The sequence below is a fragment of the Helianthus annuus genome, chromosome 14 (assembly GCF_002127325.2).
Source record: "Helianthus annuus cultivar XRQ/B chromosome 14, HanXRQr2.0-SUNRISE, whole genome shotgun sequence".
NCBI lineage: Eukaryota > Viridiplantae > Streptophyta > Magnoliopsida > Asterales > Asteraceae > Helianthus > Helianthus annuus.
Window position 1 is genome coordinate 139,278,576 of NC_035446.2, and position 144,179 is coordinate 139,422,754.

The 144,179-nt window shown below is 38.6% G+C and overlaps 7 protein-coding genes across 14 annotated transcripts; 3 read left to right on the forward strand and 4 right to left on the reverse strand.

Moving 5' to 3' along the window:
* Positions 1 to 33,351: 33,351 nt before the first annotated feature.
* LOC110903917 (BRCA1-associated RING domain protein 1) lies at positions 33,352 to 43,042 on the forward strand. Of its 4 annotated transcripts, XM_035983321.1 has the most exons (10): positions 33,371 to 33,703; positions 34,455 to 34,676; positions 34,773 to 34,873; positions 35,262 to 35,445; positions 36,771 to 36,862; positions 36,992 to 37,082; positions 37,167 to 37,329; positions 37,425 to 37,543; positions 37,626 to 37,998; positions 42,869 to 43,042. In XM_035983321.1, the coding sequence occupies exons 1-9, from the start codon at positions 33,647 to 33,649 to the stop codon at positions 37,983 to 37,985; spliced, it is 1,389 nt and encodes a 462-aa protein (XP_035839214.1). In that variant the 5' UTR covers positions 33,371 to 33,646; the 3' UTR covers positions 37,986 to 37,998; positions 42,869 to 43,042. The 4 variants fall into 4 exon arrangements, 3 of the variants coding, with proteins under 3 accessions (XP_035839214.1, XP_035839213.1, XP_022005406.1); XR_004879488.1 differs by lacking the exon at positions 42,869 to 43,042 and having other exon boundaries at positions 33,352 to 33,676; positions 35,262 to 36,602; positions 37,626 to 38,175; XM_035983320.1 differs by lacking the exon at positions 42,869 to 43,042 and having other exon boundaries at positions 33,372 to 33,703; positions 37,626 to 38,175.
* LOC110903919 (BRCA1-associated RING domain protein 1) lies at positions 38,808 to 43,035 on the forward strand. 3 transcript variants are annotated; one of them, XM_035983322.1, is made up of 9 exons: positions 38,808 to 39,068; positions 39,395 to 39,607; positions 39,705 to 39,805; positions 39,895 to 40,078; positions 41,028 to 41,094; positions 41,272 to 41,291; positions 42,032 to 42,194; positions 42,276 to 42,394; positions 42,496 to 43,035. In XM_035983322.1, the coding sequence occupies exons 1-9, from the start codon at positions 39,054 to 39,056 to the stop codon at positions 42,853 to 42,855; spliced, it is 1,242 nt and encodes a 413-aa protein (XP_035839215.1). In that variant the 5' UTR covers positions 38,808 to 39,053; the 3' UTR covers positions 42,856 to 43,035. The 3 variants fall into 3 exon arrangements, with proteins under 3 accessions (XP_035839215.1, XP_022005408.1, XP_022005409.1); XM_022149716.2 differs by having other exon boundaries at positions 38,820 to 39,068; positions 41,003 to 41,094; positions 41,225 to 41,291; XM_022149717.2 differs by having other exon boundaries at positions 38,822 to 39,068; positions 39,373 to 39,607; positions 41,003 to 41,094; positions 41,225 to 41,291.
* Positions 43,043 to 44,027: 985 nt separating the features above from the next.
* On the reverse strand, positions 44,028 to 45,963 carry LOC110903920 (cyclin-B1-2). Its single transcript, XM_022149718.2, has 4 exons — positions 45,782 to 45,963; positions 45,603 to 45,703; positions 44,392 to 44,489; positions 44,028 to 44,303 (listed from the first exon to the last, which is right to left on the reverse strand). The coding sequence occupies exons 1-4, from the start codon at positions 45,905 to 45,907 to the stop codon at positions 44,203 to 44,205; spliced, it is 426 nt and encodes a 141-aa protein (XP_022005410.1). The 5' UTR covers positions 45,908 to 45,963; the 3' UTR covers positions 44,028 to 44,202.
* Positions 45,964 to 48,051: 2,088 nt separating this feature from the next.
* LOC110903921 (alpha-mannosidase 2) lies at positions 48,052 to 52,555 on the reverse strand. The gene is made up of 4 exons (XM_022149719.2): positions 51,830 to 52,555; positions 51,566 to 51,715; positions 51,342 to 51,374; positions 48,052 to 51,131 (listed from the first exon to the last, which is right to left on the reverse strand). Exons 1-4 carry the CDS (start codon positions 52,427 to 52,429, stop codon positions 48,390 to 48,392), a joined length of 3,525 nt encoding a protein of 1,174 aa, XP_022005411.1. The 5' UTR covers positions 52,430 to 52,555; the 3' UTR covers positions 48,052 to 48,389.
* Positions 52,556 to 61,200: 8,645 nt separating this feature from the next.
* Positions 61,201 to 66,198, reverse strand: LOC110907447. The gene is made up of 5 exons (XM_022152430.1): positions 65,469 to 66,198; positions 64,359 to 65,177; positions 63,450 to 64,271; positions 61,613 to 63,317; positions 61,201 to 61,372 (listed from the first exon to the last, which is right to left on the reverse strand). The coding sequence occupies exons 1-5, from the start codon at positions 66,196 to 66,198 to the stop codon at positions 61,201 to 61,203; spliced, it is 4,248 nt and encodes a 1,415-aa protein (XP_022008122.1).
* A 4,505-nt stretch (positions 66,199 to 70,703) lies between these two features.
* On the reverse strand, positions 70,704 to 83,867 carry LOC110903922 (paired amphipathic helix protein Sin3-like 2). Of its 2 annotated transcripts, none has more exons than XM_022149721.2 (22): positions 83,653 to 83,867; positions 83,482 to 83,557; positions 82,279 to 82,497; positions 82,017 to 82,200; positions 81,828 to 81,926; positions 81,571 to 81,741; positions 81,234 to 81,504; positions 81,014 to 81,150; positions 80,852 to 80,927; positions 80,749 to 80,778; positions 79,850 to 80,034; positions 79,593 to 79,747; positions 79,360 to 79,487; positions 79,012 to 79,266; positions 77,888 to 78,912; positions 77,700 to 77,800; positions 77,474 to 77,612; positions 77,201 to 77,353; positions 76,942 to 77,105; positions 76,737 to 76,848; positions 71,190 to 71,324; positions 70,704 to 71,093 (listed from the first exon to the last, which is right to left on the reverse strand). In XM_022149721.2, exons 2-22 carry the CDS (start codon positions 83,553 to 83,555, stop codon positions 71,073 to 71,075), a joined length of 3,834 nt encoding a protein of 1,277 aa, XP_022005413.1. In that variant the 5' UTR covers positions 83,556 to 83,557; positions 83,653 to 83,867; the 3' UTR covers positions 70,704 to 71,072. The 2 variants fall into 2 exon arrangements, with proteins under 2 accessions (XP_022005413.1, XP_022005412.1); XM_022149720.2 differs by having other exon boundaries at positions 81,234 to 81,507; positions 83,653 to 83,866.
* Positions 83,868 to 93,862: 9,995 nt separating this feature from the next.
* Positions 93,863 to 95,537, forward strand: LOC110903924. Of its 2 annotated transcripts, none has more exons than XM_022149722.2 (4): positions 93,863 to 94,800; positions 94,895 to 94,989; positions 95,091 to 95,247; positions 95,337 to 95,537. In XM_022149722.2, the coding sequence occupies exons 1-4, from the start codon at positions 94,671 to 94,673 to the stop codon at positions 95,414 to 95,416; spliced, it is 462 nt and encodes a 153-aa protein (XP_022005414.1). In that variant the 5' UTR covers positions 93,863 to 94,670; the 3' UTR covers positions 95,417 to 95,537. The 2 variants fall into 2 exon arrangements, with proteins under 2 accessions (XP_022005414.1, XP_022005417.1); XM_022149725.2 differs by having other exon boundaries at positions 93,863 to 94,788.
* Positions 95,538 to 144,179: the final 48,642 nt, after the last annotated feature.

Consider the following 144,179-nt stretch of genomic DNA (forward strand, 5'->3'; position numbering starts at 1 on the left):
AAGTGGTTTCAACATTTGCTGACCTCCTATCTGCTGATCATGCAAACTGCTGACCTACAACTGCTGATCAAGTCAAAGTCTGTTGAAGAACTAAAGCTCTGCTACTCAATCCACTGCCTTGTTTCAAGCACTACTGATCATGACAAGTACTGCTGGGTTCACAGCAGTGGAAGGATGCAGCAGCTGTTTATGTTTTCTTTATGTATTGAATTGTGACATCAGTAGTTAGCATAGCAGTGTTTGTATAGGTCAGTTGTTAAGAGTTTGTTAGGAGGTTAGATGTCACTTTCATGGTGACGTCAGCTTAGATGCTCAGTAGTTTGCTAGTGCCTATAAATAGAACAGTACTCTGTACTCTGTACTGTTCTGTTTAGCTCATTCACCATCTTCTTCCTGCACGAACCAATACTGAGCTTGGGCTGAGGGGGAGTTTGCGAATCATACATGCATTATAATCAAAGTTTGAAATAAATTTAATCATTTGATTCTGTGTTGAAAATGTATGATTGAAAGCATTTCTTCTGTTTGATTGTGAAAAGTTTGCTTCCATTTAATTTCCGCTGCACAACTCACTCATAATTCCATCTTAATTCAAACACAAATCACAATCAATCCTAACAATTGGTATCAGAGCTTGGACAGTCAAATTTGATTTAACAATCATTTTGACGTAAATAGTTCAGCTCGAAATAGTTGATACTGATAGTTTGTTCGTCTTGTTGAAAAACAGTGCATAGGTTTAATCACCGATAAAGTTGATTAATCAGTGCCTGTGAAACAACCAGGATGTCGTCACAGTCTCAAGATGATAAGAATAACATTGGCTCGCTTTTTAAACCTCCTATGCTTAAAAGAAATGAATACAACATCTGGGGGAGAAGGATGTGTCACATCCTTGCTCAACAAAACACTGGATGTTGGAGGTCTGTTGTTTTCGGTCCTCACGTTCCTATGGTGCCAAGTGCTGAGGACACCAAGAAGTTCGTTCCTAAACCAACTGAAAATTACACTGAATCTGATTTTCAGAAGTTCGAACTTGATGCCAAAGCATTTAGCATCATAGCCTCTGCACTACCCAACGAAATCTATGATGGGCTATTACATTGTAACAGTGCCAAAGAATTGTGGGATGCATTGAAGGAATAATTTGGGGGAACGGAAGAGGTTATTGAAAACAACAGGGAAATTCTGAATCAGCAGTATGAAACATTTTGTCACATCAAAGGGGAGTCACTAACCCAACAATTTGAACGTTTCAGCTGTCTCATCTGTGAACTAAGGCTTGTTAAAGTTACATTTCCAAATGTAACTCAAAATAGCAGGTTCCTTAGATCATTGCCCGAAAAATAGGACACAATTGCTTTTGTCACCAGAAATTCAGCTGAGTTCAAAGATCTGACCCTGACCCAACTCCATGGTAGACTCCTGACCTATGAAACGGAGTTAAACCAGAAAAGGAAGTTGCAAGAGTCTAGAAAAGTTGCTGATGACTATTCATTTGGCAGCACAGCTCTATTTGGTCAGGAAGAATCTGGTAGCAGCAGTAAGGATCAGAGTTATGATCATTTTATTTACATAACTGCTAGTGGTAATTTTAACAACTTTGATTCTCACTCTGCAAATTATGCTTTCACTGCAAATACTGAAAACCAGATGTTAGATAACTTATGCTTTGAACTAAATGATTTGCAACATTTTGATCCCACTGACTTAGAAGAAATGGACATTTTGCATCAATTGGCTTTGCTTAGTGTTAGAACAAGCAAATTCTACAAAAGAACAGGGAGTAAATTCCCATGGCTTCATGGGAATTTAAGGGTGGGGTTAGATAAGTCAAAAATTAAGTGTTACAAGTGTAATAGGCTAGGCCATTTTGCTAGGGAATGTAGGAGTCAAACCACTGGTCCCATAATCACTCACCCTGGCTCAAACCCTAGACCACAACAAAAAAACACTGTGCACTATACCCAATATGCCCCTGCAGCACATGTTAACACTGCTCATTATGCTGCAACCCCTGTGCCTGTGCATTATGTTCAAACCACTGTTCCACAAATTCAGTATGTTCAGGCCTCTGTTCCTCAGGCACATGTGCAACCAGTGGCACCTCAACAAGCTGCTCCAACAGTGGCTCAACCAGATCAGCAAAGCTTCTTCACACAAAGCTTTGTTGATTGGAGCAGTATGCCTGAAGAACTTGGTGATGAAAATTTTGCTCTCTATGCCTCTAATGATACTTTTGATGATGAATTTTGTTTGATGGCATTAGAGTCAATACCAGAAGGGATAGAAGCTGAAGGTGAACAGCTAAGTGCTGAAACAGTGGATGAAGTTGCTGAAGCTGTGGTTACTGCAATTGCTGGTGAACTACTGCTGGAAGAAAATTCAAAAACCCTGCTTGAACCACTGTCTGACCCCTGGTCCAAAGAAGACAAAAAGGAAGAAGAAAAGAAGAGAGCTGATGAAGAAGGTGGTCATCAATGTGACTGTGCCATGATGGCTGCTGCTAAGGTATCACCTCAAGTTCTTGAAAAACTGTGTTCAGACAAATGTATTATTGCATTTGCTAACATCAAAGAGGTAAATGAAAACCTTAGGAATAAAATCTTACCTGATGAAGTCAAATTTGAGAAGTCATTAAAAGAACTTAGAAACAAATTGGCTGAAAAGGAGAAAGAGATCAGCAGTCTAAAAGAAGAGCAAAGCATAACCAAAACTCAACTCCAAACTATGGTAGAAAAATACCAAGTTTGCAAAAAGGAGTTGGAGTCTACCCAGATCACCTGTGAAAGATGGGTGGAATCTTGTAAAGGGTATGAGGTTATGCTTGAGAAACAGCTTAAAAGCAATGTCAAGTTTGGTATAGGACATAGAAAATATGATGATCTTGTAAACACTGCTGCAATACAAGCTGTTTCTTCCGAAATCATACCAACCAACAAAAGTGGCCAAGAAGTTAAAATAACTGACAAACTTGGTAACAAAATTACTCTGGAAAGATCTGTGGGATCTTCAACTTTTGAAGAGATTGAGAAATACCAATTTAAACCCACATGGTCTGATGAGTGTGACATCCTGGAAAACTTTAAACCAATGGATTTCACAACCACTGATGGGGTAAAAGCTCCAAAAGCAAGGGTCATTCCTATCAAAGATATCCCAACAGAGGTTCAAAACTCTATTGCAAAGGAATCTGAGAAATGGAAGAAAAGAGAAAAGATTAAAAACCTGTTTTGTGATTTTTGTGAAAAGAGGAATCATTTAACAAAAGATTGTTTTCATCTAAAAGCACATGATCTAAACAAAACAAATGTCATTGTTCCTGCTGAAAGCTGCACCATCTGTGGTAAAAATAACCACAAAACTAAGGAATGTGTGTATCTCAAAAACTTTGATGTGAAGAAGAAAGAATACACTGCAAAAACATCCTTAAGTTCATCAACATCATCTGTGAAATTCACCAAGAAACAACCACTGTTTGTCCCTGTCCAAACTGCTGTCACAAAACAGCTGAACCAAACATCTGTTCAAAGGGATGTACAGGTGACTGATGCACCTCCAGTCAATCATTTTAGAAAAGGCAAGGACAAAGCATCATACCAAAGGATTCCACACGTTTATGAGGCTTACAAAAAGCCCTATAAACCAAGAGTGAACAGGCATCCTTTTGGTTATCAACAGATGATGAGTCAAGACCCCTAACAATGGTTAGAGAAAAACATTCTCAAAAATGTTCAAACCCCTGTGCTAACCACTGTCCATACATCTGCATCTATCCCAGACACTGTTGAGACCCCATCCAAAGCCCTGTTGGCTTTGGAGACCTTTATGAACTAATCCTTTTACTTCATGTGCAGGGAGCTTCTGCATGCTTAGATAGTCTTTGGTATGTAGATAGTGGAGGCTCCAGGCACATGACAGGATGTAAAGCCCTTCTTCAAGATTTCAAAATTCATGGAAGGGGTGATATATCCTTTGGTAATAATAGTAAAGGAAAAGTTCTGGGGTCTGGTACAGTAAAGTCTGGAAATGTAAAATTTGAAAATGTCAATCTTATAGACAATCTAAAATTCAACCTCCTGAGTGTGTCTTAAATGAGTGATAAAGGGTTTGGCTCATTTTTCACTAAGGATTGTTGTAGGATTGTTGGACCAGAAATGGTTAATAAGATTGAAGCAATAATCAAGAAAGGCACAACTAAACTTGTTGCTCAAAGAAGTGGCAATGTTTATGTTGTTGACATGTCAAAAGAATGCCCCAGAGCTGATGCCTGTCTGTTCTCAACTGCCTCTAACAAAGAGACAGAACTTTGGCACAGAAGACTGGGGCACACCAATCTCAAAACCATCACTGAAATCTCAAAAAATGGCCTTGTGAGAGGCTTACCACAAAAAATGTTTTCATGTCCTGAGCATTGTGTTTCCTGTTTAAAAGGAAAACAACATAAAAGCTCTTTCAAGCCCATTGAAGAGTCCAAAACAACCCAGTGTTTTCAAATGCTGCACATGGATTTGTTTGGCCCAGTGCAAGTCATGAGTCTCAAAAAGAAGAGATATTGTTTGGTTATTGTTGATGACTTCTCTAGGTTTACATGGACCTTCTTTTTACACTCTAAAGATGAGACTGCAGGCATTTTGCAAGACTTTGTGACACAGGTTGAAAAGCAATTTGACCTTCCAGTAAAAGTCTTCAGGAGTGACAATGGCACAGAGTTTAAAAATAAGGAGTTGGATGCCTTCTGTGTGAAGAAAGGGATTGTAAGGCAGTACAGCATCCCTAGAACACCAGAGCAAAATGGGGTTGTTGAAAGGAAGAATAGAACATTGATTGAGGCTGCCAGGACCATGCTTGCAGATTCAGGTTTGCCATTAACTTTTTGGGCAGAGGCAGTAAATACTGCTTGCTATGTTCAAAACAGAGTTTTAATCAACCCCAGGCACAAAAAGTCTGCTTATGAAATTCTGTATAAAATAAAGCCATTAATCTCATATTTCAAAGTTTTTGGTTGCCCATGTTTCATTCTCAACTTAAAAGATTCTATCTCAAAGTTTGCAGCCAAAATTGATATGGGATAGCACCTGGGATACTCAACCAATGCCAAGGCCTACAAAGTGTTTAATACACGGACCAAGGCAGTGGAGGAGACTTTAAATGTAAAGTTCAATGAACTTTCATCAATGAAAATCCCAGCAAACCCTGCAGAATTGTTTGATCTTGAAAAATTCACTTTTGAAAATACTGCTGTCAAGACTAACAGTGCAGGTCCATCAGAAAATTCATCACCAGACTATGGGTATGAGATCATCATTCCTCAACAAAAGTCTGCGACAATGGGAAGAGCAGCAGCTGTCCAAAACCGCTATCAAAGCTCAACCACTGCTACCTCAACAGTTGTTGACCAAAGTAGCCCACTAACCCCTGCTTCCACCTCATCAAACCCTGCTGACAAAAGTCCTCAAACAGTGGATCAAAGTCAGCAGGTGTCCACATCTCTACCCCCCATGCCACCACCTTTTGAAGCCACTGCTGGGTGATCAAAGTCACCAGCAGTGGTTAGCTCAGATGATACACATCTACAGCCTTCAACACTCAATGCCATTGTCCCATACCAAGGAGAGCTCATCTTCTTGAAATCTCATCCACCAGATCAAATCATTGGCAACATCAATGAAGGGGTGCTCACAAGAAAGCAATCCCAAAACATTTGTCTTTTCGCTGGTTTTCTATCACTCCATCAGCCAGTCAAGTACCAAGAGGCACTGAAAGACAACAGCTGGGTAGAAGCCATGCAAGAGGAGCTCCAACAGTTTAGAAGACAACAAGTATGGGAGCTTGTTCCATTGCCAAAGGGTGTGAGTCCTATTGGCACAAAATGGGTCTTCAAAAATAAAACTGATGAAAGGGGTATTTATGTCAAGAATAAAGTCAGGCTTGTGGTTCAAGGTTACAGACAAGAAGAGGGCATTGACTATGATGAAACATTTGCTCCTGTAGCAAGACTTGAAGCTATCAGACTCTTTCTGGCCTTTGCTGTCAACCACAACATCAAGGTGTATCAAATGGATATCAAATGTGCATTCCTCTATGGTAAGATTCAAGAGGAGGTTTATGTTTGTCAACCTCCAGGTTTTGAGGATCCATTTAATCCAGATCATGTCTACAAGCTAAATAAAGCTTTGTATGGCTTGAAACAAGCACCAAGGGCCTGGTATGAAACTCTGTCCACCTTTTTACTTTCCATTGGTTTCCCCAGAGGCAGGATTGATAAAACACTGTTTTTAAAATGGAGAGGGAAGGATTTGATGATTGTCCAAATTTATGTGGATGACATCATTTTTGGAAGCACATGTAATAAAATGTGTGAAGAGTTCAGGCAACTCATGACAGCTGAGTTTGAATGAGTGCAATGGGTGAACTCCAGTGCTTTCTTGGTCTCCAAGTAAGGCAGCTGCAAAATGGTACTTTCATCCATCAAGGCAAATATGCCAAAGAACTTTTAAAGAAATTTGATATGGATGATTGTAAGCCATGTAGTACACCCATTGCAACTAATAAATTGGTCATGTCTGAAGAAAAGGATGATTTGGTTGATCAAACCTTATATAGAAGCATGATTGGGTCTTTATTGTACCTAACTGCATCTAGACCTGATATCATGTTTGCAACATGTGTCTGTGCAAGATCCCAATCAGCCCCTAGAAAGTCAAACCTTATTGCTGTAAAAAGGATATTCAGATACCTCAAAGGTGCTCCCACACTTGGTATCTGGTATCCAGCTGATGGTAAAATTGAGCTTTCAGGTTTCTCAGATAGTGACTTTGCTGGATGTGATAAAACAAGGAAGTCCACTTCAGGAGGGTGCCAATTCCTAGGCAATTGCTTAGTGTCTTGGCAAAGCAAAAAGCAAGCAGCTGTTTCTACATCCACTGCTGAGGCAGAATATATAGCTGCTGCAAGCTATACAGCCCAACTGCTCTGGCTTCAAAATTAGTTACTGGATTTTGGTATCACTGCCTTGAAGACACCACTCATGTTGGACAGCCAGGCAGCAGAAAATATCATCAAAAATCCAGTTTCCCACTCAACCACCAAACACATCGACATCAGACATCACTTTGTGAGGGATTGCTATGAAAAAGGTTTGATTTCTCTGCATCATGTTCCAACTAAGGATCAGCTGGCAGATGTGCTAACCAAAGCATTAGACACATCCACCTTTGAAAGCTTGATCTCTAGGATTGGCATGCTAAACATGGAATAACAGGCAAAATCCTGTTTTTCTATGAATAAAAGCATTAAAATGTTTTCAGAAAATCAAAAATCCATCCTTAAAAATAGCTAAAAATGAATTTTTCATTAAAATCCTAAAAGTCTGCCATAATCACTGATGGGTTCAAAAGTCTGCTCTACTTCAAAAGCTTGTCCACTGCTGAAAGTCATCCCCTGCTCTCACATTCCTTTGATAAGCACTGATGTTCAAAATCAATGTTATATCCACTGCTTGCTATCCACTAATAGTTAAAAGCATCCACTGCTCTCCAGTACCGTTACAACTACTGTCTTCACCAGTTGTTTTCACAAAAAGTACTGTTCAAAAGTACTGTCCTTCATTTCACCAGGGGATGGCATGCAGACAGTACTTAGTGGTCAGACCTTTTGTAACCGCTGCCACATCAGCATTCACTTTTCCTCCATAAAACCCCCTTTCAAACCCCAAACAGGGTTTCACTGTCGAATTGAATTCTTAAAAGTTCTCTTCTCAAAGCAGTTTCCATCACATTTCATCAAATTTCTTCACAATCGCATCTTCGATTCTCATCTTCAAAATGACAAAATCGAAATCATCCGCAAAATCTTCTAAAGGGGCCTCTCAAAAGGCTACCTCCACAGAAATCCCCCACAAACCATCTCATAATCTTCTGGGTCTTCTCACAAAACCCGGCAACATCGATACATTTGACTCCATCCTTGATATGCTCAATGCATCAAAGTACAAAACTTTGTTAACCGTTGATGCACCCATTTACTTGCAAACTCAGAGAGAGTTTTGGAAAAATTGTACCCTTGAAAAACAAGGTGAAGATGTATTAGCCATTAACTCTACTCTGCAGAAAAAGGCAGTCCGCATCACACCGCAATCTTTATCAGAGGTCTTTCAGCTCAATGATCAAGAAGGTAAAAATTCTTTCCCTAAAAACGAGTTAAAAATTGACTTCATTGAGAGAGGGTATGCAGACACAATGATGAAGAGTGATACCTTACAAAAAGGTTTCTTCCCTCCTGCAACACGATTTTTATTCCATACCCTCCGCATGTGTGTTTCAAATAAAACCACTTCTATTAATGAAATACCATTGAAGATTCAAAACCTGGGATATGCTATACTTCAAGAAGAAAATTTCAATCATTCCCAGGTAATCTTTAATGATTTGGTTAAAAATGTTGAAACAAAATCATTTTTACTGTTTCCAAGATTTTTAAGTTATTATTTTGAGAAAAAATTCAGTAAGGATGATATTGCGGTAATAAACCAAGGTGACTCTTTTCAAATAAACAACTTAACTGCTGAAACATTTACAAGAATGTCAACACCTTGCAAAACACAAGCAGAGGTGCCTGAGCAGACTTTAGCAGCAAACACTGCTCCTCAGGTATCTGCTGCTGAGCCCACTACTCAAGGTGATCAAGGTAGCCAAACAACTGCCTTGAAACCCACACCTAAAATCACCAAAAGGCTACAGAAAAAGAAAAATCAAAAACCCCCCAAACCTACCAAAAAGGCAACTCTGGAGGATGAGATACCAGAGCAACTGCCTGTGACAGCACAAAAGTCACAACAAACCACTGCTGCTACTTCCTCACAGCAGTTGGTAAAAATATCTCAAACCCTAGCCGAAACTCCTCCTGTATCTTCACAAAAAGAATAGGTTGTACAACAAGGGTCACCACATCATGATGCTCTGGAAGCACTTGTTTCTATCATCCACAGCCCAATACCCGGGGCAACTCCTCTTTCTACACCCAAATTCACATCCCCAATTCCCCCAAACACCAAACTACTGTTGGATGCAATTGATTTGAACCTAGCACAAACCAGTCCTTCTCACTCACCTATTCATGAGAATATACCTCAACATGAGACTGGGCTTGATGTATCAATCTTTACTAACCCACCAACACAACCTGAGGAGGTTACACCCCTTGAGTTACAAGTAACTCTTGGTGGTAATCCAAGTGAAGCAGCCACTACAAGTGTTGAACCTACAGGTCTACACTTGGATAGTGGTTACATCAATAAGACTTCTTGGAGGCAATTCCTCCCATAACACCTCTGTTATCTGCTAGTGAGTTTGTATTAACCACTGGTTCCATCAAAAGATTATCAAGTGTTGAAGGAAGAAGACCCCAGTACCAAGAAAAAGGGGCATCAGTTGTTGATGTTTGGAGTACACTCCCTACCTCAACATCTGATAAAACCACTGCTAGTGGGAAATCAGATGATCCCATTAAATTGGGTGATGGTTTAAAGTACCAGGAATTGATGGAGAGAATTGAAAAACTGGATACATCTGTTGTAGAAATAAAAGACATGCTGCAACAGTTGTTAACGGTTCAAATGGTACCATCCACTACTGTTCCACCTCAAGCAGCTGCTCCACCACCAACAGATGTTACAAATGAGCTCTGGAATCTTTTTCAACCATTTCTCCACCAACAACAACAGATGGCTGAGCTGCAGCATGAAAAACATGTTCAAGAGCTTAGAGAAGCAATGGAGTCTAATTTCAAAACCACACAAGCAGACATCAAGACTCTAAAATCACATCTGTTGGCAACCACTGGCACTGCTCCTCCAACAGTTCTGTTTATTGATGACATCCCCACAGATAATGCCAAAAAGGGGGAGAAAATTAAGGAGTGGACAAGGAAAGGGATTGATAATGGGTTGTATCTTGATCCAGAAAAGGATGCAATGCTCAGAAATATTCCCTTGCCAGATGGTAGCAAGAAGGTTGATGTTACCCAGAATGCACTTGATGATGGTGTCATAAGTGTAAAAGGGGATAGAGCGGCAAAGGATTTATCAAGGTGGAATGAGGAGAAGAGAGCTTTCATGGAGCTGAATGCGCAGGGTTGTTCTGGTGAAAAGGATGATCAAAATCCTGTTCCAAAAAGAAATCTTACTAGAAAAGTAAGGAAACCCAAGTCCACACCATCCAGTCTTCCAAAGCATACTACAAAACCATTGTCCAAAAGCCACCAACATCAAACCTCCACCCAAACAGCTGTTGCAACTTCTGTTGTACCAACATCTGCTGGTACTTCAGTTGTTACAACAACTGGTCTCACTTCAACACACACCACTTCATCACACACCACTACCACTACCTTATCACCACCAAAAACAACATCTCCACCATCACTTCCTGCCATAAAGCAGAAGACAGCAGATGTTAAAACATCTGTTGTAATGACAACAGTGGTTGAAACACCAGTTGTTTCAACAGCTGTTTGTCAGTCACAAACCACTGCCACTCAAACCACCTCCACTGTTCCACCCAAAACATCATCTGCCTCTCCTAAAATAAAAAGGAGAAGGATTATCATATCAGATGATGATTCTCCATCACCACCACTAACAGCTTCAAAATCCCAAGCACTTGTCACAATTCCAAAACCCATTCCTCTCTCTTCAGCTCAAATCCAAAAGCCATTACCTCCTGCAGGTGTTGTGTTTCCTTTAGAACTCATAGCAATTAGAGATGAAATCAAATCTTTCTACTATGAGGATAACCCTGCCAAAAGGAGCTTGCCTTCAGTTAAAGGATATCCTAGGCCAAACAACATTGAAGAGTAATTAAAGCCAAGCAAGCCGAGGATATCGCTAACAAAAATAAACAAGGGAAATCTGATAGGGAATTTCAGCAAAACTATCAGTTTCTTCTCACACAGGTCAGAACAATGGAGCAATTTGCCAAAAATGTTAGTCAACAAATTTCAGAAAGGGCTGATGAGACCCTGAGAAAAGACTACATTGAAAATATCATGACTTACAAGAAATACAAGGGGGAGAAACACATGTACAAACACTGGACCATTCTTGAGCTTGAAAAAGAAGTAGCCAGGATTCATGAAAGGATCAAAAATAAGGTCAAGCAGTCTCCTCCTGAAAATTCAAACAAGTTGAAGCTGACAAGGCCTTAGAGTTGAAGAGAATGAAAGAGGAGCTGGTAACAGCTGATTATGGGTCAAGGAATTCTGTGTCAAAGTGGGGAGAAGCGAGGGTCAGGGCCACCTATAAAAGGTTGGAGGAACTTAGGAAGAAAGATCCAACAGCTCCACAAAAACCTGACTACTCCAAAGCAGAGGTTTCAAAACGACCACCAAAGCTGCAAGCCAAAAGAACCACTGCTCCTGCTGGTGCTGCCATCTACAAAAGAAGGAGTCAAAACCAGTTGGGTGCTGAAACAGTTCAAGATCTAATTGCTGGAAATGACCTTGTAAAAGAGGGCATTATGTTAATGATGAAAGAAGAATCTGAACTGGAATAATCTGCAAGTACTGCTCAGCCAGTCATGAATAGGCCAGCATCACCAAGTACCTCTTCAAATAAAAATCTCCCAAGAAACCCACCAGGCTCAAAAGTACTAAAGTGGAAAACTGATAAACAGACCCACGTACTGACAATGTTCAAGTCTAGTGGAGAAGTGAAGAAATTAACAAGGGAACAAGCTCTTGGCCAGAGTCTTAAAGATTTGCAGGATCTCCTTGATCTTCCACTTAGCAGGGATGATGATGATACAGATGCCTTAACCTTTGAATTGTAACTCAAAGGGCAAATAAGGGAATTGCTGATGAGCCAATAAAGATCTACAATAATGAAGAGTTTTGGCATTATCTGTTCCAGGGGGAGATTGTTGTGATTGAACCCTGCCAAAGGAATAGATAATGAAAGCCAAAACTGGATCAGAGCAGTGGATCCAGAATAAGCAGTTGTTTGGTTGCAAGTCTCTCCCCTTGAAAGTGGTTTCAACATTTGCTGACCTCCTATCTGCTGATCATGCAAACTGCTGACCTACAACTGCTGATCAAGTCAAAGTCTGTTGAAGAACTAAAGCTCTGTTGCTCAATCCACTGCCTTGTTTCAAGCACTACTGATCATGACAAGTACTACTGGGTTCACAGCAGTGGAAGGATGCAGCAGCTGTTTATGTTTTCTTTATGTATTGAATTGTAACATCAGTAGTTAGCATAGCAGTGTTTGCATAGGTCAGTTGTTAAGAGTTTGTTAGGAGGTTAGATGTCACTTTCATGGTGACGTCAGCTTAGATGCTCAGTAGTTTGCTAGTGCCTATAAATAGAACAGTACTCTGTACTATTCTATTTAGCTCATTCACCATCTTCTTCCTGCACGAACAAATACTGAGCTCGGGCTGAGGGGGAGTTTGCGAATCATACATGCATTGTAAACAAAGTTTGAAATAAATTTAATCATTTGATTCTGTGTTGAAAATGTATGATTGAAAGCATTTCTTCTGTTTGATTGTGAAAAGTTTGCTTCCATTTAATTTCCGTTGCACAACTCACTCATAATTCCATCTTAATTCAAACACAAATCACAATCAATCCAAACTCAGATCCTAACAGGGTGTGACATTCGCTAAAAGTACCGGTGGTCGGGTATGAAGAAGCATATCGCCATCTACGTTTCGAAGTGCCTGACTTGCTCGAAAGTCAAGGCCGAACAGCAAAGACCCTCTGGCTTGCTCGTCCAACCCGAGATCCCTATGTGGAAATGGGAGAGTATAGCTATGGATTTCATAACGAAACTCCCGCGCACGCCATCAGGTCACGACAGCATCTGGGTTGTCGTTGACCGTTTGACTAAATCTGCTCATTTTTTGCCGATACGAGAAGACTTTAATGTAGAAAAACTAGCCCGAATCTACACCGACGAGATCATCTGTCGACACGGGACACATCGTGACATCATCTCTGACCGCGATGATCGGTTTACCTCACGTCTTTGGGAAACGTTTCAATCTGCTCTCGGCACTACGCTTAATCTACGTACCGCTTTCCATCCCCAAACCGACGGTCAGACTGAAAGAACGATTCGTACCCTTGAAGACATGCTTCGCTCGTGTGTCATAGATTTCGGTGGTAATTGGGACGCGTACTTACCTTTGGTCGAATTCTCGTACAATAACAGTTATCATTCTAGCATCCAAATGGCACCATTTGAGGCATTATACGGAAGAAAATGTCGATCGCCTATTGTATGGCACGAGATCGGAGACGCGCAAATAACCGGTCCTGAGCTGCTACAAGAAACGACTGACAAAATCCTCCAAATTCGAGACAATTTGCTGAAAGATCGGAGTCGTCAGAAAAATTACGCCGATAGACGCCGCAAGCCCCTTGAATTTGACGTTGGCGATCACATACTCCTAAAGGCATCGCCTTGGAAGGGTGTGATCAGATTCGGCAAGAAAGGAAAGCTCACGCCTCGATATGTTGGACCCTTTAATATATTGTACAATTATGCCACCTTGCTTTTTCTCCTATATTTTACAATATAAAGCATGGATTTCTTCAGTTTCAGCTACGGACGGAATTGATGGAGGCGATAGACATAAATGCACCAACAGACTCCCCCTTGGATATTGCCGTAGTCAATCCTTAGTCAACCTCGTAGCGACTTGTCTTTCTCTCTCTCTTGAGTCTTTTTGAAGATTTGACGTCTTCAGCAAACAAAGACTCCCTCTTGCTTGAACAGAATCCCGGTGGATCTGTCTTCAGCTTCAGCTCCTCCCCCTTTCGGTAAACTCTTTTCTTCATCAGGCTCTTTGAACTTTCTAAATTACTCCCCCTATCAACAATCTTTATTGATTTGGCAGTATTTAAGTATCCAAAATCGAAAACTGGCTCTTTTCAACAGATTTTAACAGTATAAGCATCCAAATCCTTCACGGTTAATCATCCAAGTCCAAATTAATGACCTTGGAGATTTTTTATTTTAAAACTTCAAGTTTCAAATTAATGAACTTGTTTTATTTTCAGAAACACAAACAGCATACTTAGATTTTGAAACTCAGCACTCAGACATCGGTTGTCGAAAATAAAGTGAAATCAAAATCTCTTTATATTTTTCTAAAACATAAAGCAGTAAAGAAATATTTACAAACATATTTACAGACAATATTTTTGTTTGAGTTCGTGTCAGAGGATCATATCAGTTTATGACAAATCACTAGCACCGTTGAGCTTTAAACACTTTAAGTTCTAAACGATTCACTTAGATTGTCAGTATACTGATCCACTTAAATTTTCACACAAAGTTCAACTGTTTTGAGATACGAGATTAGTGTATTAAGGACTTAAACTTATTCGCGTGTCCCACCTCAGAATATACTCCCGTATCCAGATCCCAATATTCAGTCTTACAGGTGAGTATCCCTAGATGATATCTTAAAGGGTTAAATGCGAGGCCATGAGAGCTCAGGTCAGAACTTCCATTCAGCAAAGAGATGATGGCTCGTCTTTCGGTGTGTTCCCTTTAGAGAATATTTTCTTCAACAGCACATGATTAGCATTTTTCAATGTTTCATCATTTTTTATGCTGAGGGCGATGCTATATTTCAAGCAAGCAGAAAGTATTAAACGGGGACTAGGCCATTGCTTCCGCAAAATCAGAAGTCCCGGTATAATACCCCAGATATCACTAAGCATAAAGACCTAGTATCTCAGAAAGAGGGATCTTTCAAACAAGATTTCAGGGGTTACCTATATATCCGAGAGATGTTCCCCACGAAATAAGTAAGTTTGATATTTAGGTTTATATCTCGAAAACAATCTACTAAGCGTGTAATAATCTACTGGCATATCATCAGTGAGACCGTTTATCACATTTACACATCCCATTTCTTTAGCGTGCTGTGATTGTCTACTGATGTACTATCATTTCCTCTTTTTACACAAAAACTCTTTATAAATTTTATCATGTTTTTGGATTTTTCAAATTTTCTAATGTTTTTGGATTTTCTGAAATTTTCTTACTCCCCCTAAAATTCAAAACATTTAAAGAAAATTTGACAACCGGATACTGATAGCTTTGTCTCGCCATCCATTTTCTGCCTCTCATGCACTGATTTGCAGAAAATATAATGTACCCCCATGATTTACAACATATTGATTTTTACAGTTTGAAAACCGTTTTTTCAATCCTGTGAAATTAATCATGTTTGTTCCGCCGTGAGGGTTTCGGCATATTCAATCAACATATTTTTGAATTTTTGAATTTTTGACAAATTTAAAAACAAATATATTTTTGGTTTTTCAAGATTTTGACAAAATAAAAGCATATTTTTGGTTTTTAAATTTTCAATTTTTAGGGTTTTTAGAAATATGGTTTATTTATATACAAAAACGAACAAACTCCCTGTTTCAACCAACACAGGGTTCAGCAGCCTCCTCCTCGCGTGTCAGGCTGCTTCGATTCTCCTTTGGTTGACATTCAGTTTTATTTGGAAGCACCTGCACATTCAAATTACTCAATTACTTGAACAATTTAGCCCAGGTCTGTTTGACCTTAGGCATTTCAACACAATATGCTTCATTTTGAACAAAGACTTTTTCAACCTTAGCATCATATACCGAAGTCATTTGTTTCTTAACACTCCATGTTTGACCTTTAGGAGTCCCTCTTTTATAAAAATTTGACTCTTTTTGAACATTTGGACTATGAACAACAACTTTTGGTCTCCGAAACTGGTTTGGTTTTGTTGCATCAACAGTTGTTTTCCAGCTTTGTGTTGTTCTAAGTCTGGGTGTCACTGGTTTCCATGTTTGTTGTGGGTCAGCCTTTGACATTTTCGCCTTCCAAGTTTGGTTTGAATCAAACTTGGTTGACTTCTGATTCACAACATCAGACTTTTGTTTCTCAACATAAACAGACTTCTTTTTTGTCTCAACATCAACAGGTTTCAGATTTGGACACTTACGAGCAAGATGTCCTTTTTGATCACATTTAAAGCATGTTCTTTTTGAGACATCTTTGACCTGTTGTTGTTGCTTTTTCTAAGCATGAAACTCTTCATTAGACTGTTGTCTAAATTGGAGTTCTTTCTCTTCTTCTGAACTTGTTCCGTGAACAAAGTTCATTTTTGCCTGAAAATTCGGAGTTTCATTTTTATTCCAGCTTTGTTTCTTCTTATAACCCAACCCAGCCTTCATGTTTTTCTTCTTGTAACCAGGTTTGTTATAAAAAGTTTTGTGACACTTTCCAGCAAACTTTGGAATTTCAGATTTTTCAATTTCAACCATTTTGAAAACTTTGTCAATCTTTTTCTGAAATCACATTCTGAATTGGGAATACAACATCTAAGAATAATTTGTCCGATCCAATCATGGTATAAACCAATCCTTTTTAATATTCATTCAATTTTTTCTCGGATTTTGTGTTTTTCAGATATCCATCATGAAAATTACCTTCATTTTCATCCTGTGATTCAGATTTACCTGTATCAACTGACTCTTCTTTCAACACACTTTCAACGACCTTTTCTACCACCTCTGAATCACTAGAATCATCATATTTGGAATAGGTTACGTCAATGTTATCTGGAAATTGATCTACCATGTTGAAAGCTTTCTCGACCTTTTCATCATCATAAAACACAAACTTTTCCGGTGGTGGAACTTGATGAAGCTCTGAGCCAATACCTTTTGTGTTTTGCTCAGAATCTTTTCCATCCGGTTTTATGTTGAAAATACGTTCAAGCACATATGACGATGCGTGATAACTTTTTAATTTGTTGTTATCCTGATCTAAATCAGCAATCTTACACTTAAGTTTAGTAACATCTTCAATATAAGAATTCACAACTTGTTGTTTTATTTCATACATTCGTTTTAGTTCCTTTGATGTTTCAGAACAGTATTTCAATCTTGATTGAGCAAGTTTCATTTCACTTTTTACTTTTTCAAATGATTCTTTCGTAATGTGATATGCCAATTTTATTGAATCATATTCCTTTTTCATTTCTTGGCAAATGCTTTCTTTTTGTGAACATTCTTCTGTCATTTTAGAAACATTTTCTTTCAAAACTTCATATTCTTTTTCTATCTTTTTACATTTTGCTGAAAGTGTTTCATTGTTTTCTTTTAAAACCTTTTCATTTTCAAACATTTCTTTGCACTTGTTTTTGAAAACTTCTTCAAGTTTTGCAAAATCAAGATCTCTTGTTCTGATCTTTTCATCTTTTTCAGTACAAGCACTGCACGTTTCTATGCATTTCTTGCACTGTTCAACAGTTTCAGTCAAGATATTAGAATCAGAATTTACCTCAGTGATTGGCACCTTGGTGTTTGCTTCGGTTTTTGTCTGATCAGCTTCTTTCTGCTACTTCTCATCAACAACATTACCAGCAACATCTGTTGAACTTTCAACCTTCACTTCTATCGAACTTTCCTTCTTCTTCTTGACTTCTTCAACTTGTTGTTCTTCAGTAACAGCTTCTTTCTCAATAACCTTCTCTTTAGCTTTCTCAACTCCATCTTTCACTTTTTCTTCAACCTTGACCTCCTCAGCAGCTTTCTTCAAATCATCAACCAGGTTCTCAATGTTCTTCTTCATTCTTTCTTCATTCCTCTTCCTCAGTTTTGTTGTCATAGCATCCCTGATGATTTTATCCAGCCTTTTCACATATGTCTTGTCTTTTGCAACATTGGAATAATATTCACCGGATCGAGTAATTACAAGAAGAACATCATCATGAACTATGTCACTTCTTGGAACGACTGGTTCACCTTGTTTGTTGACAAAACATTCCTGCTTCTTATCCCATCTTTTGTTCGCAATAGCATTCTCATATTCTTCCTGCATTTTCTCCATTCTGCACCCCACAATGAATCTTTCTCTTTCAGTCTTCTCTTTCAAAATCTCTTCTCGAGTTTTCTCTTTGACCTCAGCAGCAACATTTTCTTCTTTGTTTTCTTCATGAATTTCAGCAACAAGAACATGATGTTGGGCTTTTGATGCTTTTCTGCCATGAGCTGTTACAGGACGATCTTCATCTGGAAGAATCTGACTCCAGTCAAAACCTTCATCGTCATGAATTACTGCATAAGCTCTGGACTTGGATTTATCTTCAATCATTTTAGGCTCTTCTTTGCTTCGGTGATAAATTGCCTTTCGGTAATAATCATCGTTGAAAGGTCTCTCAGATTCAGCAACTTCAGAATTTCTACATTCTCTTTTGAAATGACCCTTTTGCTTGCATCTGAAGCAGGTCACTTTAGATTTGTCGAATCCAAGCTTTGTTGACGGACCACCTAACGACTGTTTCCCATTAATCTCTATATACCTCTGAGCTCTTCGAATGCAGCTTGCTAAACACCAACGAATGTCTATGAGCTCCATCTCTTCCGGATCAATCTGGTCGTAGTCTTCTTTGGTCAATTCTGAGTTTCCAATTTTACCAGCTACCAGACCTTCATATGATTCCAGAACAGATGCAAGGAAACTCATTTGCTGCTTTGTTGCATTGATGCTCATTACAGGAGAATTCTTCAATTTGAGAGCAATGTTGCACATAATCTCCTCTGCTTCATCAGAACTTGATTTTGAAGATGAATGATATCCAGAATGATAACTTGATGAGGTTGTTTGTGGTTCCTTCATCTTCTCACCACTGAATGTTGTCTTTGGTGAACTGACAACTTTCTCCGAAGGTACATTGCCTTTGTAGTATATACCAACATTCTGATGATGTGATGAACCACTCATCTTGTTTTGCTTTTGTAGCTCCAGATCATGACTCTCAATCTTTTCGAACAACATATCAAGAGAAATTGTATCATATAAAGCATCATTTTTCAAGATAAAAACAAACGTTTGCCACTGATCAGCTCGTGGTAACGCTTCAATTACTTTATCAACAACTTCTTCTCTAGTTTTCACAATTTTAAATCTCTCAAGTTCAATTTTTAAATGGCAAAACCTTTCAATCATTTGCCTCACTGTCTCTCCTTTTAAACTATCAAATAAATCAAATTCTTTTTTCAATAACGTGATTTTGTTTTTCTGAATTTGTTTACCCCCCTTATCTTTCGTTTTCAAAGCTTTCCACACAGACTTCGATGACCCATCATGTATTAATAATGAAAAAATGTCATCTTGAACTGATTGCTGGATCAAGGCAATCATCTTCTGTTCGTATGAAAACTTCTTTTTATCTTCCTCTGAAAAATCTTTGATCAGAATTTCTTCTCCTTTGTCATTTACTAGACTATCATAACCAAACTTCAAACAAAACCAACTCTCATGTGCATATGCCTTCGTCCAATTGATAAACCTCTCCTTCCACCAAACATAATCCTCAATGTTATTCAGCTTCGGAGGTTTTGAATAGGTTCCATAAAAGTTGTCATGGTTAATGTTGTCTTTGATAGTTTTTGTTATCGCTTTGGGTGTAACCTCAGAACCTTCCACTGTATCCGAGGTAAACGCGTTGTAGAACGTATTGAAAAATTCTTCAGCCATGATGCTTTCTTCTTGAATCACCTACAAACAAACAAACAAACGATTAGTTCAAAAACTTATCAAACAACTTGAATCGGAAGGGAGGTTGATCGATCGGACAGTATGTTGGTCGATTGGACAGGATGTTGTTCGATCGGTCAGGGGTGCTGTTCGATCGGTTGGCGTTTTGTCTTGAATAGAGTGGGTTGTCCGATCGTCTGACGCTACACGACAAATGTGTTGTTCGATCGGCTTGCACTTCAAGTAATTGCACAAGATGACAAAAATAAATTTGATCGATCGGTTAATTAAATGCACTGACAAGATACTGGATGGGGTTGGCTGATCGGTTAGGCTAGCCGATCGGTTGGGCTGGCCGATCGGTTAGGCTGTCCGATTGAATGACAAGTCAACAAAGTCAACTGTTTTTAAAGAGTGATATAATGAAACGAACAACTTGATCGATCGAACAGCTTGTTCGATCAAGTGATGATGCTGACCGTTTCAATGTCACTACACGACAAAAATTATACGTTGGCCGAAGCTGACAACACTTATCACATCACATGCAAATCTTGACTTTAAACAATTGATATATTCTCGATATGCTGACACTTCAGGTGACATTATAGTAATGAAAAATCAGTATCATTGGGCCGTTCATAAGAATTCTTGGGTCGATTCCCTTTTATCACATGCAAACTGATTGTATCACTTGAGCATTAAATGAACTGACAACTGATCATGCAAACCGAATCAATCTTTGTTTCTATTGGACCTCTAAAACTTAGTGGACAAACAAATGCAATTAAGAATCACGTGATATGAATTCAGTAGATCATGTGTTGAGTTAAGAATGCAATCGATATATGATGATAGCTGTAATGTGAATCACATGCGCATACCGTCTACAATAAATGTCTTTGACTGACAAAGTTGACTTGAATGAAACAATTAAGAACTATTGGGCCGTTGGTTTTGATCACGTGATGAGCAATATATGATATTAATGATGGCTGATTATTTTGTTGACTTAAGTGGCCTGAGAAAGTGATGTGTTATGAAATGATTTGTTGTCCGATCGGTTGAGGTTGACAAGTCAACTCTTTAAATGTATGGCAGAATTGCAGTGAAACGAACAGGCTGTTCGATCGAACAGCTTGTTCGATCAGTCAATAGTCAACAAGCCAACAACTTAATAATGTGTGGTGCAGTGAAATGGACAGGCTGTTCGATCGAACAGCTTGTTCGATCAAGTAACAACTAATGTTGTTCGATCGGACAACATGCATGAACAACCATGACGAACACTTCAGCTAAGTCGGCCAGAAAATCTCAGATTTCTCCCAAACGGCTTGGAATTTTGACCTGAAAATTTGTAGGTTTGTAGATCAGGTACTTTCGCACAACATATCAAAAACTCAGCAATTTTTAACTGTAAAAAGTAGTTTAATTTTGCGAATTTCAGTTAAAAACGTGAATAGATGAAAAAGTGAAGAAATTTTGACAAATCTGAATGAAATCGGATCTGAATTTGATGAAATCTCGAACGATTCAGTGTGTTTGATCCGTGCAATCAAGCTCCTACTCTGATACCACTTGTTAGGACCGGTTTTGACTCCGAAACGATTGCAAACCTAACGTGTGACGTGCGGAATCCGTACACGAACGTGACCGAACACACGAGACGTAATTATAACTGTGATTCTTTGATAGATCTGAAAACGTACAAGAAACGTGAATCACCTTTTGCCTTTCTCTCTCTACTTTCTCTCTCTAGCTCCTATCTCCTCAAATGTAGCAAATGGCAAAAGTCTCAAAAGTTCTAAACTAAAGCCTTATACCTCCTATATATAGGCAAGGCTTCTAAGCTAAGTTTAATGAAATTACAATTATGCCACCTTGCTTTTTCTCCTATATTTTACAATATAAAGCATGGATTTCTTCAGTTTCAGCTACGGACGGAATTGACGGAGGCGATAGACATAAATGCACCAACAAGTTGTATTATGTGGAGTATCTATTAATAATCGAGGTTTAATCGATGTTTATCGCTTTATCGCTAATCGCATTACAATCGCATTCGCATTTGCAACTTGAATTATGCATTCTGGATATTGTTTTACGTGTGTGTGCTATTTATATGTTACTTGTGCAGGTTTATTTATGTTTTGTGGTGATTATTCGAAAACGCAATCGCAACTCTATCGCAACGCAATCTAATCGTAAACGCTAAACGCAAGTTATTTATGATGATTGTATGTTAGATATAGTATTTGTGGGAATTATTAATCAAACCTATCGCATTGCTTACTCACAACGCATCACAAAACTCAACGCACAAATCGAAACATCGAAACGCAACTCGCCGGAGCCAATCGATCGGATGGCCATCCGATCAGTTTGCCATCCGATCCGCACACCTGCGCCACTTTCCTCTTTTGGCAACCTATATATACCCCCTGTCACATCACAATCAGTGATGTGACAGCTCTCTCGTTCGACCAGCTCCTCCAGCCCACTTTTCCTTCGATTTCTCACGATTGTTGTAAGTTTCTTCCTCAAATCTTGTACTTCTATGATCTAAACACACTCCTTCATCATTTTCACCTTTAAATCTTAACTTTTAACCGTGAAATCAGCGGATTTGAGGTGTTCTAGGATGATGTCATCATGGAGTTCTTATGAACTTCAAGATTTGGCTTCATTCCACCAAGAACAACTCAGATCTGCAGGAACATGATTGAACATTGTTTTCGCATAGATCTAAACGTTTTCAAAGTTAAAAGGATTGAAAGATGCTTTTCCAACTTTCTTTCAACTCTTTTACACTCAATGCACTCAAAAACCGAAAGAATCGGAGCTCATTCAGGCCTTCTACTCTTCTCTAGTGACGTGTCGGTTTGAGATCTAATTTCCTGTCAAAGAGACAACCGATTTCGGGTTGAACATGAACAACCGCCATGAACGGTTAGCTGAACGGACTGGGGTGATTCCCACTTCGATCGGACGACTTGGACATGACGAGGTTCCGTTGCTTAACACGTTGTCATACCGTCTCAATCAAACCGCAAAACTTTCAAAACTTAACAAATTTCAAGTTTGCAAAACGATCAGATTGGGGGACGGATTGCCGTCCGATCGGATTGCCACCCGATCGAACGGCAATCCGATTGGATTGCACCTAGACTTCGACACTTAACATTTTCATATAATTTCAAAGATCATCGGTTTCTAACGGATTGCCATCCGATCAGAAGACCATCCGATCAAATAACCATCCTGCTGTGAACTTGTTCTCACTATAAATGTCTCACCGATCGGATCGCCTTCCGATTGAATGACCGTTCGATCGACAATCTGAAAGGTAGAGATACTTCTCTGCTTTTAAAATGCTACAACGAAAACTTCAAAGCCATCATACACAAACACATCCATCCCAAACGAATGTCAGTCCGACCGAATGGCCATCCGAACAGATGACCATCCGAACGGGTAGACATCCGATCGAATGACCATCTGTTCGGATTGTCATCCGATCGGATGACCATTCGTCACTTGGTTCACTCCTTGCATTGTTTAATGCGCCGTTCTTCGCTTATGTTATCGTTAACTGTTCAGGCTAATCTCTTTGCGCTCCCTTCAATCCAAGAGAGTGTTTATTTACTTAAACTCTATCTGTGAGTATACTCGAACCCTTTTTGATTTATGCACTTTTGGGTGTTACATATGTTACCTATTCAAAACACAATCGACACATAACGCAAACACTATTTATACGCTGACCGTTATTGCATGCTACGTGTTATTCGATGAATGCTTGTATGTTATGTTTACACAGTGATTGTTTCCTGACACCTTAGCAACGATAGTACTATAGTTTGGACTCAACACCTGTCGTGGACAGGGGTTGTTAAGGGCTTTACTTCACGTGTCCCAGTGGGGATATGTGTTGCGCATTCTACAACTCGCAGTCACGTCTGTGCATATTTCATTGTCGATAACCTACTAGCTTTCACATTGCTACATGTTAGATGCTGGTTATGCGTAAATGATTTTCGCTATCAATTATACTATTAATGTAACACCTCGAAAATTTACGTCCTATAATGTATTGACACGTGTCATAAGCCAGAACGTGAGAAAGAATACTCTAGAGGGACTAAAGTTGACAAACATAGAAAGTATGTGAATTCAAGGGTTCAAAATGTCAACAAGGGATAAATATACTTTACATTAACCCTACATGATGCTCATACCTTCAAACGAATAAATCATGGATCATACGGAACTAAATGTGGAAGAAAGTGAGAGATTACAAACTACAGGGGTTAAATGTGTCAACATGTTTAAGTTATACCTCTGAGTGACCTTTTAGCAAACCCGAAGCTTTGTAATGGTAAATTATGCTCACTAGAATGCACAATAAAAGTTTTATAAAGTTTCGGTGCCATATGAGAAGATTATGATCAAATTCGTTTAAAAGGGGTTAAAGCGTAAACGTTAAAAGTTTTGACTTTTCGGGTAATAATAAAGTGACCAAGGGCTTAACACGATGGGTAAATGTTTCGAGGCCCTTGTACATAAATAAGAAGGGCTCATAATGCAAGAAATACCCTTCCGAAGAGCCAAGAGCCAACCTGCAATAATGTAAAAGATTTGAAATCTGTCAGGAAGATTCAGGCGGGCCGCGTATACCTTGTTAAGGTCTTACGCGGGCCGCGTGAGACGCCCAGATACAGAAATGTGTGTCAGCAGCACTGTTCAGCCTTGTAACCGACTTAGAATGATCTTTTCACCAGCATGGGCGACCCCTACTTGCTTTTAGGCCTTAGGGACACTTGTGGATGATCCATGATCAGTAGTAGACTTGTTTGGCAAAGATCTAAGGTGTTTAAAACACTATATAAAGCCACATTGTTGCAACATTGTGTTCATTCCTTCCTTCTGCATTTGTGGAGCTTTCTGGAGCACAAGTGTCTTCCCTAAGCCTTCCTAATCGTGCATTAGACTTGGGTAAGTATGCTTAACCTTTCTTAGTTGAGTTTTTACTTAGTTTTAGCTTAAAAGTCAAACCGTCGTAATTAACGGTTGACTTAACGATTAATCATTAATTGTCCAGTGATTAGTCGAATCAAAGGTAGTTATAAGTTGGTAATCATGTGGGCATTAAACCCTTAAAAGGGCACCCCCTGGTTCCCACTCTAACTAGATTAAATGTCGGGTCAAAGTTGTTTAGAAAAAGTCAACAGAAGCTTAATTTTTGAATTAACATGTAATTAGCAATGTAGAAGGCATGTAACCTATTTTATCACTCATATAACTTGGTAATAAGTATAAGAACTGGTCTAAGCTTGTTTGATCCGACAATTTTCTGTTTAGACCCGGTTCGGAACCGAAAGTCGCAAAACTTTGACTTTTGCTTTGACTTTTGCTTTGACTTCAATTCTGACCCGTTTTAGTAGAGTTTAGAAATGCCTTAGGACTTCCTTAGGACCAGGTTACATGATAGTGTAACCCTCTGTGACTGGTTCGTTGATTGTCCGAGTCGTTTGCACATTTCCATTAAATGCTTAAAAGTTGACCATAATGCCCTTTTGATCATATAACGAGAATTTTGGGAATGTGAGAGAGCAAAAATCTTTTTACTGATTTAGAAACATGCCCCTAAAATTTCATAATGGTTCGAGGTCCAGAATAGGAGTTATGCTAAATAGCGCAATTAAGAAGCCTTTGTTAATTAAACGGCGCACTTAGCATAAAGCCTATCTAAAACCAAATTTCGACACCAAACCTTTTACACACTGATGTAATATAATATTTTGAGATTTTTAAAGATTTTTAATTATTTTTAACCTGCTCATAACCTAAGGTTATGGCATTGATTCGGTAAATACCGATTATACCCTTTTCGGACATAAAATGAGTTCTACATAGTATTTTGACACAAATCCAATTGCTACTGATTTTATATAATAAATAAAGTATTTTGAACTATGTAACCTGATCAGAAAACTCAGATTTCCTGTTTAACCCAGAAATCGCTTAAAATGGCTTTTTACGTGTATTAAACGCATAGTTTGAGTTTAAAACCATTTTGTCATGTAAGGCTCATTACCTACTGATATAACTTGTTAAAGTAAGTGGTTTTTACTGATTACTTCAGACCCGAACATCAGAATTATAAATAATCTCTTTTATAATATTTAAAATGACCAAAATACCCCTACGGGGCTTATATTGTGATTAAACTCGTTTTGGGCATAATGGAAGGTATCCTACTGATATCACAACATATTTAGGGCATATTAACTTAGGAAACCTGTAAATGGCTCTCATGGTTACCCGTTACGCTTTCTGCGCGTTCGGTTCGGTTTATGTAACTAGTTTACATAAATTAGCCAAAACGGGTCAAACCTTATCGTTTTTATCTCAAAATCCAGAAGGTGTTTAGTTCACCCACATTATACAAGTCTTTAAACTTGTCGGGGCTAAAACACATTCTATTCCGGTCTTCGCCTAATCGTGCGTTCGAACCGTATCTTTCGTTAAAACTAACCGGTCTAAGTTTAGGCTTAATTAAAGACCCGTTAGGATTCTAATAGGTTATTATAAACCTTCGTTCCAGAATAGGAGACCCGGTAAAAGCTACACGCACTTGCTGTTTGTGAATTATACTTTGCAAAGGTAAATACTTTTAACTTATTTTCCCTTATACGGGCTTGGGGTACGGTATATAAAATACCGTTTGGTCCAGCATTGAATCTTTAATCGATTAGTGGTTAAATCATTGATATGCTCTGTTTTGAAATGTTTTGTTTGCTTAAAGCCTTTGGGGGGTTAATGACCATGTCCCGGATATCCTTGGCATCATCTTACGAGATGGCCACGACCTGAGCACGGGGTGTAGGCATACACCCGTCGGTGCATAAATGAATAAATAATGTGGTGTGTCTATTGATCTTTAACCCGGTCTACGGAACGGGCTACTGAACGTATAAGGAACATGTAATTCGTTTACAAGTATTATATTCAAATAATTATCCCAAGTTATAAAAGTTTGTGCCACGTGCATTCAAATCAATTTTATTAAACTTTTCAAACTGAGTCGGTTGAATGTATTTACCAGTGTAAACTGACGTATTTTCTCAAAAAGGTTAAGTGCAGGTACTAAGCGAACTAGGCTGGCTTTCTCCTAGCGTCCTCAATAAGTCTCGCAAGCTTGGATGTCAAACTGTTGAACAATATTTCCTATTTATTTTTGATCCCCCTGTGGATTATTTTCGACTGTTTGTGATACATGATATTACAATATTATTCGGTTGAAATATATATATCTTTTGCTTCCGTTGTGCATTTAAATATTGTGTTGTTTGACCGTAATGTTACCAACTACGTCACGATAATCCCCCACCGGGCCCACCGGTGAAGCGTGTAAAAATCGGGGTGTGACAATTAAACTTGTATGCTCAGCTTTACACTACGTGTATTGACCTCTATTTTAACGTATGTGACAGGTGTGTTTAGGATGCTTGCTTGTTATTTACTGGAATCAAGCTAGGATGGAGTCTAGAAACAAATCTAATAAAATCTGAGTGGTCGGAACAGTGTTTGTTTTTTTAGAAAATTATTTGTAATAACTGTTTTATTTGGATATGTTATGGTATGGGACATGACGTTTAAATATTTGGTAATTAATAGTTGTTATGAATACTCATGGACAATCGGTTTCGCTCAGTGTCGCGCCCCGATCATTCCGCCATCGGTCGGGGTGTGACATGAATATTGCTCGAGGTAAGAATCAACCGTCAAGCAATGAAAGTGCATATCCAGAGCATTTAATAACTTCATCTTCTTTAATGGCTGCCAAGTTCCCAAACTCTGTCTCAGCTTTTCAACTCCAAACTAGTAACACCAGTAGCTCGCCGATTCAATCTCCTCAGTGGAGAAACCCAGCGAGAGGTCCAACCACCGCTCAAGTTCCATCTTATCTTGCTTCAGCAACAACCACATCTTCCCTCAAGAACCTTCACCAATCCCAACAACAGTCGAGTAGGTCCCACCCACAATCACATACACAGATTTCTTTCGGTGCAACCACAAGTTCGAAACTGCAACCACCACGTCTGTACAGCAGCGCCTGTGACGGTGGTAGGTCGATTTGTGGTGGTGGATACAGTGGTGGTAGTGGTGGGGCTTGGATAGAAGGTTTGAAGTTTGGAACCCTAATTTCGGAAGGAAAGTGAAAGAGGGGTTTATAAGGTGGGAGGAATAAAGGGTAAAAGGACATAAATGCCCTCACGTGCTAAGCACATGATAAGAGTTAACTTAAATTTCTAACATGATTTGGGGTAAAGGTCAAAACATGCAACAGGTTTTCCAAATAAATGATTGTGACTGTAATTATTGAAATTAAAGGTTATCCATTACAACCTGCTACAAAAATAAAGGACGAAAAATGTAATTTACCCAATAAAATACAATACTTATAATTTGAAATATAAAACTGAACTGAAATTTCAACAACTTTTGATAATATATAAATCCAAATCGTTGGTACACCATGTCCCTTGGGTTGGGTATTAAACAAGGGCCTACCGTCCTCAAGTGTTGTGCTATTAGACCATGAGTAGTGGAAGGGGAAGATAATGCCTCCATCTTAGGGCATTTTACGCTATGTGGCGGTCCAGTCAGCAAAGGGGCATTATTAGGCGTTTTCTAAAATGGGTGTAGTGGGGATGGGACATTATTGGGCATTAAATAAAATAAAGAAAAAACCCCTAAAAATCTTATTGGATAACAAAAGGGAGATGAAAGATGATTGGACAAGGAGAAGGGGGCAAGGCATGGTTTAAAAAACGCTGAAGCAATTTTTTTTCAAAAAAAAACGCAAAAAAAACGCCCCATGTAATGGGTTCCGAACGTTTTTGAGTGTTATTTTTGAATTTAATTTAAAAAAAAAGCCCCACTATATATGGTCTTAGGAGCATCTTAAATACCAATACACATTTACGTCCACCATAATGTTGCTGAATTTTACCAATATCAGTACTGGGCTAAACTGTTTCGTTTTTAAGGCCCAATTAAGAATGTATACTCGTTAAAACCCAACTTAGGCTTTATCTTATTTTTTTAATAATAAAAATAACCTTTCGCTTCTATCTGGTGTTTTTACTTTTAGTATAGAGTGGGCCGTCTTGACAAGTTAGTCTAGTGCTTAGTCATTTGGTTTCTTTTTTTGAGGAGGTCCTAAGTTCAACTCCCACTGACCACTAGCATCACTTTAAGGACATTGGTGGTGGCAATGAAGTTTAGAACCAGGCATCTCTGGAGGTCGCCAGTTCGAAACTGAGCCGAACCGGGTTTTACCGCAGTGGGCCTTCGGACGGGTGGGTTTCCCCGAAACTGGTGGCTTGGTGGCTCAGGTAAGCATTTGACTCTGACCGTTATGGAGAAAGGGATGCATTTGCTCAATTGAGGGCATCCGAGAATGCTTATCTGGTGATTTAGTTGGAGAGAAAAATATATAATGGGTCATCAAAATTAGTATGGTTCACATGAGGTATATACAACACACAAAAATAATAGAAACGAAATTTTTAACTTTATTTATCTTACTAAATCGGTCAACTAATACAAGTCAAAGATGTTATATACTCATCCATATATTTAAAAATCCGAGTTTAACAAAACCTGTAATCTTGTTAAAATTACAATTCTTGTAATTTAAACTTGGATTTTCATACGAATAATTTACTATTGTCATTTCAATCAATTTTCACCAATAATTGATGTTTATAACACAAGTTGTCATCAAATTACAATGTTGATCAACATCGACCATGTTAACTTAATAACTCGCATACTCATAATCTTGGTTAGGTTATATAATCAAAATTAAAACTACCCCGAATGTTGTAATCACAATAGGATGTTTCTAAGTTGATATCATACATATGTCAACTTTCAAAAAAATCATCTATTTTCAAAACTTTCTGAAAATGGGAAGAAGTTACGTAAAGGTGGATTCTCACTTCTAATCGTCCGGAGATGATAGAAACACGTTTTAATCACTCTCATAACCACCATCAATTGACAGATCACACACATATATGTAACAAATGTTTCTTTTGTTTTTTTCTTTCTAGAACGGACCTACCTTGAAAATTATCTAAGGATTTTAAATCGTCTAAATAACGCATATGATCCCTTACATGTGGTTCATTGTGGATTTTGAACTAAAAGTTTGAGCATTTTCACTCTTTGTGTTTTAACCTTAATTGTTAACTCCTCTTATTCACACCCTTTGTAATCTCATACGAGATCAACTATCGGACTATTGGCCATCTCTAAAGATTGTATTTGTGAAATCTCAAACTTGTTTTATAAACACTTATATGATACAAAATGAAGATTTATGATTAAAATATTATACGAAGTCAATGAAAATCCCCAGGTATGTAGTTAAAAAACTACATGTAATTTCAAAAGAACGTTTATAGACCTCTAGAGTTATTCTTGAGCTTTAGATTTTGGGTTTTCATATTTGTTTTTAAAACACTTTTATCCAGAGTCTTTATTCGATTTTAGTTTGTTATAGAATGACAGGTTAGGTTTAGAGTATGTCTGGTTTATTTGTCATGTCAAGTGTTTGTATTATTCTAATTAGAGGATAAATTTTGACTCAATATCAATATTAGTTAAACATTAAAAAACTATCAATTGATTTGATTTTCATGCTCAATGCGTCACATAGAACCCCTCTTTGTTACAATTAAAACAAACAGGGACTAACAATTTTTTGATACCATTCGAACAACATCAGTACCAATATCGTATGATATCTTATTTATAAAATGACGTCGATTATCCTTTTATTTTTTTATTGATTTTTTTATAATAATATATAGCTTTATTAATATTCTATTATTTTAATAGTATAATAGTTTATTATATATACTTTTAATATTAAACACATTTTTATTTGTTATTTTAACCTTTATCAATTTCTTTTTCTTAACATCAATTTAGTGCAATGAACCGGACGACTAATGATTGGAAACCTGCAGCGAAACGCGTAAAACTCCCACTAGTGTTAAGTAAGAATAGAGAGATGAAATGAATAGTTTGTAAGATCATGTGTAATGGGGCGTTTTATAACAGGGAAGAGGGCCATGGCACCCCATAGCACCGCCCAACACCGAAACAGGGGGCTCTATGGGGGTGATTTTTGATGAAGCTGCTATGGGTATCGCGGCGTGAGAGGAAGAAGAATTAAAAAAAAGGACCGTTACAACGGTTAGAAAATTAAAAAAAAAATTAATTCTTTTTTAATATCTATAAATACTACCCATATCTCCTATTTTTTTTTTAATTCATAACACTCTCATCCCCTCTTCTCTACCTTTTTTTTAGAAAAATTTAGAAATTACTCCCATTTTCTTCTAAAAACATAATGGGTTCCCCATTGGAAGATTCGTTCACCGATATTTACCGAAGATTTTTTTCACCCGAAGAAATCGCAGAGGAGGAAGAAGCGGTTACGAGTGCATGTACTCTTACGATACAAGCAATGGAACACGTTCAGCGTTCTCCTCCACGCCCCATTTTGAGGTGCGTCTTTATCTTACGAGATCGTGATGCCGTGAACGAGCGATTGATGAAAGACTATTTTAATCCCACACCGGTTCACGGACCCAATGTTTTTAGACGGCGATTTCGGATGAGCCAAATGTTATTTTTGCGCATTAATAATGATTTGGAAGCTAAGTATGACTTCTTTAAGCAAAGAATAGACACGAGAGGATATTTATGGTTCACCTCAAAGAATGGACGCGAGAAGATATGACTTCTTTTTTATTTTATTGTAATGTTTTTTTTTATTTAATGAAATGGTTTTTAATTTTATAAAGTTAGAAATTAATTAAAAAAATTGAAAATTAATTAATTGAGTAATGATGAGGTATGGGTTTTATGACTACGGATTCTAGTGATATAACATCTCCTAAAGCCCCTCTATGACGTGACGCAACACGTGTTGCATAACGCCCAAAAAGAGTGAGTACAAATTACCTAAGACTATGGGGTATTGGGCGTGGGTTGGGTAGAAACGCCCAAGTCACCACCCCGAGTGGGCTTGGGTTTCAGCGTGGCCCCTTGGGCGGGGGTTTCAGCCCGGACGTTGGGCGGGGCTATCAAGATGACATGGCGGGATCTCATTGGCCAAGACAAGTAGCCGTTTGGGCTAGCCGTTGGCCAACGGCTATGTGTTTAAAAAAAATTATTTTTTCACTATAAATATTCACACTTCTATTCATTTTTTTACCACAACTACTCCACTTCTTCTATAATCATCTCTATCTTATTTTTAAAAAAAATTCTCATCCAACCACAATACGAAAAATGAATCCTCGTAATCGTGGTTTTGACCCGAACAATCCGTGGGCATACCAAGAAACACCTAGCCCACCATCCAATCGTCCAATTGCTCCCTTTTTAATACACTCCATTATGCCGGATATGGCTGGTTACACATCGTTTATCTCGAATCGTTTGTATACTAACTTCCCTCACACCGACGATTCTATACCTAGCCCGATTCCACAAACGCCCATCAACCTTTCCCAAACCGAAACCGTCCCCAAAACTCAACCCCCCATCGATGGTTCTTCCGCATCCAAACCCATCAAGAAGAGAATTCACAAGAAAAAAACCGAGGCCGAGAAAGCACTTGAAAACGCCAAACGAAAACAACAAAGATGGGTCCTTAAAGAAGAAGTTGCATTGGCGAGGGCTTAGGTTCAGAAATCTCTACATCCAATTTTAGGTATTTTTAAAAATTTTGTAGCCCTTATTTTAATATTTATGTTTTTTATTATATAACTTTATAATATATTAAATGTTGTTTTTATTAAAATAGGAAATTCTCAACATAGAAACTGTTTGTGGGACGCGGTCAGTAAAGCATTCCACGAAGAAATGGAAAGGGAGCTTTATCGTGAAAATGATAGCTTATCCTCGAAGTGGACCGAGATAAGCGGGCAACTCACCAAATTTAGTGGTTATTTACATAAGGCAAAGCAAAACCCAAAAAGTAGTGAAACCGAAGCCGACTTTGTTACAAATGCATTGGTTACATACAAATCGAATGTGGGGAGCGACTTCCGTGTCATGCATTGTTGTGACATTTGTAAGTTCCATCCCAAGTGGGCGAATATCTCCAGTGGTAGCGAAACTAACATGTCTTCCAAAAGGTCAAGGACAACATCGTCCCAAGCCCAATCGGATGCACGAGATCAAGAGTTGGAGGACGATGTGGATGATTCGCCAAACCGACCAGAATACGGAAGAGATGCCGCAAAAAGGCGCGCTCAAAAATCAAGATCGGGTACGCCGTCGCCTTCAGTTGGGAGTTCGGGCTTGCGTAGGGGAGTATACAGCGATCAGCTGGAAGACATTGCATGCAAGCTAGATACATTTAACGTATTCCAACAACAAAGGGCCGAAATTCAGAAGAGCAAAGAAGCTAAGGATGCCCTGAAACAAAGAAGAGATGATATGAAATTTCTAGCCCAGTCCATCGATCACCTATCAGGTGAAGAGTTGGAACTAATGTTGGAGACGAGAGAAGAGATAAAGAAAAAATATTCCAAGCACTAGGAATTTTTTTATGTAATCGGTTTTTATTTAAAAAACATTATTAAAAAATATAAATTTGTTTATGAAAAATATAAATATGGAGGTTTGGGCTGGTCACGCCCAAACCCCCGCCCCACCATACCGTCTTTAATATGGATCAGCCTAGCGAAGCTCACCAAAGCCACATGTCGTGCCACGTCCTAAACTCCCGCCCCACCATACCCATGGTGTAAAGTAAGAAAGTAAGATAGGAAATGATTATGGGATCCCAATGATTATTTAGTAGCAGAACCCTATCAAAAGCAAATTATACGGATATCTGTCTTCTTCTTCTAGCCTGAAAATACAGTTACCAAGTTTGATCGACTGCGAGAAATGTTATTCCATCAGCATTTTACCAAAATGAAAACCCGATTGGAGAACACGATGACGCCTTGAATCCCAAAATTCCGATTTCGTGTTCGAGTTCGATCGTCGTCTTTAATGGCTACCGATGGTGGCAACCCTAGGGCGGTGAGAAACGCTTATGTTACAGTTCCGGTAGTAATCTAATAATAATGTTATTTGCTACTCTCTCTAGGGTGAACATTAACAAAACATTCATGTATGCATTTGTCATTATCCTCTCACTACTCTGTTTCCTCTAACATCATTTATATATTTATTTATTTTCTTTAATGTGCCTACATTTTAGTTTGCACGAGTAATTTGGAGCAAATGTTAGTAAATGAACCACAGGTGAACCGTTTGGCGGGAAGTTCGTTTGTGTTTATTCGTTATTAAACAAACGAACACGAACAAGAAATTTCGTCCGTTTAGTTAAATGAACGAACATAACAGAGACCGCGTTCGTTCGTTCGTTTATGTTCGTGAACGTTCGGTAACATGTTTGATTGTGTTTGAATACTTCAAAATTCAGACAGATAAAATATTTAATAAGTGTCGGTGTATTATATACTTTGTTGACAAATGCTTGTTTGTGTTCGTTTGTTTTCATTTGTGTTCATGAACATTTATTTGTGCCCATTTGTGTTCATCGACGTTCGTTTTCCTTCGTTGCCTAAAATTGACAAACGAACACGAACATAAAAACTCGTTCGGTACGTGTTCACGAACACATATATTTCCTAACAGTTCGTGTTCGTTCGGTTCGTTTGCAGCCCTACTCTCATGTGTGGCAGTTTATATTTTGTTATTTGTTTATTATTATATTTTTTTTTGTTTCTGTATGTCATAAAACTTGCTTTGAAATGTTTCATAATGCTGTAACAAGCATGGTTATTGTTTCCAGAGTTCAGCAAGAAATTCACCAAAGAGACATGGTGATTCCGGCGTTAAACGTCAAACCGTTGACGGAAAAAGGCAAAAGAAAACGATCGGTAAACAGAATGATGCGAAAATGGAAACAAATAGCCACCCTCAGACCAATGGTTTGGGTTCTTCTGGTGGGCAGACATCTGTTGTTTTGGAGCAGAGTCCTTGTGCCTTCTGCCATTCATCTAAGCAGACAGAGGTGTGTTTACAACCGAACTTTCTTGTATTTCGTAAATGATGTGTTCGTTGAAGAATGCGCGAGTAGATTACCTTGTTTGTTTTGTTAATTGTGTAGGGGAGTGGACCGTTTGTGGCGTATGCTCAAGGGAAAGAAGTAACGGGGAATGCGGATAACTTCTCCAACGTTATACATGTTCATTTAAAATGCGTAAGCTGGTATGCTTTTGACTATCGTAAGAGGATACATAGATAGTCTCCCATAAAACTCTCTGGTGTGGGAACATGTAGGCCCAAATTCGATCTTGAACAACAATGATTTCTTGGTATAAGCAAAACGACATCAACATCTAAGCTACAACTCCATGTCGTTTGTCTAAGCCAAACAACTACCAATATTGTTTGGTTCTACACATTTCGTTTGGAACATTCAGACCAAGTCAAACGACAGGAGGATGTCGTTTGACTTTGGTCAACTTACACAAAAGTCAAACAAATACAAACTTAAACGTTTACACAACGACCTAAAGATATACGTTATCACTAATCACTAGCTACATACACAATGCATCAACAGAACACTAGAAGTAACATTTTATATTTGCAGGACACCTATGATTTATTTTAAAGATGGTCTTATCAAGAACTTAGAATCAGAGATCATAAGGGCAAACAAGCTAAAATGCAGCAGTTGTGGTAAAAAGGGAGCTGGTCTTGGCTGCTGTAGGAAGTTATGCCAAAAAACTTACCACGTGCCTTGTGCGTATGACATCCCTGATTGCAGATGGGATGTAAGTAACCATTTCTGCACAGTTTGGGTATCTGCTGTTATAATTAGGATTAATATCGTATCGTATATACCATCCCAAACTTGACAAATTTCTATATACCCAACCAAAACTAAAAATTTCGTATATACCTATCTTTAAGGAATTTTTAATTAATGACGATTCTACCCCTCTCCATTCAGTTTGTTCTAACCCTAATTCTGGTTTTTATATGGAAATCTGATACACCTGTAAGCAAGTCTGGTGTTAATGTCCAGCCCAATACTTTGAAAATTAGTTAGTTTTCTAGGTTTGACCGTCATCCTTTGAAAATTAATTTGTTTATCGCATTTGTAAATTGGAACCAGGGACCTAGCTTTAAATATAATAAATTAGTTTATTCTTTAATTTGTTTGTCATCCTTGTAAATACTACCCAGCTTCACATATTAGTTTAACATAGTTATATGCATTATCGCATTCATAAACCTGTTAGTGAAAAACATTATGTTAGTCGAACCCGTGTTAATTGAACCCATGTATTATTGCATTCATCATGTATGTAAGTTATACAAGAAAGCAAGAAACTTAAATATAATATTTTTAGAAAAATATTGTTTATGAGTAAAAGAATATATTAAGTTAAAAACAAGTAAAAGGGTAAAATGGTCCTTTATTAAATTGTATTCAACTAAGTAGCACTGGAACGGGTACGGGATCGGGGTACGGGGACGATACGGGAACGAGGAACGGCAAAACTCAAAATTTCAAGATACGGGTACGGCAATAAAAAATATAAAAAAATAAAAATATATTACACAAATTCCAAAAATATTACATCTTCCAAAGGTAATAAATTATCAATAATCAAATCACTTTCAAATTCCGGTTCATCTAGTGAGAGATCGGCAATCGATAGAGAATTAGAGATGATGAGACTTGAGAGTTTAGAGATTAGAGAAGCCAAATATGATAGGTCTATTTATTTAATGGTCGGTTGTTGAATTTGAAAGGGTTAGAACCCTAAAATTAAATGGAAACGGGCTGGATACTTCTACCAGATACGTCCCCGACATTGGAAACATTTAGGAAACGTCCCCGGCGAGTACCCATGGTGTTTCCGTCCCCGACAAGTACCCGATACGGGTACGGCCACATAAATGGAGTCCCCGTGCTACATAGGTATTCAATGAATTGAGTATCTTTGATATTTTAACTATTTTGTAAGGGCATATATGATATTTCCAGTTTCGCTTGGGTATATTTGATATTTTCAAACTATGTAGGGGTATATATGAAATTGTCCGTTATAATTATGCTCATTGTTTTTTTTATTTGTACCAATGTTAGGATGACTTTTTGTTGCTGTGTCCAAAGCATGCATCTAGCAAGTTTCCAAGTGAAGAGAAGGCAAAGTCTGGGAAGAAAGACACTGAGAAAGGGTATCATCTGTCAAATATATATTATATTTTGTTTATCAAATATATTTTATATTCTGTTTATATTAGCTTTTATTCATTTAGAAAAAGAAATGCTAATTTATTTTGTGATTTCTGTCATTCTGATCGCAGAATATCTAGACATCTGAATCCTAGCAAAATATTGTTGAATTATGGAAAGGATTTGGTGCTATGTGGTTCAGGTCTTTCTTCGGATGAAAAGGTTGGTGTACAAAACTTTTTATTACTGAAATTTGGCAATTCTCTCATAGTTTGTTTACTAATAATCAGTAACATTAAAATGCAGTTTGATCTCGTTGATTTTGCAAGTACCAGTGGTGCAATAGTGTCGATATACAAAAATAATGTCACCCATGTGATTGCTGCCACAGATTCAAAAGGTGCATGCACAAGAACATATAAAATCTTAATGGCCATTTTGCATGGAAAATGGATTCTTACAATGGAATGTAAGGTTTCGTTTCGTTTCACTGTATAAATCTTTTAGCTCTGGTAATTGATGTTGGATTTGGGATTTTATTGAACACGTTTGGTTTGTTTTCAGGGATAAAAGCTTGTATGGAAGCTGGACATTTGGTGAAAGAAGAACCATATGAAGTTCTTCTTGACAACCATGGTTCTTGTGGTGGCCCTAAAGAAGGGAGATTAAGACTTCAAAACAATGTAAGATCAAAGCTTAATTATTTCATGTATAGATATGCTGATGTGATTTTGGTGCAAAGAATTGAATATTATGTCTTTGCAGGCCCCAAGGCTTTTCAACAACTTGAGTTTTTACTTCATTGGGGACTTTTTGCCGACTTATAAAGCTGATCTTCTAAACTTGGTTACAACTGCCGGAGGCACAGTTATTGAGACCCGGGATCAGTTATTACTATCAAGTCATGAAGAAGATACAAAAGCAAATGTGAATGAAGTTACTTTGGTTGTTTACAATGCTGACTTTTCATATAATCCTGGGTTTGAAGATGCAACTGCCTTGAAATGCCGAGTGTTAGATGAAGCAGAGGATTTAGCTCAAGAAGTCGGGTGTCAGGTTGTTCCCCATATATGGATTTTGGACTCAATTGCTTGTGGTTTACAACCTTCTATACCAAGGCACTAACTATATCTAATAGGCTCATGGTTTAAACGCTAACTTGCATACATGTTTTTGGGTTGTATGCGTAGCTGATTGTTGCGCATTATAAGCAAGCTACATAGCTTTGGGTTGTATATTGGTTGCGGATGAATTGACATGAATTAGTTTATATTTTTGCTTGATTAATCATGCATTATACCACATGTTTTATAAAGTTTAGATGGTAATTTGATCACCTCTAAGATTATTTACATCTGCAATAACCATAGTTGCTAAAAAAATCCAATGCAAGAGACATCTTATTGCTGACTTTTGTACAAGTTTGGCCCCTATACTTGTTTGGTTATGTTGTTTTATGCAATAAACTTCCATTTTAGCACATTTTTTAAGTATGGGACACACATTTAAGTATGTAATGAGTATCATGTATGTATGATTGATAATGCCAATGTATAATAAGTCTTGGTTTTGCATGTAAACACGTATTTGATGATTGATTGTATATAACAAAGTATGATTTTAACACGATTGATATAAATACGAATTCCCATTATGATCGAAGTCTCGGATTACAATATTAGAAATGAAATACGAATACAAGTTTCCAAATATAGAAAAGTACAAAAATACAGAACGTTACACCTACTTCTTTGAGCACGAGCTCGGCTCAAGCTATTTTGAAAACAATCTTAAACAAGCTAAAAGCTCGGCTCGAGCTCGCTTTAACATCGCTTAGACGAGCCGAAGCTCGACTCGAGCTCGGCTCACTAATGTTATCATTATTATTATATTATATGTAAAAAAACTAAAATTTTATTTGGGTTCATTTAGTCACGAGTCTAAACAAACTTTGTATTTTAAACAAACTTTGTATTTCAGGCTAAGCCCATGGTGAAGTATAGATACGAAAAGCAGAACCCTATTAAAACCAAATTATACGGATATCTGTCTAATAATACTACGAAAACACAGTTACTGAGTTTGATACCGTTAGCAGCATTTACCAAAATGAAAACCCGATTCGAGAACACGATGAATCCCTAAACGAAGCGCATTACGATTTCGTGTTGGATCGTCGTCTTTAATACTTCAATGGCTACCGATAAGGTAAGAAACGCTTTAACAAGTATTGATGTTTCTGATTATCCATCCCCTTGTGATGTAGTTATGTATCTCACTACTCTGTTTCCTCTAACATTATTTATATATTTATTTATTTTGTTTAATATGGCTACATATTTATTTATTTATTTATTTTGTTTAATGCGGTTACATTTTAGTTCGCATGAGTAGTTTGGAGCAAATATTAGTATGTATATGTGTAATGTGTGGTTGTTTATATTTTGTTATTTATTATTATTTTTTTCTGCAAGTCATAAAACTTGGTTTGAAATGTTTCATAATGCTATAGCAAGCCTGGTTATTGTTTCCAGAGTTCAGCACCAAAGAGACATGCTGATTCGGGCGTCAAACGTCAAACCATTGACCGAAAAAGGCAAAAGAAAACGATCAATAAACGGAATGATGCTAAAATGGAAACAAATAGCCACCCACAAACCAATGGTTTGGGTTCTTCTGGTGGGCAGACATCTGTTGTTTCGGAGCAGCGTCGTTGTGCCTTCTGCCATTCATCTAAGCAGACAGAGGTGTGTTTCAAAACCGAACTTTCATGTATTTCGTAAATGATGTGTTTGTTGAAGAATGCGTGTGTAGATTACCTTGTTTGTTTTGTTAATTGTTTAGGGGAGTGGACCGTTTGTGGCGTATGCTCAAGGGAAGGAAGTAACAGGAAATGTGGATAATTTCTCCAACGTTATACATGTTCATTTAACATGCGTAAGCTGGTATGCTTTTGACTATAGTTAATAGATAGACAGACTCCCATAAAACTCTTTGGTGTGGGAACACTAGAAGTAATTTTTTATATTTGCAGGACTCCTAAGATTTATTTTAAGAATGGATTTATCAAGAACCTAGAATCAGAAATCATAAGGGCAAACGATCTAAAATGCAGCAGTTGTGGTAAAAAAGGAGCTGGTCTTGGCTGCTATACGGTGTCGTGCAAAAAAACTTACCACGTGCCTTGTGCATATGACATTCCTGGTTGCAGATGGGATGTAAGTAACCATTTCTGCACTGTTTGGGTATCTGCTGTTAATATCATATATACCCTCCCAAACTTGACAAATTTCTACCAATTAATGAATTTTTAACCCTAATTCTGGTTTTTATTTGGAAATCTGATACACCTGTAAGCAAGTCTGGTGTTAATGGCATAGTCACAGGATTCGCTGCACCCCTGTGTTTCGCGAATCGGATCGCACGTACTGGAATCAGGTACAAAAGCGACACGAACGCCATGGGTTCGCGATACGGATCGAAAAATTAGTGCGTGCCCGACAAATTCGACCCAAATCACTAAATATCACGTACCCGATTGATTAAGTCGGTGTTTTGCTATTGCTCGCCATTGCAACCACAACCCTTCAATAGCACCCCCTTAATGCGCCCGCGGTATGGTTATGCGGGGCGCTGCTGATCTTTTTTGGCTGAGGTGGCATGGAGATGACGCCCCATACCTTGTAGCCTTATATGCATTATCACATTCATAAACCTGTTAGTGAATAAAAATATGTTAGTCAAACCCATTGTTAATTGAACCCATGCATTATTGCATTAATCATGTATGTAAGTTATAAAAGAAAGCAAGAAACCTTAATATAATTTTTTTAGAAAATTTTTAGTAAAAAAATATATTATAAGTTAAAAATGAGTAAAAGGTTTTGGACTCTAAAAAATTGAAGTTGAAGATGTGCATATATGAAATTTTAAAGTTTTAGAGGAATAAGGGTAAAATGGTCCTTTATTAAATTGTACTCAATGAATTGGGTATATTTGATATTTTAACTATTTTGAAGGGCTATATGATATATCCAGTTTCACATGGATATATTTGACATTTTCAAACTTTGTAGGGGTATATATGAAATTGTCCGTTATAATTATGCTCATTGTTTTTTTTTTATTTGTACCAATGTTAGGATGACTTTTTGTTGCTGTGCCCAGAGCATGCATCTGAAAAGTTTCCAAGTGAAGAGAAGGCAAAACCTGGGAAGAAAGACACTGAGAAAGGGTATCATCTGTCAAATATATATATTATATTTTGTTTATATTAGCTTTTATTCATTTAGAAAAAGAAAAGCTAATTTGTTTTGTGATTTCTGTCGTTCTGATCGCAAAATATCTAAACATCTGAATCCTAGCAAAACATTGTCGAGTTATGGAAAGAATTTGGTGTTATGTGGTTCAGGTCTTTCTTCAGATGAAAAGGTTGGTGTACAAAACTAATTATTACTGAAATTTGGCAATTCTCTTATAGTTTGTTGACAGCATGAAAGCAATTATGTTGTTGGAGTCAAATAACGGTCATATTGACTGAGTTTAGCTGCACGTTTGAGTTAGTTGATATTTTTGAACGAGTCTTAAGTTAGCGGTGAGTCAGTCCTAAGTTTGTGGTGGTTGGTAGTCTTTCGTTTGAGTTTTTCTTTGTTTCCGTTGTACTTCTCATGGCTATATAAGCCAGTCTTGTTGATATTGCACTTGAATCTTTCCTATGCATGGTTTAAAAACGGTTCAGGCATACGCCCGAGGCGCGCCTCAAGGCGAAATATCCAAAAAAACGAGTCTGAGGCGCGCCTCAGGGGGTTATTTTTGTATGTGCGCCTCACAGGACTGAGGCGCTAAGAAAAGCTGCACCTTGGGGGATTTTGATGTGTGTTTTGATTTTTTGTGTATTTCATGTCGTTTTATGTGTGTTTTTGATGAATCTGATGATGAAATTGGTTAGTATTTTATTTTTTTTATAAGATATATAATTTTAATATTTATTTTTTAATTCCACCTCGGGAGGCGAAGGGAAAACGCCTCGAGGCACGATTCCGTACTTTTAAACCTTGTTCATATGTTTGAGTTTGTTTCTTTGTTCCAGAAAACTGTCTTATTAAGAATTATATATGTTTTCATTCATCTTTATTAAAGATTCTTTAATAATCAATAACATTAAAATGCAGTTTGATCTCGTTGATTTTGCAAGCAGCAGTGGTGCAGTAGTGTCGATATTCAGAGATAATGTCACCCATGTGATTGCCGCCACAGATTCAAAAGGTGCCGGCGCAAGAACATATAAACTGTTAATGGCCATTTTGCATGGAAAATGGATTCTTACAATGGGATGTAAGGTTTTTGTTACTCTGTATAAATCTTTTTAGCCGTTGGATTTAGGATTTGTCTTGAACGCATTTGGTTTGTTTTCAGGGGTAAAAGCTTGTATGGAAGCTAGAAAGCTTGTGAACGAAGAACCGTATGAAGTTCTTCTTGACAACCATGGTTCTTATGGAGGCCCTAAAGAAGGGAGATTAAGAGTTCAAAATAATGTAAGATCGATAATAAATTAGTGGATAATTGCTTAATTATTTCATGTATTAATCCGTTGATGTGATTTTGGTGCAAGGAACTGAACATTATGTTTTTGCAGGCTCCAAAGCTTTTCAACAACTTGAATTTCTACTTCATTGGGGACTTTTTGTCGACTTATAAAGCTGATCTTCTAAACTTGGTTACAACTGCCGGAGGCACGGTTATCGAGACCCGGGATCGGTTATTACTATCAAGTCATGAAGAAGATACAAAAGCAAATGTGAATGAAGTTACTTTGGTTGTTTACAATGCTGACTTTTCATATAATCCTGGGTTTGAAGATGAAACTGCCTTGAAATGCCGAGTGTTAGATGAAGCAGAGGATTTAGCTCAAGAAGTCGGGTGTCAGGTTGTTCCCCATATATGGATTTTGGATTCAATTGCTTGTGGTTTACAACCTTCTATACCAAGGCACTAACTATATCTAATAGGCTTGTGGTTTAAACGCTAACTTGCATACATGTTTTTGGGTGTTTTAGGTTGTATGCGTAGCCGATTGTTGAACATTATAAGCAAGCTAAATAGCTTTGGGTTGTATATTGGTTTTGATTATGGGGATGAATTGACATGAGTTGGTTTATATTTTTGCTTTGATTAATCATGCATACCGGTATATCACATGTTTTAGAAATTTTTTACAGGATTATTTACATCTGCAATACCCGTATGTCACATGTTGGCCGCTTAAGCGTTCAATTTAGGATTAGTTCTGTGTGATGCATCCTTGTGGTATGTTCAAAACTGGGTTCGCTTGCTAATCACTTGATCTCGGATGTTCAACACTTATTGCATATGTTTCTTTTTGTTCTATACTGATTTAGATGGTTCAAGGCTCTTTAAAGTTAAAAAGAAGATGCTTGAGTGTTAATTTGTTTGGCGTTTTAAGCTAAGATAATCAAATTTGATTGTTTTGATCATAGGATATATGAATTACACTGATTTTGTTTGACCTGTTTATTGAATTTACACTGATTCACTTGATCTTTTTTTAAAAGTTGGAAGCCTTCGGGTCGGTCCTTAATTTGTCGGTTATCCCTGGGTAAGGATCGAGACCGAGATTGAAATCTGTTAAGTGCTAGAACCACTGAGAACCCAAGTAAGTTCAATATGGTACAGGTTTTCGTGTCACCTGTAATATGCTCACCGCTAGTAGCAATGAACAGTTGAAAGTACTTGGCCATAACAAACAAAAACAGGTTCAACATACATCTAAAAATGGTTGGATATCATATCATCATTATAATGAGAAGTAGAGATGTGCATGGTACCCGTTTGGTATCGAAAATCCCCAAAAGTGGGTACCGGACCGGTACCGAAAATGTCAAAAGTCGGTATCCAATCGGTACCGAAAATGTACCCGGTTTGGTAAATTCGGTACCATTTGCTCATCCCTACTTTGCATTATGCATCTTCCAAAGCAGTGGTAGAGCTTGAATGGAAACTCGATGGGGGCCTAACTTAAAAAATCCAAATTGATGGGGGCCTAACTCTTAAGGCTTTGGTTTAGGCTATTGTAACACATCATAAGGCTTTGTTTTACATTACATATCAACTTCCTTAGGTTTTAAGGTTCGTATAACTCTACTAATATAAAACAAAACCGACACAACTTAACTTGAGTTTCCTTGGTTTTTTGGTTTCACATAGACATTAACTGTTGGAAATACTTGGCCATAAACAACAAACAAAAACATGTTCAACATACATCTAAAAATGGTAGATATCACACTGAGTTCATTATCAAATTAAAACCACAAATGTCTGATCACATGAAACTGGGATGAACCGGTCCTTTTGAGAGCCCAACACGAACCTCCATTCCATGGTGCATGTCTGGGGCGCGCATTGTTTCAGTGTCATGGACATCTACAACAATCATCAGCACAAAAGTTAAGACAGAGCAAAGACGTACTAAAAAAAACTGAATAATTTCACTTTCATATTATGTTGTTACCTTGAAGGTAATCTTCAACACCAAAATCTTCCAAAGCTCCTGTCAATGACTCTAATCCAAGCATGGATGATGGTATCAGTCCTGGAGGCCTCTGAAATCTGAAAGTTCAAATGTTTAAAAAGATTAACATCCCTTAGACCATACCAGTAGCTTTTGCTATGCGTGAGATTTTAAAAGGATCGTTTGTTTTGTTTGTTGGATCAACTCAATTAACGGTGTTTATCATGTCAAATCCTTACAGTTGAAGAAACAACTAACATCATGCTGAATCTCTCTTAACATCTCATGTGTTAATTTAGAGGGAGTGAGGGACCTACATCCATCCTAAAAATCTCAGATCTCCTACCAACAAAAGCATACTATCAGAAGCTATGTTGTCAAATGCCCCCAAGGTGCATAGGCTGAGCCCGGAGCCCAGAGCCTACGCACTTATAAAGCGAGGGCTTATTTAAGCTAGGCACATAGTATAAAATACACCATTTTTAGATGTTTTAGAAATGTTTGAGCCTTGTTTAGGGCTAGTATAGGCTGTTTTAGGGTGATTCCAGCCTTATTCAATTTTTATACCATTCTTGACCAAAATTTGGCCAGAAAATGCCCTGAAGCAGCGCCCAAGAACCTGAAAGCTCGCCTTTCAGAACGCAGCGTGTTTGCTGCACAGGGCTGCGCCTAAGCGCAAACCTAGGGGGCTTTTGACAACATAGATCGGAAGTTAAATTTGGTGCATCAATGCATCCAAATCCAAAGATCAATTAAACGAACATGCATCCTGCCAAAAAGTCCTAAATGCAACAAAGTAGGGTATGTGCCCTGGTTAAGATGTTAAGTTGAGGGACTACATTCAATATCGTGTTTGTAAAGACATACGGATGAATGACATTTCGAGCCGCAACCGTTCTGCTAAGTGCTAACTATCATCCGTTGAACATGTGATGGCTAGAGACTTATTGCCCTCATCTGTATTCATGAGTAATACAAACTACATGTCTATATCTTGAATTCAAAATTTTTGTTCAAAGTATTGAGCTGAACCTTACATTTATTTACCAAATTAAACACAGCACATGAACTAATTCACTAAAAAAAATATCATCAGACAAGCAAAACCCTAGTTTTCTTAGATTTTCAAATAACAAGAGAGCGTCCGATAATTTGGGGAAAATAACTACTCGTATAAGAAAACAAAACCTAAATAAAGATGAAACGAATACCTAGAAAGGATTTTTCGATCAAACTCCTGCTTCAAAGGAAAAGCGGATCCGTAAGTGTTTGCAAGGATTTTCCTCTTCATCTGTTCTTCTCTCACATTTGCCTGAACAAATACAATTAATTAACCATAACAAAATATTCTTCAAATAACATTCATACACAATCTAGCAATAATTGGTACCGATTGAAAGGCGGATTCGAGAGGATGAGATCCAACGATGTCACTCTTGACGCCTTGAAGGCCGAAACGGAGTGCATCGTTCTTTAGACCTCCGATCTCGTGCTCGATTGTCTTTGGTGCTTCCATTGTTATGAATATCTATTGATTCTTTGTTTCTGATGCTCTGTAAATACCCTCAAGAGAAAACTTTGTGAGCAAGACACTGATGTGTATAAATACATTGGGCCTCTAATGTCCAATACCGTTAGATGTTTGATAATGGGCCCAATAACCAAAGGCCCATGTAGGTGAGGACTCAGAAGAGGAGTCAGCTTAGTTATATTTATTTTATTTGTATTTTTGATGTTTTATGTTTTAAAAATATGTTTTTTTCCTTTTTTCTGCTTTATTTGTATTTTTTTTATTTAAAATTTAATGGAATTTTTAACTTTTTAAATTATAAGTGTATTTAATAATATTAAATTATATTTGTTAATATATAAACTAACATAAATAAATTATAATAATAATTAAACAATAATTACTTAATCCTTAACAAAGCCCCTACCATCACACCTCTTTTGGGTAATTCTGAGTAAGAAAAAAGTGTGCATATGTGTCACCTACGTGGCAGCACTTTTTTCTCATCCAAGCCCCATAACACATAGCCTTATAGAGTTTGTCTACTTTGTCCCAAAATTAATCGTATATGAAAATTCTCCGTCTGCACTCGTATCTTGCATCCATTGTTGAACACTAATTAATACCTGTTCTAAATTGTTCTAAGCCCGGTATTAATTAGTGTTAACATCCTAACTGACCCAATAATGATGAAAATCAACTCAGACTGAAATGCGACTGATGAGATATTGGCCCGGACCCATGAATAAGCGGTTGGGCCCATGTCACCAAAAGGAGTTACAAAACGCGATTGCCAAAAGGGCTACAAAGCATGACATGCGGTTACATGGTGGCACGATATTATGTCCAATATAAAGCACCACAAGTGACATGACAATGTGTCCACCAATAGAAAGCAAGATATCACTATCAAACGATTATAATCTAGACGGAACAATTTCCAGACGGAACAATTTCCATGATGAAAGCGATATGTAACCAATCCTAGTAGTAAATACGAGTGAGATCGCAACTTGCATTCACCATTCTCTCTCTTTGTTTCTCTCTCTTTGTTTCTCTCTCTCTCTCTCTCTCTCTCTCTTACACAATCATATTTTATCGGTGAACACATGTTTTTCACTTCAAAGTGTAAATTTTACCAAAAGTTTTATATGTATTGATTCCACCCCCGTATTTTTTTCTTTAAAACTTTAACCCCCCCCCCCCCCCACACCCATTTAAAAGTTCAAGATCCATCACTGGGAGAGTGGTCACAAAGGAAAATCCCTTCATCTGGCGAAGCTAACAATGTTTTATATCATGTAGATTCACTCCTTGAAGTAACCCCTGCTACTCGGATCAAAACCTCTTTGGAGCTCGGACCCAAATATTAGCTAATTTGTCTTTGTTTCTCTAGGGACCAACCAATCTCTTACCGGTCCGGTTTACTTTGCGATTGCTCTATCCTTTTATCTTTCTTTGTATGATTCGTAATATGGGTTAGGTTAGGTAAAGTAAATATGATGAAAAGTAAGTCGTTGGTCACTTTGACAAATGATGGTTATGAGATTGTCGTTTAGTTCAGAAACTGTTTAGAGAAGGGTATGGACCCGTCTAATTGTTTTTATGAACATAAATATTTGTATTTATTATATTATTTACCAGGTCAGATTAACTATTAGACTATAGAGTCACCAACTCAACAGAAGTGATATACGAGTTTCATTCACTAACATGTTTAGTTTGTAGAATTTGTTGGAATTGAAATATGAATTCTAAGGATATCATGGTTGGTTGAGAAATAAATGAAGTTGAAATGCATTCCCTAAAATTCCTTCATGTAAAGGTATTCAACATTCTTTCTAAATTGTGAAGGAGTTCAACATAAGAAATTGAAATCTCCGACTACTTTTTCGTCGCCTTCGTACCCCTACCTCGTCCACCGTCATCGCTGCCTGCAACATCATCACCACACCACCACCCTTGTTGCAACCACCTATTGGTTGTCGCATCAACCATGCCGCCTATGGGTGTTCAAAAAATGTTGAAGCTGGCTGCACCACCAGTTTCTAAGTCCTTTGACACTCTTTCAATTCCACATTCATTTCTTTTACTAAATTTCAGTTGCTTAAAATTCTTGATGAACCAAACACCCCCTTAGATCACGAAAATCAACTCAATCGGTAACGCTTCTCTTGATTATCATATGATATGTTATGAAGTGTACATAAACAACAATAATGTTTTTCATCATACATAAAACAAAACTCTACGAAAAACCGAAAGACAAAACTGATACAAACATAATCTACTAATCTGTTATCCTACCTATCATTCTTGCGCTACGTTTCTTCCCAAGAAACAGACAGGAACCCATTTCTTGGAAGGTTTAACTTGTCACCATAAAGGATATGCTTAATGTATCATTCGAGCTGGGCCAATCGGCATCCTTTTGGCCCATCCACTGCCCTCATTTTAACATTAATCATCAAATCAAACCCACAATAAGTTAACTGGCAACAGGCCGTAAATCGAACTTGTAAGCATGCAACTCCATAGGCAAGATAACAAGCCGTCCTTGAGAAACATCTGGAACGCTTTCACCATATCCAAGCATCTCTGTATCATCATGCAAAAGATTTAAAGAGGTAGCTTTGGCATTTAAAACATCAAGACCCTGAAACATGTTCAACAGATTCAAATTCTCATCATCTATCCTTGAACAATCCGATCTTCCTTTTCGACAGTACGATGAATCCCAATGTCTTCTCTGCAAAATCAAGACCGTCCTCGGTTCTTCAAGATTCTGTTGTGTGTATTTTAACGGTCGGGGGACCTTAAAACTTACAACATGCAAGTCACATGGCAATGGAGCTGTTAGGGGTGAGAAAGATCTCGGGGGCGGTTGAACTGATATTTCTTGTGGTTTTTTAGCTATGAATGCATGCAATGGGTGGTTCAAGTGGGCCCCGACACGATGGGAGAAAAGAGACGGGCTTATGGGACCTGAGTGTGACACTGGGTCGAGAACCGAGGATATGTTGGATTCGAACGTGATGTGGAAAACTACGTTAATTGGATGGTTATCCATTACTCCTTGACCGAGCCCACGACCGTCGTCTCGTGACAGCCGTCGATCAAGCATGATCTCGAACCATCCATTTTTCGGGCTAGCCACACCCAATGATTGCCTCGTGTGTACAGAAAAACGGGTTCCTTTAGATTCTTGCATAAAAGCAAGTGACGGCATTGGGTAGTAATTTCCCTGAAGGGGAATTTTATCATATGTTTCTCTACGACTCATCTGAAAGCCGTTTAAATCCGAATAAAAAATCCTCTTGTTATCAATATCCGTTTTATACCTAACAACCAATTCTTTATCATTAAACTCATGCCCGATAAGCTCCACGTGATACTCATTTTCAATCAAAAGCTCCTGCACGGACCCTTCACAGATGTAAATACGGGTGCTGTGAGAAACAGGCGATTTGGCCCAGCCCGTTTGCGGTATCGAAAAAACTTCTTGCACCAGAGAACCCTCTGAAACTACAATGTCACTACCGGTTTCAGTGATCGTTTTGGCATCACCAATGGGTTTAAAAAGATAGGCCCCACTCTCCGGACTCGTGTACATAGCCAGCTCAACATCTATAACATTCTCAGACCCGCTTTTGGTTTCGGTTACTTTCTGTAACAACCCGAATTTGGAATCGAAAGTAAGAGCTTGATGGCGGTTTCTAATCTGGATCGAATCACCTTCCACTTGTGAGCAACTATACGGAGCAAAACACGGTAGACTTTTAGCAGTTGATGAAATTTTCAACTTTGCCGGTTTGGCTTTCTCACATCCTACAAAACCGTTAGCAATGTAATACGTCTGTAACCCCATAGCAGGAACAGAAGCTTTGAAAAATACTCTATGCCTTCCCGTAAATATCTTCATTTTATTATGCTGCAATTCAGGAGATATTTGACTCTTAACACAAGTCCAATTCGAGTCGAGAATAGTTACGTCGGGTCTCTCAACAATAAACATCACAATTTCGTTTCTTGTTTGCTCAAGAGAATTAAGAATCACCACCGATTGAACGGTTCCTTGATTAGCACTGATCAGTTGGTTCACCGGTTGGGCATCGAATCTGGACCGAACCTGAGCCGGCTCGAACAGTGACGGTTTTTGATCATTTTTATCATGATGGATCCCTAGCAGTACCTCAATAGCTTTAGACATAAAAATTTGAAGATCTTGTAACGAAGTGTGCATTCGCATCCCATAGTCTTGAACCACGTGATCCTTAGCAGTGCCGGTTACACCATCATGGTGCTGAAATAGAGCCAGATTCCTTCTTGCAGCAGTTAACTTATGGGTGAAACCCGTTGGTAACTTTTCACACTGGGCCCGCTGGCAGAACCCGAGTAAAAACGCCATTGTCATTTCAGTAGCCCGTAGAGTGTGCTCGAGTACACGATCAACTGATTTGAAAAATGGGCGTGAAACATAATACCCACTCCAGTAATCTTGCTCTCTATCGGCATAAGTAAAGAAATCACCGGATAAAGAAGGAAACCCGGGAACCTGACCCGACCCGATTTCACCAGGACGTGTATAGTTTATTTTTTCAGCTTCTTCTCTTACTGTTCGAAAATAATCTTCTAAAGTTCCGAATTTTGCCTCGGTGTTCAATTCTGGAGATGAATTTATATAATCGAATAACATTTGATAATTCCTAAACTGGGCTTCTGCTTCATCGATGCTGATGTAACGAAAATCGTCTCCAAGTGGGATCAGAAGTGTGTTGGTTCGGTAAAGGGTTGACTTTTTCTTGTACTGATCCAGAAGTTTAAGGGCTCGTTCCTTGACGTTTTCTTGGGTTGTTTCTTCCGGATGTTGTCCCCAGGGGCAACGTTCATACATAAATCCATTCATTCTTGCGAAGTCAAACTGGCAACATACAGCGGGCTCAGGCCCACAAGTATGAGGAATATCATAGGAATAAAACGGCATCATATGTACAAAAATATCAGTTGTTTCATAAGTATCCCAGCTTTGCCTCCATATGTACTCCAAATTTTGATGTAAAGCTAATTCTTTTTTCAATTCGTAATGAGTTCTTTGTATAAGCATGTTTTCGAACCCCATACGCTTAAGAAGATACGCCATGGTGGATGAATAGCCAAAGGGATCTATTGCCCATGAATTTTTTGGGATCACACCAATTGTTTCATTTAACCACATATTTCCCTCCATCATCTGAAGTAATATAAACCCGATATGAACTCAAACTTCATCATGAAAACAAAATTATAATCTTATAATGTAAAAAAAGTATAACATGTAAAAGGTTTTGCGTAACTTCCAGTTGTTATACTAGACTAAAATTAGCAGTTTTTATCATATAAGACACTTCGATCAGCTAATATAACTAATTGACATAATTCAGTATGAATGACAAAACGGTACCTGTTCAATGATGGCAAAATAATGTGAATTGGCCTGCAACAGACATTAAAAAGATGAAATTTAGTAAGGCTAAAAGATCAAGAGAAAGTGCAATCACTTCCTGCATATATGTATCTTTCGGGACTGTAAGATATATGTATCATACATAAACTATAAGATCAAAGTCAATGAAAGCAAGAACGAAAAAACAATACAGAAGCAAGTGAGACTGAAATTAATCTTACCTCATCATTCATCACCCAACCACCACCAACAATCTCCAACTGTCCATTCTGCAGCAACCGAATCAACGACTCCTTCTTTGCATCCGGAGCATCCCGCCACCATCTCTCCAAATACGACATCTCTTCCCAAATAAACTTCCTCCTTTCATCCTAAACACATCACAACAAACCAATCCATCCAAATAACCATCAAACCAAACACACGTTACATAACAACCCACACAAACTTAAACCAAACCAAACCAAACCAAAACAACAACTCACCTTCAACAGAGTCTCAACAATCGTATCCAAAATATGCTTACTCTGCCGATCATAATACTCCTCAACAGTAAGCTTCCATCCGGGATCATTATGCGAATGCGGCACAACAAACACCTTCAACTTCTCCTCATCCCACTCATCTCCCTTATACGAAACCCTCCACCCCTGCTTCCACGGTCCACCATCCTCATCCTTAAACTCAATCCTCTCATACAAATCCTTCGTCGTAATATCCACGTCAGCACTTTCCAAACCTAAATTCACAGATCCATTCGAAACCCTAAAGGAAGTACTTTTCCGATAAACCGGCTTACGCAACCTAACCGAGGTTCGACCGGTACGGCCGGTTCGGAGAGGGGAGATGACCGGTTTGGGGATGCCGTAGAGGTAGAAGACGAGGAGGAAGAAGAGGATGGAGGCGGAGAGGGCGATGAGGAAGAAATTGGCGAAGAAGAAGTCGATGAGGGCGGAGCGTTTGCGAGATTTGCGGGTGTGTTTGGTGGATTTGGTGGTGGTGAAGGGGAGGAGAGAGCGGGTCCAGGTGGTGGATGCACGGCGGACGTTGGAGATGCCGCCGCCGTGAGATGTGGAGAACGCCATCGGGATCGGATCGGTGGTGGAGACTCAGTCGGGTGTTTTGAGTCAATTTGAGAGTCGTCGGACGACGTCGTTTTTATTGTTAGATATTTTTGACAACAAAGACTTGGTTCTTCATCGTGACTTTATGGAACGATGCTATAGTTACTGGCTTTTATAAAATCTATACTATATAATAAAAGAAACCAATTTTGGGACACTTGTCATCATATTAGGCAATGTATCATGGATAATTATTATTTAGTTTAATGTCTTCTAATTAAATATAGATAACCATCCTATTAAATATTATTTAGTTTAATCTTTTATAGATAATTATTATTTAGTTTAATTTTAATTTAATCTCTTTTAGAGAAAAAATCATAATTAGTTTATTACCCAAACATAACTTCCGATTCATCGGATCCATCAAGATTTATTTTCAAATTTGCTTTCATATGGATCCGTTTTTTAAGTATACATCAATTAACTTGAAATGTCAACAAGGATGTAATTGAGGTTAGACTAGAGTTTTTCGCATCTTAACTTACAGTTATATTGTTTAAAAAGTTATATAAGTTAGCAATATGATTAATGGTTTGAAAAAAGTTTTAGAATTGGTTTTTTCACCTGATGAAAGTGAATGACAAAAAAAATCATTAATCAGACTAAACTTATTATGCTATGTTGGTGTTAGTTTTTTTATAACTTTTTCTCTTTTTATTATTACTTAATTATGTGTGGCTGTTAATATATTTTGTTGCAGACTACGGGGTGGTCGCGACAAGGTGTGCGGCAAGCCCCTTTTCCGCTCGGCAAACACCGCCGCCACCTTCATTTGCCGCGCGGGTAGGACACAAATCGGGGAATGGTTGCCGCTTGAGGCAAAGAAGAGGGAAGGGTTAAGTGTGGGGTCCATAGTTATATCAACAAATCATCCCTTTTTTAAATAGTTTGCCTAATCTTAATTTTGGCATGCAATCCTTGTGTTTTTTGGGTAATAGACAAAAGTTATAGGCAAATTACATGACACAATTCAATTGTGTGGAGGAAAACTTTGCCTAAAGAGATTCGGCATGCACCCCTTCACTCTTATGTTTATATGCTTGACCACATGGGAAAATGAACACAAATGAAGTTGTTTATATTTTGGTGAGCTTATATCTTTATGCCAATAGTTTCTCTGGGCCCATCCCCATTACTTTTAGGAAGCTATCAAAGTGAAGATTCCTGTATGTTCGCATATCTATTATTCAGAATTGTGTTATTATTAGTATTTTTTTATAAAATAATTTATTTTTAGTGTGATGAAATATCATGGGATGATATGTGTTTTGAGTTTTTTTTTTTTGTTTAATAGTTTGACTGATCATGCAATTGACCAACATCACATAGCTGCAAGTGTTGTGAGTATTACTTATGCTCATGAAATTATGTGGCCTAGCTGGGCTGTCAGACAAGTTGGGTAGTGAGAAGTTCTTTCGTTCAGGCTGAACCAAACCGCGTTGCCATGACCCGAAACGCTTTTTGTCCTGTTTTTTACAAATAATTAATTAGTGTATCAAATATGATGAAATTACTATTTTAGTGATTTATCCATTTTTTTAATTAGAATGTTATAGAACGTTTTATGCATTAAAACATACTTTGGCCAGCTTTTGATCTATTTGAGCTGTTTTGTTTTTCAAAACGTCCTATGTACAAGTGTTAGAGGTAAATTCACTCGATCAACCCAATCAACTAAAGTGATTGGGTCTAGATTGCCACTCTACTCATTGCTTAGCTGTATAATATTACAAGCACATTACAATAATTTTTTAAGTCAGGCTCTATCAAACATATCATATTTACTGGTGGAAACTAGCGCAACTGGAGCCTTGGCCGGAGGGATTTCGGACGGGACTGCTCTATTGTTTGTTGCCCATGCGTACATGGATTCGACTTTTAACATCCAAATTCCAACATGTCTAAAAATATCATAATTGATTAAAAATAACCAAACAAAAGAAATTTGATATTGGTGTTTGTAAAACATTGTTCAAGAAAATATAACTTCATAGTGGGATCTAAGATAACAGCAAAATACGTAAAGTCATTATTAGACTCGGTATTAACACCGGTATTTACCGAAAAAATACCGGTACCGATACCGTTTTTTACTGATACCGAATTTCAAAAAATAAATTACTGATACCGGTATCGTTTATGATCGGTATGGTACGGCATCGGTATGGTACCGGTATTTCGGTAAAAAATCTCATCCATACCCCTGCCATCGCATTTGCGAGGCGGTGACAACTAAGAGAGTATATAATAACAATCATCGAAAGTCAAAACAGTTTCTCTTATGCTTCTATATATTTTTATAAATAGCAAATATGACGAGGTTTCATTCTTTTAATGTCGTGTATCCACCATTGCCATGCATCTAATCATGAACCTTATATATACAAGGGTGGGCTCAAGTGTTAAGGGAACATATTATGGGGTTTGAAGGGTGGAAACAACTGAATTTGGATCATATATATATGAGGAAAAGCATAGCAGAAGCAAGAGACAGAGGAAAAGAAATGCTTGGTAGAACTTACTTTTTCTAAACCTAATTTCGAATTTCATTTCTTGATTTATAACTTTTCTGGGCATATACTTATGTAATCCTCACCTTGATTTCTTTTTTTCTTGCAGAATCTATATTCATTACAGGTTTATAGTTTTTGTGGTGTTTAGCAGCATTTAAATTGAATGGAATTATGTTTCATGTATTATTTCAATTTATTTACATTATTATTTGGAAGGATGATTGATTTTAGGCAAATAATGAATACTATTACTGCACTGGTACTCTTAACAGTAAACTTCAAATAAAATTTTATATTGCACGTTTTAAAGTTTAGTTTCATTTTAGACAATTAAACCTTTAAAGTATTTTTATTGGTTAAAGCCGCGTGTACACGCGGGGTTTAACCTAGTTACTACTATATATTTCTTTGTACTTACTCTCCGGTTCAAAGGAAATGATGCGAATGGTACGCATGGATAGGAACGAGCTCGGTACCAGAAATAGAACGAGCTCGGTACCAGAAATACTGATTTTGAAAATCGTCAAAATTGGATACCAGTATTGATACCGAAAATCCTTATCATGATAGTATGGTACGGTATTTGAAGGTTAGAATCAGTAAAATATCAATACCGTCCGAACCGAATATACCGATCTCGAAAACGCCAAGAAGTGTGTACCGAAATGGTACCAAAACTCAATCGGTACCGGCGTTTTTCGGGTCAAGTGCTGAAATGTTCATCCCTAGCGTGGACAAGCACTTCATAACTAGACTAGACCAGTGTTGAAACAATGGTTAACACAAGGATAACCAAGAGGGGTCGTTTCACTTATGGGGTTCAACCTCTTCTCTCGCTCGTATCGATGGCCTGAAATCTGCAAAACAGTAAACACCGTTAGTCTCGTTAAGAGGGAGAAAGGGGTTTTCCCTCTTAACCAGGCTCCGGCGTGAGAATAAGTATTGTTCTGAGATGAATAAAACAGTGTGTGTATAGAGTGAGTAAAGAGAGCTGAGATCCTTTAACCTGAATGATGAAGGGTCCTATTTATAGCCGGAGGGTGAAGAAGGAGGAAGCAGCTATGCCAGCTGTGGGTGCGCGCCAGCTGTCCGACCAAGGGGAATATCCTCTTGGTCTGCTCTGTCGCGAAGGGTGTAGTGGTACACGTGGCGTCCTTGTATTCGCTTGTGCTGGATACCTCGTACTGGTCGCGTCAGCCCTGCTCCCTGGATTGCCGCAGGCCTATGTGGCCTTCTGTCAATGGTGACACGTGTTGTCCTTTATGTTGGGCAAGGCATCTTTGGTGCCAGCTGTGAACCGCCTAGGTGTCTTCTGGAAGCTTCTAGAAGGCTCTGGTGACATGGATGCCTTGTGTGCACAAAAAGTGGTGTGGTCCCTGCCATGTAGGCAGGGGATTGGGACCATACCTCTTCAAGTCCCCCCAGTCCAGTGTGCCTTCTAGTTGAGTTGATCGTCTAGGAGGGATTCTGGACTTATGAGAGTTGTGATTTCTATGCATCGCGTTGTAGTTGGTGAATATAAAGTGAGCCAAGTGGACGCATGCCGTATGGTTATTGGCTTTTTTGAAAAAAGTGAGCCAAATGGACGCATGCCGCATGGGTTTTGGCTCTCTTGAAAAAGTGAGCCAAATGGACGCGTGCCGCATGGGTTTTGGCCTTTTGAAAGAATGAGCCAAAGGGACGTATGCCGCATGGGTTTTGACTCTCTTGAAAAAGTGAGCCAAATGGACGCATGCCGCATGGGTTTTGTCTCTCTTGAAAAAGTGAGCCAAATGGACGCATGCCGCATGGGTTTTGGCCCTTTGAAAAAATGAGCCAAATGGACGCATGCCGCATGGGTTTTGACTCTCTTGAAAAAGTGAGCCAAATGGACGCACGCCGCATGGGTTTTGGCCCTTTGAAAAAATGAGCCAAATGGACGCATGCCGCATGGGTTTTGACTCTTTTTAAAAAAGTGAGCCAAATGGACGCACGCCGCATGGGTTTTGGCCCTTTGAAAAAATGAGCCAAATGGACGCATGCCGCATGGGTTTTGACTCTTTTAAAAAAGTGAGCCAAATGGGCGCATGCCGCATGGGTTTTGGCTCTCTTGTGCTTTCTTCTGTTGGAAGTTTGGTGGTTATGGGGAAGCGTTTGTTGTGACCGTCTGACGTCCCTGTCTTTTCGGAGGCGAACAGTTGCTTTTGCAGTGACTTTCTGTCACATCAGCAGACCCTGTCGCCCATGCTTCCCGAAAAACGAGCCGACGTCTTCTCTCTCTTGTGACGTGTCAGTCATCTATTGGGCGCTTTTTCTGTTCCCTGACGTTTCACTACCCATCGCATTAAATGCGATGGGTATAAATATGGGGTGGTTATCTCTTTCTTCCTTCACTTTCGAATTCTAAGTGCGATTTCTCTCTATCTTCTTCTTGCTTGTTCTATCTTCCATATTCTCAAATCATCTTCTTCTTGACCCTTATCATGGCTGATAAGAATCCAACGCAGAAGAAAAGGAAGCATAGAGGTAGGGCTCCTCCTGGTCCAGACCAGGCTGTGATTAACAGGAAGGAGGAGGAATTTCAGATGCTTGTGAGGGGACATAACTTCCGTCCTGAGTGGGGTGCTCGTTACCCTCCCTCTGGATCCACTGCGCTGGATGCCCCTCCAGGTTTCATCACGTTATATGCTGCTTTTTTCCGGGAAGGCAATTTTAGGTTGCCGATTACAAAGTTCACTGTTGCTGTTTTGGGGGGTTATGGGCTCCATATTTCTCAAATAAATGCGATTGGGCTCCCTCGGATTACCCATTTCGAATTTGTCTGTAGGTCTTACCGTGTTGAGCCTACGTTTGAGATGTTCAACGCTCTCTACAGCGTTACGTATGCCAACGGGTTTTACTCCTTTCAGGCTAGGATGGGAGTTGCTCAGGTGTGTTCGGTTCCGTTAAAGGGCATTCATGATTGGAAGCAGAAGTTCTTTTACATTCGTCGGGGTGTGATTCCGGCGGATATGTCGTATCGGCAAGTGGATCAAGGGGTCCCTAAGGTGGATGTTCTTCCCAACTATGGCGATCAAGACTGGTTTAAGAAGATAACTGCGAAGCCGACTGCTATTTCTCAACTGGATGAGATGGCTTTAGTTGGTGCAGGGATGAGTTTGCTGTGGGTTCCTAAACACCCACTGGGTCAGCCAGCGTATAGCCATAAGGGCAAATGTATTGTTCTTTCATGTCTTAACGCTTGATTATTTCCCTTTATGCTTACTATGTGTCCTTATTTTTGTTTCCATTTTGCAGTTGGTTATAGTTTGTTGAATGCCTTGGACCCTAAATCAGCGGGTGCCATGGTTGAAGCTATTCAGGCTGATGGGAATCCAACATGGTTGGAGCAAATACGAGACCGTTTTCTGCATCCTACCGATGCTAGTTTGAGCAGATACGCCAATGAAGTTCTTGGTGAGGATGATGGGGATGACTTGGTCGACTCTGGTCGAGAGGAAGTCGTCATCCTTTCTAGTGGAAGTTCTGACCGGGATGTTGAAGATCTAATATCTCATTCCGCGCGTGCAGGTACCGCGCCTGGTGGTGTTGCTGAGCCGGTACATGGGTTTGCTGAGGATGATGACGATGCGGAGGCATCTGTTGATCCGTCTGCCCAGTTGGAGACGAGGAAAAAGGCGAGGACTGAGAAATCTGGAAGAAGGGAAGAGAAGAAGGAGGGTGGAGCTGCTGGATCTTCTCGTAAGCAACCTTCTACTCCTCCTTATCTAGATTATGTGGTAGTGTCTGATACATTGTCTGGCCTAGGCCCTGGGGAGGTGCGTCAGGGGTCGGATCCTGACGATAAGGCCACTTTGACTGAGCATATGAAGAAGAAAGCTCTCGAGGATCACAAACGACGCCTTGATGAGCAGGCTGCTGCTGTTTTTGCTGCCAAGAAGGCAAAGCTTCAAAAAGAGGTCCCCCCGGCGCCCTCAGAGTCTGAGATTGATTTGGGCGTGTTTAGTGGGGGTCGAGGGAACTTGTTGGAGGAGATATGGGCTGCCTCTGCTCCTCTTTCTGGTAAATTTTCTTTCATTGTATGTTTGTTGTATCTTTCTTGGTATTGCTCTTTAATTGTTGTCTTATGGCAGAATCTAAGACTAGCAAGAAGCCGCGGCCGGTGGATATTTCTCAGATTACTCCACCTACCTCTCCTCCTTCGAGGACTGTTGGCTTGACCCCTCCTCGAGATGATGTTGATGTAACTGTGAAGGGCGGGGAAGGGTTTGAAGGTATATTTGAGGGAGGTGACGCTGCTGGTGGTGATGTTGGTGGTGACGCTGGTGGAGGCGACGGTGCCGGAGGTGATGTTGCTGGAGTTGATAAGGGTAAAGGTGTTGAAGTGGAGATGGAGTCTAGTGAGACTACTCCGCAACAAACCATTTACACAAAACGTCCTCCTGGTGGGGGTGGGGCCACATCTGGCACCGTGCGGGACTCATACTTTGAACATATTCCTGATGATTCATGGGGCAATCCAGCTTGTGATGATATGCCTCACGTTCCCCGCTGGAGCCTGACTCAGGGTTCTCGCATGAAAGATTTGAAGAATTGTCATGAGTTTTTCTCTTTGTCTCTCCCGCCTGCAGAGAGAATGTTTCAGAAAAACCGCAGCCGCTTTGCCCTTTTAGATGATCATGTTAGGGCTGGGGTTAACTTCTTTGCCACTTCTCAGGAGATTCTTCGCGAATGGCGATCTATGGGAGAAGAAACTCTGGAGTTTGAAGAGGCTAAGAAGGCGTTTTCTGAAGAGAGAGAAAAATTTAACTCAGAGCGAAAAGGTTTGCAATGGCGGGTTGCTGATGCTGAGCGGAAACTCGAAGAGCAGAAACAGTTGAACGAGCAAAAACAAAAGGATTGGGAGTCGGCATGTGCTCGTACGAACGCGGAGATGCAGTCGCAGCGTGATGCTATTGTGCGGTTGTCTGGTGAGAAGACGGCCCTTGCGGATGAGGCTCATCAGGCGCGTCTTGCTGCGGAGAAGAAAGAAAAAGAATATGTTGCGCGGATCGATAAGCTGGAGCTTCTTGCGCAGGAGAAGGCTGCGGAGTGTGAAACTGTTCAGCGCCTTCTTGATGAGAAGGCGGCTGAGTGTCGTGCTTCTGAGCTTCTTGCTGAGGAGGCCTCAGCTGATAGTAGGTGGTTGCTTTCCCGCGGCGTTCCTTTGGTTTGGTTTCCTCATTTTGTTTTTGTGTTTGCATATTCTTGTTCTTATTTGGTCTCGTTCTCCTGCAGCTTGCTGATCGTATCTTACATTCTGATGAACTTGCGCGCTATATGTTTGAACTGGGTAGGGCAGGGTATAATAGTGGACGCAAGTTTGGGTATGCTGAAGGTAAACTTGCGGCGGTGAACAATGAGAAGGATTTTCACTTCGAGCTGTATAAAGAGGATTGTGATGCTACTTATGCTGCGAAGCGAAAAGAGTTCTCGACGCTTGATTTAGCTGTTGTTCGGGCCTCTGGGAAGTTGGCTCACAAAGCGAATGGGGTGGCTTTGTTGAAAAAGGCCTTGGGAGAAGATGGCGATGATGCTGCTGGAGGTGCTGGCTCCAGCCATGCGTGATAGGTTGTTTCCGGCCTGCGTGCCATGTGTGGCCCTGAAATGGGCTTGTAATGGTTGTTTTTGAGACAATTTGAAATTTCTTACATGTTGTGTTATGTATTTGACAGATGTGTTGTTACTTTGATTATGGTTATGCAAATTTTGAAATCGTCATAATATGTGCATGTTTTAATTACTTTGATTAGGTGTCACGAATGAATGATGGCGCTGACAGGTGATGTTGTGTTACTACAACGTTTTTATTCTGTCGTTTAAGTATGCGCGCTTGCATGTGACATACGAAGTGATCGAGTTGCAGGTTATTGTGTGAGCTCAGCTGGGATCACAGCCTTGGGAGCATTACAATGTTTAGTTGCCTTGCTATCGATATTTTCGTGTTTATGTGGGCACGAAGTTATGTTTTTTTTGGCGTTTTGTAGGCTTTGGTTGTGTTTTCGACCCGGCTGTGCACTTGGTTGTGACGAGCCTTGGAGGTCTACAACGTTTCCTATGGTCGAGCCATTGATGTTTTCGTGTACGCCCGAAGTAATAAATGCAGTTGTGACAAAAAAATTTGCATGAAGTAAAGATAGCCAAACACTTCTTGTATTAGGTAAATGTGTCGGCGATTCGCCCTATACGATTACATGTTTATATGTAGCATTTGCGTAACTGTTGGGCATTCCAGGTTCGTGGAACCTCTTTGTCGTTCATGGTGCGTAGCTTGTATGCCCCCTTGCCGTGGACCTCATCAATGATGTACGGGCCTTCCCATTTGGGAGCCAGTTTTCCCGGTTTTTCTGCGTTGGACGCTTCATTGTCCCTTAAGACATAATCGCCTGGGTTGAAGGTGCAGATCCGGACTCGGGAGTTGTAATATTTTTCAAGCTTTGTCTTGTATTTGGCTTCATTGATTGCGGCCATCTCTCTCCGTTCTTCTAGGAGGTCCAGGTCGATCCTCCTTTCTTCTTCGTTATTGATCAGATTCATGGAGAGCATTCTCGGAGATGGAAGCCCGATTTCTACTGGAATCACCGCCTCGGACCCATAGACCAAGCTGAACGGTGTTTCTCCATTGCTTGTCTTGGGCATTGTTCTATGGGCCCATAATATGCTTGGTAGCTCGTCGACCCATCCTCGTCTTTTTTCACCGAGTCTTGCTTTGATGCCATCAACGATGCTCTTGTTGACTGCTTCAACTTGACCATTCCCTTGCGGATGTGCGACCGACGAGAAGGTGTGTTCAATGTTTAGTTCCTTGAACCATCGTTCGAGATCATCTGCTGCAAAGTTTGTACCATTGTCGGTGATGATTCGGAGTGGCAGGCCGAAACGACATATGATTTGTTCCCAGATGAATCGTTTAACGACTGCCGATGTGGTTGACGCAAGTGCTTTTGCTTCCACCCACTTGGTGAAGTAGTCGACCGCGACGATGATGAACTTGACTGCCCCCGGAGCTTCTGGGAAAGGGCCCACCATGTCTATGCCCCATTGCTGAAAGGGCCATGCGGTTGTTACTGGCACCAACTCGTTTTTTGGACGCATGGTTTTTGGTGCATGCCGTTGGCAGCCGCTGCACTTTCTTAATTCCTTCACGGCATCGAGGTGCATTCCGGGCCAGTAATAACCGGCGTTCATTACTTTTGCCACTACCATGCGCGGCCCGGCGTGGATGCCGCAGATGCCTTTATGTACTTCCCGGATCAGATAATTTGCGTCGTCGGCGTCAACACATCTTAGCAGCGGGCCGAGATATGACTTTCGGTACAGTATCCCGTCTGCCATCTGATAATGTTCTGATTTATACTGGATTTTCCGCGCTTCGGCTTTATTTTCTGGAAGTATCCCGGACTGTAAGTACATGATGATGGGTGTCATCCAGGACGTGGTTCCTGTTTGGATGACGCTGACTTCTCGGAGTGGAACAGACGGGTTGCTTAAAACTTCTATGCGTACGTCTTTGGCTAGGTGCTGGAAACTTGTCGACGCAAGCTTGCTTAAGGCGTCTGCCGGCTTGTTTTCACTGCGGTTTATGTGGTGCACCTTGTAAGAATAGAAGGTTTGCAGCAACGTCTTTGCTTGGTTGAGGTAGAGTGCCATTATGTCGCCCTTGGCTTCGTATTGACCGTTGATTTGGCCTGCCACTAACATGGAGTCCACATGTGCCTCAATATGTCGGACTCCCATTTTGATTGCCAAACGCAAGCCGGCCAGAAAGGCTTCGTACTCTGCTTCGTTATTTGTGCTCTTGAAGTATAGGTGTATGGCGTAAGTGAACTCGTGTTTGTCAGGGCTTACTAGTCGTAGCCCCGCGCCTGCCCCATCTTCGTTGGATGCACCGTCTGTATACAGCAGCCATGGCTCTTCGGTTTGTTTTTTCTCCGCTTTCTCCATCGCCTTACACTCTCTGTCTTTGTCATCCGGGACTTCCGTCATGAAGTCTGCCAAAACTTGGCCTTTTATCGACGGTCGTGGTCTGAAGACTACGTTGTGTCCCCCTAGCTCTATCGCCCATTTGGCCAACCTTCCTGATATTTCCGGCCTTGCTAGGATATTCCCAATATTGTAATTTGTTAACACGTGGATGACGTGATTGGCGAAATATCGGCGCAGCCTTCTTGACGCGTGAATCAGTGCAAGGACAAGCTTTTCCATGATTGCGTATCTTGTTTCTGGGTCGGTTAAGGTTCTGGACACGTAGTACACAGGTGTTTGGACACCTTGTCGATCGACCAGCAATACGGCTCCGACGGCCTTGTCGGAAGCTGAGAGGTACAAGACCAAAGGCTCTCCTTTGTTTGGTGCGGTTAGAGTTGGCAGCTTGATGAGACAGTCTTTCATCTCGCGGAACGCATTTTCTGCTTCCGGAGTCCATTGGAATTGGTTTTTCTTCATGCAGTTGCGTAAGGTCTTGATGAATGGGAAGGATTTTGCTGCGTGGTTGGCTAGGAATCGATTCAGTGCTGCCAATCGTCCTGCGAGCTTTTGCATGTCTTTGACGTTTGCTGGTGAAGGCATCCTCTCTATGGCCTGGACCTTTTCTGGGTTCACCTTAAAACCGTCTTTAGTGACTATGAAGCCCAAAAACTTTCCTTCCTCCATTCCGAATGAGCACTTTGCTGGATTCAGTTTGATGCTCACGCTGCGCAGCGTGTTGAAGGTTTTCTGAATATTTGCCAGCATCGCGCTCTCCTCCCTGCTCATGATTACCAGATCATCCATGTATACCTCTATGTATTTACCGATGGCGTCGCTGAACGTTTCGTTCATCAACCGTTGATACGTAGCACCTGCATTCTTTAAGCCGAACGGCATCTTGGTGTAGCAGTATAGCCCCGTTGGCGTGCGGAATGCGGTTTTATCCTCGTCTTGAACAGCCATCTGGACCTGGTGGTATCCTTTGTAGCAATCCAGAAAACATTTCCACCGAAACGTTGCCAAAGAATCTATCTTCTCGTCTATGTCTGGCAAAGCATAGCAGTCACGGGGACATGCTTTGTTCAGATCCTTGTAGTCGACGCACATTCTCCAACTACCATTCGGTTTCTTTACCATAACTGGGCTTGCTACCCACGTTTGGTACCGGACTTCCCTGATGATTCCTGCGTTTAGCAGTTCTAACACTTGTTCTTTCATTGCATCATGTTTGATGTCTCCCAGATGTCGTTTAGCATGCACTACTGGCTTTGCATCCTCTGAGACATTTAGCCGGTGTTCCGCTATGTGCCGTGGAACACCAACCATATCAGCCGGTGTCCAGGCGAACACGTCCATGTTGTCATGCAGTAATTTCTTTAGCGCCGCACGCGTTAGATCAGACATTGCGGGTCCCAGAGTGACTGTTTGTTCTGGGTACGCGCTATTCAATACCCATTTTTCTGCCTCTTTGCGCGGTGCGGGCCTGCTTGCTTTTGCCGGCCTGATTTCATCTGTTGTTAGCACTTCCTTGCTTGCGTATATCAACGCAATGCCTGTTTCGGTTGGAAAGCCTATGGCAGAATGTGGTGCGGAACAGATCATGCTGAAATCTCCTTGGGATTCTCGTCCTAAGAGGATGTCATGTCTTGAATGTGCCGGTAGCACCATGAATGTGACTTCTTCGGTTCTTGAATTTCTCCCATCATAAAGCAATACTGGGAAAGATATTTGTCCTAGGGGAAAGACGGCCTCGTTGCAGAATCCAGTTAGTGGGTAGTCGACTGGTTCTAGGCGCGCCTTATCCTCTTGGTCGAATTGATTGAAGCACTGTTCATATATGATGTCTGCGGTGCTTCCGGGATCAATAAAGATGTAATCTGTTTGGTAGTGGCCGATCACCCCTAGAATGACTATTGGCCGCTTTTCTCTTGGACCTCCCCTGACAACTGGGAACACTACCTGCTTCTCGCGCCATGAATCATCCTGTGCGCGCTTGTTGTAGTTTTTCCTTCGTCGCCGTGGACCTCCTTGCACCATATGAGTTTCGAGCTTTCTGAGCTTCTTGTTGTCTGGACCTTCATCTCTTCGTTGTATCTGGCGGTAATCGCGCTTTCCTCCTTTGACTAAGTGACCGAGCTTTCCGTCTCTTAGAGCTCTTTCGATTTCTTGCTTTAAGCTAAAGCAATCGTCGGTCAAGTGGCCCGTATCTTTGTGGAATTCACAGAAGAGATTTGGGTCCTGACCCCTTTTGTTGCGCATCTGCAAGGGTGGTTTGAACTGATGGTTCTCTGTGGCTAAGACTTCAGAAGGTGTTTTGGTTAGTGGAGTCCACTGCTTTTCTCTATTTTCGCGCTTTACTTCCTTTCGATGGGCTATCTGATTGATCGTATGGCGTGCGTCGTCCCGTGGGGGGCTTCTTTCTCTGTTCCCAGAAGCCCTCCAGGGTTGATTTCTGCCCCTTCTCTTGTTTCGATCGTTATGGTTGTGTGCGCGCTGACGGTGATCGTCACCGGTCAGTTGCCTATCCGTCTGCGCAATGGTCTTGGCCGCTTCAATGAAGGTTTCCCAGTCTTTGGGTCCTCCATCTCGCCCTTTGATTCTTTTAACCAGATCGTCGCACTTGACCGCTCGCATGAAGTGTGCACGCATCATTTTTTCTGGTATGTCTCCGATCTCTAGACATTCTTTGTTATACCTTGTAATGAAATCTTCTACGCTTTCATAGTCTTTTCTCCATATGTTCAGACAATCACCTGGATCTCTGGCTTGTCTTCGTTGCTGAGAGAAGTGTGCCAAGAACTTCTCTCGGAAGTCGACCCATGATTTTATTTTGCCAGCCGGTAAGTTGTCGAACCAAATGCGCGTCGCGCCAACGAATGTCTGAGCAAACAGGTGGCACCATGTTGGTAAGTTCCATCCGCCTGTTGCTCCTGCACCTTTAAACACCTGGAGGTGATCGTCTGGGTCCGTCAACCCATTGTATTTACCTACGTTGTGTGGTAACTTCGTTTTGTCGATGGCCGCGCACGCGATTTCTGGAATGAATTTTGAATTTTCAGCCATGTCCTCAGGACGATAGCTCAAGGTGTAGTCATGCTCTGCTTTGGGGTTGTACCCCGCGCGCTTGGTTGGTTTGTATGCCTCGTGTTCTGGAGGAAGTCTGCTGAACACTGTGGATTCTGCCTTGTACGTTGGGTCGTCTTCCTCCTCTTCCCATTCTGTATTCATGTTGCGTGCGCCCAAACGGGTTTGGATCGGCCTTCGTTGTAGATTGGAAGTTTGGACGAAGTTGCTCTGTGTTTCAGCATAAGTATCGCGCGTGTCTTGTATGCTGGGTCTTCTGACCTGTTGCGCTGGTTCTCTTTCTGGTCGTAAGTTCCACGCGTTTGTCTGCTGAGCCGTGTGTGTACTCAGAGACCTTGGTTGTGGAGTTACGAATGCTGATTGGTTGGCCTGTGCTTGGAGCAAGGCTTGTTGTGCGCTGAGCTGCGTATAAACGAGGTTTATAGACGCCATCTGTTCGGCATACCAGGAAGCCAGAGTTTTTCCTTCGGGTAGCCCTAAAAGTGCAGAATAGTTGAGTTGTGCTTGTTCCGATGGCACAGAAGGGCCTGGTCCATGGCTTACAGTCTGCATCGGCGGTGGTGTTTGGTGTAATATCCCCGTTGGAGGTTGGAGAGCAGCCCCGTTTGTGGTTTGAGTAATGATTCTTGCTGGTGTTTGGAAAATGGGTCCAGTTGTGGTTTGGCTAGCAGCCCTGGACGCACTTCCAAAAATGGATGGAAACTCGTTGTTCAGCTGACCTTCTTGGATGGTCTCGTTCCTTTGACCTCGTTGGACGTGTGCCGTGTCCGAAACGAGTTCAAAAGAAGAGATTTCTCCGTCAGCTGGGTGTGAATGATTCTGGTCTGCCATTTTCACGAGTGTTTTCTAAAAGAGAAAAAGAGGTGAGAGTGGTCTTGCAAAAAAGCGGATGGCGCCAATGTTGAAACAATGGTTAACACAAGGATAACCAAGAGGGGTCGTTTCACTTATGGGGTTCAACCTCTTCTCTCGCTCGTATCGATGGCCTGAAATCTGCAAAACAGTAAACACCGTTAGTCTCGTTAAGAGGGAGAAAGGGGTTTTCCCTCTTAACCAGGCTCCGGCGTGAGAATAAGTATTGTTCTGAGATGAATAAAACAGTGTGTGTATAGAGTGAGTAAAGAGAGCTGAGATCCTTTAACCTGAATGATGAAGGGTCCTATTTATAGCCGGAGGGTGAAGAAGGAGGAAGCAGCTATGCCAGCTGTGGGTGCGCGCCAGCTGTCCGACCAAGGGGAATATCCTCTTGGTCTGCTCTGTCGCGAAGGGTGTAGTGGTACACGTGGCGTCCTTGTATTCGCTTGTGCTGGATACCTCGTACTGGTCGCGTCAGCCCTGCTCCCTGGATTGCCGCAGGCCTATGTGGCCTTCTGTCAATGGTGACACGTGTTGTCCTTTATGTTGGGCAAGGCATCTTTGGTGCCAGCTGTGAACCGCCTAGGTGTCTTCTGGAAGCTTCTAGAAGGCTCTGGTGACATGGATGCCTTGTGTGCACAAAAAGTGGTGTGGTCCCTGCCATGTAGGCAGGGGATTAGGACCATAACTCTTCAACCAGTCACTTTATAGTTTATTGGTCAGATATTTTAGATATTTTAGGAATTAAAATATAAATGACTTTATTAATTTTGAAAAAATGTTTGACTGTATGAATACTAAAAAAAATAAGAATTAATCACATGGTTCGTGTGTGTAGTTTATCTATTTTCTCATTTTCATACCTATTTTTTAAAAATTACACATTTAGTACCAACTTTTACAAATTGTTTCACCATTGGTACCTGTGGTTGTAGAATTAATTACATGGTTAGTACTTGTGATGTATTAAAGGTGAAACAATTTTGTTAAAGTTGATATCAATAGTGTAATTTTCAATACATAGGTACGGAAATCGCAAAATAGGTAAACCATAGGTATTGTACTAATAAAGGTAGCGCAGCAATTTGGTCATTTTGTGTACAGAATTAACCACCTTTGGAGTATCTTATACCTTAACTATGTTTAATGAAAGTTATATACTCTAACCCAGGGGCGGTTCTTAGAAGGCCCGTGCCAGGGCCACGGCCCTGGCAATTTTTTCGGCCGTAGTGCTAATTTTCCGCATTTCGATCGAAATTTTTTATATATACTATGTTCGGCCCGGGCATTTTTTAGTGCCCGTGTGTTTCGGCCCTGGGACGTTCAACGGGCAAGATCCGCCACTACTCTAACCCTCACGTGTGTAAACCTTTACATGTTCATCTTCAACGTTAGCAAAGATCTCCAAATGAGATCTCTTGGTCAACCTCAAGTCGGGATGATGAGATATTTGTAAGTTACAAAATCCTTTGTATAATTGTAGATAGAAAACTTCTATAAATTTGTGTATATATTGTCAAAATGATAAGCAACATAGTAAAAGATAGATCAAATTTTGATCATCGTAAATTGTTCATCCTCTCACTTGTAAATTGTAGATGTTTTGTTTTGTAAGTAAGGTTTTTAGGTGGCGGTGTGGTGGGTGTTTAGGTTTTGGGTGGTGGTGTAGTGGGTTTAGGATTTAGATTCTTAGACACTTGTCACTCTATAAAACCTTCTTACACTTCTTACAATTAAGAGTCTTTGTAGAATAACTTTATCTCTTCAACACTCTTAAATATAAGGAGAGTGCATACTTAAGGTATCTTTTTCTTACCTTCATTTTAAAAGACCTCCAAAAATAACAAGTCTCTTGTGAAGATTTATAAGGATCGAAGTGAGGAGAACCACATCGAGACATCCATAGAGTATGCATGTAATCGCAAATGCTAGTTTGATTTCGCTAAACTACTAAGTTTATTTTCGAAATAGAATTTAAACGTTGATAAATTCTCTTTACTTTTACTAATATCTTTTTAATTTATTATTACTTATTGTTGATCTATCTTCCTTCCCTGTTAAAACCTAATCTGTTTTACTCTTTCAACCGATACCCATAAGAAATCAGTTTGTCATTCATCCATATACTTTTACACAAAACTATATTTAACATTTGGATTGTAAGTGGGCGAAGTCTTGAAACAACTAAGCCACCTATGATGGCTACTAGAATGCACAATCTTTTTACCTAAACTCCAAAAACTTGACTGTCAAGTGTCAAACATAGTGGTTGCATGTATTTCAGACTTAAGGTTATCATACACCAAGGCTATGGGGTGTGGCACGTCAAATCCACGTTAGCCAGGGGGCTTTATCACGTCTTCCCTTAATTTGCAGAGTGTGGGATAAAGCCCCCCTTCAAACTATAGCGCCCCCACATGCAACCAATCACCTCTCGATCCTGCCAAATCTTCTTCGTTACCATGTTGACGAAACCACCATGGTGCCCCCTCTTAAATCGGTGGGTATGGACGGTGGCGCCCCACCGGCGCTATTGTTGGTGAGGTGGCAGGGGTGGCGCCCTCCACACCCTCCGGCCTAACACAACATGTGCCGAAACTTTGGCACAGACGCACAGTGAAGACGTGAACTTCAGCTTTGAGTGCAAATATTGGAATATATTTTGCGTCTTTCAACTAGTTAAATTATGAAAGTGTGTTATGTAGTTTTATGTTTTGAATAAGTGCTAATACTCTAACAAAGGAAATACCTATTCCAAGAATCTGAGTATACTAATAAAGGTCGCGCAGCAAAACCGCCTAGAGTATAGCAAGCCTCATTAAACCGGAAAAGAGCATGTCTGAACCCGCTAAAAAACATGTCTTAACCGACCAAAAGTAGTTTCAAAAGGTCTGAAAAAGCGGGTCTAAAACAGCTAAAAAAGGTCTGGACCAGATGTTCGCTTTTTAAGCTCCTTGTCTTTGTGCCCTGAGCCTTTAAACTACCATGGGTAGCACATAGTTACCACAAATAGAATGTTTCAATCAAACCAGACCTTTCTTTAAAGCATATGACCATGCTAACCATCCAAATTCCTAAACCGGTCAAACGATCTTTGGCTAGGTTATAGAAACAACTAGCTTAACCAATCAAACTATCATTCAAAGCAGTTGCTACAAACACCCTTACGGCAATTTAAGCATCAATCACCAATTCTGATTCAGTCTTCTAAGACCAAGGCCCCTAACCTAACTAGTCATATTTACAGAGGAAGTGTTTAAACTTAAAAGAGCCAGAGAGGAACAGATTATTAGTGATCAAAATTCAAATGTACAGCTACTTAGATCTTTCTGCACTAGGTCGATACTTAGGCCCAGCTATGTAACAACCAAAGTACAACTAGGTTTGCCAATTACATTAAAGACAGCAAGGTAAACACAGCATTTGATTCACTAATACCAATTGCTCCCAAATCATGAGGAACAATATCCGTCGAACGGAATAAACGTAACTGAACGTTTAGTGAACCGCTCAACAGAAAGTTTGTTCATTTGATAAACTAACAAACATAAACAATATTCATCAAAATAAATGAACAAATGAACACGCCTCGTTCGTTTATATTCCTGAACATCCATTAAAAATAGACACAAAATATCATTTGTGTTTATCTTTGTTTGTTCAGTTACATATAAATGAATCGACACGAACTAAGCCTTGTTCGAGTTTGTTTCCAGCCCTAACTACATCGAAACTATACAGCGTCATCCAGATGCACAAACGATGAAAAAATAAAACCGTCGTAAAAAGACCAAAAATCCCTGATTATTTCTTTTCTCAATAGCATAATTGTAGAATTAAAAGAAAGAGTTATTGCCAATAAATGCCAGATTACCATAACTGTTTCAGTTGGAAGTAAGGTTTATCTGACAAAGCCCCGTATCAAGAGCTTCCTAGTTCACAGAAAATAAAAACCCTACCTCCAACTTTGAAATAATACTGACATTCAAAATTCATCGGCGAGCCACAGAAAATAAAAATAACAAAACAAAGATCACAAAAGACTAGTTTGTGATGCAGCACAACAAAAATAGAAGCAATTAGATGAGCAGAAACCTCAACTGTAACATGAAGCCTATTTACACAACTGATGCTTCATTGTCTGTATTGTATCAACTTCACAGCTAACTTATGCCGCCGAGATTCTACAAAACAACCAATAATATATGTTCCATTCTTAAGTATCTTGTTATTTCAGATAGAGTATTATATACTATTCATATCAAATGTAAAATACGTACCTTTGGGACAAAGCGTTCTAGGAACTTGCGAAACCGTTGTACTTTTGCTTGCCTTAATGATGATTTTCTGCATCCGGGCAACTTTTTTACTTTTCTTCTCTTAAAGAAATCCTCTGTATCGAGGACGTAGGATATCTGTCAGCAATCAACTGATTAGAACGCAGTTAAGTTTTACCAAGAGATGCAATATGCCACCAGAATGTTTTTTTTTTTTTTTTTTTGCAGACAAATACATAATAGCACATGGAACAATTATTTCATGAGGATACGTATCAAGGAAACAGAGCAAATTCAAATAGTGAGATTATAATCTACCTGGCAAAATAATCATGTGAAAATGGAAATTGTATCATATAATTATTGTACATTTAACTGCATATTTATTACTCTTTCACGAAAAAAGACCATCTCTTTAAGAGGAAATTCTTAACTTTAGAAATTAATTGGATTCCCGCAAACTACATGACACGATACGAGTAAGATCTGGTACTGAATTACACAATTAGATTCTACTTAAAGAAATAAACATTAAAAACAAACTAGCAAATCACAATCCATCCTGATTCGCAACTGTAATTTGTGAATTGTGATCTGTAAATTCTTAATATTTCTTACCAGATTTGTGATAAGAGCTGCTCGATAATAATAAAGGAAACGAAACGCAATCAGATCAACAGATAGAATGAACAACAGTCATAATTTCCTTGTGATGAATATACAATCCAAAACCCCTATTTATATAAATGAAGCAGTCTAAAAATACTAACTAAAAAAGGTTAATGCCATAAAAAACCAACATACTTTCTCATTTTGCATGAAAAATCCCTCAACCCAAACTTGTAAAAGAAAACCGACTTGTTAATGGGTTAAAACTTGATGAGGTGGCATTTCAAATGTGTAAAAGTGCAAACATAAATAACTTATTTGATCATATAAGTAGGTATAAATTAGTAAATAAGCAATCAAAAATTGACGAGTTAGTGTTCCACGCGATAAAACGTGTACGTTACATCCGCGTCAACAAAAAACCACCTACATAGCCTCACGAATGAAACGAGACGTTTATGAATCTGTACCTTTTAAACAAGTTTAGGGGCTGTAATCGGTGATGGACCCAGAAATTTATTAGGGAATGGGGGGATAGGTTTTGAAAAAACAACATATGATGATATATTAACATGAAACGATTTAACCCAAATTCTTATCCTCCGGCGGATCCCACAAAGAAGATTATCCTAACCAACTAATATAGACATAGGAGTAGAGGTAGGCCGTGTTAAGACTTAGATAAAACTTTTATGTAAACAAATATTCCAACTTGTAAGAATTCCCAGCAGGGTTAGACATTGAATTGCCACCAAGACGATGCCCGGACCCGTAACCCAACAAGGGCAGTCCCGACTGTTGAGAATAGCGAAAACGAGACGACAGCGTATGAGAATCTGATGGTCGAAGTATCAACTCAACATCCTTAGCCAAGGACATCGCATCAATACATGAAGTTGGGCGATGTAAACGGACCCTCTGTTTGACATCATCCTTCAATCCCGCAAGAAAACAACCAATAACTTGAGACTCGGGTAAACGAGGAACCAAAGACAACAAATACTCGAAATCATCAATAAAATCATAAATGGAATCTGATTGCTGAATAGTTGCCAATTGTTCATACGGGTTCTGAATCGCGAGACCACTAAACCGTTGCAACAATTCTGATTGAAAATCCAGCCACGAAAGAGATGGTCGAACCTGAGTGAGGACCATAAACCAGTGTTGAGCAACACCAATCATACTCAGTTGAGCAAGCTGTAAGCAAGAAGCATCAGGAGTCTGATTGAGATCGAAAAACAGGTTCGCCTTCTGGATCCAGCCTTGCGGATCAAAACCAGAGAACTCAGGCAATTTCACCTTCTTCACAGCCCATGGTAAGCCAAACAGAGGATCAGAAGAGCCAGATTTGGGGCCGGACGTCGAGAACACCATACCTGAGGATCCAGATCCAGACGAATCATCCATATGTTTCTTCTCCTGCGATTTCATCCACGCTAACACAACTTACGAAATTCAGCAGATTCGGCCCGATCGTCATTCAATGCTGTGAGAGATGCCTTAATCTCAGCAACATCGGACTGTAGTTGATGAATTTGTTGTTCATGAGCATCCAATCGAGAGGTTTGATTCACCATGATGGAAACGGAAATTGAAGCGACAGTTGAATCGGAATTTAGATCGGAAATTGAATGAAACAGAACAGAGAAGAAATCGGAGGAGAGCAGAGGTGAGGCAGGTCGGACCAATGATAGGGTTTTGAATTGTGTATAATAAAAATGATGAAATCGAATGATACTAATTGTATTAAATTGAAAGATTTGATCACAAGGATCTACAAGGATAACAACCACAAGTGGTCCTAGGGCTATGGCCTTCTCATGCACATGGCAATGAGCCGAGCCTAACAACTAACCAATTCCGTTCCCCCCTTCCCCAAGTCACTAGTGATCTTTATTTATAAAAGGTAAAAGTTACATATACCCCCTCCCACAATTGCAAAATACTATTTAAGTGAAAAAACTAACATACGATTCCTATCAAATAACAAATAAATATATAAAATATGTTCAGGCCCCTTAAATTGGGGGGTGTAGAGTGCGTCAGGTGGGCCGGCCCACGATTTAGATTTACACAAACAATCAGCCAATCAGGCCCCCTTAAATTGTGCGTAATCTACAAAAATGGGCCTCGGGGTGCCTCCCCCCTATTATGCACTGGATCCGTGTATGACTAATATACCAAAAATATGTTGTGCAACTTTTCACGCAAAATGAAAAGTATGTTGGTTTTTATGGTATGAGCCCCTAGATAAAAATACTAATTCCTAATCCTTTACCGATGATAAAAACAAAGTCATCTATTAGAAAGGACCGTTGGTACTCATCTCCCAATAAGACTTAACTTTTTTAACGGCCCCAATAAGACTTATTTAATAACTAATATACGTCTAGACCGTACGAATTTTTCATCATGCTACAAATTTAATACTACATTCACTGATAAAAAACTTATTGACATGAAAGATACCGGAAAGGTTTGTAACACCTCAAGCCCAAAGTGATGGCTAGCCCACTGACCCTCAAGTGAACTTATAAGCAATTAAGCATGATGAAAATTATTAGTAGCCTACATCTTAAGGCCTATAGGTGATTTTCGATCCATGTGAGACACGTTGCCCCGACCCACAAACTTCACCTAATCAATTGTCACACTTCACCTGTTAAATCCATAAGCACCAACAATTTCCATATTGTTCTTCTACCACTGTTATTATCTATGTTTTTTCTTTGTTTCTTAAATTTCAAATCTTTATGTTTATGAGTATTTGATAAACGATTTATGTTGTCATTACCACATAATATATTTTACGGTATTTAAAATAAGAGGAAAATATTTATTACATTAATTGCTTCTTTGTTTCTTAACTATTTTGGGTCCATGAACAATTTAGTTTCCATTATTTGCCTCTTTGTTTTTTAACTAATTTGGATTGGTAACAATTTGCTTTTACAAATTTCGACATTCGTAAGATATGAAGGCTAGGGTTAGCATGAAAGTAGATTAAGATCAAGGACATAGAATGTGAGAGTGAAGTAAGTACGGTGTAAATGTGTGACGGTGCGAGAGTGCATACATTGTCCTCTATCAAGTAAATATTCTATAATATAAAGGGGAAGGTTAACGTACAATAGCCTCTTAACGTGTGACGGTGCGAGAGTGCATTACGCATGTTAATTTTTAAAAGGCAAATTGGATTTAAATAATCCCAACTTTCTCAGTTTGGCTGATAATAATCCCAACTCGGTTATTTGCCGATAATAATCCGAATTGGTCCACTTTTGGCCGATAATAGTCTGCGTTAAAAATAGCTTAATGGAGTTAAGTGTTTTTTCGAATTACAAACCAATGTTTTAGGGCTTTTGATTAGAACGAGGATATGGTTTGATTGATGTAAAGTTTACCTCGAAATACTGCCCCAAACGACGAAAACGGTGTTTCAGTTCGGGTGTTTAAACTTCCAATTAACAAAAATCAAGTCGTTTGGAGCACCGTTTCGAGATAAGTTTTACATAAATCGACTCGTATCCTCGTTCTGATCAAAATCCCTAAAACATTGGTTTGCAATTCGGAAAAAAAAAGTAACTCCGTTAAGCTATTTTTAGCGGCGAACTATTATCAGCCAAAAGTGGACCAGTTAGGATTATTATCGGCTAAAGTGAGAAAGTTGAGATTATTTAAATCCAATTTGCCTGTTTAAAATGTGCACGTTAGAATACATAATTACGCACATTATTTACATAATTACGAATGGGTTGGGCGAAACCCTAATTACGCACGTTATTTGCATAATTATGCACGTTATTATTTCACTCGTGCACGGTCGCACGTTAAGACCCTTTTGTATTTAAGACTTTCACTATACACACACACTATGCAGTTAATATCAGTGGGATATCGGTTATCGGCCCTCTACAAAATATCGGTCCGGAATATTGAATCCAATATTATTGGCAATACTGACCGTTATTTTGGATGCCTTGGTTGATGTATACTCGGAGGAAGATATCATGGCTTACGATTAGATCATGTTTCAAACATTGCCACTTTTGAGTTTTGACTTTTGATATTACTATTAATAGTATATACGTTTACGTTTTATATATATTCAGCATTATTTTAAATTACCGATATCCCACCGTAATAACCGATATCTCATATATCGGCCCTTGACCGATATTTGATTTTAGACCACATTAACTGCATAGTATATATTGGTAGGGGTATCAAATCAGAGTAGGCTCGAGCGGAAGCGGAACAAACACACACACACTAGCAGAAAATAAAGAACACGAGAATTTACGTGGTTCGGTCAAGGTGACCTGCGTCCACGGGTTGCAACTAGGGTTTTACTTTTATTAGATGCTCACAACTGTTTTCAGAATGACACAGATTACAATTACATCATAGGTATTTATAGAACAAGATTAGGGTTTCCTACTTGGTCAACAAGTTAACTAAGTGGGCCTAATAACTAGGGCCGGCTAACCCTAACTAGGGCAGGCTAACCCTAATTAGGGCCGGCTACCCTAAAGCCTACGAACCCAACATATATACGCACAGACACACACTCCAAAAGTACTATTATCGTGTTAATAGGCAAGAAGCCATGAAACAACAATGAAAGAAAATATGGGCTTGAAAGAAAATATGGGCTTCGGAACACCAAAGAAGATACGTTGCAGATTTTCATAAAAGAAAGACAAGGTTCATTAAAACGGAAACAGGTAATTTAGAGTATCTACTTCATTATATAATAGTTTTGTCATTTGTGCCTACACACGAGATAAAATCTCTTATTTGTTTTTCCAGAATATAAATCATTCTTGTTTCTGCAACAACAAATAGATACAATATATATTTAAGGAAAAGAGACGAAAACAAGGAAACATAATGCAGATGCACCTGTACAGCAGCAATGAAAAGAACAGCAAATACCTTTGACGAGTTGCAAGACATCTTATACTCCAAACCATTGACCCCGTAAACACCTTCCATTGCAGCTGACATGGCAGAAGATTCATCCATGACCGAGTATTGGCGTTTATTTCTACAAATAGTTACAATTTTGATGTCATTAGAAAACAAAATAGCTCTTACATTCAGTCAAACTGAAAAACGATCATTTAAAAGTGTATTTTACCTCTGCATCATAATGCCATATTCCTTTATTCCAAGAGGCACAACAGAAAGAAAATCATTGTGTAAATAAGCTGCAAAATTAGCATCCACGGAAACCGCAACGGTTTCAGCCTTTTCATTCCTATCATCCATCAGCTGGATAGTTAAACAAGATGGGCCAGATGACTGCAAAGGATAGAAAATAAAATAAATAAATAAAAAATGCATTCGATTCCAAAAAAGAAAAAGAATTAACTTTAGGAAAAGGCGAGAGGGCTTACAAACTGAAATCTGAATATGTTTTCCTCATGGAGGATATTATGTACATTCTCATAGTATACAGAATCAATAAACTTCTCAGGCGTTCGAGATCTTTCGTACTCGTATAGTTGAAGTAGTTTGTTGTCCACCTCATCACCAGCAACATTTTGAAGCTGCATCCATAAAGAGATTAATCAGAACCGTTAAGCATATACGATATTTTATAAGTTTTGACAGGTATATATGAAGTTTCCTTAAATGAATTAAGCATAAGATCAAATGTAGGTGCATACCTGTTTCACGAGCTTATAAATTAGCTTATCTAAGGTAAATAACACATAAGATTGATTTCCAAGAATGGCTCGACAATCATCTTCAAATTTTGCGTTATCAGCAGATCCATCAAGCAGATTATATAAAGCACTCATAAATCTGCACGGTACAACAATACTATAGTGAGGAAAAATACTTGTTATAAAATTCTGAATATAACATATTAAAAAAGTGTAACTGAATTACCTAGAATACAAATCAGGTGGAGAAGTGTCCTTAGCAGCTCTCCATTTTGTTTCAGCAGATGTCGAATTAACTCGAGCAAATAATAGTCTTTCATATAATACCTGACAACATTAAACAGTATATTTAAAAACAAAAACAAAAACAAAATAATACCATGTTTAAAAAATAAAACAGAGTCGTGTTCTTACTTGATGAAGCCTAAAAAGCACATAGAAAGATTCTTTTCCATAGAAAACATTACAATCTTTTTTCCCGCCATCATGTAACGGAGAAGCCACACGTTTCGCAAGTGGTTTTGCAGTAAGCAACATATGATCTGAAGATACCAATGATGTGGCATCTTCTGCACCCTCAGCCTCACCTTCACTTTCGGCTTTACCGTCGATATCGTCATGGTCTCTGTCTTCTTCTTCATGCTCTTCCCTCGACACATCATCCGCAGCAGACTCACTTCCCGACACATCATCTCCACCTTCCGGAACATTCTCACTGTCCTCATCATCAGCATCCGGGTCAATCTCTACACTATGCTTTCCTTTAGCATGCGTCCCGTTATCATTTCCGTAGCCAACGAAATCACCGTCATCAAAATCACCGTTTGGTGATAACTCTCCCTCTTCTTTCTCAAACTTAGCATAACTTCCATCATTGTTTGACTTGACTTCATGGCCGTCCTCATGAACATTATTAGGTTTAGAAAAAACTTTACCATTTACAAGACCGTTTATCGGAGTTTTATCCACAGCACTGGTATTCTTAGATCCGTCTTCTTTAGGCAAAGTACCGCCGTTCACCAAAATGCCCTTGCTTGAAACTAGTCCATTGCAGGGTGATTTTCCTTGCTTAACAGTCAAGGTACCGCTATCGCTGCCGGGACTACCGTCAATTTCACCTTCGTTTTTGGTGGGACCATGTGTAGATATCTCGGCATCTTCGATGTTATCGGAATTATGGGGCCGAGACGGAACACCGAGAACTGGCTCCAAGAATGTAGTCCAAAGTTCGATGACTTTGTTCAGTTGTTCATCGGTTGTGCAAATCTCCTCACATGAAAATTTAATAAGTTTAAATAAGTCTTCATGAATATCCTTGTCAGTAAACTCAAACTCGAGATTCGGCATAATAGAGTGTCGGTTTCCAGCAGCGATACTAAGGAGCACGTCATCGTCTTTCTGGCTCTTTTCTTTTATTCCTTTGATCTCCGTGACTAAGCCTAGTCATACAGACAGCAAAAAACGATTTTTAATATGAGAAGCGGTTAGTCGGTTACAACCGCCAACGTTACAATCAGTAAATGCCGAGATTCACTTACATTTCATGCTCAAACTCTTTGAATCTTGTTGCTTGAAATAGAAACTCCTGTGATCAAGTGATTTGTAATGATTCTTTGCATACACATCCGCCCAAACCTTGTTGAAATCCGATCTACATTTCGTCCATTCGCCTTGTTTCTGCTTCAAGCGGATTAATATAACGGGCAATGAAACAGACGGGTTTTTACGCAGTGTATCCATCACTTCAAGACCATGATCGCCGTATAGACGTTCAATGCAACGTAAATTCAAAGCTACAAGTATTGATAACAAAATAAAATAAAATGAGAACAATAATACATAACTGAGTTAAAACCATTCATAATAAAAATAAACAATATAATTACCAGTGAAGTGATCTTCGATACGAATGGGACCCTCTGAATTAATCGAACCGTCGTTAATGCTGTTTAGTAGTTCCTCAGCGTGTTTAATAGCTGAACTCACCGACTCCAACAGCATGTCTAGCTCAAACCTAGAAAAACATTATGACGATACGTACTTATTTAGATTTATGTCTATATCGGTTTCTCTTTACACTTGAAGACTATAATATAAATTAATAAAAGTATAAAACTACCTGTCATCTTCACATCTAAAAAGACTCTCTTCATACTGGTTTTTACGCATATGCTTGAACGAATAATCTTCACTACCAGAAGTCACAGATACCCAAAGATCGTTCAGTACTTGCGTACCCAGCTCTGATCTTTGACTTACTGCCGGAATCGGGTACTACAGAAGACAATATACCATATATAATATGTCAAAACATGAAAGTACGTTACTTGATAGCAGTAAAAAGAGGTCAAACGGTCAAAGACACAATAGACTTACATCGTCAGGAAGAAGTCGATAACTTGGAGTGCATCTTTGACAATTAGAGAGGTCGAGTTCTTGTATTGACTTCCCCCAATACTTCTCTTTGTACCGGTCCTTCTCTTTATTAGCTTCGATTTCACGTCTATTTTCTCGTTCTTTCTCATCGGTTCTTGTAGACTTGGAAACATTCCATAAAGCTTCTGAAATAGATATAATGTGAAAATGTGTGAGAATTTTTCTCCATTCTGAGTGTAAAATCCATTAAAATTAGGGCTGCAAATGAACCGAACGAACACGAAGAAGGCCATGTCCGTGTTCGTTCGTTAAGAAAATTAATGTGTTCATGAACACTTACCGAACGAGATTTTTTGTTCGTATTTGTTCGCTAAGAAAAAGAACGTGTCTGTGTTCATTTGTGTTTGTTCGTTAATTTTAGGTAACGAACAGAAATGATCAAAACAAACGTCAACAAACACAAACAAACATTCACGAACACAAATGAAAACAGACAAACATAAACAAGCGTTCATGAACGAAAACGAACATATATTAAATATTTTATTAAATATACAATATACTATAACTTATTAAGTATTTTATTAGTGAGAATTTTGAAGTATTAAATAAAATATAAAAATTAAAAGCCTAATAATAAACTATCGAACACAAACGAACATAAACGAACACGATACTGAACGTTCACGAACGTAAATGAACGATCGCAGCCTCTATTCATGCTTGTTCATTTAACTAACGAACGGAATTTCTTGTTCATGTTTGTTCATTTAACCAAACGAACTTCCAGCCGAATGGTTCACGAACTGTTCGCTGAACGTTTGGTTCGTTTGAAGCCCTAATTTAAATACATTAAAATGTGCAGAAACGAGAAAACCAAAAAAAGTAGCAGAACATACTTTTGTCCATGACACCAGCTAGGAACCCATCTGCAAACAAGATACATAATGAAAACGAGTCCTCGAAAGAAAAAAAGTGCAACAAAAATAATAAAAAAGCCACCTATGTTTTCGCAACGTTCCAAAAATGCACTGAACCCTTCCATAAGATCTGTGTGTTTGCCGAGTAGATCAGCAACCTGAAAATTATATTAAAAGATATATCAGATTTATATTGTCTAATCCAAAAACAAAACATATATATAGCGCATGCTACTTAGCATACCAAGCTCTGTAACTCCTTCCTTGTGATTATTTCCGTGCTATAGATATGAAGGCATTTCAAAAATGCTTGATAATCTTCTGCACTGCGTAATCTATTCTTCACATTCTCACAGAAAGCAAACTCATGGCTGTACAGACCTATGATGAACAAATTGTCAAATACCATTATATTTTTAGTCAAAACAAATTTGTATGATCAACAAGACAAAAGATCATCTCACTTTTGAGGGCGTCTTTATCATCATACGGGGCCGAACCTGAATGCACTCCAAAATCTTCAACTTTTCGCGCAGATTTTCGTTTTTCGAGACGATCCCTGTTGCTATCGAGATCAGGATCTTTATAATCCTGATCGTTATTTCTCCTATCCCTGCTCTCTTTTTCGGCACGCTTCCTTTGTTCCTTGTGAAGTTTCATCATCGTTTTATCATCCATATCGGAACAATCAACGCCCGCGTCGCGTTCGGCGTTGATCCTGTCTCTCCGGACTCGCTGCTAATGCAAAAGATAATTAATCCCTTCGAATACTAAAAGAAATAAATAATTTGGTCAAAGTACCTTATCATGCTGTCCCAGTCTAAGTGGGACCGCGGCTGAACTCCGTTCATCGTATCGTTGATAGGGATGACGTAATGAAGCATGGTGTGTAGATGCATCAGCTGAAGCAACTGGCAGAAATCTTGTGAATTCATCGAGAAGATCGGGATGATCATCGAAAAGTGTAGCAACCTGCGTAGGTAACAAACAAGCAATGAAATCAAAGATAATTTTATAAATCATTTAGAACATTTTTAGATAATCTTACGAAAATTCACCTCACTGTAAACTTCATTAATACCCTTGTGTTCCTTTCTGTACATGTTCAAGATGTCGAGAAATGATTTGTAGACTTGATCATCGTTTTGAAAGCGTTTCTGCAACCAGTGGGGTAGAACAAATGAGTAATTATACTAAAAATTTAAAACTATTGTTGTTCTTTCACCAAATAAGAAAATCGTTCCCACCTTTATTTTGTTTACAAAGTTTATCGCCTCCTCGAACTCGACGCTTCTCTTCGGTGGGACCTCGTCATCCTCAATGACGGTTATTTCATAGCCCTTTGGCAAAAAAGTATTGAACCCAAAAATTAAATTATTATGACCTTTAAACAACTCTTTAACCCTTGCTATGACACCAGCAGTATCGATTCTGCATCAGAGAGATAGAGGTTCTCAATTAGGTCAAATAAACGTCAATATAGCAATCCTTTTAAAAGAAATTATTTACCTTTGAGCTTTAAAATCTTTCATCACATCAAGAAACATGTCGTATTTCTCTCGCTGGTCTTGAAACATGTCTTTGACCTCCTTCAAATAAGTCAACGCGTCATTGGTTGTGAGTTTCTGTGCATTGCTACCGCCGCTGACGCCGCCACCAGCTCCTGCTCCGACTCCTGCCCCTCCCGCTGCTTCACCGCCTCCTCCCGGGGCTTGTGGTTGGCCATATCTTAAAAAAAAAAGATAAAAAGGTGAACGTTTAATAGGTTAGCATTCGATAAAATGGTATTACAAATAAGCAAAGTGTGTTACATTTTATGAATTGCAAATCTCATTCCATTCTCATAATAGTATCTTTAGGTTTCTAATTGAGCGATTCAGCGGCTAACTAATGAGTGTTCTAGAATCATTTTTTTGTGGGCCCTTGTGTAGTTTCCCATAGGTTGTTCTATGGCAGATTATGTTTTACCCTATGCAGATTTTGGGCTTTAACCCTAAAAGACAAAAAAAATTAACATATATAATATTATCGATTTACTTTTGCCCTTTCTCGGGTTGGTTTTCTAATAATCACAGTTCTGTCATGCCTATCTCATACTTGAACCCATGTAACCCTAACAGCCATAAAAAAAACCTACTTGGTCTGCACAGTTTACAATCACAGTCTTTACCTACAAATAATAAAACTTTTTTTCCGAACGCCGAATGTTACTCCGAAATTACACCAAATTAATCCTAATCTACGAATAATACAAACGGGTACTTAAGTTTAACCACCAATTCAATTACATCACCTAAATTATTTCACAAAAAAAAAATAAATAAAAAAAAAATCTATGTCAACAAAATCTATCAAAATCAAAACTAAACCCTATAAAACTACAATCAGATTCAAACCCACAACTAATCAAAAACACAAAAAAAAATAAAAAAAAAATAAAAATCTTTACACAAAAACAATAAAAATTTAAAAAAAAAAATCTAATGTCAACAAAATCTATCAAAATCAAAACTAAACCCTATAAAACTACAATCAGATTCAAACCCACAACTAATAAAAAACACACAAAAAAAAATCTTTACACAAAAACAATAAAAATTAAAAAAAAAACAACCCACCTCAAATCACCAGAAAACATAGAAAAACACATAATCAAACAACAAATGAGCACCATAAAGCAGAAAATTAAAGAAAAAAAAAACAAGAACTCACGATTCTCCTCGGGAAGAAGCAAATGGCCGCTTGAATTGAGAGTTAGCATAACCATCATCTCGTAATCGTTTCATCCCTGCATATAAGAAACGCAGAAGAAGTTAGACGTAAATCAGAAAGAAATTGGAGTAAATCTGCTTGAAAGAAGAAGAATGAGGGGAAAAGGGGAACCTGTGAAGGGGGGAAATTGGGGCAGATCTAAAGGAACAGCAGAATGAAGCGAGTTGAATGACCTCTGGATCGAAGTTTTTGAAAGGATGATTAGTGGTTTAGCAAAAACAAATGAAGAAGAGAAGAGAAGAGAAAATAATAATAATAAGCGGTAGAAAGAAACAGAAAAGAGGTGAAGAAATTTTTTGTATATTGTTTGTGCGACTGATAAATGTGAATGTGATGATAATCTGAATTACGTAATATGATATGATACTATTTTTTTCTCAATAAAGTGAATTGTAAGGGCCTTTATGTTTGTTTCAAAACCAATAATAATACTTGGGCTTTATGTTTGTTTCAAAACCAATACTTTGCTCTTTTCTTTTCATGTATTTGGGCTTATTGGTTTAAATTTTTCCTTGTCATCCTTGATTATTTTTTTAAATTTTACCTCTTAACTCTTAACAACACTCTAGATCATGGGTTGTCCCTAATAATTTTGGGTCATAAACTTATATATAAAAATGGCATTTAAAATGTAAATTTAAAAAGGTTATTGAGTTTTAAATTTGAAAGCTTATTATTTTAAATAAGTTTTATGGTAAAAAAAACCTTGAGGGCTAAAATTGGAATAAACCAACTCTTGAGTGACTTGAATGATCATATCATATTACACTATATTATATCATATTACATTGTATTATATCATATTACATTATATATCATATCACATTATAAAACTATAACTTTTACCATTTATGTCATTCTTTTACACAAATAGTCCTTCCTTTTTTCGGCCCACAAATTTTCCCTCCTTTTTTCTAGCTTGTACACAAGTGGTCCCTCTTTTTCTACCGACTATACAAACTATCAACTTTTGAAAAATGCAATTTTAATCCCCACACTATTACTTCATTTTACAACTTCTCTAACTTTTGAAAATTGCAATTTTTACAACCCCTTAACTTTTAAAAATTACAGTTTTAACCCATACAATATTACTTTGTCAACTTTTGAAAATTGCAATTTTTACCTAACCCGAACTAATCCCTACATATTTAACTAATTTTTTTTCGCGAATTTCTTTTTTAAAACACTAATTTATTGTTGTGTTTAAGAAATTTATAAAATATTATTTTGACTCACTCGAGTTTCTAAAGTTTCGAGTTTACCCCTTTCGTTCCTTTATTTAAAAAGTATTTTTTACGAGCATGTTTTTATTTATGTGTCAGTATAAATTCGAGTTGGTATACGTTTTGCAACACCCCAAATTCCGTATGACATGTTATAATGTTTAATCGCAATATTTTAACGAAAAGAAATGGTAAACATGAAATTTTACCATTATTAAGATTTATAGCATTTAACAATCAAAAATCGTATATATGCATTAAGGTTTAGCAAACTAGTATGTAAATATGAGGTAAAGTGATATGTTCTAAAAAATGGGGGGGTTAAAATGAAATTGTGTAATCAAAACCCTTATAAAAAAAATGCCCAGTGATAGAATTGGGGTGTGTGAAATTGAAAGTGAAATCAGTGGTTAATCAATGCATGAGTTAGGAATGTTCATCCCTAAGTGATTTTCATATCAAGTCATGTTTTTATGAAATCTTATGAAGTGGGTTATGTGAAATTTATGATCTTTGTATGAAATCAAACCTAAATGTTAGATGCTATGAACAAATAGAGGTTATTTTATGTGCCATTTTGATTGTATTGGTAGTTTGGGTTAAAACCCACTTGAAATTTGTAAGATGATGAAATTTAGTAAAGGTATGGATGAATTGGATGATGTTGAAATTAAACTCATGTTATAGAAGGTGTTTAGATAGGTAATTTGATATGAATCATATGAAGTATAGTTATGATATTGATTGTACATGTTTAGGGTAACCCATTGATGATATTAGGATGAATATGCTATAACTACTTATACATCATGCTTATTAGAAAGTACGCCCGCCATGTGTTCGATGAAATATCTAAACTAATGTAATTGTGATTTTATATGAAAATTTACTAAATTGATAAAATATGATTATGGTGGGAATGCATATGGTTCATAAACGACATATTGTATGACAAAGAATATGAGAATAATGAAATTTTCAAAAGCTAAGTATATGAAGTTGTGATGTATAGGAACAAAGAAGGAAGGAGGAGCAAGTCATTCTATAGCGCAAGAAACGTGTCACACCCCAACCGATGGCGGAAACATCAGGGTGCGGCACAGAGCGTTCAGATTGCTCATGAGTTTCCATAACACTAATAGTTCCAATAGTAATTTAATTGATTCATGCAAAATAGTCTAAACAACATAAATCCACAATCACCAATTATCAAAACATCAACATAGTTCCAAACATTTCTGGGTCTAGCTAAATGTAGTTTCTAGGCTTCATCATAGCTTGTTTCAAGAATCCTAGCTTCTTGTCAGCCTGCAATATAGATTAAAATAAAGTCAGTACAAAATGTACCGGCGAGTATACAAGTTTGAGTATATAGCATAGTAGATTCAAAAGACTCATATCCATAATGTAAATGATAATAAAATAGTTTCAGCCATGCTAGTGTTCGCAGTCCAAGTGATAGTCCAAGTGTCCCGATGCTTTGGTCTTTTCCCAAGAATCAAGGAAAACTATAATCCTCCTAACAATACCCCCGAGAATAATGGGGAGGTGCATCTCCTATAGCGCTACTATTGTTAAGGCGGAACTACACACTCTAGATTAAACGTTCACATAGCACAAAGAATCAAGAATCACAAGTTTCACATACACATAGGATATAGTTTAGATTCAAAAGTATCTAGTTTCATAGTTTAACAGAATACATGTTGCATCCCAAAGTTTAAAACAAAAGAGATCGAGTATACTCACAGTGATTGCTTAACAGATTAACTGTTATTGGTTCAAAGGGAGCTCTTTTAGGTTTAGCCTGATTAGATTACAACGGATAAGTGTCGGACAGAATAACGAGAATTTGCAAAGTGTCGGATCAGTCATCTTGATCGGATGGTTGTTCGATCGGACGCCAGTCCGATCGGATTGCCATTCGATTGGGAGGACTTATGTGAGTGGGGTCGGATTGCCATCCGATCGGATGGTCATCCGTTCGGATGACCATTCGATCGAATGGTCAATCGATCCAAGGATTTGATTTCCCAAAAGTTAAGTCAAGTGTTCAACTCTGGTCACTCCGATCGGATGGTCATCCGATCAGACGACAGTTCGATCAGATTGCCATTCGATCATTGAGGTTTCCAAAGTTTCAAGTTTCTCAAAAGTTTCTAAGTGTTTAAGAGTCAAGATACATATAACACCCCGATCGGATGGCCGTTCGATCGGACGGCAGTTCGATCGGATTGCCATTCGATTTGGGAGGCCTTGTCCCATTCACACCCTTGTAAAGTTTCTAAGTTTCTGGTTTAATGGTGACGACACGGTACGTCTTGAGACAACGGTAAACACATCATTGTTCAGCCAGTCTGATTGGATGGGAATCACCCCAGTCCGATCAGTCGTCTGTTCGTGACGGTGCTTATGTCGGAATCCGTACTCCGGTCATCTTCTCCGGCAACATTCCATTTCTAAACCAACTTCAGACTAATCATCAAGTCTATAGTCCGTTTGGATCCGGATTCCACCGTTTTAAGTTAAAGTTTAAGAGATGAAGAAGATAAACATAGGTTGTTAGCTAAAAAGTCTAGATTTAGTAAAGATTCGGTGTAAAACTGTAAGAACCTAACACGCATTAACTGAAAAGACGCAGCGGAAATACGTACCATAAAATTTCTTTCATTATAAACGTTTTGACTTACTTGAAAGTTCATTTTAAAATAACTCTTTTACAATATATGCATCCTTCGTACTCGTTTAATAAAATAAAAGCATAACTTATGTTTATAAAACTACATACTCAAGCATTCCCGTACAATCTATCTTGTGACTCGGTCTTTGATCGCTACTCCTCGTGATGAAAATCTGTGATTCGTACAACCTGCACCCACCACATACATTCGCAACATTAGCATACATTATATACAAACAAGATTCTCAATCATGGAGTCTCATTACGTTCTATCCACATATACTTTACATCTCGTTATCTTTCTAGATTTAATCATTCCATCCGGGTGTCTAATCCTTGGCGAAACTTCAATAATGTACCTGCATTACATTTCATTCTCGAGGCACACTGTTAATAACGTCAATACTTAAATGTATTGAAACCACGTATACAATACATACATACATACTTTTACTTGCATACATACGCATCTACTTACATACATACATGATTACGTCTTCACATACGTACTTACATACATACATACATACATATATACATACATACATATATAACTACATACATACATACAATTACAAGTCACATTCACTTATTTGTAAGTTGAGCCTTAACTACAAACATATCAACACAAATCAATGCAATTACAAACAAACATAACCGACTAACTTCCAACAAACATGATGAACATTCAGCAACATAATGAACATTCCATTAACACAATGAACATTTAGCAACATAATGCACATTGCATTAACACGAGGAACATTCAGCAACATAATGCACATTCCATTAACACGATGAACATTCAGCAACATAATGAACATTCCATTAACACAATGAACATTCAGCAACAAAATGCACATTCCCTTAACACGATGAATATTCAGCAACATAATGCACATTCCATTAACACGATGAACATTCAGCAACATAATGAACATTCCATTAACATAATGAACATTCAGCAACAAAATGCACGTTCCCTTAACACGATGAACATTCAGCAACATAATGCACATTCCATTAACACGATGAACATTCAGCAACATAATGAACATTCCATCAACACAATGAACATTCAACAACAAAATGCACATTCCCTTAACACGATGAACATTCAGCAACATAATGCACATTCCATTAACACGATGAACATTCAGCAACATAATGAACATTCCATTAACACAATGAACATTCAACAACAAAATACACATTCCCTTAACACGATGAACATTCAGCAACATAATGCACATTCCATTAACACAATGAACTATCATCTTAATTTACATTAAGGATAGACGAAGTTCATATGAACTTACCTTGATACTTACCCTTACCCATAAATTCTTACTTGGTTTCCTATATACAACATACCAAACTTCATTTATAAATAAGAAGTGATTTCGGAAATCACTTACCTCGAGTGCCCGTTTCGTACATGCTTCCTCATATCCTTTCCGTTAGCCTTCCATGCTTTCCCTCATCTTGACATGATCCTATACTTTCATGTCATCATGGATACCACTTCATTAGTATAAATGCACATTCTAATATTGCATTCAATTCACATTCATATCCTACATTAAACTTTACTCCTCAAATTCCAACAAAACAAAGTATAAGCTAGAAGTCGCATCTTTTCATTCCACATAATTCTTCATGTCGTCACAAATAGCACATATTGATATAGCATGTACTTAATGATTTCTCTAACATAACATTTGTGACAAAAGCCTTATTACATTATTTATGCACAGTTGACCTTCAGAAAGTCAACTGTCTATCTTATGAATTATCAATCTAATCTCATACATCCACATCATTATAGTCGATTATACTACGGACATCATATACATTCCCTACTTACATAGTAAAACACACATACAACCACAAGATCATATATGCACACAACATAAACAATTCCTTCCATACTAGTCTTCTCATAATTCCACAACTAACAACATCATTCAAGATTAACTAATTTAACACTATCCTTGAACCCGACATTATCCTTACTAGAAATCCACATACCATACAAGGACACCACTTTCACCCCTTGATCCCTACCACAAATCAACTAAAGGCATAAGGTGTACCATATCTTCAAGCATAGAGTACAAACTCCTAATGCACGCTTCTACCACATCATACTAACCATTCAAATTTCCACATGAACTCCATCTAAATCACACTTCACATATTAATTAGCTAACAATTACATCATTATCACCTCCTATACATATTTACCCACAACTTGCATATAATTCCACATATAATTGTCACTTAAGCATTTCATCAAACACTTGGTGTGCATACCACAATTTATGCATAATGTACAACCAATTCATGCATATTCTTCTAAACTCATTCATAAATCATCAAATTATCCTTCTAATCAACATGGATCATTCATGCATAACATCAAACATACTAGTATCACATTTCTTTCGATTCCTCTAACAAGAATCTACCATACATATCAAAATACATCAATATTAAGCAAGAATTTAGACATAGATGATTTACCCATGTCATCGTCTTCACCATAACATACGGGTTTCACCATTAAACATCAAATTAACCTAAACCATGCATAATCCATGTTCTATATGATGATTCTAACACATACCCGTTCTCAATTTCATACAAATTCGCAATTTACATCATAACCCACTTCGTGAAAGATCACCAATCTAACTTTTAAGACATGCCTTACGATCCCCTTGTGAAGGTGATCTTTAATACATGCTCGGTAATGAATTTGAGCTTCGTTTAGCCTTCTAATTTGATGAATTAGATGAAGTTAGGGTTTTGGCTTCATGAGAGCTCCTGATCTCTCTAGAACACACGATCGTGTGTATTTTTGTGTGTAATTTCATATATTAATTCAACTTTCATTTTAACCCACTTTAGCCCCTTGTGTTTATTAATTAAACATATTTGGCTCAACTTTCATCTCTCAATTGTTTCTACTATATTCTTAACTAGGTTAAGTAGCCTAGTTATTTATTTCTTGATGTACCATATCAGAACATTTGACGAATATAAACCTTCGGGTTTTGGGGTGTTACAAGTCTACCAACCTATCTCATTTCCTCTTACACACATATCTATGTCTGACTTCATAGTTGCATCATAATTATAAACAACCATCCGATCTCATTTCATAATTATTCATACAATTGACTTCTTCTTAACCAGTCTATACTTTCCATGGCATGCTTTCACATAACATTCTTATTTCCTCAACCCATTAGTAACTGATCAATATACATATTTATTTAAACTTATAATAATGCTTACATTCATATGATCCATTTAAAACGGATCTAATACCTTCATCTCATCCTTTAAGATTACATTCTATACATATATTACATAACATTTAATTATCATTTTCTTATCGCAACGAAGTTACTATTTTATTGTCACGTATACGTGCTTAACTCCAAAATTAATATCATACTACATTTCCTGTAGTTATTTGTACCATACATACCCTTACGTTATCTTTAACTCACCTCATTCATTCTACATTCCTATTACTCTCATTCATGTATTACTTAATTTGCATAAACAGGCGTGTCATGTAAGTTCATTAGGCGAGAGTTTAACCAAAAAAATCCGAATTTTTCACTCAAAACCTCTAAGATTTAGTTCTTAATGACGTAGTTTTCTTCTTACGTCATCTATTAAAAGTCAAACATTCCATACCATACCATACATATTTTATCATTCATCTCGTAAGTCGTTTTCAATTTACTAATTCATATTTATCCGGCATGAGTTAAAGCATTTTACCTACCTCGATTTCATATCATACTTCAGCGATCCGTAAACCAGATCGATCCACACCTTCACAAGTACTAACCGTACCAGGCCAGTTTTCAGTCATCTGGGCTTCCACTCGTGCACATTCTTTCACCAATTCGATTGATTTCATCACATTCAGAATTCCACTATTAACATCTGCAAAATAGGCGGTTAACACCTTTCATTCAACATTCAATATACTAGATGATTACCCACCTATAATCCTTTTACTTCTTCCTACATACATGCTATAACACATTCCACATTTCATCCCTTACATGCAATTCTTTTATTCTAGTTACTTATTTCGTCAACCTTTACAGTTTGACTTTTCGAGGTCAACCTGACATTTCTTATTTATCGTAGATGTATTAAAGTACACGTTCTTACTTCTTTCCATTCATGCTTACTTGCCAAGACATTCATTACATCAATTCAGTATTCTTGCCAAAACTTACCTTTCCCAATCATACTTAAAGTATTGTCCGGGTCGTAGCCCGTCATCCATTACGACTCCTAAGACGCATCTAACACATAACATGTTCAAAACTTCTTTCTTTCATCAAAAATTAAGTTTGCGTGCCAAACATTATGCTCGCCTACAAGTATAAAACTTACAAATCAAAACATTAAATATATCGAGTTTAAACGGCAGTTACCATTTGACCCCCATGACTCATTCGTCTCTTTAACCATTCTTGCACACAAACATATTTGTGTATATAAATATAGATAAGTTTAAGACATAACTTGGATAATATTCGCTTTTTAAGGAATGTTTAATTGCTTAATCTATAATTATCTACACATTCGAGTCTTTTCATTCTTATCATTCATTATGTTTCGAACCCGCCACGCGGTTCCTAACCTATGATTCATACTTTCATTCCTTTCATGTTTCGAATCTGTCTCGTGGATTCTAACATATCATTCATGCTTTCAATTCTTTCATGTTTCGAATCCGTCTCGCGGATTCTAACATATCATTCGTACTTTCATTTCTTTCATGTTTCGAATCCGTCTCGCGGATTCTAACATATCATTCGTACTTTCATTTCTTTCAAGTTTCGAATCCGTATCGCGGATTCTAACATATCATTCATACTTTCATTCCTGAAAGTCTTACATTTCTTTTCACCCTCACGTCCACCTACTACCTAATTCTAACGGACATACCTGTAACAATTATCACGGTCTCACGAACGTCATATGCTTCTTGTGTACTGGCCAGGTACCCAATCCACATACTAGTTTCGTGTCTTCGTGTAATCGCCACCTTATGTCTGAAGAATTTAGTTTCGGCACGTGTAACATTTTCAAAACTTCCTTACCATTTCATCATTATATTTCATTTAAAGTTTTATTTCACTTGCCAGATTATACCATTACATGCGCCCACGTGTTAAATTTACGTACCTGGGCCAATTTGTCTTACAACATGCCTTGATGCCGGTTCTAGACCGCATTCACGGATCATCCCTTTCAAGCAATTATGTTTAACTTACACATAACATACTGTTAGTTTTCTTCAAATACATACTTAAGCACATACTTACCCTTACTTCTACCTTTAGATCTTGATTGAGTCTCGGATTGTACGGGTTCGTTGTCACAAGAGCACACAGGTTTGAGTTCAAGTATTTATCTCCTCATACTTGATTTCCCTCAAACCAGGGCTCTGATACCAACTTGTAAAACCCTAACATGCATTAATTGAAAAGACGCAGCGGAAATACGTACCATAAAATTTCTTTCATTATAAACGTTTTGACTTACTTGAAAGTTCATTTTAAAATAACTCTTTTACAATATATGCATCCTTCGTACTCATTATATACACTCTAATTTGTAACGTTTTGGTGCTGTGAGAGTTGTACCTTGTGTTGTTTTAGTTTTCTCTGCTTATTTGTGTTGTATCTTTTAGTTTGGGAGTTGTACCCCCTTTTTGCATAACCTACCTAATGCTTTTATCAAACTTCAAGGCCTTCAATCAGATCAGAGAGAGAGAGAGCGCGCGCGATAGAAAGAATGCACAGGGAGAAAGGGAACTGATTCCACGGTGGGTTGAGGCGGAGCTGTTAAGATGGTTTTCCATGGCGGTGGTTTACCGAAGAAGACGCCGTGGCATCCGGCAGTTCGGTGCGGCAGGCAACGCATAGCGGATGTTTCGGAGAAGAAGAAGAAATAGATGAATAAGAAGAAGGAGAAGTAGCCAGGTCACCACGATGACCGCGATAGAAGTAGTACCAGCGACAACTTTGAAACATATGCATTGTACCACGTCGGGTTTGAATTACGATCCGGATGAGTTTACGGTGGGTGTTGAGGGTGGTTTTGAAGAGAATGGGATTAAGATTGGTGGTGGGGATGGTTCTGTTGGTGATAGTACGGTTACGGCGGCCGGTGGTGGCGGTGGGAGTGGTTATAAAGGGAAGAAAAAAGGGCCGTCGACAGAAGAATTTGATGGTGGAGAGACGCCGGAGAAGGAAGTTGAATGACCGGCTTTATATGTTGAGGTATGTTGTGCCCAAAATTAGCAAAGGTGAGAATTAAGAATCTTTTTATTTTAGCTTAGCTAATCATTGTTTATTTTAAAGTTTGATTTTTAAACGTCACGTTAAATACGCCTGTGGCATCCGGCGGTCCGGCGCGGCGGCGCATAGCGGAGTCTATGAACCCTTTTTTATAGTTTTTCACCTATGTTATTAGTTTATATTACCACTTACGTTTTATTGTTGCGTGTCAGCGCCAAAAACATGGTTGTGTTGCGATCTCTTTTGGGGTTCTAAATTGAAGCTCGCATTTGCAGCCACCGTCATGGTGGGCGGCGTAGGTGCTTCTAAAATTGAAGAGATTTCATGTGTAATAACTTAAATGGAAGTATACCAAAAGGGAGGTGAAATATATCATCTTTGGCGCTCTTGCACGTTAAAATGTTATGAAGTGAGGCTGCAAGTTTCGGTGTTGTGTTTTCCACTGTTGATGCAATTTTGTGATCATATGCACCTACCTTTACATTAGGGAGAACTTGAAGTATAAAAGGCTATAACCTTCGTGTTTTTCTTATTTGTTGTAGTGATTTGTGTTTCTTCCTTCCTAGCCTGCCCGTGCTATATTTGTTGTAGTGATTCATGTTTCTTCCTTCCTAGCCCGCACCGCAACTGGTCATTTTTTGGATGCCAGGTATATTGCATTTATGCGTACTCGGGATGAAAGAAAGTCAGAAACAAGCGGCTAACAGTGAGTCAAAAGCTGATCCTCGAGTGTAAGAATCACCCTATTGATTTAAACAATAAAAAACGAGCTTTGAAACATATGCATTGTACTACCAGGGGAATAGCGCTTGCTTTCACAAAGATCAGACCTTCTGAAAGCTTTTCAGCAAATTAATTATTGAATTGATAAATGATATGACTCCTAACAGAGTGACGATTGTTGAGACAAGTTGCACCAGGAAAACAGAAAAGCCTTGTTCTATCTATGGTACTGGGGGTGGACCCGTTGCCGTTTGGTGCACCTTACCCTTAGGTAAACGAAAAAGTAAGATTGATTGTTTTCAAATTGTTGAACACTACTTTATTTATCCGTTTCTCTAGCGGGATTTAGTGATTATTGAGTTCTATTTTTGTTGCAGTGTTGGGTAACTTTGAGTTCCATGAAAAGCTTGGGTGGATAGCTAGGTGGTGCTTTTGTGATATAGACGTTGCTCCCAATGGTCAAAGATTGAAGGTAACTTGACCCGAGTTATTATCTTAATACTTAGTACTATCTGATCATAGATTATAAATTTATTCATGTGATGGAATGGTGCAATGTCTTTTTGACCGTAGATAATAAAAGTTCTCCCTTTAAAAGTTTTGGTTTGGTACCAAAATCTGCAAATCAGTTTTTCCATTTCCTGCCTTTTAAAAGTTTTGGCTACATTCAACAAGCCACAGCTAAGTTGTTGTTTGGAGCAGATAATCCAGTTTTACATCAACCGAGAAGGTGATTTAGGAATTTCTTTTCTTTTTTAGGTAAAAGAATTTAGGATTCATGTGTCCAGTTTTATTTTATTTTCTTTCTTTAAAATGCAGTTGTCACCACTCTAAGGTCTATCTCGGGCACCGGGTCCCTTCGAGTTGCTACAGGCATTTGCATCATAGTTTGTATGTGACTTGACTTTGTGTAATAAACCAAATCGGAATTGAGTTAGTTATGTTTCGGTATATTTGTATCTGACTTGACTTTGTATAATTAACGAAAACGGAATCGAATTACTCTATATTTCTATCTGACTTGACTTTGTATAATTAACGAAATCGGAATCGAAAATGTTGACTGATACAAAACGTTGGTTCTGTTCGTGTTGAAACTGGTTTAAAAAAAAAAAAAAAAAACTGGTGTTATTTTCATGTTGTATAGTTCAAATAATTTGCTTGTAAAATGCTTGCCCGACTGGTTAATCTTTTCTCTTTATATAAAACTAGATGTAGGCTCCCTCGCGTTGCGGCGGGGGGCTTGGTTAAAAACTGATTTGGGCCAAAAAAATGTTTTTTACCGGTTTAAACTGGTTTAAAACCAGTTTCAGAGATCGAGAATGATGACCGGTATACAAAGCGTCGGTTCTGTTCGGGTTGAAATCGGTTTTAAAAAAAAATGGGTGCTTATAAAACTTAGTGATTTTCATGTTGTATAGATTAAATAACTTGCTTGTAAAAGGCTTGCCCGACTGGTTAATCTTTTCTCGGACCAGGTAACATTATTGCGATCACAACTAGCTTAACATAAATAAAAATGTAGCCCCGCCGCATCGCGGGGGTTACTTTTCTAGTTTAATAAAATAAAATTATAACTTATGTTTATCAAACTACATACTCAAGCATTCCCGTACAATCTATCTTGTGACTCGGTCTTTGATCGCTACTCCTCGTGATGAAAATCTGTGATTCGTACAACCTGCACCCACCACATACATTCGCAACATTAGCATACATTATATACAAACAAGATTCTCAATCATGTAGTCTCGTTACGTTCTATCCACATATACTTTACATCCCGTTATCTTTCTAGATTTAATCATTCCATCCGGGTGTCTAATCCTTGGCGAAACTTCAATAATGTACCTGCATTACATTTCATTCTCGAGGCACACTGTTAATAACGTCAATACTTAAATGTATTGAAACCACGTATACAATACATACATAACTACGTACATACATACATACCTTTACTTACATACATACGCATCTACTTACATACATACATGATTACGTCTTCACATACGTACTTACATACATACATAACTACATACATACATACATACATACCTACTCACATACATACATACATACATACATACATACATACATACATACATACATACATACATACATACATACATACATAACTACATACATACATACATACAAGTCACATTCACTTATTTGTAAGTTGAGCCTTAACTACAAACATATCAACACAAATCAATGCAATTACAAACAAACATAACCGACTAACTTCCAACAAACATGATGAACATTCCATTAACACAATGAACATTCAGCAACATAATGCACATTCCATTAACACGATGAACATTCAGCTACATAATGCACATTCCATTAACACGACGAACATTCAGCAACATAATGAACATTCCATTAACACAATGAACATTCAACAACAAAATGCACATTCCCTTAACACAATGAACATTCAGCAACATAATGCACATTCCATTAACACGATGAACATTCAGCAACATAATGAACATTCCATTAACACAATGAACATTCAGCAACAAAATGCACATTCCCTTAACACGATGAACATTCAACAACATAATGTGTAACACCTCGAAATTTTGTGTCCAATAATGTGTTAACACATGTCATGAGTTTACACGTGGCATTTAGTATTAAATAAAGGACTAAAGTTGACAAACCTTGAAAGTATGTAAATTCGAGGGTGATAAATGTCAACGAAGGGTAAATATACTGTATAGTAACCCTAAACGATGCTCGTACCTTCAAACGAATAAATCATGGATCGTACGGAGCGAAACGCGGAAAAAGTGAGAGATTACAAGCTACAGGGGGTTAACTGTGTCAACATGTTTAATTATACCTCTGAGTGACCCTTTGACGAACCCGAGGCTTTGTAACAGTAAAATACGCTCACTAGAATATACTATATAAATTTCGCGAAGTTCCGTTTTAAAACGAGAAAGTTATGATCAAATTCGTACGAGAGGGGTTAAAAGCGTCAACAATAAAAGTTAAGGCTTTTCGGATAGTAATTAAACTAACCGGGGACTTAACAGTGCGGGTAAAAGGCATGAGGCCCTTAACTGTAATTAACCGAGGGCCAAATCGCAAAGTTACCCCTTCGAAACCGAAAGGTCAGGTTGATGATTACAAAAGATTTGGTTAATGATTACAAAAGATTTAAAAATCTTGAAAATCAAGTCTAATGCGGGCCGTGTTAAGGTTATACATGATTTAATGCGGGCCGCGCGCCAGGTGAAGATACGTTTTCTGACATTAGGATCCATGCGGCCCTCGTCCAAGTTGCATGATCCTAATGCAGGCCGCGTACAAGTCCCAGATGCAGAATTCTTGGACAGACTTGCTGTTTGAAGTTGTGAACGATCATTTGGGCAATAAATGAAGCATGGGCGCCCTCTACATGACCCCTAGCACCCAGGGCCACCTGCTGAACATCCATGATGCCTTGTAGGTTGAGTTGTGATGATCTTGAGTCCATTTTTTCACTATAAAAGGCACCTCATTGTGCATAAGTGAAACACACCTCTAAACCTGCCTTCTGATCATTCTTGGAGCTCTCAAGCTTTCCTCTATCATTCTTAGTCGTGCACCAAGCTTCTGTAAGTTGCCTAACCCTTTGTGGTTTCGTTTTTCCATAGTTTTAGCCTAAAAGTCAATCTGTCGTAATTAACGATTGACTTTGCGATAAATCACAAATGGTCCAGTGGTTTGTCGAATCAAAGATAGTTATATGATGGTAATCATGTGGGCATTAAACCCCTAAAAGGGCACCCTCTGATTCCCACTCTAACTAGTCCAAATGTCGAGTCAAACGTGCTTAGAAAAAGTCAACAGAAATGTCATTTTGCGATTTCTTGCATAATCTGTAATGTAGATGATATGTAACCTGTTTGAACACTCATAAAACATGATAATAAGTATATAAACTAGTCTAAGCTTGTTTGATCCGACCATTTTCTGTTTAGACCCGGTTCGGAGCCGAAAGTCGCAAAAGTTTGACTTTTGCATTGACTTCAGTTCTGACCCGTTAAAGTTTGAATTAGATATGCCTTAGGACTCTCTTAGGACCAGGTTACATGATGGTATAACCCTCTGTGACCGGTTCGTTGTTTGTCCGAGTCTTTTACACATTTCCGTTAAATGCTTAAAAGTTGACCGTAACGCCCTTTTTAAATTAAAACAAGAATTTCGGACATGTGAAAGGATCATAACCTTGGTTACTGATTTCTAAGCATGTCCCTAAAATTTCATGTCAATCCAAGGTCCAGAATAGGATTATGCTAATTAGCGCAAATTGCGAAACTTTAGTAATTAAATAGCGCAATTAGCATAACGCCTATCTAAACCCGGATTTCGACACCAAACCTTTTACTCACTGATGTAAAATATTATTTTGGGATTTTTAAAGATTTTTAATTATTTTTAACCTGCTCATAACCTGCGGTTATGGCAACAGTTCGGTAAATACCGAATATACCCTTTTCGGCCGTAACTTGAGTTCTACAAGGTCTTTTGACCCGATTCCAGTTGCTACTGATTTTAATTAATAAATAAAGTGTTTTAGACTTTATAAACTGTTCGGGAAACTCAGATTTCCTGTAGAACTCATAAACCTCTTTTATAATCTTTAAAAAGACCGAAATACCCCTACGGGGCATAATATGAACTTAAACTCGTTACGGGCATTATGGAAGGTATCCTACTGATACCACAACCTCTTTAAAGCATGTTGACTTAGGAAAACAGTGTAGGACTCTTACGGTTACCCGTTGCGCCTTTTGCGCGCACGGTTCGACTTATGTAACTAGTTTACATAAATTAGCCGAAACGGGTCAAACCATATTGTTTTGACCCCAAAACCCAGAGTATGATTATTATACCCATATAAAACAAGTCTTCAAACTTGTTGGGTCAAAATCACACTCCATTCACGGTTTTCGCCTTTCACGCGATTAAACCGTAACTATCCATTGAAACTGACCGGTCTAAGCTACGGCTAAATTAAAGACCCGTTAGGATTCTAATAGGTTAATTTAAACCTTCGTTCCAGAATAGGGGACCAGCAAAAGCTATCTGCAATTTATTTCAATTAAGGAATTATACTTGTAAAGGTAAATACTTTTAACTTATTTTCCGTTATATGGGCTTGGGTTACGGTATCTAAAATACCGCTTGGTCGGGCAATTGACCCCAACTCATTAGTAGTTGGGTATTATCAATGTGACCCGTTTAAAAACTTGTTTTGTTTGCTTTACGCCTTTGGGGGCTTAATGACCATGTCCCGGATATCCTCGGCAGCATTTACGAATGGCCACGACCTCAACATTCGGGTGTAGGCGTACACCCGGCATTATGTCCATGACTATAAAAGTGTAGCCGTTGGTTACCCGCCACGGTTTTATGCTATGTGGCGTGTCTATTAAACTTTAACCCGGCACGACCCGGGCGACCGAACGCAAAGTAACATGTAATTCTTTACAATATTTGATTATAAATTATCCCAAGTTATAAAGAGTTTATGCCTTGAGCATTTAAACCAATTTTATTAAACATTTTACAAAAGTGTCAGTTGAATGTATTTACCAGTGTAAACTGACGTATTTTCCCCAAAAAGACTAAATGCAGGTACTATGCGTAATTGGCTGGGATTTCTCCTTAGCATCATTAGAAGTCTCGCAAGCTTAATGTAACACCCCGTGTTTTCCAATAGTCAAAGTCAAAGTCAAGTGTTGACTGTTATTGGAATTAAAGATTAATAAAGATTAATTTCATTTTAGTTTCATTTTGATTTTCGTATTATTTGGAGTAAGTGTTGTATAACCAAACTAATCGACCGATAATCGAACTGTGAATCAAAGACCGACTGTGAATGATAGGAAGTAACAACGCTATAAAGCTAGTCAATCAATAATCAAGCTAATCAGATCAATCATCGAACTCAAGTGTGGGGATTTTAAAGCTTTTATACGTGTGTGTGTGCCTTAGGTGTTACTTGTGCATGTTTACTTTTATGTTAAAGTGTGTGGTGAATCAATCAAATCAATCGAGACTCAAAGGTGAATCAAACTCAATGGAAATCGAATCCGAAATGGTTGTAAGGATGCTTGTATGTAGATATAGTAGTTGGAACTAAAAGTAATTTGATTAGGAATTCTATCATCCTCAAATCATCGTTCATCGAACTCGAAATATCAAAAATCGTCGCGAAATACTCAAAACAAGGCAAGCCGATCGAACAGGGCAACCTGATCGAACAGGCTAGCCGATCGAACAGGACTGTTCGATCGGACAGCTGCTCGATCAGGGATGCTGTTCGATCAGCTGACCCTTTCCTCTTTTGGAAGCCTATAAATAGGGCTGTCCTTGTCAAACTTTCCACTTTTGGAAAAGCTCTGACCGACCAGCCCCTTCTTCTCACTAAATCTCAGATTTCTCTTCAACCGGTATGTATTTCACTCTAATCCTTGTACGTTTTTGTTCATTAATCGATTCTCCATCTTTCTATCTTTCAAAATCTGAATTTCATCCATGAAATCACCAAGATCTAGGTGTTCTTGAGTGATGTCATCATGGTGTTCTTGGTGTTCATCAAGAACTTCATGTTCTTGACTTCATTCAACCATGAATAAGCTAGATCTAACCGATTTCCACATCAATAACTGAAAATCTTCCAAAGATCTTAACATTTCACGGTGGAAAAGGATTGGAAGATGGGTTTTCATCTATCTTTCAACTCTTTTACACTCAAAAAGGGTGAAAACGGGACCTGAACCGATTTACAAATCAATCTAAACGAACACATGGTTCAAGATTCGGGTTCTACCTAGAGATATACCGATTCCGGGTTAGACGTTAAACTTGGGTTCCAAACCGTCTCTGACCGAGTTTGGGTGATTCCTGCTCGAGTCAGTAGACTAAGTAAGGACTTCAGCTTCATGGTTCAACTCGTAGTCAAAATATCTCTAAAACACCAACAATTAACGGGAATAACCAAGTGTTAAGTGGAAGGTTAACCGAATTGAGAAGCTGGCCGAACGGCTAGGCTGTTCGATCGAACAGCCCAACCGAACGACTATGCCAGCCGATCGGTTAGGCTAACCGATCGACTAGCACTTAGACCCACCAACTCACAAAAGTGTAGTATTGACGAGGTACTGTTCGATCGACTACGCCACTCGATTGTAATCATTACTGCTCGGATCATGAGATACTATACTTTAAAACACTTAGACTTTGAAACAATGGAATGTCACCCGATCGAGCATGCTAACCGATCGAGCGACATCTTGCCAAGTCTGCAATGCTAACCGATCGGTGGGGCTAACCGATCAAACAGCAGTTCGATCGGCCAACTTGAAAGGTAGTACAAACCATCATACACAAACACATCCTTCACATCAAAGGAAGAAACAATCCACTTGAAGGAACCAGCCGATCGAGCCAGCCAGCCGATCGAATGGATGTTCGAACGGACTTTCAAACCAATCGAACAGCCCACTCGATCGAACTGCTGTCCGATCGAATGGCCTACCCGATCCAAGTACATTGTTTACTTTTTCCGCGTTACTCATCATTGTGTTATCAAACTATTCAGGCTAATCTATTCTCAGTGCTCCCTTCAATCCACAACCAATCACTGTGAGTATACTCGATCCCTTTTTGCTCTCAGCACTTTTGGGTGTTACATACGTAATCTATCAAATTCACGAACAACACAAACTATTTGAACGCTAACCTACTTGCATGTATTACTTGTCTAAATGATTGCTGTTTATTATGTTTACACGTGGAGTGCTATCTACCTGCTTTAGCAACGTAGTACTATAGTTTGGACTCAGCACCCGTTCACACGGGGGTTGCTAAGGACAATTACTTGCATGGATTACGGTGGTAATCATGTATTGCGAACTGTCTCGGACAGTCAACCCGCAGTCGTTGGTATCGATGGTCCCATGTCGATAATTTACATGCATCGTTTGCCCTTGTGTACGTGCTTGGTTATGCGTAAACTATTCGAACTCTATATGCTATATCAAACTTGTGTACTCACCTTTACATTATATGTATTGACTGTTATTTTAACGTATGTGACAGGTGTTTAAGCTACTAGCGTGCTAGGGAAGCGAGGCAATAATAAGCTTCTAGGAGCCAGTGACCTTAGGACAGTGTCCACGTACCTGTTCCAGGGCCATAATTATCTGTAGATCTTGTACTGGCACCTGTAGTCAGTAAGATTTACGGATAGCCGTCTAGAGGTCTTAAAACAATATTTACGTTTGGTCTGTAATAATTAAGGATTTGAGTTGTCGAAACAGTTCCCATATTGTTTGGTTGATTTCTATGATAACTTGTTATTGTTTGGGACACGGTATGGGACGTGTTATATAACTGAATTGTATGATAGTTGTTGTGGAAACTTCTGAACAATCTGTTTCGCTCAGTGCCGCGCCCCGATGATTCCGCCATCGGTTGGGGTGTGACAGATTGGTATCAGAGCCATAACTATAGGGAATTAGGTTAGACACGATCTAGTCCGGATCGCTGTCTTAGAGACCTAGACTATAGTTAGGAACCAAGAGACCAAGTTTATGTGCTTATTCTATGTTGCTTCCTTCTATTCTATCATTACATCCGAACTCCGAGCCAAATTTTGTAGTTTGGACGGGATTAGGAGTGAAACCCGCAAATTCCTGCCTAAAATTACAAATTTTTGTCGATTATTTTGTGCGATTTTCTAACAAAACGGGGGAAAGTTATACCAAATTCGGGGCTGAAACCCATAAATTGATGAAAACTTCCTCTAGATTTTCTTAAAACAAGGAAGAAATTGCTGAGCTAGGGGTGAAACTCTAAACCTTGGCAGTTATTCCAACTTTAATTTTATCTCGCCAAGGCAATTGACGGACTCCAACGACCCGAACTCACGAGTATGACCTAGAATGCGCATGCATAATGCCCAAGAATCGAGGCAGAAACATGTCCCCTAGAGTCGAAAGTGACGACAAGTCAACTGTGAATAGTTAAATTGCCATGGTTAGTCAAAGTCTAGTAGCCGCAGACAATCCATTTTCCGATTTTGAGTGTTGTTTTGTTGATTTTTGTATAAATTACCTGTTTACGTGTTTTGAGATTTGTTGGTTGCTCCATTTGTTATCAATCTGCGTGACCTTTGTTGCTATCCTATCTCGATTCAAATCCCTGTTGATGTGATCTAAACGAAACCAGTGTGCTATGCTACGCTATACGACTAAAATAGACGATACAATGTGATGCTACCCGATACGCAAAACGAACGACACTCGACTTGTGGTTATAGGTTTCTGTTTTCTGACCGCCTCTGTGATAAAAATTGCGTACGTGTTTAGGAAATTAAGTGCCCTATTTGCCTAATTGCTTTTGTGCTTATGTGCCCTAATTGCTTCTGTGCTTATGTGCCTCTATGATTATGTGCTTATGTGATTATGTGTATTACGTGACGAGAGATGCGACGTGATTCTAAGCTATAGAGATCTAAGAACGTGTGAGACTCGAATTCGTTGTGTTGAGCCTGTGACGATGTCTATTGCAGACCATGTCGTCATCTGGACAACCTAGATCACGCTCGCGTCTTACCCGCCAGGAGAAAAGGGATCGACGTCTGGCTGCTATCATCTCTAAGACCCTGGCAAAAGCCGTCAGTGATGTGTTCGAGAACGCAAGCAAGTCATCTGAGGAATCCCGAACCCTCACGCCCAAAGATCCCAACAAAGCTACTTTTAGCTTCAAACAATTCAAGGCATGTGGGCCAAAAGAGTTTACCGGTGAAGATGGCCCTACGGCTCTGTTTCATTGGTTTGACTCGGTAGAAGTCACCCTTCGTCAAAGCGGATGCCCAGATCACCTCCGTACTCTCAATGCTACCGGTGTCTTCCAGTCACGAGCTTTGGACTGGTGGACCGCAGAAAGGAACAAGCGCGGGAACGACGCTGCATACGAGCTGACGTGGAAGGAACTGAAAGCGATCATGATGGACGAGTTCTGTCCTCCCCACGAACGCCAAAAGTTGGAGGATGAGTTCTGGGGTATCAAGCAAAAGGAGGGAGACAACGCTGGTCTCACTGCTCGTTTCAAGCAATTGAGTATCATATGTCCCGACCAGGTCAAGACTTCTGATATGACCATCAAGAAATACATCCGTGCTCTTCCGGATTGTGTCGCAGATTTTGTTCACGCCTCCAAACCCGCAACAATCGAGGAAACCTACCTGCTCGCCGCTGAGATTAATGACAAGCGGGTGAAGGCTGGTTTCTGGGATAAGCAAGTCAAGCCCCTGCATCAAGTCACCGCAGCATCAACCGATAACACCACTGCCCAAGCCTCCAAGTCTTCGAGAAGAAGAAAGAAGAACAAAAGTTGCGCTGCCGCAACCACTGCTGCTCCCATTCAGTCTGTGCCAGCACAACAACAGCAACCACAGCGTTCGGCGCCAGTGATCAATGCGCCGCCAGCGAAGCGTGCGTACACCGGCCCCCACCCACTCTGTGCTACATGTTCCTATCATCACCCGGTGGGTGTGGCCTGCCGATTCTGTGCCCACTGCAACGTTTACGGGCATTTCACTGCGAGTTGCCGCTATGGTCCCCGTCAAGCTCAAGCTCAAGCCGCTGTTAACCAAGCTCTACTCCCTGCTCCTCAAGCTCCTCAAGCTGCACAGGCCCCGGCAAACAATGTTCGGACCTGCTTTGCATGTGGTGACCCTAACCACTTCGCAAACCGGTGCCCGAACAGGGTGGTGAAACAAGAAGCTCAACAACCCCAGCAACAACAACAACAGCCTCAACAACAAACCGCTCACGCCAGAACTTTCAACATCAACGCACGTCAGGCTCAAGCTGACAACAACGTGGTCAATGGTACGTTCCTTGTGAATGGTATATATGCATCATGTTTGTTTGATACTGGAGCCGATAACTGCTTTGTGTCATTTGAATTTGAGAAGCTTCTTAGACGTAAGCGCTCTTATCTTTCGACACCCTTCGAAGTAGAAATCGCTACCGGAAGAACCATTGCTGTCAATTCTGTGCTCCGTGATTGTACCCTCAAGCTCAACAATCATATATTCCCGGTTAACCTCGTTCCAATGCAACTCGGAAGTTTCGATGTCATAGTAGGCATGGACTTTCTTCGTGAAAACCATGCTGAAGTTGTGTGTGCCGATAAGATGATTCGATTTGTGTTAGCTAGGGGTGATATTCTATGTGTTTATGGTGAAACTACTGCGAAAGATCTCAAGCTCATGTCCTGTCTTCAAGCTCGCAAATATCTCCGCAAGGAATATCGAGCCTTCTTGGCCAACATTGTTGTAGCAGAGACGGACAAGAAAAAGAAAGTTGAAGTCAATGATGTTCCTGTTGTCCGAGAATTTCCCCAGGTGTTCCCTGATGATCTTCCTGGATTACCTCCAAGTCGTGATATCGACTTTCGAATCGACCTTATTCCAGGAGCTAACCCAGTGGCCAAAGCTCCGTATCGACTCGCTCCATCTGAGATGCGAGAACTCTCAAACCAACTCCAGGAGTTACTTGAAAAAGGCTTCATTCGCCCGAGCACTTCTCCTTGGGGCGCACCAGTCCTTTTCGTCAAAAAGAAGGACGGGTCGTTCCGAATGTGCATCGATTACCGGGAATTGAACAAGCTGACCATCAAGAACCGATACCCCTTACCAAGAATCGATGATCTGTTTGACCAACTACAAGGTGCTCAGTGTTTCTCCAAGATTGATCTACGTTCAGGCTACCATCAGTTGCGGATTCAAGAGGAAGACATACCCAAAACCGCTTTTCGAACCCGATATGGTCACTACGAATTTGTTGTCATGCCTTTTGGTTTGACCAATGCACCCGCGGTCTTTATGGATCTGATGAATCGCGTGTGTAAACCGTTCTTAGACCGTTTTGTCATTGTATTTATCGACGATGTCCTGATCTATTCCAGATCGAGGGCCGAACATGCGCAGCATTTGCGATTGGTTCTCGAGTTGCTTCAGGGAAACCAACTCTACGCCAAATTCTCCAAGTGTGAGTTCTGGTTAGAGGAGGTTCAATTTCTGGGTCACATTGTGAATAGTCGAGGTATACACGTTGATCCTGCAAAGATTGAGGCAGTCAAGGGATGGGTTACGCCAAGGAATCCGTCAGAAGTTCGCTCTTTTCTCGGATTGGCTGGTTACTACCGGCGATTCATCGAAGGATTCTCCAAGATTGCTGTACCACTTACCTCCCTTACTCATAAGGACAAGCCTTTTGTGTGGGGAACCGCGCAGGAGACTGCCTTCCAAACCCTCAAACACATGCTGTGCCATGCACCAGTTCTTACACTGCCGGACGGAAGCGATGACTTCGTCGTCTATTGTGATGCTTCAAACCTTGGACTTGGCTGTGTACTCATGCAACGAGACAAGGTTATAGCTTACGCATCTCGACAGCTCAAAATCCACGAGAAGAACTATACAACCCATGACCTCGAGCTAGGCGCAGTTGTCTTTGCCTTAAAGATTTGGCGACACTACCTGTATGGTACAAAGTGTACGATCTTCACTGATCACAAGAGCTTACAACATATCTTTAACCAGAGAGAACTCAATATGCGTCAACGCCGATGGGTAGAACTTCTCAACGATTACGACTGTGAGATCCGCTACCACCCAGGCAAGGCGAATGTAGTTGCAGACGCCCTCAGCAGAAAGAATTACGTGATAGGTGTTCGAAACATCCAGGCTCAGTATAACCTCGAAGCTCTCATCCGCGAAGCACAACACGCTTGCTTTAACGAGCGTACGTTGAAGAAGGAACAAATCTATCACGATGGAACTCAGCTCGTGAGCAAAGCCAACGGGATATTCTATTATCTGGACCGAATCTGGGTTCCGAGGAGGACAGATTTGCGAAAGATCATCATGAACGAAGCCCACAAATCCCGATATTCCATTCATCCCGGTGCGGACAAAATGTACCAGGACCTTCGCTACAAGTACTGGTGGCCTGGGATGAAAAGGGATATTGCTCTATATGTTGGTAGCTGTTTAACTTGTGCAAGAGTCAAGGCTGAACACCAAAGACCTTCAGGCTTACTCGAACAACCGCCGATACCCGTATGGAAGTGGGAAAGCATAGCTATGGATTTCATAACTAAGCTTCCGACCACGCCATCAGGTCACGACAGTATTTGGGTTATAGTCGACCGTCTAACCAAATCAGCCCACTTTTTGCCAATACGAGAAGACTACAAGGTGGCCAAGCTAGCCCAAATCTACACCGACGAGATCATTAAGAATCATGGAACGCCTCGAGACATCATTTCTGATCGCGACGCTCGGTTTACATCGAGATTGTGGGAAACTTTTCAAGCAGCTCTAGGTACGACGCTGAATTTGAGTACCGCATTCCACCCGCAAACCGACGGGCAGACGGAAAGAACGATTCGTACTATTGAAGACATGCTCCGTGCGTGTGTTATCGATTTTGGCGGTAGTTGGAGCAAACACCTACCGTTGGTCGAATTTTCGTACAATAATAGCTATCACTCCAGCATCGAAATGGCACCTTTCGAAGCCTTATATGGTAGGAGATGTCGCTCGCCTATTGTATGGCACGAGGTCGGTCATTCACAATTGACTGGGCCCGAGATTCTGCAAGAAACGACTGACAAGATCCACCAGATAAGGGAAAATTTGGTAAAGGCCCGGGACAGACAAAAGATGTACGCCGATAAACGACGCAGGCCCCGCGAATTTGCAGTTGGCGACTACGTGCTCCTAAAGGTATCACCTTGGAAGGGAGTAGTCCGATTCGGCAAAAGAGGGAAACTTGCGCCTCGATTTGTTGGACCTTTTAAGATTCTGGAAAGGATCGGTAAAGTTGCCTACAAACTCGAATTACCGGAGGAACTCAGCAATGTCCACCCGACTTTCCATATTTCAAACCTTCGGAAATGCGTAGCCGACCACGACGCAATAATACCACTCGACGATCTTCAGGTCAATGAGACGCTACACTTCGTGGAAAAGCCTGTCGAAATCATGGACCGACAGACCAAGCAACTCAGACGCTCTCGCATCCCTATTGTAAAAGTACGATGGGAAGGCAAACGAGGCGCGGAGTTCACTTGGGAACTCGAAAGGGACATGAAGGCCAAGTACCCACAGTTGTTCAGGTAGATCTGAAGAATCAAATTGGTAAAATCACACGGTGATGTACAGTTCTCGGCCTAATTTCGGGACGAAATTCCCTAAAGGAGGGGAGACTGTAACACCCCGTGTTTTCCAATAGTCAAAGTCAAAGTCAAGTGTTGACTGTTATTGGAATTAAAGATTAATAAAGATTAATTTCATTTTAGTTTCATTTTGATTTTCGTATTATTTGGAGTAAGTGTTGTATAACCAAACTAATCGACCGATAATCGAACTGTGAATCAAAGACCGACTGTGAATGATAGGAAGTAACAACGCTATAAAGCTAGTCAATCAATAATCAAGCTAATCAGATCAATCATCGAACTCAAGTGTGGGGATTTTAAAGCTTTTATACGTGTGTGTGTGCCTTAGGTGTTACTTGTGCATGTTTACTTTTATGTTAAAGTGTGTGGTGAATCAATCAAATCAATCGAGACTCAAAGGTGAATCAAACTCAATGGAAATCGAATCCGAAATGGTTGTAAGGATGCTTGTATGTAGATATAGTAGTTGGAACTAAAAGTAATTTGATTAGGAATTCTATCATCCTCAAATCATCGTTCATCGAACTCGAAATATCAAAAATCGTCGCGAAATACTCAAAACAAGGCAAGCCGATCGAACAGGGCAACCTGATCGAACAGGCTAGCCGATCGAACAGGACTGTTCGATCGGACAGCTGCTCGATCAGGGATGCTGTTCGATCAGCTGACCCTTTCCTCTTTTGGAAGCCTATAAATAGGGCTGTCCTTGTCAAACTTTCCACTTTTGGAAAAGCTCTGACCGACCAGCCCCTTCTTCTCACTAAATCTCAGATTTCTCTTCAACCGGTATGTATTTCACTCTAATCCTTGTACGTTTTTGTTCATTAATCGATTCTCCATCTTTCTATCTTTCAAAATCTGAATTTCATCCATGAAATCACCAAGATCTAGGTGTTCTTGAGTGATGTCATCATGGTGTTCTTGGTGTTCATCAAGAACTTCATGTTCTTGACTTCATTCAACCATGAATAAGCTAGATCTAACCGATTTCCACATCAATAACTGAAAATCTTCCAAAGATCTTAACATTTCACGGTGGAAAAGGATTGGAAGATGGGTTTTCATCTATCTTTCAACTCTTTTACACTCAAAAAGGGTGAAAACGGGACCTGAACCGATTTACAAATCAATCTAAACGAACACATGGTTCAAGATTCGGGTTCTACCTAGAGATATACCGATTCCGGGTTAGACGTTAAACTTGGGTTCCAAACCGTCTCTGACCGAGTTTGGGTGATTCCTGCTCGAGTCAGTAGACTAAGTAAGGACTTCAGCTTCATGGTTCAACTCGTAGTCAAAATATCTCTAAAACACCAACAATTAACGGGAATAACCAAGTGTTAAGTGGAAGGTTAACCGAATTGAGAAACTGGCCGAACGGCTAGGCTGTTCGATCGAACAGCCCAACCGAACGACTATGCCAGCCGATCGGTTAGGCTAACCGATCGACTAGCACTTAGACCCACCAACTCACAAAAGTGTAGTATTGACGAGGTACTGTTCGATCGACTACGCCACTCGATTGTAATCATTACTGCTCGGATCATGAGATACTATACTTTAAAACACTTAGACTTTGAAACAATGGAATGTCACCCGATCGAGCATGCTAACCGATCGAGCGACATCTTGCCAAGTCTGCAATGCTAACCGATCGGTGGGGCTAACCGATCAAACAGCAGTTCGATCGGCCAACTTGAAAGGTAGTACAAACCATCATACACAAACACATCCTTCACATCAAAGGAAGAAACAATCCACTTGAAGGAACCAGCCGATCGAGCCAGCCAGCCGATCGAATGGATGTTCGAACGGACTTTCAAACCAATCGAACAGCCCACTCGATCGAACTGCTGTCCGATCGAATGGCCTACCCGATCCAAGTACATTGTTTACTTTTTCCGCGTTACTCATCATTGTGTTATCAAACTATTCAGGCTAATCTATTCTCAGTGCTCCCTTCAATCCACAACCAATCACTGTGAGTATACTCGATCCCTTTTTGCTCTCAGCACTTTTGGGTGTTACATACGTAATCTATCAAATTCACGAACAACACAAACTATTTGAACGCTAACCTACTTGCATGTATTACTTGTCTAAATGATTGCTGTTTATTATGTTTACACGTGGAGTGCTATCTACCTGCTTTAGCAACGTAGTACTATAGTTTGGACTCAGCACCCGTTCACACGGGGGTTGCTAAGGACAATTACTTGCATGGATTACGGTGGTAATCATGTATTGCGAACTGTCTCGGACAGTCAACCCGCAGTCGTTGGTATCGATGGTCCCATGTCGATAATTTACATGCATCGTTTGCCCTTGTGTACGTGCTTGGTTATGCGTAAACTATTCGAACTCTATATGCTATATCAAACTTGTGTACTCACCTTTACATTATATGTATTGACTGTTATTTTAACGTATGTGACAGGTGTTTAAGCTACTAGCGTGCTAGGGAAGCGAGGCAATAATAAGCTTCTAGGAGCCAGTGACCTTAGGACAGTGTCCACGTACCTGTTCCAGGGCCATAATTATCTGTAGATCTTGTACTGGCACCTGTAGTCAGTAAGATTTACGGATAGCCGTCTAGAGGTCTTAAAACAATATTTACGTTTGGTCTGTAATAATTAAGGATTTGAGTTGTCGAAACAGTTCCCATATTGTTTGGTTGATTTCTATGATAACTTGTTATTGTTTGGGACACGGTATGGGACGTGTTATATAACTGAATTGTATGATAGTTGTTGTGGAAACTTCTGAACAATCTGTTTCGCTCAGTGCCGCGCCCCGATGATTCCGCCATCGGTTGGGGTGTGACACTTAAGATAACTGAAGTCTGTTGAATAATACTTTTAATATTATTATTTGATCCCCTGTGGATTTTATTTCAACAATGGTGATACTTTGATATTACACTTACGTTGAAATATATATTTATCTTTATGCTTCCGCTGTGCATTCATATATTGTGTGGTTTGACTATATTGTTGCCAACTACGTCACGGTAATCCCCCACCGGGCCCACCGGTGAGACACGTGGAAATCGGGGTGTGACATAATGCATATTCCATTAACACGATGAACATTCAGCAACATAATGAACATTCCATTAACACAATGAACATTCAACAACAAAATGCACATTCCCTTAACACGATGAACATTCAGCAACATAATGCACATTCCATTAACACGATGAACATTCAGCAACATAATGAACATTCCATTAACACAATGAACATTCAGCAACAAAATGCACATTCCCTTAACACGATGAACATTCAGCAACATAATGCATATTCCATTAACACAATGAACTATCATCTTAATTTACATTAAGGATAGACGAAGTTCATATGAACTTACCTTGGTACTTACCCTTACCCGTAAATTCATACTTGGTTTCCCTATATACAACATACAAAACTTCATTTATAAATAAGAAGTGATTTCGGAAATCACTTACCTCGAGTTCCCGTTTTGTACATGCTTCCTCATATCCTTTCCGTTAGCCTTCCATGCTTTCCCCCATCTTGACATGATCCTATACTTTCATGTCATCATAGTTACCACTTCATTAGTATAAATGCACATTCTAATATTGCATTCATTTCACATTCATATCCTACATTAAACTTTACTTGTCAAATTCCAACAACACAAAGTATAAGCTAGACGTCGCATCTTTTCATTCCACATAATTCTTCATGTCGTCACAAATAGCACATATTGATATAGCATGTACTTAATAATTTCTTTAACATAACACTTGTGACAAAAGCCTTATTACATTATTTATGCACAGTTGACTTTCAGAAAGTCAACTGTCTATCTTATGAATTATCAATCCAATCTCATACATCCACATCATTATAGTCGATTATACTATGGACATCATATACATTCCCTACTCACATAGTAAAACACACATACAACCACAAGATCATATATGCACACAACATAAACAATTCCTTCCATATTAGTCTTCTCATAATTCCACAACTAACAACATCATTCAAGATTAACTAATTTAACAATATCCTTGAACCCGACATTATCCTTACTAGAAATCCACATACCATACAAGGACACCACTTTCACCCCTTGATCCCTACCACAAAATCAACTAAAGGCATAAGGTGTACCATATCTTCAAGCATAGAGTATAAACTCCTAATGCACGCTTCTACCACATCATACTAACCATTCAAATTTCCACATGAACTCCATCTAAATCACACTTCACATATTAGTTAGCTAACAATTACATCATTATCACTTTCTATACATATTTACCCACAACTTGCATATAATTCCACATATAATTGTCACTTAAGCATTTCATCAAATACTTGGTGTGCATACCACAATTTATGCATAATGTACAACCAATTCATGCATATTCTTCTAAACTCATACATAAATCATCAAATTATCCTTCTAATCAACATGGATCATTCATGCATAACATCAAACATACAAGTGTCACATTTCTTTCAATTCCTCTAACAAAAATCTACCATACATATCAAAATACATCAATATTAAGCAAGAATTTAGACATAGATGATTTACCCATGTCACCATCTTCACCATAACAAACGGGTTTCACCATTAAACATCAAATTAACCTAAACCATGCATAATCCATGTTCTATATGATGATTCTAACACACACCCGTTCTCAATTTCATACAAATTCGCAATTTACATCATAAACCACTTCGTGAAAGATCACCAATCTAACTTTTAAGACATACCTTACGATCCCTTTGTGAAGATGATCATTAATCCATGCTCGGTTATGAATTTGAGCTTCGTTTAGCCTTCCAATTTGATGGATTAGATGAAGTTAGGGTTTTAACTTCATGAGAGCTCCTGCTCTCTCTAGAACACACGATCGTGTGTGTAATTTCATATATTAATTCAACTTTCATTTTAACCCACTTTAGTCCCTTGTGTTTATTAATTAAACATATTTGGCTCAACTTTCATCTCTCAATTGTTTCTACTATATTCTTAACTAGGTTAAGTAGCCTAGTTATTTATTTCTTGATGTACCATATCAGAACATTTGCCGAATATAAACATTCGGGTTTTAGGGTGTTACAAAAACGCATGAAATTCCTTAGACCTGATAGATCTTGACAGGAACTACATCACACAACTTGTTTGTACAAAAAGCCATGATGACGTCACCCTCAAGAGCTAAAATCTCAGGGGTTCCACGATGAAAAGTGAGATTTCAAAGGAGAATCTCGTAGAAAATAGTGTATAGATCAAAGATGTACAAGAATCTAGTGTAAAACGTACTGAACTCGCTGAGAAATGGAAGAAAAGTGGGAGTGCGTGCGTCTTAGTCGGAGGAGGCTGTCACATCAGTGAGAAATGATGTGTCAGCTCCTATTTTTAGTGTAAGAAGAAGATAAAGGAAGTGTGCAACGGATTGGATGGCAGTTCGATCGAATGGCCCTCCGATCGGATGGTCATCCGATCGGATTGCCATTCGGTCAATCCCATCCTTTCCGCGTTCCCGTCTTCGTTTCGTTTTACGAGTTAGATTGGCGTTGCGTTGCGTATTATTGGGTAATAGTATCACAAAACTAGATCATCTTATTAACACAAAAGTTTCCAAGTTTCAAAGTTTCCGCCAGCGACAAGTCTCCAGTCTCTCGTTCAACTAAGTCTCAAGTTGCACGAGTCTCAAGAGTCAAGCACCAAAGTGTCAAGGATCATAGAATCAAATATCAAGAATCAAGAATCAAGCCTTAAGAATCAAGAATCAAGTCTCATAGTGTTAAACATCAAGAATCAAGTTTATAGAATCAAGCATCATAGTATTTAAGAATCAAGAATCGAGATTTAAGCATCACAAGTATCAAAAGTATCAAGTATCACATAGTTTAGGGACTAAATTTGACAATAGCTAAAAGTCTAGGGACGCAGGCGTTACAAAACGCAAGATCGCAGTAAGTTCATATGAACTTAATCCTCTTTTATCTAGTTCTAAGGATAATAGTTAGTAAATTAATATTAGCATTGAGTTGTACGCTTGTTCATGATAAAAGTTTTGATATGTTGAATGTTAGAGAAACGGTTAAGTAGCAAGATAGTAACGGATGTATATTAACCACACAAGTGGTACTAAAAATTGTTCGGGAAGTGGGATGTGAGATGGCTTAGTAATGACTTGTTGTAAACGGGTCAAAAATGATAAAGTTATGTCAAGAATGTATGATAAAGTTTCCCGTTGTAAACGAGATGATTTAGACATGTATGATGAATAGCGATGTTGTTTGAGTATGGACTCATTATTAATGGGCCGAATGGATGTATGTATGAATGTTATTGAAATATTGGAATGAAAGAAAGTTAACGAAATTAATGTTAAATGGGAAGAATGTTTTACACAAGAAATGTCAACAAACAAATGGGTAAATTGCAAATGGGTCGAATAAGAGTATATAATGAATGTTGAGGATTTTTGTTTGGTATTATGAACTAACGAATGTTTGATGTTGTGTATGATAGGTAAATCACATGCTTGATTGCCGCGTGCTCGGACCGAACACACTCTATAATGCCCATTTATGCGCTTTCGGTTCAAGTTGACTTTATAATGGGTCAAAAAAACTTATTTTGTAATGTAAATGTTATACTTTTGTTAGGATGGTTGTAGTAACTTGAAGTCTTTAAGTCTTAATTTGGGTATTTTGGATAAAAATGTTTTTGATTAAACTCGTATGGTCGAAATTTTGTATCTTTAGAAAAGTGCCCTTAGAACATGTTTCAAGTGTTGTTATTGAAAGCAGGGTATTAACTATAATGCGAATGGGTCAGGCCCAAATTTTTGTAAAATTTGTACGATGTTTATATTATTTGTCGAATGTGAAAAATGGGCGCCACACGTTTCAATGTAAAAAAACTTTTTGAAGGAAATTAGGTCAAATATAATACGTTTTCATGCTTATTTTATGTACGTTTATCTGATGGTGTATGTTTTGCTGTAAATTTAGTTCCAAATCGAATGGGGTCAAATATAATGGGTATGTTTGGCAAAAGTAGCTGGTGGCTGGTAGCTGTTAGCTGTAGCTTTTTAGATATATTTGGTGTTTGGCAGAGTAGCTGTAGCTGGAGCTTTTAATAAAATGTATAAAATGACTAAAATGGACATAACTAAAAAAATTAAAAGTTTGTGCATTAAAAAGTTCATTATATTTAGAGGTTAAAAAAGTCATTTTTTCCCTAAAAGCTTGTAGCTCCTTCTAAACGCTACTAGTAGGAGCGTTCAACCAAAAGCTTCAAGCTCCTAACCTAAAAGTTTCAAGCTTCTTCAACCAAACAAGACTAATATGTTCTCATTCAACGGTCTGAATTCAAGTTACTCTACATTTCAAACCCGTTGCAACGTGCTAGGGGTAAAATTTCAACCCTTGATTATGTTTTTTTACGTTTTCTATGTATGAGTCGGATCACATATAAATATGTTATGATTGTGCATTATAAATATTACAAATTTGATTACTTACATTTTGATCAAACCAAAATGCTATTGAGTTAAATCGGATACGTCAAAACGCACGTTTTCATATTAAAACACATTACATAACTTTTGAACTAATTCATTTGATGTTTTAAATATACTCGTTCAGCAACGCGTGTGGATATAATTACTAGTTTAGTATGACCGATCAGTGTTATTTTGATCATGAACCAATTATTATATAAAGTTGGGATTTATCTTAAAAGAAACAATATGTGTTATATTTTTTTAGAAATTACACCAAAGAAACAAGCCAACGATTATTGAATCTTATTGAACGGAATTAATTAGTACATGAACATGATTACAAATCTGAAAATTGAATGAACTATTTGAACTACACACGCTCCTACCTTTTAAATCCCTACTAATAAATAAAACAAAAGTTCTAGGTTTATAGGAATAGTCCCTGTACTTTAGCAAACAAAAAAACTATTATTAAGTTGACATACTTGGTCAAAACTTAATTGTCCCATATAGACCTACTATATCTAACTTAATTTACTTCCATCACCTTTGACTAACTTTGACCATTCGCTATTTTTCACAATCTCCACCTTAGTGTATGTTAATCGCAAAAGCTCCAACACCTAATCCCAAAAACTTTGAAATTTTTGAACCAGGCAAAGCCTTAGTCAACATATCAGTTGTATTGTTACTGGTGTCAATCTTCTTAATTGCAACTTCTTTAGAATTTACAACTTCCTTAATGAAATGCAGCTTCACATTTGCATTGCTCTTTGATTGTTACATAAAACTTAAGCAATAATCTTTTTGAACCCTAACTCAGATACAAACCCCTATAACCATATACATTCTTTCACTACTTCTGTTATGGCTATATATTTTAACCATGTAGAGGACAAAACAACTTTCTACAAAGCTTTCTGACACCATTTTCCATAGGAAATGCGTCACAACTCGCGATTTTCTACGAATTTGTAACAAAATTTATATGTAGGAAAACCCCTCGTAGGAAACTGGTTTCTTACGCATTTCTACGCATTTTCCTACCCATTTCTGGTAGAAAAGGGTTATCACAAATTGCTACACATTTTCTATGCATTTTCCTACCCATTTAACATAAGTTAATTTTTAATTTTGCTATACAATTGTCACGAAATTTAATTTGTATATTTTTTTTCATAGTTTATGACAAATTTCCGACTACTTGTTTACTACGCATTTCTGACGAATTTGTAATAAATAAAATGAAAAAAGAAAAGTTTTTTTAGCGATGGATTTTGTGTCACAAACCCGTCCGTAAAAATATGCTTTGTTTAAAGAAAATGTTTTTTTTTCTAGTTTTATTCTATTTATAAAACATCCGAGAGATCAGATACAAAAGCAAATAAAACTAAAAACTATACAAATTCAATAACATTAATCATAAATTATTAACCTATAAAGAAGCAAGATCAGTGGCGGACTCAGAAATTTTTTCCTGGGGTGCGAATATTTTCAAAGATTTTAGGCCCCTAGCTGCATAAAAATATCGGATTATAGCGGGTCAGGTCAGATCATGTAAGACAAACAACATCAAACTAAAATTTATAAATCATCAAAAACACGTCAAACGTCATTACAAATTACAAACGTATTTAAAATTGTGCCCTACAGTTTTTTTTTTGAAATATATCCAAAATATCAACTAAAGATACTAAACACGCCATAAGTTCATTGCATTCTTACTCATTGCTCCTAACACATATAATTTGCTCCATAAGATCATAAAACAACACTAAACACTTAAACAAAATAAACAATCATGTTCAACCATAGCCCATAACTTTCAATTATATTTTTAAACATTCAAGCCCTAATATTAAATGTTGATTACTTGTAACTAATCATTTAAACAAACAAAACTATAAATAAAACAACAAATTCATTTAACTACAAGTCTAGAACAACAAAAAATATAAAAAATATAAAAAGATAAAACCCTTACGCATCTATATTTTCTTCTAATTATCAAATAAAACAAAATAAATAAATAAATAAACAAACTATACTAGTTCTATATTGGAATTCTGACGTAATAGGGGTCGGTCCAACCGGAATTTTGGTTTTTTCGGTAAAAAAAGCCACCAGGTTGTGAGCAGTGGCGTCAAGTCGCTGGGAGTTTTTTTGGGGCGGAATTTGGAAATGGAATCGGTGGATGGGTTTGGGTTATTTTATTTAATTCAAATTTCTTTAGGTTGGGTTTGGGCTTGTGTTAATAAAAATTGATTGCAGATTGGGTTTTGATTGAATTAAATAATTAAGTGAACAAGTAGTTAATAATTATTTTTTTCTAAGTGGGGTGGTTGAAAATTTTCAAGGGGTGCGGGTAAAAAATTCCAAGGGGTGCGGTCTGGATTTCCGGAGAAAACTAACACTAAAAAATATTTTTTCATGGGGTGCGCCCACCCACCCTTGGCTTAGGGTGGGTACGCCCCTGAGCAAGATGTATATGCATATATGTGTTGTAACCTTTGCTTAGGGAGTTTTTCAAAAAAAAAAGAGTTTTCCTTTTTAACCCTAAAGTTTTAATTTTTGACAATTTAAGTTTAAAGTTTTAATCTTTGTTTCCTTTTTAACCCTAAGTTTTAATCTTTGACAATTTAAGTTTAAAGTTTTAATCTTTGGTAATTTAACTTGTAAGACCCTAACACGTTATAATTGAAAAGACGCAGCGGAAATATGAATCATAACAATTCTTTACTTATAAATGTTCTAACATACTTGAAAACCGTTTAAAACGACTTCTTTAAAATGAGTACATCGTTCATCCTTAGTTAATGTAACCATTATAACATATGAATACAAACCACGTGACCACTTCTCCGTACAATCCATGATCTTCAACTCGATCCTCATCCACTCGTCCCTCATGATGATAATGATGATCCGAATAACCTGCAGTCACCATATATAACTAACACATTAGTAAATGGTGACATCATACATAATTTAATGAATATATAAACAATCAGTAACCACGTAGCAATCTATATCTGCATACTACTCCATTATGATGTTCTTCTAAATTCGTTCTTTACACCAGGCCTCCATTCTCTAAGAGCCCAACACTTACATACCTGCACTTTCATTTCATTCTCATAGACAACTCAGTTAGTATCGTCAATACTCGTATATATTAACACCATACATACCTTCATACGAATCTCACTCATTTGGAAACATTAGGTTTATTAGCATGCATGCATCTTATTTAACCTCGACTCCTTAAAAGATAATAATCCTACTTAATACATGCATAAGTATTAACAATCTTAACCACAAACATCGATACACATATATAAGTCTCGTACACACTAGTCTACGTACATACTCATTTCTATTCATGTTTACCCATGGTTTCCATTTACTAATATGCAATTAAATCCATACATACAAGGCTTACATACTTATTTTATTCCCACACGTACTTGCCCACACGCTCCCTTTTTACCCGCACCGCATAAATATTCTTTAATGAGTTTGGTGTGCATTTTAGAAACTTTAAAAATGAGTTCTATACTCACCCATACCTCACAAAAACGATTTGGTAAGGTTGGGGTACGTTATGGAAGTTTAATGGGGCTTAGGAATGGGTGTAACGCCTCGTATTTCCGCATTTCCATGTTTTTAGAAAATACGTGTTCGCTTCCTTTTTTTTTGAAATCACGCTCAAGACCAGATAAAAAAAGGATTAAAAACGAACGACACAATTTACGCGTTTTTACGCAACCGACGCTCAAACGCGACAACAACGATTGCCTGCACTATTTTAAATACCTTTTTTTAATCTAAAATATTAGTTTACGACGTTACAGAGAGTTCGGGTTGAAAACGGGTTCGTGAGTACGATTGGGCCACTCAAAACACGAGATCGAGCTTGTGGGCCTTGGGCCCAAGCCCATTAAGAGAATAACCCTAACTACATATTTGTAGTGTTAGAGCATTCACATCCAAATAATCAAATTGTGTGTGTGGTGTTTTTAAAATATAAAAAGTATAAAAAGTGGTTGTGAGTGGAGGAGAGAGAAAATGCTACTGTTCATTTGTATATTTGGGGGACACTGTTCACCCCCTATAATTTTTTAATATATTTTGAAAGTGGTTGTGAGTGAAGGAGAGAGAAAATGTAATGATAAAGGTATAAAAAATATTATTTAATTGAAAAAGAGAGAGAAAATGTAGTGTTTTTAGTGTAATTTAAGGTGAAAATATGATGGAATGGATATGAATCCTCTTAGACCAAAAATCAATTCTTTATTTTTGAAACCCTATTTCACATTAATCAGCAGCTGCCTTCTTGTTTCCCTCTAAACTCCTTGCCTGCAACACAAATGTACTATGTCCCTCTCTCTCGATCATACTTCAGGCAACAAAACACACTCACAACAGAGACCACACCTTCATCCCTAACACTCTCAAGAAATCAAAGCTCTTAACCATATCCCTTAACATAGCCGACACCCCCTTGTCTGTTTGTCACCGGTGTAACACCGACGGTGCGGCGATGGTGGATACGACAGTCAGCGCCCCCCTATCCGACCTACCTGATTCCGACAAGACCTCACACCCACTTGTACTAGCCCCCAAACAACTATCCACCATCATCAGTGGCGGCGGTGGCGGAGTGGATGGCGTCGGGTTGTGGCTCGAGCTAGAGAGAGATAGATGAGAGAGGATCGGTGAGAGAGTAAGTCGACGGAGAAAGAAGGAGCCGGCAGACGGAGCCGACAGATGAAGATCGTCGTTTTCTTTCCCGTTTTTCATGGGATGGTGATGGCCGAGAACGACGAGAGTCATTGAAGAAGATGATGATGTTGCCAACGAGGGCAGCCGGCGCCGGTGATGATGTTGCCAACGAGGGCAGCCGGCGCCGGAGACACCGGCGACGGCGGTGACTGTGGTAGTGGTGTGGTTCGGGTCAGCCGCGGTTCGGGTGACGTTTCGGGTCAGATGGTAGTTTTGGTTCGGTTCGGGTCAGATTTCATTAATTTAGATGACGGCTCGGGTCACGGTCCGATTTGGATTCCGTTAAAGTTCGGGTCAAAGCTGGTCAATCTGGCCAAACAGTCAACATCGGTCAAACAGTCAAATGTCGAGTCAAAACTGGTCAACGGCTCGAGTCAACGGTCATATTTGTTCGGTTCAGTTTCGATGTTCCGTAAAATTCTAAAACGTCTTGAAGTTCTTTTATTATTTATGTTAATTTTAAATTTTTTTACGCGAAACGAACTTTTATAAATTGTAAACATACATAGAATATATATAGATATAGGGGACCGCTAGAATGAGAACCACCTCGAATTGTAAGAACTGCGAGAACCACACTGTATGGGGCGAGGTGGACCAATTTTTTTTTCAAAAACGTAGATGCATGTATTATAAACACATTCGTAAATTTTTTTTTTTAAAATGCCTTGCGTGTAGTTTTTTACACCACAAGTTTGTGGTTTACGAGTTCCGTAAATTTACGGAACTCGTAAACCACAAACTTGTGGTGTAAAAAACTACACGCACGACATTTTTTTTTTAATTTTTTTACGAATGTGTTTATAATACATGCATCTACGTTTTTGAAAACAAAATTGGTCCACCTCGCCCCGGATCAAGTAGTTCTCGCGGTTCTTACAACTCGAGTTGGTTCTCATTCTAGCGGCCCCCTATAGATATATTAGCCTTAAAATTTACTGTTTCGTATTTATCATTGTTATTGAATTGTTGAATTTTGACAAATATCGAGACTTAGAATTGCCTGCATCGTCCAAAAACAGAGTTTCCCCGTTTTTTTGTAAAAAAAAAAAATCTACGAAACAAAACATGTTTAATTTCGAAATGAAACCTATCGGATCCAATTAGTTTTTATAACAATAATTATAAATGTATATTTATTTTTTGACAAAACCTCTATAATATTTTTTGATAAACTTGAATTAAAATCTTTACATAAACTATATAAACTTTATATACTTATCCATCGACTTGATATACTTTAAATTCCACTTCAAATCCTCCGTCATAATTTCGTTTGCTCATGCACCATTGTTTGCCCATATAGGGTGACCTCGGTATTCCTTTCTCCTTAACTCATACACTCGTCAACACATGGATAATCGGAAGACTTAGCAATTCTGTGAGTATACTTGAACCCCTTTTCGTTTACCACTTTTTGGGGTGTAACATGTTATTTATAAACTTACACAAAAACTTTATTCATATTGCACAAACATTCCTCATACACGCATGCTTATTTGATTACTTGATACTTGGGTTTATGACATATTGTGTTAGACTTATCATTAACTCCGTACGAGCCTATCCGTGACATATATAGCGCTATAGGATTAATGCACCGCCCGTAGACTTGAGGTTATGTCATGAGCATATTGCGTTTCATCATTGGCTTGATATGTTGAACACATGCCCATTTTATTGTTTGTCTTGTATCAAGAGCTTGCCACATGGAATTGTTTGAAACCTATCTTTTTATGCTACGTATGAACAAACCTGTATACTCGCCTTTGCTTTTGTATTGAACTTTATTTTAAACATGTTACAGGTTGAGGATGGCGGCGTTTTGAAAATTGAAGTAGAGATGATGCTTAGATACACACATAGACATCGTAAGCTTTATTTCGTTGTATCAGTTTGTACTTTTTGTTGTATTCTTGTATTAAACGTATCGTATATCAATTTGTTGTATTTGATTTTAATCCTTGTAATTGACTTGTAGAAATAAAATGAATTCTATTATTTAAATATTGTCACAAATAGTGTTATGAAGTCTCTTGCAATCTCGTTTTCGTCTCACTTTGATGTTTCCACCATCGGTTGGGGTGTGACAGATTGGTATCAGAGCCATAACTATAGGGAATTAGAAAAAGTATGAATGCTTTAACCTAGTCTATAGTTTTAGGGGGAGTGGGGGTGGTCCGTGATGGCCATCCCATCACTCGTTATTTTTTTTGAACACTGCCGCCACCACTTTGGTCACGCGTGATAGGATTAACGCGTTGAATTGATCACGCGTTGAACATTGATGATTTCGAACGTTGGTTGATTCCTTTTTGACCGTTTTGTAACGGTAAACTTATTAAAAAAACCTTTAAACCTTTTATCTATATATATCTCCATTTTAACCATTTCACACACACCAAAACATAAACACATTTCAACAATCTACATCTTTCTCAAATGGAGTTCCCTACGGATTCAACGTTTCCGATGTCTAGCGATAGCGATACCGAGTCGTCTTCCGACAATGAGACGCTAAAATATTTTGTGTCGGTGTATAACGAACTGGATACTAGTTCGTCCCGCCCAAAGAAGAATATGGTAGACCATGATCGTATACGTGCCAACGAAGTGTTCATGAACGATTATTTTGTGTAAAATCCGCTCTACAATGCCGAAACGTTTAGAGATCGGTTTCGTTTACCCAAAGAATTATTTTTAAAGATTGTTGGAGACATCGAAGCAAGCGAGGAATGGTTTCAAGAAGGTTACGATGCGAGGGGCAAACCAAGTTTCACGGCGATACAAAAATGCACGTCCGCCATTCGCCAACTAGTGACAGGTAACCCTCCCGATCAATATGATGAATACCTAGCTATGGCGTCCAGAACTTCCCGTGAATGTTTGCAATTTTTTTGCAACGCGGTCATTAAGTTGTATGGTAAAGAGTTTTTACGTAAACCGACGAGCCACGACATCTCACGTATTTACTCCGCACATGAGGTTAGATGGCATTTTCCCGGGATGCTCGGTAGCATCGATTGTACACATATCGAGTGGAAAAATTGTCCAAGAGAGTTGCGAGGAGCATATGTCAGGGGTGGCATCAAAAGACCAACCATTATACTAGAAGCGGTGGCGTCGAATGATTTATGGATTTGGCATTCAGATTTCGGTGTTACAGGTTCAAACAACGACATCAATGTGTGCCAGATCCTCCTACACAAGTTCAAGTTCCACAAAGGGTAGATGGGGTATACTACACCGACCGATTCATGCGATGAACAAGAAAGCAATACATAGCATAGTATATGCATGTATCATATTGCACAATATGCTAATCAAAGAAGACGGGCGTGCAATATCTTCGGATTGGGTGTCGGATCCTCCTACATAAGTTCAAGTTCCACAAAATATCCAACAAGAATTGCGTAATGAAGAAACTCACTTTCGGTTGAGATACGATTTAATCGAACTAGTAGGTTTTCTTAATCTGTAGCCTAAAATATTTCTAGTATGTTAAATTGAACTAGTATGTTTTAATTTTTATGAAATTTATAATTTTAGTGTTTTATTGTTAATTTCTAATTTTAAAATAAAAATTCAAAAAATTTGTGAGTGATGGAATTCTATCACTAGTGACCACCGCCACTACAAAATGCTTGTGAGTGATAGAATAATGGCTGATGACGTGGCATGAGTTGATTGGATGCTTCTGAGTGATAGAATTCTATCACTAGTGACCACCCTCACTCCCCTTAGATCTTTATTCTTGTGTTTTGTTTGAAACTACTTGCATGCTAATTTATTTGCTTTTATTTATTCTCTTTCGATCTTTTAAACATATATGTTACTTATGTGTTAACACTTGACATGCTATATGATACGTGTGTAGTGTAATATATTTTAGATGTATATTTAAGCCCCTTTTTACACTTTTAGCCAAGTTTTAAATTTATAAAACACGATATTTACTAACACTAAACACACATATGGGCAAGTGCACCCATCGTGGACGTAGTATAGTGTTGGTAAGATACCGAGGTCGTCCAAGGACACAAGAGCTTTTAATACCGGTTTATCCTCAACGTCTAATCAAATCAAAAAATGAGAAAAATATTTTAAACTAAGAAAAATAAAAACTAACTAAATGCTGAAAAATAAAATAAAATAAAAACAGATAGACAAGATGAATCACTTGGATCCGACACGTGTGTTAGTATAACCTTTGATTATTTTCGCACTTTTGCACTTGTTTAAGAGATTATCTTAGTTATTGTAGTAGGTCCCTCTTTTGAAGGCGACGTTACCCTCAACCCAGTAGTTTGAGTCAGCAAGGATACAATCCTAAAGGGTCGGATTATTGAAAGATAATGAATTAAGTTATTAATGCAAATTGTGGTAGGCCCCGCTTTCGGCGGTGACGTTACCCTCGGCTAAGTAGTCTGAGTCAGCAGGGATACAGTCCTAAATAGCCGGGTTATAGTATTAATAGTAGTTAACTTATGAGGGGGTCAAAGAGTTTGGATCCCCGCCATCCAATACCTATGGGCATTGAAGGAGATCCTACTAAATTTGACCCAGGTCCCAAGCAGGACCTCTAAACGCTGAACAAGGGCAAGACCCTTACCAAACCGTTCCCTTAACCCCCGACCAGGTAGCCAACATACCTCCATATAGACCGTGGAGATATGAATGGTGAAAATCTTTTATTTTATATAGACAGTAAAATAATGCCAAGACACCACGGACAAACGATAAGGAAAGATCACCTTCAACATAAGTAACTAGTTATTAAAGTCACTAATACAAAACCAAATAAAAAATGCAAAAGATTAAAAATAAAAAGTATTATACTAAACACTTGTCTTCACCAAGTGATGTAAGAGACTTAGGCAAACATGGCCTTGATTGTCAAGAACTCTTACGATCAATCTTGGATCCCGAGACGACTCACACACTCTATGATGGACAATGGATGATGGTGGTGGATGATGGTGTTATGGTGGTGGTGGGTGGTGGATGATGGTGTTATGGTGGTGGTGGGTGGTGGATGATGTGTGAGAGAGGTGGTGTGCCAAGGGATGAGATGGAATGAAACCAAGCACCCCTATTTATAGGCTGAACAGAAGGCGGGGCACGGCCCCGTGTCCGCTGGACACGCCCCCGTGCCCGTCTGACATTCTCTCTCTTCATTAATTGTAATTCGCAATTACAATTAATGCGCCTGCTGTACTTTCACCACGCCCCCGTGCCCGCTGGACACGGCCCCTGGTGGGCAATGGAAGCTTCTACTGGTTTGTCTTTTCTGTTGCTTCTTGGGCACGGCCCCGTGTTCGCTGGACACGGGGCGTGTTCAGTCTTCTGTTTTCTCTTCTTTGCCTTGGGAGGTGCCGTTGAGGGTCCGGGCGGTCTACTTTTATTCCTTTTCTTGTATTTATGCTAGAATTAGTTGTCTTTTTGCTTCTTTTGTGATTTTGAGCTCATTTCATCCTGAAAATACAAAAGAAAGACAAAACCACTCTTTTTCCAACATTAGTACTTAAAAAGGGTTAGTTTTATGCCTTAATTGATGTGATTTATATGTTGCATTTTACATACATCAAATACCCCCACACTTGAACTTTTGCTTGTCCTCAAGCAAAACTCTTTTAAATGTGGCTTACACTCCCAAATGGAATAGGTAGAAGAGAAAGTTTTTAGCTTGTCCTAGAGTGTCGGGAATCCAAGGTCTTTGTAAGTTTTATTTTTATTTATTTACAATCCTATTCGTTATGATTTATTTTGAACGTTTCATAAGATAAATTACTTATTTGGGCATAGCATGCCTTATTAAAATTCTATTTATATACAAGTTCACATACCTCGCGGGGGATCACTCAACACTCGGCCGAAGGTGTAATTTTTAGTGAATCACTCGAGAGCGGCATGGAACTTACGCCTTCCATAGGCTTGTCAAGCAATCAATCCTCCTCCTTTTTAACTTTTTACCTTTGTAAATATCAAGAGGACTTTTTGGGGTGAAGGGTTAGGCTTTGGTTAAAGGTGGTTGGTTGAGTTAGTTAGAAAAAAGGGCGAAAATCGTAAAAAGCGTCGGTTTTCGTGACATACCTTGTTTTTAGTGACTTTTTATTTTGAAGTATTTCTCCAAACAAGCTTTTATATAGTTTTTGTTTGTTTTTGACTTCATCATTGTTTGTTTTTTTTTTCATCACATAAAAAAGGCGAGTTTACAAAAAAACCGAGCTTGTTACTAAAATAAAGGGTGAAAAATAAAAAGGGTTTTTGGTGGGTAAAAAGGGTTTTGGGGTAATGAAATGAAAGGTTTAGGCTCAAAGGGGCTATCTAGGGGGATTTTGATTAGGTGGTAAAAAAAATGAAAAATAATGGTTTAGAAAGAAAAAATATGGTTAGTCCTAATGCCTCCATCACTTACTTACTTGGGTTTAAGTTGGTAAGGACCGGGAATGTATTGTCGTGGCAAGTTCTAGAGTTGTAAGAACCAAGCGGCTATTCACACAAGAAACGAAAAATGAGCATTTAGTCTAAATATGTATATCTTTATGCTCAATAAAGGCTCAAAACTCACTTTTGTGGGAATGGGTTTTTAATGTGATCAAGTATATATAATCGAATTTTTAACTAGACTTGTTATGCCGTTTCGTAATTTTCTTATGTTGGTTCTTTGTTATCACGACGCTATCGGTTGTAAATTTGTAAAAATATAACCTTTTTAGAACTTGTTATTCCCAACTTAAACTAAGACAAGTAAATGATAAAAAAAAATGAAAAAGTTTTTTGAAAAAATTTGGGGTGTTTAGCGGTTCCAATAGAGTTTTGTGTAAGGCTTGTATTTAGGATTTGCAAAATTCAAGGTTTTAGCATTCCCCCCACACTTAAATTACACATTGTCCTCAATGTATCCAAAAATAAGGTTTTTGGTTGATTAGAATGTGTAAAAGTAGGTTAAAAAGCAAAGATTTATGTTACTGGCATCCTGGACACGGCCCCGTGGTGACCGGGCACGGCCCCGTGGCGAACTGCCAGTAATGAAAACTTACAGAATATGAACACGGGGGCGTGTTGGGTGGACACGGCCTCGTGTCTGGCAAATAATTGCAGGTCAGTAACCAAACAGCAGGCCTGGGAGATGAACACGGGGGCGTGTCGGCTGGACACGTCCCCGTGTGGACAGTTTGTGCGCCTAAAAAAACAGGTTTTGTCTCCCGGTTTCTCCATTTTTGGGGCTGCAAGTGCTAATGTTTAGCACTTTAACCCTTGCATTGCACCTGTTTAATCACTCAATACCAAACCAAACAAACATAAACCATCCTAAATTACCAACGTTAATTGTCTCCACGCATAAAGTAAAAATAAAACAAAGATGAAAAAAAAAACAGTTAGAGAAAGTAAATTGTTCAACAAGCGACACGCAGGCCGTAAATTGTTCGATAGAGAAGGGTACTTAAACCTGTGGGCTCATCACCAACCTGCCCCTTGTTCCTTCAAGCCTCCTACTCCATGTCTTCATCGCTACCATCACCTTCACCCCCATGCCTCGCCATGTACTCCCGGATGCTACCGATATCATCTTGTATATCGTTAATGTTGCGCTCGATAGCTCCAACCCGGTGGTATGTGTTGTTGGCGAGATTGTAGGTGTTCCTGGTGCACATAAGGTTTTCCTGCAAAAGATCATGTAAACTTTGAAAGTTAGGAAAACCGCCTCCTTGAGAGGAGGATTGACCCGGATCGCCCTGGGGTTGGTACTGATAATGGGGAGGTGGTGCATGAAGAACTAGAGCCTCCTGCGGGTTCCATGCATAGCCTTGTGTCCTTTGAAAACTCACCGTTCCGTCTTCCGCCTCATAAAGTAAGTTCATGGCTCGGCAAATGTGGTAGTCAACTTGTCCCGACCATGGACTCCTTTCAAAGGACCTTGGGATATTCGTGAAATGCTTGAAAAGACGGTACACCCATCCCCCGAAGAAGATAGGTGTAGGAGCGTGAGCAAGGCGATTTAGGTGCATGTTTCGTTGTAACACCTCGAAAATTTACGTCCAATAATGCATTGACACGTGTCATAAGATTCCGGTATGTGAAAACAAACTTTAGAGGGACTAAAGTTGACAAACGGTGAAAACTATGGAACGTAAGGGTCCAAAGTGTCAACAAGGGATAAATAGACTCTATAATAACCCTACATAATGTTTATAACCTTAAACGGATGGATCATGGATCATACGAAGCGGAAATTGCCCGAAAGTGAGGAATTACAAACTATAGGGGCTAAAAGTGTCAACATGTTGAATTTACACCTCTGAGTGAACTTTTGGCAGACCCGAAGCTTTGTAATGCTAAAATATACTCACTAGAATATGTGGTAAAAATTTCATGAAGTTTCGTTATCGTATAAGAAAGTTATGGCCAAAACCGTACTTGAGGGGTTAAAAGCGTCAACGTCGAATTTCATGACTTTTCGGGTGAGCGCAAAGTTATCCGAGGACATTACCATGTTGGTAAATGTCCCAAGGTTCTTAAAAACCAGATTTGAGGGTTTACGAGTCAAAATAATTAGCCGAAACATCGCGTGCAAGGACAGGGACCAAAGCTGCCATTTTTAATCAAAGTTTGGCAGCCCCAGGTGCAGCTTTTTGCGATCAGGGGCTGTTTGGTCCGAATTTTTAGTGCAAAACAGCTGGGATCACCTCCATTTCTCACCAATAGATGAACATGCATGTCTTGGACACTTGTGAGGCTCCTACAACATCTGATTTCTCCATAAATTCTGATCAAAGCTCCATTTTATTGAGTTCTTGAATTGTAAACAAGAACACCAAACTATCAAAACTTCACAAGGCTTTTCCAGGAGCAATCTGATCGGCAAGGCAGCCTCCAAGTGCTTTCTAGGCTTCATTAGGACCTTTGTAAGCATTCATATCATTCTCTAATTCGTTTTAGCTTTGATTATTAGCCAAAAGTCAAACCGTTGTTCATATAGTTTGACTTTTTGATTAAACGAATTTGGCTCTGTCATTTCTCAAATTGAAACCACTTATAAGTTGGTATTTATGTGGGAAACAAACCCTCAAAAGGGTATTCTCTGATTCCCACTCTAAGCATGCTATTTGTCGAGTCAAAGTTGTTCTTAAAAAGTCAACAGAAATTGTTTTTGTGAAATATAGCATAAGTGGTAATGTAGATGACATGCAATCAGTTTGATCATCAAAAATAGCTTTATAATGAATGTAAGAATATGTTTTACCATGATCAACTCGACAATCTTTAGTATAAGCCCGGATTGGAACCGAAAGTCTTATAAAACGACTTTTTCATTGACTCTCGATTCGGATCCGTGCATGCATGTTTGAGATCTGTATAAGAGTATATTTTTGACCATTTTTATTTAAGTGTAACTCTCTGGGATTTTTACTATTTGAGTCTATGCTTAGCCGATTCATATGCATGTTTCCGATTATGCTTAAAAGTTGACTATTTTGCCCTTTTTGATATAAAACGTAATTTTTGGAAAAGTGAAAGAGTAGAAATCTTTATTACTAATTTATAAACTTGCACCGAAAATTTGAGATCAGTTGGTGGTCCAGATTTTGAGTTATGGCCGATATCGTAAAACTATATCTTTATGTTAAATAAACGGCGCATTTAGCGTATAACCTAATTGAGGCCACTTTTTGATATGAAACTTTTTACCCACTGATGTTATATAATATTTTGGGATTTTTGATGATTTTTATTTAATTTTTGGCTGATCGTATCATAGGTCGCTAAGTCGATTCGGTTAATGCCGGTTTTGACCGTTTAAGCCATAAAATGAGTTTTACACATTCTTTTGGCCCCAAACCTTTTTCTACTGATTTTATTTGTTAAATAAATTATTTTGAGCATTCTGGAAATATAAAAATCTCAGCTTTCTTTTGAAAACCCGGAAACGGCTCTAAATCGCATTTTTAGCGTTTTTAGCGCATAGTAAGCGTTATACTCATATTAAACATATAAGACTCATACCTACTGATGTATTTAGTATATTTTCATATAATAACAGTAAGTATAAGTTTATGAACCCAGATTTCCAGTTTTGACATTTTTAGCCCTTGTGAAATTACTAAAATACCCCTACGGTGCATAGTTTGATTTTAAATGATAAGTTTTGTATATGGGTCATACCCTACTGTTATAATATGTCAAACTAAGTATATTTGCTGTATAAATCAGACCTGTAACTCAGATTTCCAATTTGACTCTTTTATAATCTTTTAAATGACCAAAATGCCCTTATAAGGCATAAATTGAGTTTAAAATTATTCGGGGCATAATAGAACATAACTTGCTGATATTATATCATATTTAAAGCATATTATCTCAGGGAACTTTCATATGACTCTTTTGCCTACCCGTAACGCTCTTTTAGCGTTCGGTTCGGTTTACGTAACTAGTTTGCGTAAATTGACCGAAACGGGTCAAACGTTATCATTTTATCTCAAAATCCAGAATGTATTTAGTATACCCATATTATACAAGTATTCAAACTTGTCGGGTCTAAATCACATTCTATCCGGTCTTCGCTTAATCGTGCGCGTGTACCGTATCGTCCTTAAAACTAACCGGTCAAGCTTAGGCTTAAATAAAAGACCCGTTAGGAATCTAATAGGTTATTATAAACCTTTGTTCCAGAATAGGAGGCCCGGTAAAAGCTATCTACACTTACCAATTGAGATTCATACTTACTCAGGTAAATACATTTTGACTTATTTTCCCTATACGGGCTTGGGGTACGGTATATAGAATACCGCTTGATCGAGCGTACAAATCCTGCACCCTTGGGTGTCCAGTTGGAATAATTTGATCGGCTCGTTTAAACAGTCTTGTTTTACTTTAAGCATTTGGGGGGTTATTGACCGTGTCCCGGATATCCTTGGCATTATCTTACGAGATGGCCACGACCAGAGCACGGGGTATAGGCGTACACCCGTCGTGTATAACTCTTTAATGTGGTGTGTCTATTAATCTTTAACCCGGACAGAAGATCCCGGGCTACCAAACGTACGAGTAGCATGTAAATCGTTCACAAGTTTATACTGCATAATTATCCCAAGTTATAAAAATGTTTTATGCCTTGTGCATTTAAATCAATTTTCAATCATTTTCAAAATGAGTCAGTTAATTTGTATTTACCAGTGTAAACTGACGTATTTTCCCAAAAGGTTAAGTGCAGGTACTACACGTACTAGGCTGGCTGTCTCCTAGAACGTCCACAATAGTCTCGCAAGCTCAGACGACAATAACTGTTGAACAATTATCTTATTTTATTTGATCCGCATGTGGATCCTCTACTTTCCGTTGTAATACTTGATATTACTTTATATTCGGATTGTAATATATTTATCTTTTGCTTCCGCTGTGCATTTATAAATTGTGTTGTTTGACTAAGATGTTATCAACTACGTCACGATACTCCCCACCGGGCCCACCGGTGACACGTGGAGATCGGGGTGTGACAGGTTGGTATCAGAGCCAACGCTGAGTGAATTAAACACTATCCTAATGTGTTTAATCTCAGTGACACAATTGCACATACTTGAGTCTAGACTTAACACAGGAATACTCCCGATTCTAATCTGGAACTTATTGCTTTCAATTATTTTATATATTGGATACGTCGCCAAGCGAAGGAGCCGTAATAGGAGTTCTCCACACCCGGAGCCCCGAGATGCTGAGCTTCGTACCACGGCTAAAATGAAATGAACATCCAAGGAGAAAGCATTCAGAAAATAAGATGAAGAAGAAACTCCTTTTACTGGAGATCGTTTCCTTAGAAGTCTTTATAAAGATATTTATCTTTTGGTCCCTTTGAGGACAACATCATTTCTTTTAAGTCCCTTTTAGGGCAATTCAGTATTTTTATAATCATTAGAATGCTTTATCAAAATTTCATTTATTCAATATATAAGCATATAATATATGAAATAAATTAAAGTAACAATCCTTTTGCAAGATCTACCATTATTATAAAATGGCAAAATCTAAAAGGACAAGACCTAGCCTCGTGTCATATTAAGACCCGGCCAAGATGGCAGTTCCTCAATTTAGATTCAGATCTTTATTAACATCTCAACTTAGGATTGTTCTGCGTTTAATATTAAAAGAGAATCTTCGGGGTAAAACCTAGCCACGAGTTATTATAGACATGGCCAAGATGGTAGAACCTGTCCAAAAGATTCCAAAAGTTTGGTTAACATCTGAAAGTATGTTAACATGCTGGGCAAATTGTGATGCAGTATAAATCACACAGGCCAAATTTGAAAATTGGGATTTATTTAAAATTCCCTGCAAGTAAAATAGCCATCCATTAAGGATGAAGTGCCTACGGGTAATGAATTTGAAAATTGGGATTTATTTAAAAATTCCCTGTAAGTAAAATAGCCATCCATCAAGGATGAAGTGCCTACGGGTAATAAATAACGTCCTCTGGGACTAAGAGACAGTAGAAGTCTGCAACTCACTGTCAAGAAGGGTAATGAACTGTAACTCAGACCCAAATACCTCGATTCTGTGGAAATCCTGGTTATAAATTAAACTTGTCTACGTGACTAGGCTCTTGTGCCATAGTTATATTTTAAATAATTTAGGATAATTATAGTGAAAATCCTGAATAAAATAGATATCCTTCTTTTCCTGCCAGTATAAATATTAAAGGAGAATCTTAAAAGGATACCTAGCTTGAATGTCATTGAAGACCTAGCTAAAGTGGTAAAACCTGTTTAAAAGAGATTCAGATCCTTATTAAACACTTGAAACGTGTTAACACTTCCGACAACAGTAATGCGATAAAATCACGATTGTCACCTTTATATTAGGAACTTCCAACCCCTTAATTAGCCTATATGATCGATAGGAATCATGGCTAATAAACGTCGAACATGATGTACACATCTAAACATCCACCTGGGATGTATACCTGCGGGCAAAGATGCATACATGAAAACGATAGTTTTATTTCATAACTTCTTGTCAAGACAATGAATTATGAAATTTTCCGATCCAAAGGAATCATTGATTATGTTTTAAAATTTCCCTAGTGACAAGGCATCTGTGCCATCAAAAAGTCCTATGGAACAAGCTGTTGTGCTATATAAAATGTCACTATGACATTGACAGTCATGACTTACGTCCCCTGTCTAGTAAGTATAAAGGATTTATTCCATTAAAACGCCAAAGATGGTTATTTAAAAACCTAGGCAAAACATGATCAAATAAACCTAATACTATCTATTGGCCTATATGGTTTGTTTGCACCATGGCTATTTAAATTATCAAGTTCGACAATTCCCTATAATTAAGTAAGCTATTACTTCTTGGTTTGTAGTCTTCGAAGCATCATCATGGCCGACCCCTCTGAAACTCCCAACCATCCAGTTAATCAGAATAATGATGCAAGACTGAATTTAACGGGCACCGAGTTACGGGCTATGATAGATACGGCCGTAAACAACGCTGTGGACCGTGCGTTGAAGGAACACAAACGAAAGTCCGATGATACCCCGAGTGAGGGTTGTAAAAAGGGTAAGGCCAGTTCAAGCTATAGCCAGTTCAAGCCAAAGGAGGCAAAACCCAAGTGTAAAACTTGCGGGAAGAAGCACTTTGGAAAGTGTTTCTATGAGCAGACCAAGGGATGTGTCATCTGTAAAGAGGTGAATCCCGAGACCCATGAAGGCAAGGACTCGAAAGACAACCAGCAGTTAGGAAAAAGGACCAAATGCAAAACCTGTAAGAAAAATCACCACGGGAAACGCAGATTTAAATCCCGACCTTTATCCTGTGGAATCTGCAAGACCAAGGAGCATAAGACCTTGGATTGTCCGAAGTTGGGAGACGCAACCTGCTACGGTTGCAAAGAAATAGGGCACATCAAAACCAACTGCCCGAATAAAACCGAGAAGCCTGGGAAAACTAAGAAGAACAACGCTGGAAACTCACAAGTGGATGCTCAAGAAGCTAATCAGGATGCCAATATCGCATCAGGCAATTCCTTTATCATTAACGCTCATGCTAGAGTATTACTTAATTGAGGTTCAGATAAGTCTTTCATAGACAATGGATTTTATAAATCTTTGAATCTGCCTGTTAAAAACTCTAGGCGTTAAGTATAAAGTAGGATTGGCCAATGGTATCCCAGAAACTGTTTCAGCAATATCGGGTGGATATATCCGTTAGAAACCATTTTTATCCTCTATCCTTGTTTCCGCAGTATAGGAACTCGGTATAATAATAGTAATGGATTAGTCATCCTGTAACCAAATCTATAGTCGAGGTAATAAGAAGCAAGTAGTTATCAAGATTTTTATGTTAAGCCCTTGGCAATTCAAGGAAGACTCATGGTAAGGACTGCTTGAGCACTTGTTGAATCTGGTATTTAATACCAAAGCTTCGAGTAGGAAAACTCATATAAGGCAAACAACAGTCGCAATGCTAGAGATGCGACAAATGTTAGCGGTGCATCAAGAGTAAATCTCAATATCAATGGAGTTAATCTCCAAAACGGTAATTAACGCAGCCATTAGAAAGGCTGGGAGAAGAGCCATGAAAAGGACCGAGGAGCTGAATGTTGTTTGCTGTTTGCTCTAAAACACATGTCGCTGCTCATGAGAAGAACTTTATACGCGCTACAAATGCGAAGAATGAACCCAGCAAAACCATAAGTGGCAAGGAACCCATTTTTTTGGATGTACTTAAAAAGTACATCGTCTCTTGGAAGTCAAGAGACTTCAATAGTTAAAAAGGGGGCCATTGATTGCAAGGAATTGTCTAGAGAAGTAGAAACCATTAGGTGTATCAGTGGTTAAGTTAAAAAGAACACTGTAAGGTATGCATCAGCCATTCGATGGTAATACCCTTAATTAATAAGGACATTAATGAAGTCCACAGGAGAGATTCTCTTATACACAATGGGATGGACCAAGTGATTAGGACCTTATTAGAAATATCTAATATTCGCATCGAAATGGAAAAAGATGGAATAAGAATTTTCTGACTCTCACCACAAAAGTTTAGACTGTCGACAGTATGTCGCAGATTTTAATTCGTTGGCTGAGATAGTACCCTATTCAAATTGCCCAAAGCCTGAGCTTAATGCAATAGTTATTTATGGTTAGCACCGGCGATAAGAGGGCACATTAAGGTTCAAAGCCTGCTTGTCATTAATCCGTTATGGATCTACCTCAGCTACTCGCGTTATATAGATTTAGAAATAAACAGTCAAAGCTAAGACTGCCCCGAAATTGTTAAAGATTCTGCAGCTGAGTTTGAAAGGATTAAGAATAGAGGCGTCTAACCCTCCCAATAAATGATTAGAGGCAGTTCGCATTAATAGTGATATTAGATAAATCCCCTATTGTGATTTTAGTACTAAGAATTTCATTTGATTTCAGGTACTGATAAGTTTCTCATAAAACCATACGCTTAGCAAACTTTTAGAAAATATCCCGTAATAACTTCAGATATTAAGTGTAAGGTAAAACTTACAAGCAAGATCGTAAGAACCATTCCTTCTGTCCTCATCAGAAACCTTCAGCCGTAAAATTTTGAAGTATCTTCTCTATGGAGGAAGTGCGTCGACGTATACAGTTGATATCTCCTTGATCTCAATCGATTACGAATACCAGATGGTATGATAAAAGCGCCATATGAGGATTTGTGTATCTTAACACGTTCCATAGATTGCTTCCATGCCTGATCAGTATGGAGGTTTAATGCATGGGACCACAAAGATATCCCGATGGTCATATGGTACTAAAGTCAACTAATGGTATTCAAAGAGGATATCCAGAATGGAAGTTTTCATGCAAATGTTCCCGATTAAGGAAATTCGTGGACTTATAACATAAATGTGTCATTTATATGACTCGAGCAATGATGGATGAACTGGAGTCTGAGATTCGGAAAATCTCTGTAACCTCATTGTATCTTGACTTCCCTGTTTACCTCCTGAGAGGCAGGTAGAATTAAGATTTCTATATCCCATTTAGGGTTGTATCTTTATGAATCCCCAAGTCGGCTAGTACCATCATTGGATAATTCGAAACCCCAATTAAGTAAGTTTTAAAATAAAGGATTCATATAGCCTAACTCGATATCCTGAAGAAATCGGTATCGTTAATTAAGAAAGACGGTTCATTTTGCTTATGCACGAAATACCGCAACCCAAAATAGGCAACAACTAAGAATTTCCATCAGCTGCCCAGGATCGTCGATTGTTCGACTAACTGTGAGGATTAACTATCCCTTAAGATTAGTTTTAAGTAATGGTTGGAATAACCATTTCTCATTTAAGATAAGCTTTTTATAATAGTGATGTATAAGTGTCAAGGCTGCTCCTTTGGAGACCTTGCTTAGACGGAACGTTGATTACCTATTGTTAAATAGAAGATTGGTACGCCCAATCATCAGGTCTGATATTTGCCTTGGAAACAACGAATAGGATCCTACAAATCCTTGATCATCTGTAAGATTGCCAGTCTTGGCAGAAAAATCAAAGATTAATGAAAATAGCAACCCTCCTAAGTCCTTGATAAGGAATAAGGTTCAACAAAGATATCACTCTGGAAGGGGGTACCAATTTGTTAATTACCAAGACTAGGTAAGCTCTGAATATATAAAATCATTCGAAGAATCGAATGTATCATAGATCATGTGACTTATGAGCTAAAACCTATTTAAGGAGCTTGGTGGAACTCGCAATGTATTACACCCTAAGGATTAAGGGATATGTTTCGCCAACAAGACAAGAAGCACTATCACATAACGGTTGGAAGACTTGTGATATAATGATAAACCCGTATCGAATGCGGATCCAAGGCGCAAAGATTTTCACGTCGAAGTAGGTGGAAAAGTGTTGCTTAAGGTATCGCCCTGGAAAGGGGTGATGCGATTTGGTAAGAAAGGCAAGCTAAGCCCGAGATGCATAGGACCTTTCGAGATCATCGAACGTGTCGGGTCAGTCGCTTATAAGTTAAACTTGCCTGAAGAGCTTAGCGCTATTCATAATGTGTTCCACATCTGTAATCTGAAGAAGTGTTTCGCTGACGAATCACTGGTTATACCGCATACAGATATACACATAGACGAGAGTTTGAAGTTCGTGGAAAAACCGTTGTCGATTGAGGATCGACAGGTAAAGAAGCTTCGAAGGAAGCATGTACCTATTGTTAAGGTCAAATGGGATGCCCGTAGAGGTCCCGAATATACGTAGGAAGTGGAATTCACGATGAAAGAGAAATATCCTCATTTGTTTCAGTAAATCTCGAGGTCGAGATTTCTTTTAAGGGGGTGAGGATGTAACACCTCGAAAATTTACATCCAATAATGCATTGACACGTGTCATAAGATTCCGGTATGTGAAAACAAACTTTAGAGGGACTAAAGTTGACAAACGGTGAAAACTATGGAACGTAAGGGTCCAAAGTGTCAACAAGGGATAAATAGACTCTATAATAACCCTACATAATGTTTATAACCTTAAACGGATGGATCATGGATCATACGAAGCGGAAATTGCCCGAAAGTGAGGAATTACAAACTATAGGGGCTAAAAGTGTCAACATGTTGAATTTATACCTCTGAGTGAACTTTTGGCAGACCCGAAGCTTTGTAATGCTAAAATATACTCACTAGAATATGTGGTAAAAATTTCATGAAGTTTCGTTATCGTATAAGAAAGTTATGGCCAAAACCGTACTTGAGGGGTTAAAAGCGTCAACGTCGAATTTCATGACTTTTCGGGTGAGCGCAAAGTTATCCGAGGACATTACCATGTTGGTAAATGTCCCAAGGTTCTTAAAAACCAGATTTGAGGGTTTACGAGTCAAAATAATTAGCCGAAACATCGCGTGCAAGGACAGGGACCAAAGCTGCCATTTTTAATCAAAGTTTGGCAGCCCCAGGTGCAGCTTTTTGCGATCAGGGGCTGTTTGGTCCGAATTTTTAGTGCAAAACAGCTGGGATCACCTCCATTTCTCACCAATAGATGAACATGCATGTCTTGGACACTTGTGAGGCTCCTACAACATCTGATTTCTCCATAAATTCTGATTAAAGCTCCATTTTATTGAGTTCTTGAATTGTAAACAAGAACACCAAACTATCAAAACTTCACAAGGCTTTTCCAGGAGCAATCTGATCGGCAAGGCAGCCTCCAAGTGCTTTCTAGGCTTCATTAGGACCTTTGTAAGCATTCATATCATTCTCTAATTCGTTTTAGCTTTGATTATTAGCCAAAAGTCAAACCGTTGTTCATATAGTTTGACTTTTTGGTTAAACGAATTTGGCTCTGTCATTTCTCAAATTGAAACCACTTATAAGTTGGTATTTATGTGGGAAACAAACCCTCAAAAGGGTATTCTCTGATTCCCACTCTAAGCATGCTATTTGTCGAGTCAAAGTTGTTCTTAAAAAGTCAACAGAAATTGTTTTTGTGAAATATAGCATAAATGGTAATGTAGATGACATGCAATCAGTTTGATCATGAAAAATAGCTTTATAATGAATGTAAGAATATGTTTTACCATGATCAACTCGACAATCTTTAGTATAAGCCCGGATTGGAACCGAAAGTCTTATAAAACGACTTTTTCATTGACTCTCGATTCGGATCCGTGCATGTATGTTTGAGATCTGTATAAGAGTATATTTTTGACCATTTTTATTTAAGTGTAACTCTCTGGGATTTTTACTAATTGAGTCTATGCTTAGCCGATTCATATGCATGTTTCCGATTATGCTTAAAAGTTGACTATTTTGCCCTTTTTGATATAAAACGTAATTTTTGGAAAAGTGAAAGAGTAGAAATCTTTATTACTAATTTATAAACTTGCACCGAAAATTTGAGATCAGTTGGTGGTCCAGATTTTGAGTTATGGCCGATATCGTAAAACTATATCTTTATGTTAAATAAACGGCGCATTTAGCGTATAACCTAATTGAGGCCACTTTTTGATATGAAACTTTTTACCCACTGATGTTATATAATATTTTGGGATTTTTGATGATTTTTATTTAATTTTTTGCTGATCGTATCATAGGTCGCTAAGTCGATTCGGTTAATGCCGGTTTTGACCGTTTAAGCCATAAAATGAGTTTTACACATTCTTTTGGCCCCAAACCTTTTTCTACTGATTTTATTTGTTAAATAAATTATTTTGAGCATTCTAGAAATATAAAAATCTCAGCTTTCTTTTGAAAACCCGGAAACGGCTCTAAATCGCATTTTTAGCGTTTTTAGCGCATAGTAAGCGTTATACTCATATTAAACATATAAGACTCATACCTACTGATGTATTTAGTATATTTTCATATAATAACAGTAAGTATAAGTTTATGAACCCAGATTTCCAGTTTTGACATTTTTAGCCCTTGTGAAATTACTAAAATACCCCTACGGTGCATAGTTTGATTTTAAATGATAAGTTTTGTATATGGGTCATACCCTACTGTTATAATATGTCAAACTAAGTATATTTGCTGTATAAATCAGACCTGTAACTTAGATTTCCAATTTGACTCTTTTATAATCTTTTAAATGACCAAAATGCCCTTATAAGGCATAAATTGAGTTTAAAATTATTCGGGGCATAATAGAACATAACTTGCTGATATTATATCATATTTAAAGCATATTATCTCAGGGAACTTTCATATGACTCTTTTGCCTACCCGTAATGCTCTTTTAGCGTTCGGTTCGGTTTACGTAACTAGTTTGCGTAAATTGACCGAAACGGGTCAAACGTTATCATTTTTATCTCAAAATCCAGAATGTATTTAGTATACCCATATTATACAAGTATTCAAACTTGTCGGGTCTAAATCACATTCTATCCGGTCTTCGCTTAATCGTGCGCGTGTACCGTATCGTCCTTAAAACTAACCGGTCAAGCTTAGGCTTAAATAAAAGACCCGTTAGGAATCTAATAGGTTATTATAAACCTTTGTTCCAGAATAGGAGGCCCGGTAAAAGCTATCTACACTTACCAATTGAGATTCATACTTACTCAGGTAAATACATTTTGACTTATTTTCCCTATACGGGCTTGGGGTACGGTATATAGAATACCGCTTGATCGAGCGTACAAATCCTGCACCCTTGGGTGTCCAGTTGGAATAATTTGATCGGCTCGTTTAAACAGTCTTGTTTTACTTTAAGCATTTGGGGGGTTATTGACCGTGTCCCGGATATCCTTGGCATTATCTTACGAGATGGCCACGACCAGAGCACGGGGTGTAGGCGTACACCCGTCGTGTATAACTCTTTAATGTGGTGTGTCTATTAATCTTTAACCCGGACAGAAGATCCCGGACTACCAAACGTACGAGTAGCATGTAATTCGTTCACAAGTTTATACTGCATAATTATCCCAAGTTATAAAAATGTTTTATGCCTTGTGCATTTAAATCAATTTTCAATCATTTTCAAAATGAGTCAGTTAATTTGTATTTACCAGTGTAAGCTGACGTATTTTCCCAAAAGGTTAAGTGCAGGTACTACACGTACTAGGCTGGCTGTCTCCTAGAACGTCCACAATAGTCTCGCAAGCTCGGACGACAATAACTGTTGAACAATTATCTTATTTTATTTGATCCGCCTGTGGATCCTCTACTTTCCGTTGTAATACTTGATATTACTTTATATTCGGATTGTAATATATTTATCTTTTGCTTCCGCTGTGCATTTATAAATTGTGTTGTTTGACTAAGATGTTATCAACTACGTCACGATACTCCCCACCGGGCCCACCGGTGACACGTGGAGATCGGGGTGTGACATTCGTAACAAGAGATAAGGAACATCGAGAGGCTTCTGGTTGTGGATGCAGTGAAGGACAACCAAATCTTTCAACCCTACAACGCCACTACTGTCGTGACGCTGGTTCAACGAGTAGGTGAGGAGCCTGTGAATGTAGCGGTAAAGCGGGTCCCTCAGTTTGGTACTCTTGGTGCTGCTAGGGTTGTAGATTCCTTCACCGATCTGAGCCCATGCGGCTTGACGTTCAGTTGCATCCAAGTCTCGTAATCCCCCAGTATTCTCTTCATTCCCCGATTCCTCTTCACTATATAGCCCTATGATAGATCCAAACTGTGCCATGGAGGTTGTGAACGTGGTCCCTCCACATCGGAATGTGACCGCCTCATGGTCAAACGGTTCACACCTTGAGTTGAAAATGAAAGTACTGTAAAACTCCATTGTGCATTGATGCACCGACCGAAGCCGGGTGTGTCACACCCTGGCTTTGCGGAAGCGTGGTTAATTTGGTGTGACTTCTTAATACCATAGCTTAACCATAACAAGCTATATGAATTAAAAATATGCAAGATCATCCATTGATAATAAAAATATTAAACATTGTCTTAATGGGTTAAAACCCAACAACCATAACTTTGTCTAAACATTACAAATGCAAACTTAAAGTAAACATGGTTCAGGGACTGTGACTTGTCCAGGAAAGAGTCACAAGTCTCGAACCCTGGATGACCTCGGGCCTAATGCAGCGGAAAACAAGCCATACCGCGCCAGATCGTTAGTTTCCTGAAATACATGTAAGTTGAAAAATCAACAATAATGTTGAGCGAGTTCATGCGATAGTGAGTAAATAAACCTTTATCTTTATCAAAAACCTGGTATGTAGCAAATAAGGAAAAAGAGATCACCAATGGTTTGCAAGGCCATTGATATGTGTGAAGTGCAAGTAGGGAGACTCAAACCTAGCGGATTTATGCGTCGGGCACTAAGTCACCCCGAGGTCCGTTCAGCTGGACCTGGGGCTGGGCTCGCTACACCCAGATAGATCTACCGCTCCTGTCCCTCGGTCCTACTATGAGGATTAATGGCCTCAAGTTTCCGCCTACCCACTCAAATGATCTAAGTAACAAACCTCCTTACGCTAACCATACCATGTATAAACATATTCGTAATCATAGTAACATGTATTTCACCCCCGCAGTTTAGAAAACTGAAAACAGTTAAGAGAAAAGGGGGACATGAACTCACAGTCAGTGCGTAGCTAAATCAAGCACTCCAAATGTCCGAAAGCTGTGCAACGACCTACGTTGACAATATCCGCATTTATGAATATTTCCGGATAAAGCGTAAGTTACGTTTTGGCGATTTAGTGGTAATAGTAATTACCGTTGTAACTTATATGTTTGTCGTGTAGGCGTTGGTATTATTTTGGGTTCGACAAAGTTTGTAAATATTATTTTTACTCTAAAAATAATATTTATATATTTTCACAAAATAATCATAAACAGTGTGGTGAAAAATATATTTATCGAATAAATATTTATCACGTCTAGTTTTTGTGAAAATCCCACCTCCGATTATTTAATAAATAAAGTCATGGCGAAATATATTTTGAAAACATTTCAAAATAGTTTAACACTTGTAAATAATTCTAAGTGTTAGATTTTTAGAAAAATTTCGCCAGAGTTTCCCCTGTAACTGGAGGTGGCCACGCTTTCAAGCGTATCATTTTCTTTTACAAAATCATTTCAACAATTTCTTTAATCAACCAATCAATTTCCGATACTTCAAACCAGTTTTAACACATCGATCTTGCAGACTAGTATGTAAAATCGCATTATTACATGAACTTGTAGTTTTTCCGAAAATCATAGTGTAGATCACCTTATATTTAGTGGATCTATGTATAAAATAGTTCAGTCTTGTAAAAACCCCGTTTTTGGAACAAATCATTCTATACAACTTCCCGACAACTTTTGTAAAAATTGTTATTTTGTCGGATCTTTCGTTTCACAAGTGTTTATACACTTGTAGTTTGTAAAAATCATATTTGTTAACATGTCAACCAACTTTTATAAAACATTATTTTCTCGACACTTGGTTCTACGAATATACCACTTGTACATACGTAGATCGGCTCGTTTTAGATACTATTTTACACGTCAAAATACTTTTACACAAGTTCATGTTTCTCGTATGGTGGAATTTCACCTTTTAACCCTTGTACCAATAGAAACAAGCGTATGTCAAGATTCGTGATCTTAACAAAGTCGGGTTAAACGATGATAAGAGCCACCACAAT

Coding starts and splice junctions, on each gene's coding strand:
- LOC110903917 (XM_035983321.1), top strand. CDS start 33,647: ATGGCTACCGATGGTGGCAACCCTAGGGCGGTGAGAAACGCTTATGTT. Junction 37,083..37,166: donor GTCTTTCTTCGGATGAAAAG/GTTGGTGTACAA, acceptor ATTAAAATGCAG/TTTGATCTCGTTGATTTTGC. Junction 37,330..37,424: donor ATGGATTCTTACAATGGAAT/GTAAGGTTTCGT, acceptor GTTTGTTTTCAG/GGATAAAAGCTTGTATGGAA.
- LOC110903919 (XM_022149716.2), top strand. Junction 39,806..39,894: donor CATTTAACATGCGTAAGCTG/GTATGCTTTTGA, acceptor TTATATTTGCAG/GACTCCTAAGATTTATTTTA. Junction 40,079..41,002: donor TTCCTGGTTGCAGATGGGAT/GTAAGTAACCAT, acceptor TACCAATGTTAG/GATGACTTTTTGTTGCTGTG.
- LOC110903920 (XM_022149718.2), bottom strand. CDS start 45,907: ATGGAAGCACCAAAGACAATCGAGCACGAGATCGGAGGTCTAAAGAAC. Junction 44,490..45,602: donor GATCGAAAAATCCTTTCTAG/GTATTCGTTTCA, acceptor TTGAACTTTCAG/ATTTCAGAGGCCTCCAGGAC. Junction 44,304..44,391: donor TGTTGAAGATTACCTTCAAG/GTAACAACATAA, acceptor TGATTGTTGTAG/ATGTCCATGACACTGAAACA.
- LOC110903921 (XM_022149719.2), bottom strand. CDS start 52,429: ATGGCGTTCTCCACATCTCACGGCGGCGGCATCTCCAACGTCCGCCGT. Junction 51,716..51,829: donor TTGTTGAGACTCTGTTGAAG/GTGAGTTGTTGT, acceptor TGATGTGTTTAG/GATGAAAGGAGGAAGTTTAT. Junction 51,132..51,341: donor ATTTTGCCATCATTGAACAG/GTACCGTTTTGT, acceptor ATATTACTTCAG/ATGATGGAGGGAAATATGTG.
- LOC110907447 (XM_022152430.1), bottom strand. CDS start 66,198: ATGAATACAGAATGGGAAGAGGAGGAAGACGACCCAACGTACAAGGCA. Junction 65,178..65,468: donor ACTGACCGGTGACGATCACC/GTCAGCGCGCAC, acceptor AATTCCACAAAG/ATACGGGCCACTTGACCGAC. Junction 61,373..61,612: donor ACAAGCAATGGAGAAACACC/GTTCAGCTTGGT, acceptor TTATGTCTTAAG/GGACAATGAAGCGTCCAACG.
- LOC110903922 (XM_022149720.2), bottom strand. CDS start 83,555: ATGAAACGATTACGAGATGATGGTTATGCTAACTCTCAATTCAAGCGG. Junction 79,748..79,849: donor ATCGACTTCTTCCTGACGAT/GTAAGTCTATTG, acceptor TGTCTTCTGTAG/TACCCGATTCCGGCAGTAAG. Junction 77,106..77,200: donor ACATATTCAGATTTCAGTTT/GTAAGCCCTCTC, acceptor TATCCTTTGCAG/TCATCTGGCCCATCTTGTTT.
- LOC110903924 (XM_022149722.2), top strand. CDS start 94,671: ATGACTCCTAACAGAGTGACGATTGTTGAGACAAGTTGCACCAGGAAA. Junction 94,801..94,894: donor ACCCTTAGGTAAACGAAAAA/GTAAGATTGATT, acceptor TTTTTGTTGCAG/TGTTGGGTAACTTTGAGTTC. Junction 95,248..95,336: donor GTTTTACATCAACCGAGAAG/GTGATTTAGGAA, acceptor TTTAAAATGCAG/TTGTCACCACTCTAAGGTCT.